Here is a 144,179-nt window from a genome sequence, read left to right on the forward strand (position 1 = left end):
GTTTAGGCCAATCGGCTTGAGGCTTGGAGTTTCAGCCAATCGGCTTGAAGTTTCGGCCAATCGGCTTGCGACTTGAAGTTTCGGCCAATCGGCTTGAGGCTTGGAGTTTCAGCCAATCAGCTTGCAGATTGAAGTTTCGGCCAATCGGCTTGCAGCTTAAAGTTTCGGCCAATCGGCTTGCAGCCTAAAGTTTCAGCCAATCGGCTTGCGGCTTGAAGTTTTCGGCCAATCGGCTTGCGGCTTGAAGTTTCAGCCAATCGGCTTGAAGTTTCGGCCAATCGGCTTGCGTCTTGAAGTTTAGGCCAATCGGCTTGAGGCTTGGAGTTTCAGCCAATCGGCTTGAAGTTTCGGCCAATCGGCTTGCGACTTGAAGTTTCGGCCAATCGGCTTGAGGCTTGGAGTTTCAGCCAATCAGCTTGCAGATTGAAGTTTCGGCCAATCGGCTTGCAGCTTAAAGTTTCGGCCAATCGGCTTGCAGCCTAAAGTTTCAGCCAATCGGCTTGCGGCTTGAAGTTTTCGGCCAATCGGCTGGCGCCTTGAAGTTTCGGCCAATCGGCTTGCGGCTTGAAGTTTCGGCCAATCAGCTTGCGACGTGACATGCTAGTTATCTATTTACTCGGCATAACTTCATCTTTCACATTATGCGAAAAAATGGGTTAACTTTACTGTTTTTTTACTCTTGAAGTTTCGGCCAATCGGCTTGCGACTTGTTTGGCCAGTCAGCTTGCAACGTGACATGTTAGGTATCTATTTACTCGGCATAACTTCATCTTTCACATTATGCAAAAAAAATGGGCTAACTTTACTGGTTTTCTTTTTTTAGCACAAAACTGTTTAAAAAATAAAACTTGTTTGAAAAATGAATGTGCAAATACCACACGACATGCAAAGTTGCAACCACCGCCATTGTATTCTCTAGGGTCTTTGCTAAAAAAACATGTTTGGCGACTTGATGATCAGCCAATGGGCTTGCGACTTGATATTCAGCCAATGGGCTTGCGACTTGTTCGGCCAATCGGCTTGCGGCTTGAAGTTTCGGCCAATCGGCTTATGGCTTGAAGTTTCGGCCAATCGGCTTGAGGCTTGGAGTTTCGGCCAATCGGCTTGCTGCTTAAAGTTTCGGCCAATCGGCTTGCGGCTTGAAGTTTTCGGCCAATCAGCTTGCGGCTTGAAATTTTCGGCCAATCGGCTTGTGGCTTGAAGTTTCGGCCAATCGGCTTACGGCTTGAAGTTTCGGCCAATCGGCTTACGGCTTGAAGTTTCGGCCAATCGGCTTGAGGCTTGGAGTTTCGGCCAATCGGCTTGAGGCTTGGAGTTTCCGCCAATCGGCTTGCTGCTTAAAGTTTCGGCCAATCGGCTTGCGGCTTAAAGTTTCGGCCAATCGGCTTGCGGCTTAAAGTTTCGGCCAATCGGCTTGCGACTTGTTCGGCCAGTCAGCTTGCAACGTGACATGTTAGGTATCTATTTACTCGGCATAACTTCATCTTTCACATTATGCGAAAAAAATGGGCTAACTTTACTGGTTTTCTTTTTTTAGCACAAAAATGTTTAAAAAATAAAACTTGTTTGAAAAATTAATGCGCAAATACCACACGAGATACAAAGTTGCAACCACCGCTATTGTATTCTCTTGGGTCTTTGCTAAAAAAACATGTTTGGCGACTTGATTAGCCAATTGCGACTTGAAGTTTCGGCCAATGGGCTTGCGACTTGATATTCAGCCAATGGGCTTGCGACTTGATGTTCGGCCAATGGGCTTGCGAATTGTTTGTCCAATGGGCTTGCGGCTTGAAGTTTCGGCCAATCGGCTTGCGGCTTGAAGTTTCAGCCAATCGGCTTGCGGCTTGAAGTTTCGGCCAATCAGCTTGCGACGTGACATGCTAGTTATCTATTTACTCGGCATAACTTCATCTTTCACATTATGCGAAAAAATGGGCTAACTTTACTGTTTTTTTGTTTTTTTTAGCACAAAACTGTTTAAAAAAGAAAAGTTGTTTGAAAAATTTATGCGCAAATACCGCACGAGATACAAAGTTGCAACAACCGCCATTGTATTTTCTAGGGTCTTTGCTAAAAAAATATATGTTTGGCGACTTGATCAGCCAATTGCGACTTGAAGTTTCGGCCAATGGGCTTGCGACTTGATATTCAGCCAATGGGCTTGCGACTTGATGTTCGGCCAATGGGCTTGCGGCTTAAAGTTTTCGGCCAATCGGCTTGCGGCTTGAAGTTTTCGGCCAATCGGCTTGCGGCTTGAAGTTTTCGGCCAATCGGCTTGCGGCTTGAAGTTTCGGGGCTCTTGCCCGGCTTAAGGTCCTTAACTGCAAGTTGAAGTTCTAGTGAGGTGATGGGGAGGTTTAAAGACTTCTTACAAATGGAGAAGTGGGTATGGTAGGTTAAAGGGATTGGGAGGAGGGTGGGATGGTAAAATGGAAGTGTGAGATAATGTGTGCACTCTGATATACACGGTTTTGGATTTATGATAGGGGATGTGGTAGGGGGAGGGGATGGGAAAGGAAATTATAAGTATCCTTATGGTTTATATATATATATATATTTTTTTTTTTTTTTTTTTTTGATTGCATGGATATGACAAAAATGACACAAAATGTGGATTGATTTAATAGGACTCCCTTAGGGGGGAGAGGTGGGATGGGGAAGTAGAGTGAATAAAGAGGGGGGGTGAAGGTTTACTCGGTTTTGGAGGGGGAGATTGTGTTTTGTTTTTCGTTTTTTTGTGTCCCCCGCACATCTTCCCCTCCTGCCCTCCCTTTCCTGTTGATAGCGGGGGGGGGGGGTTGAGGGGAGAGTAATTTATTTAAGGAAAAGAAGAGAGGGGTAGCAGTAGAAATGATGAGGGGGAGGAGGGAGAGAAGGGAGAGAAGATGGGAAAGAGAAAGAGAAAGGGAAAAGAAATAAAGGTGAAGAATAGAGATAATATGTGAAAAGTAAAGGATTAAGTAAAGATAATGATAAACATCATGTCTATGTTAACAAGAAAAAGATGAATGTGGTAGAAAAATAATTATTGTTAGTGTGGAGAACGCTGGTTGTGGGCGCGGTTCACTTGCTCCTCTTTTGCTCACTAACACCCCCATATTAAATGCCTCTCCTCCAGGTGGAGGAAAAGTCGGAGGCGTTAGGCCTGGTCTTAAAGTGGTTAAATGATTTGCATTTCTAATATTCTTTTTCATTTTTGTCATTACTTTCTTTATTATGTTGATTGATTTATTGTATTGCTGCCCATCACAGAAGGTTCACACATACAGGGCCGTTTTTAAGGCAGGGCAAAAGTGGCAGCTGCCCTGGGCCCTGTCATTGTTGTGGGGCCCAAAGCAGCTGCCTCATACTTGCCAACTATCCCAGTTTAAATTTCCTTGTCTCTTGCTGTGTCCTGATATCTCAGTGTGAAGTATTGCTACTAATGCTGCCCAGCTCTGCCCTATTGTTGTGTACAGATGACTCACCTTCAAACCCTGTGTTTACATGTAAATAACCAGCATTCATATGTAAATAGCTGCATAGATATGTAAATAAAGGCGGCATCCATATGTATAGCATGACCCCTGGAGTGAGGAGATTATGTGCTGTAACCTCTAGCAATGAATCAGTGAGCAGTATTACTGTACAGTAATCTCAACAAGCAGAAATCATGTGCTGTAACCTGTAGCAACTAATCAGTGAGCCTGTAATGTGTGCTGTAACCTCTAGCAACCAGTCAGTGAGCGGTAATGATACACTGTAACCTCTGGCAACCAATCACAATAGCTGCCTGATCTGATTCAGTAAACTGATTTTGAGTCTAGCTGCTATTTATTATATGTCTCAGAGCAGGTGGAGAGCAAAACTGCATGGGGGGTGGGGGGCCCAAGAAAAGTTTTGCCCAGGGTCCAATCAATATTAAAGACGGCCCTGCACACATAAGGTATATAAAGTTTATTTACCATTTAGGGGAGCGCTGTACCAATCTTTACACTAAAACAAAAAGACTATTTAATTTTGAATATTCAAAGCAAACTCCCCCATCCATCCATCCATCCATGTCTCCATCTATGCTTTATTTTGTTGAGAAATCACTTTGAAAAACACCCCCCTAGCATTTCTGCCCCTCACCATCTTGAGCAAGGGCAATGATTCATGTAACATTTTCTTCCTGGATTCCATCTGCCTTTAGCTCAGGCCTGCATGCAGGAGTGTGTGCTTAGTTGAGAAAAACCCTCCTCCCCTCCTGAAGACTCCGACTTTTTTTGCCAAGACAAGTAAATATGGTATACTTTTCTATTTACTAAGACTAGCAGCATGAGGATTAAAAATAATGTTGATTGATTATGTTGATTAACTTAGACAAGTACACACTATAGACGGATGTGCTTTATTCATATTTCATATCTGAGGTTTACAATCACTTTACGTGGTCTATAAATCTCACCTTGCTAGCAGTGCAGATGGAGGAATCTATCACTGCTGACCATTGCATATAAACAAATCAGGCTTAAAGTGGTTGTAAAGTCAGAAGATTTTTATTTGAATGCATTCTATGCATTAAGATAAAAATCCTTCTGTGTGCAGCAGCCCCCCTAATACTAACCTGAGCCCATCTCGAGCCAGCGATGTTGCAGGAGAGTCCCGGCTGCCTGGGACTCTTCATCCTCATTGGCTGAGACAGCAGCGTGGCGCCATTGGCTCCCACTGCTGTCAAAGTCAATGAGGAGATTGTATGTGGCCGAATAGTGGCTCTGTGTCTGAATGGACACACAGAGCAGCAGCTCGGGTGCCCCCATAGAAAGCTGCTTGCTGTGCGGACACTCAGCAGGAAGGAGGGGCCTGGAGAGCCTGTGGGGGACCAGAGAAGAGGAGGATGGGGCTGCTGTGTGCAAAACCATTCCACAGAGCAGGTAAGTATAACAAAAAATGGAGACTTTAGTATTACTTTAAATAGTTTAATTTTCATTAAAAATAAATAAATCACAAAGCCGTGTTCTTTCCACACATTTTTCTGTTTCCCCACTTATGCAACTTTCTTATCTTCATTCTTCCAGCAGTGGCAGTGAGAAGTTCTTCCATTGTACTGAAGGCGTATCCCATGAGCACCGTCCAGTTCTGTAATACTAAAGAAGAGCTTATTCACATCATGTCCATTGATCTGCATTTTGCTGCACACCTCCACACATGTATAATACAGCAGGACCCATAGGAAACTATTGTATTCGATGTTCACACCATGCATGTGTTGTTGTGCAGTAAACCAGGGCCATCTTTAAAGCGGTCCTCCACCCTGAAGTGGAATTTCAGCTCATCTGATCCCTCCCCCCCTCCGGTGCCACAATCGGCACCTTTCAGGGGTGAGGGGGGTGCAGTTACCTGGATAATCCAGGTATCTGCACCCACTTCCGGGACAGACCGCCGCAGATGCCCCCCCCCCGTTGTGTTCTGGGAAACAGTTCCCAGGACACAGCGGGGACCAGCAGAGATGCGCAGCGCGACACGCGCATGCGCAGTACGGAACCGGGCAGTGAAGCCACAATGCTTCACTTCCCGATTCCCTGACATAGGATGGCGGCGGGGGCAGCAGAGAGACGAGCGATTGCTCGTCATCTGCCGCCGACATCGCTGGACCCTGGGACAGGTAAGTGTCAATTTATTAAAAGTCAGCAGCTGCAATATTTGTAGCTGCTGGCTTTTAATATATTTTTTTTTTTTTAAAAGGTGCAGAACCACTTTAAGGCAGGGCAAAAGGGGCAGATGCCCCGTGTCCTGTCATTGTTGTAGGGCCCAAAGCAGCTTCCCCATACTTGCCAAATATCTCAGTTTAAATTCCCTTTCTCAGTTTAAAACTTCCCCTGAAGTTTTAGTCCTGTGCTGTGTCCCGATATCTCAGTGTGAAGTGCTGGTACTAATGCTGCCCAGCTTTGCCCTATTGTTGTGTACAGATGACTCACCTGCAGACCCTGTGTTTACATGTAAATGTGGCGGCATTACTAAGTAAATAGCTGTGGCTAGCGGCATTGATATGTAAATAAAGGTATCAGTCATATTTATATCATGGCCCCCTGCAGTGAGGAGATGATGTGCTGTAACCTCTAGCAACCATCCAGTGAGCAGTATTACTGTACAGTAATCTCTAGCAACCAATTAACGAGCAGAAATCATTTGCTGTAAGCTCTAGCAACTAATCAGTGACCCGTAATGTGTGCTGTAACCTCTAGCAACCAGTCATTAAGCAGTAATGATATGCTGTAACCACTGGCAACCAATCGCAATTGCTGCCTGATCTGATACGGTAAACTGACTTTAAGTCTAGCTGTTATTTATTGTATGCCTCAGAGCAGGTGGAGAGTGAAGTTGCATGGGGGTGGGGGGCCCAAGAAATTTTTTACCCAGGGTCCAATCAATATTAAAGACATCCCTGCAGTAAATGGACACGGTGTGAAGAAGCTCTGTGCCTGTTCACACAGTACGATGATTGGCATTTTCTGCACTGGAAGAACGCCAGTCACACAGTTGTTATCTATGTGCCCCGTGCATAGTTGGCAACATTGTAAAAAAAAAAAAAAAAATCGTGGACACTTTTTGGCAGTAGGCGGAGTTGTATTATAATTAGGGGGCGGGCATGCGGATATGGGTGTGGCATATGAAAAGGTGAAAATGCAGTGCACAGCAAAAATATGGGCGTGGTTTACGTAAAAATAGTGGGCGTGGCTTGAAGGGGTGTGGTTATAGTCTGAGATGAATGCGGGATGGAGAGGGAAAGGGGAGAGGGATGGAGAGGGAAAGGGGGGGGGGGTGGATGGAGAGGGAAAGGGGGGGGGGGATGGATGGAGAGGGAAAGGGGGGGATGAAGAGACAGCAGCCCTCGATCCTACACCACAATAGCAATATGTGTTTTCCAGAATTTGACTATCAGCAGATAGAGACTCCAAATACCTAGTGTTAGTGCTTCAATCATCCCGGCACCATGATTGTTATGGTGTCGGGATGATTGAAGCGCATTATTTCTATTATTACATTTGAATGATTTCATTTTATATTACACTCACCATAATGCAGAATCAGTGGGAGCCATGAGCGCGTCAGATTGCCTGCCACCAGATGCCATCGGGTGCCCCATCAGAGCAGCCTTCCTCACATCTGTGTCTCCATCAGCGGAGCCCCTCCTTATATCTGGTGTCCCCATCAGTCCTCAACATCTGGTGCCCCTCTGACACCCTCCAGACTGGCCCCCTCTGACATCCTCCAGACTGGCCCCCTCTGACATCCTCCAGACTGGCCCCCTCTGACATCCTCCAGACGGAGACTGACCCCTGACAGATCCTCCAGACACCGCCGTTGCCGCACCTTTCAGTTTGAACTGCGGTGCCGCCCACCTTCCATAGACACTGGCAGCGGGGGTGGGCGACGCCGCAGTATCTCTATTGTAGATAGGGTTGCCACCTTTTCTTCAAGCCAAACCCGAACACTTTTGCGGTGCACGGCAATTTTTTTGTAGTACACGCTACAGGATTGTATAATACCTGGGACACCTTTTGGGTTACCCATAGAGAGTAGTAATGAGGTGTGCTACGGTGAACAGTGGCTGTGGCCAAATTGCATTAACAGTGGGATGGAGGACTTAAAGGGACATGGTTAAATAAAACAAAAACATTCATGTACCTATAAAATATGATTTGATTAATAAAAGAAATGTCAGTTAAAATATGAGTAGTAATATGATAAGTGGACGGTTCCGGTAGGGCAGTGGACGGTTCCAGTAGACCAGTGGACGGTGTCGGTAGGGCAGTGGACGGTGCCCATATGGCAGAGGACGGTGTTTGTAGGGCAGAGAACGGTGTTTGTAGGGCAGAGGACCTCCATCCAAAAACCTGAATCAGCTCTACTGAACCCAACCCCATATAAACTTTTCACAAGGTGGCACTGTGCATTCTACAACCCTTTCAAGCACCTTTTTATCCAGTGCCCCCTCAATAGATACCTCCATTACAGCGAGGCAAAAAAAACCTTACCTTCCAGGAGCCGCTGCAAAGATATGTGTGAACCTGTTAGGGGGCGGAGTCTGTAATACCATGCTTTCTCATGCAAAAGTGTCTGGTGGCATCGGCGCCGGCGGCTGGGTGGGAGAGAGAAACTGCACAGATAGAGAGTGCAGTGTGACCCAGCTGCAGGACATTAGCCCCACTGGAGCGAGGGAAGAAAGGGGGGTTTTGCATGCTGTTTGTGGGTAGCTGACGGGGGGGGGGGGGGTCGGATAGCTGACAGAGGGGAGGGTGGCTTACAGAGAAGGGGGGTTGCTGACAGAGGGGGGTTTCTAACAGAGAGGAGGGGTTTCTAACAGAGAGGAGGGGCTGCTGACATAGAAGGGAGCAGGCTGACAGAAGGGGGTTGACAGGGGGGTTGCTGAGAGAGAGGGGGACTGATAGGGGGGGTTGCTGACAGAAGGGTTGGCTTACAGAGAAGGGCGGGCTGACAGATGGGGATGGCTTATAGAGAGGGGGGCTGACAGAAGGGGGCTGCTTACAGAGAGGGGGACTGATAGAGGGGAGGATCCTGACAGAGGAGGGTGGCTTACAGAGAGGCGGGCTGACAGAAGGGGGCTGACGGGGGGTTGTTGACAGAGAGGGGCTGACAGAGGGGGGGGGCTGCTGACAGAGAGGGGAGTGGGCTGACAGATGGGGGTGGCCGACAGAGGGGGTGGCTTACAGAGAGGGGGGGGGCTAACAGGGGTGGTTGTTGAGAGAGAGAGGGGGGCGGCTTACAGAGAAGGGCAGGCTGACAGATGGGGATGGCTTATAGAGGGGCGGGCTGACAGAAGGGGCTGAAAGGGGGGTTGCTGAAAGAGGGGGGCTGAGAGAGAGGGGGACTGACAGCAGGGGAGGGTTGCTGACAGAGAGGGGACTGATAGAGGGGTGTTGCTGACAGAGGGGGGTGGCTTATAGAGGGGTGAGCAGACAGAAGGGGGCTGACAGGGGCGTTGTTGAGAGAGAGGGGGGGCTGACAGCAGGGGAGGGTTGCTGACAGAGAGGGGACTGAGAGGTGGGGGGGGCGGTTTGCAGAGAGGGGCGGGCTGACAGATGGGCGGAAGAGCGGATTGCAGAGAGACCTCACCTCAGTTAGGAGAAACACAGCGCGCCAGGCAGGGAGGCGGGACTCCGGCCGGCTGCGATCACCCCCAGTCCACATGTGACCACTTACCTGCTCCACCAGGCCAATCACAGACTCGAGCGCCCACACACAACTCATTCAGGCAGTCACAGGGAGCCAGCTCTTGCACAGGCAGTATGTGACAGTGTACATTGATGGTGGGCTCGGGAATCGATGCGCCGCTGTAGATGTTGCAGCCGGGACTACAGGACAGTTCAACTGTTGCTATATGTGTCCAGGATTTAGGCAGGTTGAAACTCGGGCACATGTGTCAACACCCAGAATGTCCGGGTCGAAACAAGACAGGTGGCAACCCTAATTGTAGACCAGCTTCTGGTCTTCTTTAAAATGGTGGCCGGTGGAGGCATTGTCTCTCTAAATCCTCTAAAAGGGACTCCTTTTCTGTTATTCATCTTGGAGCCTCCACCGTGAACTAGAGGCCGCGTCGGGGTGAAGGGACCCCTTTTTGGTAGTAGTAGCCTGGAGCCTCCACCCGCGAGCTCAAGGCCACGTCAAGGTGAAGGGTCTCTTTTTCAGTGGTAATTGCCTTTTGCATTTTCTTTTTCCAGCCATCATCTACTATATAAAATGCAGCGCTGTGAAAATAAATCTTTTAGTGAAGATCTCAGGAGTCACCCCCAGGGATGATAGTAAAAGAAATTGGTGGAAAGGAGTCACCTCTTGGGATGGGTGTTAAACTAGTGACTAGCAGCAGGCGTGTTCGCATGCTCCACGTGCAGAGCAGGCCAGGAAGTCGGCGCAGCGCTAATCACAGGCAGTGAGACATTGCCCAATCTCTGCAGCCGCACATCAGGACAATGTCTCACTGCCTGTGATTAGCGCAGCATTGCGCTGACTTCCTGGCGGGCTCTTCACGTGGAGCATGCGAACACGCCTGAGCTCATCCTTACTTACCACAGGTGGTGGGCACACACGCCGTATAGCGGTGGGTTAAACGAGCCTTTAAGCCATCCACTCCCGTGGATCTTAACTGGGAAATGATGGTGTGATGGTGAACCTCGATCACATCTCCAGCAGCAACCGGTGGGAGACTGGCACCAAAAAAAAAAACCCGACAGATAGACATCCCTACATGGGAATCATGAAAAAACAATAAAAGAAAAAGGGCCTCCAGATAGTGCCTGAATCCAAGTGAAAAAAGATTTTTTCTAAAAATAAATAAAAATGTACAATCACCAATCATGATGGGTATATAAAGTGATCACATAAAAAATGGTGTGGTAACGAGAGCACAATGGGCCAGCAACCCGACCTATTTTGGACAATAGTCCATCTACTGGGGCATATGCCCTTTTTATTTATTTATTTATTTTTCAGGTTGCTAGCCTAATGTGCTCTCGTTACCACGCCATTTTTATGTGATCACTTTATGTACCCATCATGATTGGTGATTGTACATTTATTTATTTTAAATAAAACAAATCTTTTTTCACTTGGATTCATGCACTATGTGGAGGCCCTTTTTCTTTTATTGTTTTTTTTCATGATTTTAAACCCTGACTGGATGCTATTGGGAGCACCGCAGACCATTCCAGCTGGTGATCGCCTTCCCATGTAGGGACATCTACCTGTCGGCACTTTTGGTGCCAGTCTCCCAACGGTTTCACTAAAATTTTCTTTTCACAGGGCTGCATTTTATAGTTTTCATTGTATTACACAATCTACTATATTGTTGATATTACCTGCTGGTCCATTATTTCACCACATTTATATGCAGGAAATATAAAACAAAACAAAAAAAAAAAAAAACATATTGTTATACTGTACGTTACCCCATGCTGTTTTTGAGGCCTGTAATAAGAGAAAAGTGGTACATTAGTGGATAAACCAGCGGATGCCCAGATTTCTACGAAGCCTTATCCGATGATGAATCTGCAAGGCAGGGGCTTGGTATGGTGAAGTCAATGCTCGGCACAGAGGACAAGTTGATGTTTGTATAAGCCATCTGTAAATACAAACAGAATGGAAAGTGTGAGCACATGGTAATGTTCTGGTGGTCCCTGCATTACACTCACAGAGGCAAATGGAACAGTTAGGCTGCTCCACTGCCGGTGGTCTCGGTGGTGTTCTGCAGCTCTGTCTCTGGGGGAACGGCTCCGGTTGTTTTCTGCCTCCTCCCGTCTCCTCCGAAGTTGTCCTCTTGTCCGGTGAGCAACTGGAGACTCTTCTCCCTCCTGACGGGATCGCATTCCACGGGACGGATGGCGTGAAGCCCGTGGCATGGTGGTGGTGATTGATGCCGGTGTGTCTGGAAAAAACTAAAATTGTTAAATACTAATACTAATATATACAATAATAGTACAATAGCAATATATTTTAATAAAAAAGCTAATAATCCCAGGAGACACAATCTGACGATGTGACTCAGTCAGCTCCCAGTGCAGGAATGTTTTGAAACAACTGCAGTCCAGTTTGAACCGGTTTGAAGCCCACTGTGACATCACACACCTCATACCAACTGCCACTTTTCTAGTATGAAAACTGACTGGGAATACCTCGGCCATGTAACACTGTAGCCAAATTCATTTTATATCATTTCATAGATTTTACATATAATTAAACTGTACTATGGTCATTTTAATGGCTGGGTATGCTGGGCATAATTCTCAGTATCTGTTCTTATTCTGTTTGTGTGGACCCTGCACAGTACCACTTCTCTTGTCCCGTATGCTGGGAGTTTTTCCCAGTATCATAATTACCTAGGTGGATGCTGCATCTGTCCCCTGGCCACTCTACATGGAGAGATGAGCGATCAAAAACTGTTGATCCCTCGGTTCGCAGAGAGCTGCAGACTGTCAGTCACCGCTCTCTGCTCTGCCCCCTCCTCACTCTCTGGGGTGCTGGGCTGTGGAGGGGGTGGAGTGGTCGGCTCAGGCTTTCAGCAGCTCACTGAGAGGCTGATCTGGGTGCTGGTCCAGGGACCTGGTGGATCCCAACTTCCATTGTTGTGATGACGCGGGTTCCTGGATCGACTTCTGTGACGTGTCACAGGAGTGCAAAACAAGCTTTGGCTGTACTTCTCCTTTAACCCCTTGCCGCCCAGGCCAATTCTGACATTTCTCTCCTTAATATAAGTCATCATTTTTTTTCTAGAAAATTACATAGAATCCCCAAACATAGATTTTTTTCTTAGCAGAGATCATAGAGAATACAATGGCGGTCATTGCAACTTTTTATCTCACGCAGTATTTATCAAATGTGTATTTTTTGGAAAAAAAAAAAATATAGTTTCATGCTTTAAAAAAGCAAAACATTAAAAAGTTAGCCCATTTTGTTTTGCATAATGTGAAAGATGAAGTTACGCCGAGTAAATAGATACCGAACATGTCATGCTTCAAAATTGCACACGCTCATGGAATGGTGCCAAACCTCGGTACTTTAAAATTCCCATAGGTGACGCTTTAAATTTTTTTACTGGTTATATGTTTTGAGTTACAAAGGAGGTCTAATCGCTAGAATTATTGCTCTCGCTCTAGCGTTCGCGGCGACACCTCACCTGGGTGGTTTTAACACCGTTTTCATATGTGGGCGGGACTTGCGTATGCATTCACTTCTGCGTGCGAGCACATGGGGACAGGGGCACTTTAACTTTTTTTCTATTTTGTGAATTTTACTTTACATGTTTTTAGTTTGACACTTTAAAAAAAATAATAATTTTGATCACTTTATTCATATTACAAGGAATGTAAACATCCCTTGTAATAGGAATATGGCATGATCGGTCCTCTTTACAATGAGATGTGGGGTCAATAAGACCCCACATCTGACCTCTAGGCTGGGACAGCTGAAATATAAAAACGATCTCAGCTTCCCAGCCGAGGCGGCGCTGTTTGAATGCAGAGGCCGGGCGTGACGTCATAACATCGCGCCCAGCCTCTAAACAGACTCTGGCGACCATCTGGTCCGCCGGAAATTTCTATGGTAAACATCCAGGCCTGGCGGATCTGTTCTCCACAGCAGTAAGTTGGTAGAAGCACCGGAGGGTGGTGGGGAGGGGATGTCCCCTCTCGCCACCCATAAGAACGATCAAGTGGCTGAGTGAGTACACCGAGGTAAATCAGGGTTCTCAGAGCACCCTCTATATCACAGTTCCCCTTTACACCGTCCTCACCGTGCACCAGAGTACGGTGTTCCCCCTTAAATCAGGGTTCCCAGATCATCCCTTATGTTAGAGTCCCCAGAGTTCTCCCTTATATCAGAGTCTGCAGAGTCCCCCCTTACAGTGTAAGAGAACTCTGTGGATTCACATGTAAAGGGGAACGGTGCTTCCAATGGGTAGTATGTGCCCTCCTGGCAGGGATCTCTGTGCCCCCATTGGGTAGTGTGTGCCCCCTGGTGGGGGATCTCTGTGCCCCTATTGGGTAGTGTGTGCCCCCATCAGGGATTTCTGTGCCCCCACTTGGTAGTGTGTGTGCCCCCAGGTGGGGATCCCTGTGCCCCATTGGGTAGTGTGTGCCAGTGTTGCCAACCTACCAGATTGAAATTTACTGGCATGACACCCAGAATTTACTGGCAAAGCCAAATTTTTACTGCCATTTTATTAATGTTAAAAAATTACAGTTTTAATTGCAAATTTCAGTATTTGGGCTACAAACAAGTACACTATCTGAATAGCAATGCAATTTAAGGTTCAATATAAAAATAGTCCATCATATTTTGTTCACCATCTCCTCCTGCCCCCTCACCTCCTGCCACCATCACCACCTCCTTCTGCCACCACCAGACACTACCAGCTCCTCCTGTCACCTCCTTCCCCAACCAGCTCCTGCCAGCACCGTCACCTCCTGCCACAAACTCCTCCTGCCCCATCACCTCCTGCCACCACCAGCCCCCTCCAGCTCCTACCAACATCACCAGCTCTGGCCCAAGCTCCTCCTGCCACCACCAGCTCCTGCCACATGCTCCTACTGCCCCCATCAGCTCATGCCACCATCACCAGCTCCTCCTGCCACCACCAGCTCCTGGCACTTCCTGCCCCCACCAGCTCCTGCCACAAACTCCTCCTGCCCCCTCACCTCCTGCCACCATCACCAGACACTACCAGCTCCTCCTGTCACCTCCTTCCCCAACCACTCAGAGTGTGACACTGTCATGTATTGTGATGTAATGTGATATACTGTTATGTAATGTGATGTGATATTCTGTCTCACAGGCAGCACTGTACACATTGCTTGGATGCAGTCCAGGCACATCTCTGCAGACAGCAGGCATGGGGGGGGGGGGGGGGATACACAAACACTGCATGGGGGATGGGATCACTTTTCTATAGGAATTTGGTGAAAAGATTAGAACTGGGAGGAGGAGGGGGCCCCTGTCCGGTGGGGTGTTGGGGGCGCCTGTCAGGTGGGGTCAGGTGTTCCGTGCCCCCCCATCAGTGGTGTCAGTTGTTTGGGGCCCCTCCGTCACTGGGGTCAGGTGTTTGGGGCCCCTGTCGGGTGGGGTGCTTGGGGCCCATGTCGGGTGGGGTGCTTGGGGCCCCCGTCGGGTGCGGTGTTTGGGGACCTGTGTTTGGGGCCCCTGTCGGGTGGGGTGTTCAGGGCCCCTGTCGGGTGAGGTGTTCGGGGGCCCCTGTCAGTGGGGTGTTCGGGAGCCCCTGTCAGTGGGGTGTTCGGGGGGCCCCTGTGATCTCTAATGGCAGCTCTGATGCTGAGTGTGAATCCTCCGGATCAGAAAGGAGGAGAGAAAACACTGACAGATCATTACAGTACAAGCCGCTCCCCTTCTCTATTGTCCCCGCCCCCCCACACATCCCGACCCTGGACCCGATCTCACTACTAAGGTGACATCACTGATAATGACACTTACTATATCTCCGATGAAGAAGCTCTGCCTGTAATCTCCAAAAAATCCGCTGTATGGCGCTGTTCCTCTGCTGTGATGAGAGCCGATAAGCCGCCTTCAAGACACAGAAGAAAATGGCGCCGGTCGGCTGACGCTTGCCTGTTATGAGCGTTATCCGCCTGTCCCCTCCGCCAATCAGTGTAAGCGCGTCTCCGCCCTATTCGCCAATCAGAGTATCGCACCTCCCCGCCCCCTCCGCCAATCAGAGTAAACCCGCCCCCCGACGCACAGGGCATGCGCAGGCTGTGACACCGCTCAGCCCTGATGTACGGACAGAAGACAGATAGCTGGAGAGAGAATTCGGCTTTCTTCTCCCTCCAGTCTGCAGGTGGCAATAGAGATCTCCGCTGTGCCGTTCTCACTCATTCTATGCCCTTGTCACATGACTGGAGGGAGGAAGAAGGATATTTCTCAGGGGGTACGTAGAAGGAGGGAGAGGGGAAAACTTACCTCAGACCTTCCCTCTCTGCTCCTCACACAGCCCCCCCCCCCTCTCAGAGCTCAGGGCTCACTATAACACATGGAGGTCACACTACTAGATTGTTCTGTGTGATAAGAGACGAATTCTATGCTCTGCACTGTCTGTCTTTCTCCAGAATAAAGCTTCTCCCATCCATGTAGATCTATACCTTATCATTACAAGAATGTCATTAAAAATGATCCTCAGTCATAGAACAGAACATGAAACCAAGATTAACCTCCCCAGAAGATTTACCCCCCATGACCAGGCCATTTTTTGCGATACGGCTCTGCGTTACTATAAGTTACAATTGCGCAGTTGTGTGACGTCTTCTGCCAGTATGTGCCCACAAAACAGAAGATTTTGTGCGGCATCTGGGCAGCAAGCACATGGTATGTGTGATGGAGATAGAGGAGGCAGCCAGGAAGATGTTCAGCAAGTGAATATAGCAGATCAGCAGAGACAGATGAGAATGCGAGGGAGGTGTCTGCCATGTAGTGTATTGTGAGAAATAAGCCTGTAGTGATTTGGGCAATTGGGCAAATTCCTAGAAGTGAGCCAAAATGTCATCATGAAGAAATATTGGTGGGGGAGGGAAGATCAATAAATGAGCCGTTGATAATTTTAAGGAGGGGGTGGGACTTTGGTATTGTAGGGGCCATAAGTTTCTGTAGTTGAATAACGATAGCTTTTCGAGTTAAAGGTTTAGGTTAAAGTCCTAGTGGAAATATATGATTTTAGAGTTGTGTTTATTAGTGGGACTTTTGGCGGTAGCCTCTAATCCTTCCCCCTATTTTGCGGCATTGGGATTAGTGGGGGGTTCGGGGGCTGGGTGTTTAATTTTAATAAAAGGGGGGGGGTTAGTTTTTTATCCCTCGTTCTGTTCTTTTATATTTGGGGGGGTTGATGGTTGTTTTTGCTTATAGTGCTGCTTTGGTGGCAGAGCCGTATCCTGAGGTGTGGGGGAGTCAAGTGGTTATAGGGTATATTGCGGTATATAATGTACTGTTATTAGTTTTATGATTAACACAAATGGGGGATAATAATAAAGTTTTGTTTTCAGGAGTCGGATGGGATGGAGGATGTAATGAGTGGTGGGGGGAGGGTAGTTTATTATGCGAGGGTGGGTGAATATTATTTTTGGGGGGGTGGGCTTTATTATTAACCTTATTTCTGGTCTTGGAGGTGGTACGAGGGCATAAGGGGGAGGAGCATTGCGAGCTGTAAGAGTAGATGTATAACTTTAATTGGAAGCAGTAATGGGGAATTATGGTAGTTTGTGTTAATTCATTTGTTACATGACGTTGTTTAATACATTTATACGGCAGTATCGTCAGTTGAATAAGTGATATAATAGGGTGTATAAGTATATTTCATTGAGCTGTCAGTATAGGAGTAAGGGGGGATTTTAACAGTATTTTGAGGGATATGAGCGAACCGTGGAATTGAACCATGGTTGTGAGGAATTAGCAGTTCTCACTACACCAGATAAGCTCGGTGAATAAAAGGATTTGAACCTTTATTTATAGAATCACAATCTAGTATTTTGGTTAAATTATATTCACAAAGGATAATTTCTGGGTTAAGGATAAGAAGGAGACCTGGTATAATATGTAGAAAAAGTAAAAGGTGTTGGCGAGATTGGTGTGGGAAAAGGGTTTTAATGTGGTTTGGTAACGGGCCTCGTTGAGTTGATCATAAGACATACAAGGTGTATGCGGTTGTGAAAATAAGGTTAAGGGCAACAATTAAAAATGCAATGAGAGATCAACTAAAAAGTGAGGCTATAATAAGTATCTCTCCTACGAAGTTAATAGTAGGGGGGGAGGCTATATTTAGTAATATAATAATTAATCATCATGCCCCTGCGAGGGGAATAATTGTTAGGGCTCCTCGTAATAAGATTATAGTTGGGCTGTTGGTGCGTTCATAAGAGGTGTTGGCCAGGCAGAAAAGGGCTGAGGAAGTAAGGCCATGGGCGATCATTATTGTAATTGCTCATGAGTAACTTCATGGAGAAGAAATTAAGACAGCGACGATTACAAGGTTTATGTGGCTAACAGAGGATATGGCAATGAGTGATTCGGGAGGGGGGTTAAAAGAAGGATATGTGCCACGGGGTGCTTTTCAAAGGGGGGCGAGAAGGGCCTGGGCAGGTAAAAATTTCTCTGCCCGGAGTGATTCTAGGGAGGGGAAGGGGGTGGGGGATAGAATATGTGTTAAGGGGTGTTTTGGGAGGGGAGAAGAATTGTGCTGGGGGGTCAAACTTCAAATCTGCCCCCCTTCTAATACAAGTCCTCTCTAACCCAAAGCACCCCCTAGCACATATTCCATCCACCACCCCCCTTCCCCTCCCTAGAATCACTCCTGGCAGCACACTTGTTACCTGCCCAGGCCCTTCTCGTCCCCCCTTTCAAGACTTGTTATTACAGACCTCTTATGGCATGTGTCCTTCCTCCCCTGCTCTTGCTCCCGGATTGTGTGCGTGAATGTCAGAGCCAAGGAGGAGGCTGCAGCTGAAAAGAAGTGCGATTGTGGAGGTGCGTGGGACGATTGGACCTGGGCACCCTGACCCTGTTTGTCAGTGTCTCAGCTGAGGGATAGCAGAAGGGAAAAAGGGAGCCGGGGCGCCCAGTGTCTATCCGATCCTGGTGTCCCCCCCTTCAATAACGACGGGGCCCAGGTGAGCCTGAAACAATGGTTGTGGGGGCCCACAGGAGCACTGACAGTTCCAGCAGGTGGCGCTGGCTGGCCCCTTGGAACACGTTCAAACTGACCGAATGGTCAGTCCGCCACTGCTTATATCCCATATCGCACTTAGAGCATGTCCCATGCACTCTTCTATACCACATAGTACACTCCATATGTAAGGTTGCCACCTGTCCGGTATTTACCTGGGCAGTCCAGGTTTTAAACCATGTGCCCAGGTCTCAGTCTGCCTGACACCCAGACACATTGTTCACACCGGAATGCGGCTCTAAGCTCCACCTGCTCAGCTCTGGGGGTGGGGGAAGGAACAGGACTAGGGTACCAGAGGTTTGGAGCAGTTCCAACAGATTCCTCTTCTACAGCAATCCGCCGGGGCATGTAATTCCTGGGAACCGCAGCACAAGCATTACTCTTCTTCCCGAAAATCATCAAATAGTCCTGGCCCTCTCTTCTATACCACTCCACTAGGGCTTTGAAATTGCTGGAAGCTGCAGCACAAGGATTTCTCCGCTGGGACTATTTGATTTTTTCCGGGCAGAAGAGGAGTAATCCTTGTGCTGCGGCTCCCGGCAATTTCAAAGCCCCGGCGGGGTGGTATAGAAGAGGGGGCCGGCACTTTAGGTTAATTGGCAGAGCCACAGCAGAAGGAACACTCTGTTGGGACTATTTGAAGATTTTAGGACAGGGGAGGAGTAATGACCCCACCCCCGCCGTCACCGCTAAGAGCGAGAGTTTCAGCAATGTGGAGGACAAAGCGAGGAGTAGAAGCAGCCATGACAGCCCCCAAGAGCTCCATCACAGCCATCTGAACTGTGCGGGGGATTTCTTCCTCCTTCTCTGCAATCCCCCCTCCCGGGACTGCTATGTGTGTACAGACCTCTGGATGTCTTCACTCACTACACACCATTCACCTTAGTAGGAGGGAGGAGGGGCAGCTGTTTGTATTCTTCCTGACCAGTGATTTCTTTCTACTAGAGGGGGGTGATCAAGGCCCCCCTATCATGTCCTCCCAGCTGGAGTTTTTTTTAACTGGAGAGGGATGAAGGGGAGTCTCTATATCCCTGGATGGGGGCCCCCTTATCACCCCTCCTACAGTCCTCCTAGCGGGAGTGCCACCTGTTCGGGATTCACCCGGACAGTCTGGGTTTTAAATCATGTGTCTGGGTTTCAGTCCACCTGAAACCCGGACACATTAAGACAGGAGTGTGGCTTGGAACAGGGCTTGACAGTATGTTTTGGGGGCACTGTGCATTACTATTCTGTTTGGAGCACCCAAAGGTGTCCCAGGTCTCTTACAATCAAACAAAAAATGTAATGTGCGCCAATAAAGTGTCCGGGTTTGGCTTGAAGAAAAGTGGCAACCCTACAGTGCCCATGAAAAATGCAGCCTGATCACACAGGGGCTGGGCTGGTGCTCCTGGGATCTGGCTGCTGGAGCTGGGCTGCTGGTCCTGAGGTCTGGCTGCTGGAGCCTGGGGTCCGGCTGCTGGAGCTGGGCTGCTGGTCCTGGGGTCTGGCTGCTGGAGCTGGGCTGCTGGTCCTGGGGTCTGGCTGCTGGAGCTGGGCTGCTGGTCCTGGGGTTCGGCTGCTGGGGCTGAGCTGCTGGTCCTGGGGTCTGGCTGCAATGGGGCTGGTGAGGCATCCCAGCCAGAAAATTCAGTACAGACCCCCCTCCTGCAGTGCATACCAATCTCCCGCAGTACAGACTCCTCTCCCACACTCCTGCAGTACAGATGCCCGTCCCGCAAAGCAGACCTCTCTCCCACAGTGCAGGCCTCCCTCCCGCAGTACAGGCCCCCCTCTGTCAGTGCAGACCCCTCTCCCTCAGTGCAGACCCTTCCTCCCACAGTACAGACCCCTCTCCCACAGTACAGACCCCTCTCCCACAGTACAGACCCCTCTCCCTCAGTGCAGACACCTCTCCCTCAGTATAGACACCTTCCCCTTAGTAGAGACCCCCCTCCGTATAGCCACCCCCTCTATCAGTAAAGACCCCCTCAGTGCAGCCACCCCGCCATCAACATAGACTACAGTGACCAGACATCCCCGGACTGAGGGCATGGTCCCCGGACCCCATTCATCCCCTGTTTTGTCCCCGCTTTTGCCACACCGATCCTGGGCAGGCAGTTTCCCAGTGGACGGGTGCCACGCTGGCTTTGAGAGGAGCCAGGTCTGTGATCGCTATCGCGGTAGTACTCGCAAAGTAGCTGAAGAGGAGGAGCTGGAGTGGCTCCAGCCTGACTGTGTGCTACTTGTAGCCGCCACTCTTCCTCCCCATTTTCAGCTAGAATAACCGGTGTTCTGCCATATAGCATCCATCCATCGGATAGTGTCCGTCCTGTAATGCGCAGGTGCAGCGCTTGCGCAGTACGGAGCAGAAGGAGATTCGGAAAATCTCCAAAGATGAACGGCGCCTGTGCCGTGAGTGGAGGTGCTAGCCCCACCATCCAAGTGGATATAGGGCTGCAAATATTAGAGGGCCCCTCATGGGCTCGCTTCACTCACCACGCTCTTTTTATTCCAACTCTCTGTCCACTCGGATGGTGGGGCTAGAACCTGGACTCACAGCGCAGGTGCCGTTCATCTTCGGCTATTTTCGGAATCTGTGTGTCCTGTGTACTGTGCATGCGCAGTACACAGTGGACACTATCCGATGGGGGACACAATGTGATAGGACACCGGCCGTGATCCCAGAGACACATGACCGCCCCCTCTCCCAGCATCCCGCCCCTCTCCTCCTACCTTTGCTTCCTCCTCCAATTACTCTCCCCGTGTTCTGGCAGATAGTGTCCTGCCATCATATAGTGTCCGCCCTGTACTGCGCATGCGCAGTACGGAGCAGAAGAAGCTTTGGAAAATCTCTGATGATGAACGGCGCCTGCGCCGTGAGTGGAGGTGGTAGCCCCACCATCCAAGCGGACATAGGTTTGGGAAAATTAGAGGGCCGCTCGCCATGCTTCGGGCTCGGCCTCGCTGCGCTTGGCTCTTTTATATTCCAACTCGATGGGGGACAGTATATGATAGGACACCGGCAGTGGCAATACATAGGGGAGAGAACAGAGCACAGTGTTCCTCCCCCTCCCTCCTGTACTGAAAAGAATTATGGGAGTTGTAGTCCAGAGGGGCGGGATTGCCTGGAGCTACAGAGTGTAATGGCCACAAGCACAAGAAGGAGGTGATTTTATGTTATAACATTTTAATAAGTAATTTTTCTCCTTCACTGGTGGGCACTGATGAGGTGGCACTGACAGGTGCCAATGATGGGCACTGACGGGCAGTGGCAATGATAGGCGGCACTGACAGACGGCACTTATGGGAACTAACAGGCGGTGTCACTGATAGGCGGAACTGACAGGCAGTGGCGCTGATAGTTGGCACTGATGGGCACTCATGCGTTGGCACTGATGGGCACTTACAGGCGGTGACACTGACAGGCAGTGGCTCTGATAGGTGGCACTGACAGGTAATGGCACTGATAGGCACTCATGCGGTGGCACTAATAAGTGGCACTGACAGGTGGCACGGATGTGCACTTATGCAATGGCACTGACAGACGGCACTGATGGGCATTCACAGGCGGCAGCAATGATGGGTGGCACTGATAGACACTCATGAGGTGGCACTAATAGGTGGCACTGATGGGCAGTAAAATCATTCTATAAACACATTCCACATACACTTCATATATAATTTGAGGAACATCTGCTTATAAAATAGTTTACTATTTGCAAAAAAAAATAATATATATATGTCCCCGGATTTCATTTTGAAAATCTGGCCACCTTAACATAGGCCCCCCCTTCATCAGCATAGACCCCCCTCCATCAGTATAAACACCCTCAGTGCAGACCCCCCTCCACTTGTGCTGGTAGTCCCCCCTCCCATAGCACCCCCAGCGTTTTTCCATGTACAAATACAATACACTGTTCAGACCTCAGAACACGCGGGATATGCACAGCGGCGTGTCCCTCCACGGACTCCCTCACCCATCCTGTGTACAGTAGTGTGGGAGTAGATGCAGTGCAGAGGGCTGGAGGGGCGGTGTACCGATCTGAGCCGAGAGCCAAGGGAAATGTTTCAGGGAGGGAGAGACAGATCATAACTTCACTTCCGCCCATAGCTCTTAAAGGGCCATTTTATTTTTTTAAATTACAAAATTATTATTTTTTATTGCATTTTAGTGTAAATATGAGATCTGAGGTATTTTGACCCCAGATTTCATATTTAAGAGGCCTTGTCATGCTTTTTTTTCTATTACAAGGGATGTTTATATTCCTAGTAATAGGAATAAAAGTGACACTTTTTTGTTTTTAAAACAGTGTAAAAATAAAAAGTAAAAGGTAAAATAAATAAGAAAAAAAATAAAAAATTTAAACGCGCCCTGTTCCGCCGAAACGAACGCATACGTAAGTAGTGCCCGCATATGAAAACAGTGTTCAAACCACACATGTGAGGTATCGCCACGATCGGTAGAGAGCAATAATGCTAGCCCTAGAACTCCTCTGTAACGCGAAATACAACCGGTAGAATTTTTTAAATGTCACCTATGGAGATTTTTAAGAGTAAAAGTTTGCCATTCCACGAGCGGACGCAATTTTGAAGCATGACATGTTGGGTATCAATTTATGCGGCGTAACATTATCTTTCTTTCTTTTTTTATGTTTTAATTCAAAAAAGTATTTTTTTCCCCAAAAAAGTGCGCTTGTAAGACCGTTGCGCAAATACAGTGTTACAAAGTATTGCAACGACCGCCATTTTATTCTCTAGGATGTTAGAAAAAAAATGTATAATATTTGGGGGTTCTAAGTAATTTTCTAGCAACTAAAAAGTGCTTTTAACTTGTAAACACCACATCTAAGGCCCTGTACACACGGTCAGACATTTCGATCAAAAAAAATCCATCAGATTTTTTCAGAAGGATTTTGGCCGAAACTAGTCTTGCATACACACGGTCGCACAAAGTTGTAGGAAAATCCGATCGTTCTGAACGAAGTGATGTACAATGTGTATGATGGGACTACGTAGAGGCCAGTAGACAATAGCTTTCATCCCCAAATTTATTCTGAGCATGCGTGGCACTTTGTGCATCGGAATTCTATACATTTGATCGGAAAAAGTCAGACTGGATGTTGGACAATTTTAGGTCCTGCTCTCAAATTTTTTCCGTCTGAAGTTCCGACGGAAAAAGCCCGCTAGAGCCCACACGCAATCGGATTTTCCAACAACATAATCCGATCTGAATTTTCCCATCGTAATTTCCGACCGTGCGTACGGGGCATAAAAAGAGGCCTGGTCTTAAAGTGGTTAAATGATTTGCATTTCTAATATTCTTTTTCATTTTTGTCATTACTTTCTTTATTATGTTGATTGATTTATTGTATTGCTGCCCATCACAGAAGGTTCACACATACAGGGCCATTTTTAAGGCAGGGCAAAAGGGGCAGCTGCCCTGGGCCCTGTCATTGTTGTGGGGCCCAAAGCAGCTGCCTCATACTTGCCAACTATCCCAGTTTAAATTTCCTTGTCTCTTGCTGTGTCCTGATATCTTAGTGTGAAGTATTGCTACTAATGCTGCCCAGCTCTGCCCTATTGTTGTGTACAGATGACTCACCTTCAAACCCTGTGTTTACATGTAAATAACCAGCATTCATATGTAAATAGCTGCATAGATATGTAAATATAGGCGGCATCCATATGTATATAGCATGACCCCTGGAGTGAGGAGATGATGTGCTGTAACCTCTAGCAATGAATCAGTGAGCAGTATTACTGTACAGTAATCTCAACAAGCAGAAATCATGTGCTGTAACCTGTAGCAACTAATCAGTGAGCCTGTAATGTGTGCTGTAACCTCTAGCAACCAGTCAGTGAGCGGTAATGATACACTAACCTCTGGCAACCAATCACAATAGCTGCCTGATCTGGATTCAGTAAACTGATTTTGAGTCTAGCTGCTATTTATTATATGTCTCAGAGCAGGTGGAGAGCAAAACTGCATGGGGGGTGGGGGCCCAAGAAAAGTTTTGCCCAGGGTCCAATCAATATTAAAGATGGCCCTGCACACATAAGGTATATAAAGTTTATTTACCATTTAGGGGAGCGCTGTACCAATCTTTACACTAAAACAAAAAGACTATTTAATTTTGAATATTCAAAGCAAACTCCCCCATCCATCCATGTCTCTATCTATGCTTTATTTTGTTGAGAAATCACTTTGAAAAACACCCCCCTAGCATTTCTGCCCCTCACCATCTTGAGCAAGGGCAATGATTCATGTAACATTTTCTTCCTGGATTCCATCTGCCTTTAGCTCAGGCCTGCATGCAGGAGTGTGTGCTTAGTTGAGAAAAACCCTCCTCCCCTCCTGAAGACTCCGACTTTTTTTGCCAAGACAAGTAAATATGGTATACTTTTCTATTTACTAAGACTAGCAGCATGAGGATTAAAAATAATGTTGATTGATTATGTTGATTAACTTAGACAAGTACACACTATAGACGGATGTGCTTTATTCATATTTCATATCTGAGGTTTACAATCACTTTACGTGGTCTATAAATCTCACCTTGCTAGCAGTGCAGATGGAGGAATCTATCACTGCTGACCATTGCATATAAACAAATCAGGCTTAAAGTGGTTGTAAAGTCAGAAGATTTTTATTTGAATGCATTCTATGCATTAAGATAAAAATCCTTCTGTGTGCAGCAGTCCCCCTAATACTAACCTGAGCCCATCTCGATCCAGCGATGTTGCAGGAGAGTCCCGGCTGCCTGGGACTCTTCATCCTCATTGGCTGAGACAGCAGCGTGGCGCCATTGGCTCCCACTGCTGTCAAAGTCAATGAGGAGATTGTATGTGGCCGAATAGTGGCTCGGGTGCCCCCATAGAAAGCTGCTTGCTGTGCGGACACTCAGCAGGAAGGAGGGGCCTGGAGAGCCTGTGGGGGACCAGAGAAGAGGAGGATGGGGCTGCTGTGTGCAAAACCATTCCACAGAGCAGGTAAGTATAACAAAAAATGGAGACTTTAGTATTACTTTAAATAGTTTAATTTTCATTAAAAATAAATAAATCACAAAGCCGTGTTCTTTCCACACATTTTTCTGTTTCCCCACTTATGCAACTTTCTTATCTTCATTCTTCCAGCAGTGGCAGTGAGAAGTTCTTCCATTGTACTGAAGGCGTATCCCATGAGCACCGTCCAGTTCTGTAATACTAAAGAAGAGCTTATTCACATCATGTCCATTGATCTGCATTTTGCTGCACACCTCCACACATGTATAATACAGCAGGACCCATAGGAAACTATTGTATTCTATGTTCACACCATGCATGTGTTGTTGTGCAGTAAACCAGGGCCATCTTTAAAGCGGTCCTCCACCCTGAAGTGGAATTTCAGCTCATCTGATCCCTCCCCCCCTCCGGTGCCACAATCGGCACCTTTCAGGGGTCAGGGGGGTGCAGTTACCTGGATAATCCAGGTATCTGCACCCACTTCCGGGACAGACCGCCGCAGATGCCCCCCCCCCCCCGTTGTGTTCTGGGAAACAGTTCCCAGGACACAGCGGGGACCAGCAGAGATGCGCAGCGCGACACGCGCATGCGCAGTACGGAACCGGGCAGTGAAGCCACAATGCTTCACTTCCCGATTCCCTGACATAGGATGGCGGCGGGGGCAGCAGAGAGACGAGCGATTGCTCGTCATCTGCCGCCGACATCGCTGGACCCTGGGACAGGTAAGTGTCAATTTATTAAAAGTCAGCAGCTGCAATATTTGTAGCTGCTGGCTTTTAATATTTTTTTTTTTTTAAAAGGTGCAGAACCACTTTAAGGCAGGGCAAAAGGGGCAGATGCCCCGTGTCCTGTCATTGTTGTAGGGCCCAAAGCAGCTTCCCCATACTTGCCAAATATCAGTTTAAATTCCCTTTCTCAGTTTAAAACTTCCCCTGAAGTTTTAGTCCTGTGCTGTGTCCCGATATCTCAGTGTGAAGTGCTGGTACTAATGCTGCCCAGCTTTGCCCTATTGTTGTGTACAGATGACTCACCTGCAGACCCTGTGTTTACATGTAAATGTGGCGGCATTACTAAGTAAATAGCTGTGGCTAGCGGCATTGATATGTAAATAAAGGTATCAGTCATATTTATATCATGGCCCCCTGCAGTGAGGAGATGATGTGCTGCAACCTCTAGCAACCATCCAGTGAGCAGTATTACTGTACAGTAATCTCTAGCAACCAATCATTAAGCAGTAATGATATGCTGTAACCACTGGCAACCAATCGCAATTGCTGCCTGATCTGATACGGTAAACTGACTTTAAGTCTAGCTGTTATTTATTGTATGCCTCAGAGCAGGTGGAGAGTGAAGTTGCATGGGGGTGGGGGGCCCAAGAAATTTTTTACCCAGGGTCCAATCAATATTAAAGACATCCCTGCAGTAAACGGACACGGTGTGAAGAAGCTCTGTGCCTGTTCACACATAGTACGATGATTGGCATTTTCTGCACTGGAAGAACGCCAGTCACACAGTTGTTATCTATGTGCCCCGTGCATAGTTGGCAACATTGTAAAAAAAAAAAAACGTGGACACTTTTTTTGGCAGTAGGCGGAGTTGTATTATAATTAGGGGGCGGGCATGCGGATATGGGCGTGGCATATGAAAAGGTGAAAATGCAGTGCACAGCAAAAATATGGGCGTGGTTTACGTAAAAATAGTGGGCGTGGCTTGAAGGGGTGTGGTTATAGTCTGAGATGAATGCGGGATGGAGAGGGAAAGGGGGGGGATGGATGGAGAGGGAAAGGGGGGGGGGGATGAAGAGACAGCAGCCCTCGATCCTACACCACAATAGCAATATGTGTTTTCCAGAATTTGACTATCAGCAGATAGAGACTCCAAATACCTGGTGTTAGTGCTTCAATCATCCCGGCACCATGATTGTTATGGTGTCGGGATGATTGAAGCGCATTATTTCTATTATTACATTTGAATGATTTCATTTTATATTACACTCACCATAATGCAGAATCAGTGGGAGCCATGAGCGCGTCAGATTGCCTGCCACCAGATGCCATCAGGTGCCCCATCAGAGCAGCCTTCCTCACATCTGTGTCTCCATCAGCGGAGCCCCTCCTTACATCTGGTGTCCCCATCAGTCCTCAACATCTGGTGCCCCTCTGACACCCTCCAGACTGAGACTGCCCCCCCCGACAGATCCTCCAGACTGAGACTGGCCCCCCCGACAGATCCTCCAGACTGAGACTGGCCCCCCCGACAGATCCTCCAGACTGAGACTGGCCCCCCCGACAGATCCTCCAGACTGGCCCCCTCTGACATCCTCCAGACTGGCCCCCTCTGACATCCTCCAGACTGGCCCCCTCTGACATCCTCCAGACTGGCCCCCTCTGACATCCTCCAGACTGAGACTGACCCCCGACAGATCCTCCAGACACCGCCGTTGCCGCACCTTTCAGTTTGAACTGCGGTGCCGCCCACCTTCCATAGACACTGGCAGCGGGGGTGGGCGACGCCGCAGTATCTCTATTGTAGATAGGGTTGCCACCTTTTCTTCAAGCCAAACCCGAACACTTTTGCGGTGCACGGCAATTTTTTTGTAGTACACGCTACAGGATTGTATAATACCTGGGACACCTTTTGGGTTACCCATAGAGAGTAGTAATGAGGTTTGCTACGGTGAACAGTGGCTGTGGCCAAATTGCATTAACAGTGGGATGGAGGACTTAAAGGGACATGGTTAAATAAAACAAAAACATTCATGTACCTATAAAATATGATTTGATTAATAAAAGAAATGTCAGTTAAAATATGAGTAGTAATATGATAAGTGGACGGTTCCGGTAGGGCAGTGGACGGTTCCAGTAGACCAGTGGACGGTGCCGGTAGGGCAGTGGATGGTGCCCGTTGAGCAGTGGACGGTGCCCGTTGAGCAGTGGACGGTGCCCGTTGAGCAGTGGACGGTGCCCATATGGCAGAGGACGGTGTTTGTAGGGCAGAGGACCTCCATCCAAAAACCTGAATCAGCTCTACTGAACCCAACCCCATATAAACTTTTCACAAGGTGGCACTGTGCATTCTACAACCCTTTCAAGCACCTTTTTATCCAGTGCCCCCTCAATAGATACCTCCATTACAGCGAGGCAAAAAAACCTTACCTTCCAGGAGCCGCTGCAAAGATATGTGTGAACCTGTTAGGGGGCGGAGTCTGTAATACCATGCTTTCTCATGCAAAAGTGTCTGGTGGCATCGGCGCCGGCGGCTGGGTGGGAGAGAGAAACTGCACAGATAGAGAGTGCAGTGTGACCCAGCTGCAGGACATTAGCCCCACTGGAGCGAGGGAAGAAAGGGGGGTTTTGCATGCTGTTTGTGGGTAGCTGACGGGGGGGGGGGGGGGGGGGTCGGATAGCTGACAGAGGGGAGGGTGGCTTACAGAGAAGGGGGGGTTGCTGACAGAGGGGGGTTTCTAACAGAGAGGAGGGGCTGCTGACATAGAAGGGAGCAGGCTGACAGAAGGGGGTTGACAGGGGGGTTGCTGAGAGAGAGGGGGACTGATAGGGGGGGTTGCTGACAGAAGGGTTGGCTTACAGAGAAGGGCGGGCTGACAGATGGGGATGGCTTATAGAGAGGGGGGCTGACAGAAGGGGGCTGCTTACAGAGAGGGGGACTGATAGAGGGGAGGATCCTGACAGAGGAGGGTGGCTTACAGAGAGAGGCGGGCTGACGGGGGGTTGTTGACAGAGAGGGGCTGACAGATGGGGGTGGCCAACAGAGGGGGTGGCTTACAGAGAGGGGGGGGCTAACAGGGGTGGTTGTTGAGAGAGAGAGGGGGGGCGGCTTACAGAGAAGGGCAGGCTGACAGATGGGGATGGCTTATAGAGGGGCGGGCTGACAGAGGAGGGTGGCTTATAGAGAGGGGTGGGCTGACAGAAGGGGCTGAAAGGGGGGTTGCTGAAAGAGAGGGGGGCTGAGAGAGAGGGGGACTGAGAGCAGGGGAGGGTTGCTGACAGAAGGGGGCTGACAGGGGCGTTGCTGAGAGAGAGGGGGGGCTGAGAGAGAGGGGGGGCTGACAGCAGGGGAGGGTTGCTGACAGAGAGGGAACTGAGAGGTGGGGGGGCGGTTTGCAGAGAGGGGCGGGCTGACAGACGGGCGGGTGGAAGAGCGGATTGCAGAGAGACCTCACCTCAGTTAGGAGAAACACAGCGCGCCAGGCAGGGAGGCGGGACTCTGGCCGGCTGCGATCACCCCCAGTCCACATGTGACCACTTACCTGCTCCATCAGGCCAATCACAGACTCGAGCGCCCACACACAACTCATTCAGGCAGTCACAGGGAGCCAGCTCTTGCACAGGCAGTATGTGACAGTGTACATTGATGGTGGGCTCGGGAATCGATGCGCCGCTGTAGATGTTGCAGCCGGGACTACAGGACAGTTCAACTGTTGCTATATGTGTCCAGGATTTAGGCAGGTTGAAACTCGGGCACATGTGTCAACACCCAGAATGTCCGGGTCGAAACAAGACAGGTGGCAACCCTAATTGTAGACCAGCTTCTGGTCTTCTTTAAAATGGTGGCCGGTGGAGGCATTGTCTCTCTAAATCCTCTAAAAGGGACTCCTTTTCTGTTATTCATCTTGGAGCCTCCACCGTGAACTAGAGGCCGCGTCGGGGTGAAGGGACCCCTTTTTGGTAGTAGTAGCCTGGAGCCTCCACCCGCGAGCTCAAGGCCACGTCAAGGTGAAGGGTCTCTTTTTCAGTGGTAATTGCCTTTTGCATTTTCTTTTTCCAGCCATCATCTACTATATAAAATGCAGCGCTGTGAAAATAAATCTTTTAGTGAAGATCTCAGGAGTCACCCCCAGGGATGATAGTAAAAGAAATTGGTGGAAAGGAGTCACCTCTTGGGATGGGTGTTAAACTAGTGACTAGCAGCAGGCGTGTTCGCATGCTCCACGTGCAGAGCAGGCCAGGAAGTCGGCGCAGCGCTAATCACAGGCAGTGAGACATTGCCCGATCTCTGCAGCCGCACATCAGGACAATGTCTCACTGCCTGTGATTAGCGCAGCATTGCGCTGACTTCCTGGCGGGCTCTTCACGTGGAGCATGCGAACACGCCTGAGCTCATCCTTACTTACCACAGGTGGTGGGCACACACGCCGTATAGCGGTGGGTTAAACGAGCCTTTAAGCCATCCACTCCCGTGGATCTTAACTGGGAAATGATGGTGTGATGGTGAACCTCGATCACATCTCCAGCAGCAACCGGTGGGAGACTGGCACCAAAAAAAAACCCGACAGACATCCCTACATGGGAATCATGAAAAAAACAATAAAAGAAAAAAAAAGGGCCTCCAGATAGTGCCTGAATCCAAGTGAAAAAAGATTTTTTCTAAAAATAAATAAAAATGTACAATCACCAATCATGATGGGTATATAAAGTGATCACATAAAAAATGGTGTGGTAACGAGAGCACAATGGGCCAGCAACCCGACCTATTTTGGACAATAGTCCATCTACTGGGGCATATGCCCTTTTTATTTATTTATTTTTCAGGTTGCTAGCCTAATGTGCTCTCGTTACCACGCCATTTTTTTGTGATCACTTTATGTACCCATCATGATTGGTGATTGTACATTTATTTATTTTAAATAAAACAAATCTTTTTTTCACTTGGATTCATGCACTATGTGGAGGCCCTTTCTTTTATTGTTTTTTTTCATGATTTTAAACCCTGACTGGATGCTATTGGGAGCACCGCAGACCATTCCAGCTGGTGATCGCCTTCCCATGTAGGGACATCTACCTGTCGGCACTTTTGGTGCCAGTCTCCCAACGGTTTCACTAAAATTTTCTTTTCACAGGGCTGCATTTTATAGTTTTCATTGTATTACACAATCTACTATATTGTTGATATTACCCGCTGGTCCATTATTTCACCACATTTATATGCAGGAAATATAAAAAAAAACAAAAAAAAAAAGTTATACTGTACGTTACCCCATGCTGTTTTTGAGGCCTGTAATAAGAGAAAAGTGGTACATTAGTGGATAAACCAGCGGATGCCCAGATTTCTACGAAGCCTTATCCGATGACGAATCTGCAAGGCAGGGGCTTGGTATGGTGAAGTCAATGCTCGGCACAGAGGACAAGTTGGTGTTTGTATAAGCCATCTGTAAATACAAACAGAATGGAAAGTGTGAGCACATGGTAATGTTCTGGTGGTCCCTGCATTACACTCACAGAGGCAAATGGAACAGTTAGGCTGCTCCACTGCCGGTGGTCTCGGTGGTGCTGGGCGGTGTTCTGCAGCTCTGTCTCTGGGGGAACGGCTCCGGTTGTTTTCTGCCTCCTCCCGTCTCCTCCGAAGTTGTCCTCTTGTCCGGTGAGCAACTGGAGACTCTTCTCCCTGCTGACGGGATCGCCTTCCACGGGACGGATGGCGTGAAGCCCGTGGCATGGTGGTGGTGATTGATGCCGGTGTGTCTGGAAAAAACTAAAATTGTTAAATACTAATATATACAATAATAGTACAATAGCAATATATTTGAATAAAAAAGCTAATAATCCCAGGAGACACAATCTGACGATGTGACTCAGTCAGCTCCCAGTGCAGGAATGTTTTGAAACATATATCTGTAAGCTTCCGCGCTCTATGTAAAATGGGGGGAGGTAAAAACAAAAAGCAGCAGCAATCACTATATGAGTGGACTCTCAATATGTAAAAAATTTAAAAAAGGGGGGTGTGTGTGCGCTTGCTTATTAAACCCCAAAATAAGAGAAAAAAGGCAATCTTATAAACACAATCTTATAAAATGACCAAGTGTAAATCAATGTGAGAATATGTGAAACATCAAAAGTGGTCAATAAAAAAGTGGGTCAACTCAAACAATTAAAAATTGCGGGTATGTGCAAGAACTAATTAAGATTACTACGTACAAAAAAAGTGCATAAAACCTGTGCATATAATACTCGAAACAAATCAGTGAATCACAGCAGTAAAAAAATTAAATAAAATGCAATATGATGTAAACCATATATGTGAAGCACAATCGTGTCAGTGCATCAAACTAAAGTGTCCCAAATAGCATACAATAAAAACATGCCACTAAAGATTAAAAAATCGCAGCACAGAAAAGCGTCAATCAGATTAAAGTGCAAAGTGCCAAACGTGAAACGATCCTCTGGTGGTGATCCGTGCCAGTGGTTGTGCTATCACTAGGTAATTACCTCCCTGCTGCGGGATTAGGCAGCGAAACAGACACACAGGGCAATCAGGAAACAGAGGATGATCCAGGTGATGGCTGTACAATGGAGTCTTGGAGATGACACAAATATATCCAGTTTCCTTGTGTATGGTCACCAGGCTCAAAAGGATAAACCGAGAGATACCGCCATAGTGTAGTATTTTTAAAGACAATTTTATTAAAGATAAAAATATCTACTCACAGGGGGATGGACATATAAAGCACAGCAGACCGCCGAGCAACTAGCCCGGATGTAAACGTCACTTCCGGCTCCTACGCGTTACGTCAACAATAGGACTTCAACTGGGATTTGAAGTCCTATTGTTGACGTAACGCGTAGGAGCCGGAAGTGACGTTAACATCCGGGCTAGTTGCTCGGCGGTCTGCTGTGCTTTATATGTCCATCCCCCTGTGAGTAGATATTTTTATCTTTAATAAAATTGTCTTTAAAAATACTACACTATGGCGGTATCTCTCGGTTTATCCTTTTGAGCCTGGTGACCATACACAAGGAAACTGGATATATTTGTGTCATCTCCAAGACTCCATTGTACAGCCATCACCTGGATCATCCTCTGTTTCCTGATTGCCCTGTGTGTCTGTTTCGCTGCCTAATCCCGCAGCAGGGAGGTAATTACCTAGTGATAGCACAACCACTGGCACGGATCACCACCAGAGGATCGTTTCACGTTTGGCACTTTGCACTTTAATCCGATTGACGCTTTTCTGTGCTGCGATTTTTTAATCTTTAGTGGCATGTTTTTATTGTATGCTATTTGGGACACTTTAGTTTGATGCACTGACACGATTGTGCTTCACATATATGGTTTACATCATATTGCATTTTATTTAATTTTTTTACTGCTGTGATTCGCTGATTTGTTTCGAGTATTATATGCACAGGTTTTATGCACTTTTTTTGTACGTAGTAATCTTAATTAGTTCTTGCACATACCCGCAATTTTTAATTGTTTGAGTTGACCCACTTTTTTATTGACCACTTTTGATGTTTCACATATTCTCACATTGATTTACACTTGGTCATTTTATAAGATTGTGTTTATAAGATTGCCTTTTTTCTCTTATTTTGGGGTTTAATAAGCAAGCGCACACACACCCCCCTTTTTTAAATGTTTTGAAACAACTGCAGTCCAGTTTGAACCGGTTTGAAGCCCACTGTGACATCACACACCTCATACCAACTGCCACTTTTCTAGTATGAAAACTTTGACTGGGAATACCTCGGCCATGTAACACTGTAGCCAAATTCATTTTATATCATTTCATAGATTTTACATATAATTAAACTGTACTATGGTCATTTTAATGGCTGGGTATGCTGGGCATAATTCTCAGTATCTGTTCTTATTCTGTTTGTGTGGACCCTGCACAGTACCACTTCTCTTGTCCCGTATGCTGGGAGTTTCCCAGTATCATAATTACCTAGGTGGATGCTGCATCTGTCCCCTGGCCACTCTACATAGAGAGATGAGCGATCAAAAACTGTTGATCCCTCGGTTCGCAGAGAGCTGCAGACTGTCAGTCACCGCTCTCTGCTCTGCCCCCTCCTCACTCTCTGGGGTGCTGGGCTGTGGAGGGGGTGGAGTGGTCGGCTCAGGCTTTCAGCAGCTCACTGAGAGGCTGATCTGGGTGCTGGTCCAGGGACCTGGTGGATCCCAACTTCCATTGTTGTGATGACGCGGGTTCCTGGATCGACTTCTGTGACGTGTCACAGGAGTGCAAAACAAGCTTTGGCTGTACTTCTCCTTTAACCCCTTGCCGCCCAGGCCAATTCTGACATTTCTCTCCTTCATATAAGTCATCATTTTTTTCTAGAAAATTACATAGAATCCCCAAACATAGATTTTTTTCTTAGCAGAGATCATAGAGAATACAATGGCGGTCATTGCAACTTTTTATCTCACGCAGTATTTATCAAATGTGTATTTTTTGGAAAAAAAAAAAAATAGTTTCATGCTTTAAAAAAGCAAAACATTAAAAAGTTAGCCCATTTTGTTTTGCATAATGTGAAAGATGAAGTTACGCCGAGTAAATAGATACCGAACATGTCATGCTTCAAAATTGCACACGCTCGTGGAATGGTGCCAAACCTCGGTACTTTAAAATTCCCATAGGCGACGCTTTAAATTTTTTTACTGGTTATATGTTTTGAGTTACAAAGGAGGTCTAAATGCTAGAATTATTGCTCTCGCTCTAGCGTTCGCGGCGACACCTCACATGGGTGGTTTTAACACCGTTTTCATATGTGGGCGGGACTTGCGTATGCATTCACTTCTGCGTGCGAGCACATGGGGACAGGGGCACTTTAACTTTTTTTCTATTTTGTGAATTTTACTTTACATGTTTTTAGTTTGACACTTTAAAAAAAAATAATAATTTTGATCACTTTATTCATATTACAAGGAATGTAAACATCCCTTGTAATAGGAATATGGCATGATCGGTCCTCTTTACAATGAGATGTGGGGTCAATAAGACCCCACATCTCACCTCTAGGCTGGGACAGCTGAAATATAAAAACGATCTCAGCTTCCCAGCCGAGGCGGCGCTGTTTGAATGCAGAGGCCGGGCGTGACGTCATAACATCGCGCCCAGCCTCTAAACAGACTCTGGCGACCATCTGGTCCGCCGGAAATTTCTATGGTAAACATCCAGGCCTGGCGGATCTGTTCTCCACAGCAGTAAGTTGGTAGAAGCACCGGAGGGTGGTGGGGAGGGGATGTCCCCTCTCGCCACCCATAAGAACGATTAAGTGGCTGAGTGAGTACACCGAGGTAAATCAGGGTTCTCAGAGCACCCTCTATATCACAGTTCCCCTTTACACCGTCCTCACCGTGCACCAGAGTACGGTGTTCCCCCTTAAATCAGGGTTCCCAGATCATCCCTTATGTTAGAGTCCCCAGAGTTCTCCCTTATATCAGAGTCTGCAGAGTCCCCCCTTACAGTGTAAGAGAACTCTGTGGATTCACATGTAAAGGGGGGAACGGTGCTTCCAATGGGTAGTATGTGCCCTCCTGGCAGGGATCTCTGTGCCCCCATTGGGTAGTGTGTGCCCCCTGGTGGGGGATCTCTGTGCCCCTACTGGGTAGTGTGTGCCCCCATCAGGGATTTCTGTGCCCCCACTTGGTAGTGTGTGTGCCCCCAGGTGGGGATCCCTGTGCCCCATTGGGTAGTGTGTGCCAGTGTTGCCAACCTACCAGATTGAAATTTACTGGCATGACACCCAGAATTTACTGGCAAAGCCAAATTTTTACTGCCATTTTATTAAGGTTAAAAAATTACAGTTTTAATTGCAAATTTCAGTATTTGGGCTACAAACAAGTACACTATCTGAATAGCAATGCAATTTAAGGTTCAATATAAAAATAGTCCATCATATTTTGTTCACCATCTCCTCCTGCCCCCTCACCTCCTGCCACCATCACCACCTCCTTCTGCCACCACCAGCTCCTCCTGTCACCTCCTTCCCCAACCAGCTCCTGCCAGCACCGTCACCTCCTGCCAAAAGCTCCTCCTGCCACAAACTCCTCCTGCCACCACCAGCCCCCTCCAGCTCCTACCAACATCACCAGCTCTGGCCCAAGCTCCTCCTGCCACCACCAGCTCCTGCCACATGCTCCTACTGCCCCCATCAGCTCATGCCACCATCACCAGCTCCTCCTGCCACCACCAGCTCCTGGCACTTCCTGTCCCCACCATCTCCTGCCACAAACTCCTCCTGCCACCATCACCTTCTGCCACCACCAGACACTACCAGCTCCTCCTGTCACCTCCTTCCCCAACCACTCAGTGTGACACTGTCATGTATTGTGATGTAATGTGATATACTGTTATGTAATGTAATGTGATATTCTGTCTCACAGGCAGCACTGTACACATTGCTTGGATGCAGTCCAGGCAGATCTCTGCAGACAGCAGGCATGGGGGGGGGGATACACAAACACTGCATGGGGGATGGCGTCACTTTTCTATAGGAATTTGGTGAAAAGATTAGAACTGGGAGGAGGAGGGGGCCCCTGTCAGGTGGGGTGTTGGGGGCGCCTGTCAGATGGGTTCAGGTGTTCCGTGCCCCACCATCAGTGGTGTCAGTTGTTTGGGGCCCCTGTCAGGTAGGGTGTTCGGGCCCCCCCGTCACTGGGGTCAGGTGTTTGGGGCCCCTGTTGGGTGGGGTGCTTGGGGCCCCCGTCGGGTGCGGTGTTTGGGGACCTGTGTTTGGGGCCCCTGTCGGGTGGGGTGTTCAGGGCCCCTGTTGGGTGGGGTGTTCGGGGGCCCCTGTTGGGTGGGGTGTTCTGGGGCGCTTGTCGGGTGAGGTGTTGGGGGCCCCCCCATCAGCAGGGTGTTCGGGGCCCCTGTCAGTGGGGTGTTCGGGGGCCCCTGTGATCTCTAATGGCAGCTCTGATGCCGAGTGTGAATCCTCCGGATCAGAAAGGAGGAGAGAAAACACTAACAGATCATTACAGTACAAGCCGCTCCCCTTCTCTATTGTCCCCGCCCCCCCACACATCCCGACACTGGACCCGATCTCACTACTAAGGTGACATCACTGATAATGACACTTACTATATCTCCGATGAAAAAGCTCTGCCTGTAATCTCCAAAAAATCCGCTGTATGGCGCTGTTCCTCTGCTGTGATGAGAGCCGATAAGCCGCCTTCAAGACACAGAAGAAAATGGCGCCGGTCGGCTGGCGCTTGCCTGTTATGAGCGTTATCCGCCTGTCCCCTCCGCCAATCAGCGTAAGCGCGTCCCCGCCCTATCCGCCAATCAGAGTATCGCACCTCCCCGCCCCCTCCGCCAATCAGAGTAAACCCGCCCCCCGACGCACAGGGCATGCGCAGGCTGTGACACCGCTCAGCCCTGATGTACGGACAGAAGACAGATAGCTGGAGAGAGAATTCGGCTTTCTTCTCCCTCCAGTCTGCAGGTGGCAATAGAGATCTCCGCTGTGCAGTGAGGGAAGGCTGTGCCGTTCTCACTCATTCTATGCCCTTGAAGTTGTCACATGACTGGAGGGAGGAAGAAGAAAGATATTTCTCAGGGGGTACGTAGAAGGAGGGAGAGGGGACAACTTACCTCAGACCTTCCCTCTCTGCTCCTCACACAGCCCCCCCCCCTCTCAGAGCTCAGGGCTCACTATAACACATGGAGGTCACACTACTAGATTGTTCTGTGTGATAAGAGACGAATTCTATGCTCTGCACTGTCTGTCTTTCTCCAGAATAAAGCTTCTCCCATCCATGTAGATCTATACCTTATCATTACAAGAATGTCATTAAAAATGATCCTCAGTCATAGAACAGAACATGAAACCAAGATTAACCTCCCCAGAAGATTTACCCCCCATGACCAGGCCATTTTTTGCGATACGGCTCTGCGTTACTATAAGTTACAATTGCGCAGTTGTGTGACGTCTTCTGCCAGTATGTGCCCACAAAACAGAAGATTTTGTGCGGCATCTGGGCAGCAAGCACATGGTATGTGTGATGGAGATAGAGGAGGCAGCCAGGAAGATGTTCAGCAAGTGAGTATAGCAGATCAGCAGAGACAGATGAGAATGCGAGGGAGGTGTCTGCCATGTAGTGTATTGTGAGAAATAAGCCTGTAGTGATTTGGGCAATTAGGCAAATTCCTAGAAGTGAGCCAAAATGTCATCATGAAGAAATATTGGTGGGGGAGGGAAGATCAATAAATGAGCCGTTGATAATTTTAAGGAGGGGGTGGGACTTTGGTATTGTGGGGGCCATAAGTTTCTGTAGTTGAATAACGATAGCTTTTCGAGTTAAAGGTTTAGGTTAAAGTCCTAGTGGAAATATATGATTTTAGAGTTGTGTTTATTAGTGGGACTTTTGGCGGTAGCCTCTAATCCTTCCCCCTATTTTGCGGCATTGGGATTAGTGGGGGGTTCGGGGGCTGGGTGTTTAATTTTAATAAAGGGGGGGGTTAGTTTTTTATCCCTCGTTCTGTTCTTTTATATTTGGGGGGTTGATGGTTGTTTTTGCTTATAGTGCTGCTTTGGTGGCAGAGCCGTATCCTGAGGTGTGGGGGAGTCAAGTGGTTATAGGGTATATTGCGGTATATAATGTACTGTTATTAGTTTTATGATTAACACAAATGGGGGATAATAATAAAGTTTTGTTTTCAGGAGTCGGATGGGATGGAGGATGTAATGAGTGGTGGGGGGAGGGTAGTTTATTATGCGAGGGTGGGTGAATATTATTTTTGGGGGGGGTGGGCTTTATTATTAACCTTATTTCTGGTCTTGGAGGTGGTACGAGGGCATAAGGGGGAGGAGCATTGCGAGCTGTAAGAGTAGATGTATAACTTTAATTGGAAGCAGTAATGGGGAATTATGGTAGTTTGTGTTAATTCATTTGTTACATGACGTTGTTTAATACATTTATACGGCAGTATCGTCAGTTGAATAAGTGATATAATAGGGTGTATAAGTATATTTCATTGAGCTGTCAGTATAGGAGTAAGGGGGGATTTTAACAGTATTTTGAGGGATATGAGCGAACCGTGGAATTGAACCATGGTTGTGAGGAATTAGCAGTTCTCACTACACCAGATAAGCTCGGTGAATAAAAGGATTTGAACCTTTATTTATAGAATCACAATCTAGTATTTTGGTTAAATTATATTCACAAAGGATAATTTCTGGGTTAAGGATAAGAAGGAGACCTGGTATAATATGTAGAAAAAGTAAAAGGTGTTGGCGAGATTGGTGTGGGAAAAGGGTTTTAATGTGGTTTGGTAACGGGCCTCGTTGAGTTGATCATAAGACATACAAGGTGTATGCGGTTGTGAAAATAAGGTTAAGGGCAACAATTAAAAATGCAATGAGAGATCAACTAAAAAGTGAGGCTATAATAAGTATCTCTCCTACGAAGTTAATAGTAGGGGGGGAGGCTATATTTAGTAATATAATAATTAATCATCATGCCCCTGCGAGGGGAATAATTGTTAGGGCTCCTCGTAATAAGATTATAGTTGGGCTGTTGGTGCGTTCATAAGAGGTGTTGGCCAGGCAGAAAAGGGCTGAGGAAGTAAGGCCATGGGCGATCATTATTGTAATTGCTCATGAGTAACTTCATGGAGAAGAAATTAAGGCAGCGACGATTACAAGGTTTATGTGGCTAACAGAGGATATGGCAATGAGTGATTCGGGAGGGGGGTTAAAAGAAGGATATGTGCCACGGGGTGCTTTTCAAAGGGGGGCGAGAAGGGCCTGGGCAGGTAAAAATTTCTCTGCCAGGAGTGATTCTAGGGAGGGGAAGGGGGTGGGGGATAGGATATGTGTTAAGGGGTGTTTTGGGAGGGGAGAAGAATTGTGCTGGGGGGTCAAACTTCAAATCTGCCCCCCTTCTAATACAAGTCCTCTCTAACCCAAAGCACCCCCTAGCACATATTCCATCCACCACCCCCCTTCCCCTCCCTAGAATCACTCCTGGCAGCACACTTGTTACCTGCCCAGGCCCTTCTCGTCCCCCCTTTCAAGACTTGTTATTACAGACCTCTTATGGCAGGTGTCCTTCCTCCCCTGCTCTTGCTCCCGGATTGTGTGCGTGAATGTCAGAGCCAAGGAGGAGGCTGCAGCTGAAAAGAAGTGTGATTGTGGAGGTGCGTGGGACGATTGGACCTGGGCACCCTGACCCTGTTTGTCAGTGTCTCAGCTGGGGGATAGCAGAAGGGAAAAAGGGAGCCGCGGCGCCCAGTGTCTATCCGAGCCTGGTGTCCCCCCCTTCAATAGCGACGCCAGCAGTGCTGGGGCCCAGGTGAGCCTGAAACAATGGTTGCGGGGGCCCGCAGGAGCACTGACAGTTCCAGCAGGTGGCGCTGGCTGGCCCCTTGGAACACGTTGAAACTGACCGCATGGTCAGTCCGCCACTGCTTATATCCCATATCGCACTTAGAGCATGTCCCATGCACTCTTCTATACCACATAGTACACTCCATATGTAAGGTTGCCACCTGTCCGGTATTTACCTGGGCAGTCCAGGTTTTAAACCATGTGCCCAGGTCTCAGTCTGCCTGACACCCAGACACATTGTTCACACCGGACTGCGGCTCTAAGTTCCACCTGCTCAGCTCTGGGGGTGGGGGAAGGAACAGGACTAGGGTACCAGAGGTTTGGAGCAGTTCCAACAGATTCCTCTTCTACAGCAATCCGCCGGGGCATGTAATTCCTGGGAACCGCAGCACAAGCATTACTCTTCTTCCCGAAAATCATCAAATAGTCCTGGCCCTCTCTTCTATACCACTCCACTAGGGCTGTGAAATTGCTGGAAGCCGCAGCACAAGGATTACTCCGCTGGGACTATTTGATTTTTTCCGGGCAGAAGAGGAGTAATCCTTGTGCTGCGGCTCCCGGCAATTTCAAAGCCCCGGCGGGGTGGTATAGAAGAGGGGGCCGGCACTTTAGGTTAATTGGCAGAGCCACAGCAGAAGGAACACTGTCGGGACTATTTGAAGATTTTAGGACAGGGGAGGAGTAATGACCCCACCCCCGCCGTCACCGCTAAGAGCGAGAGTTTCAGCAATGTGGAGGACAAAGCGAGGAGTAGAAGCAGCCATGACAGCCCCCAAGAGCTCCATCACAGCCATCTGAACTGTGCGGGGGATTTCTTCCTCCTTCTCTGCAATCCCCCCTCCCGGGACTGCTATGTGTGTACAGACCTCTGGATGTCTTCACTCACTACACACCATTCACCTTATTAGGAGGGAGGAGGGGCAGCTGTTTGTATTCTTCCTGACCAGTGATTTCTTTCTACTAGAGGGGGGTGATCAAGGCCCCCCTATCATGTCCTCCCAGCTGGTGTTTTTTTTAACTGGAGAGGGATGAAGGGGAGTCTCTATATCCCTGGATGGGGGCCCCTTATCACCCCTTCTACAGTCCTCCTAGCGGGAGTGCCACCTGTTCGGGATTCACCCGGACAGTCTGGGTTTTAAATCATGTGTCTGGGTTTCAGTCCACCTGTGGCTTGGAACAGGGCTTGACAGTAGGTTTTGGGGGCACTGTGTATTACTATTGTGTTTGGAGCACCCAAAGGTGTCCCAGGTCTCTTACAATCAAACAAAAAATGTAATGTGCACCACTAAAGTGTCCGGGTTTTGCTTGAAGAAAAGTGGCAACCCTACAGTGCCCATGAAAAATGCAGCCTGATCACATAGGGGCTGGGCTGCTGGTCCTGAGGTCTGGCTGCTGGAGCTGGGCTGCTGGTCCTGAGGTCTGGCTGCTGGAGCCTGGGGTCCAGCTGCTGGGGCCAAGGGTCTGGCTGCTAGGGTCTGGCTGCTGGAGCTGGGCTGCTGGTCCTGGGGTCTGGCTGCTGGGGCCTGGGGTTCGGCTGCTGGGGCCAAGGGTCGGGCTGCTAGGGTCTGGCTGCTGGGGCTTGGGGTTCAGCTGCTGGGGCCAAGGGTCTGGCTGCTGGTCCTGGGGTCTGGCTGCTAGGGTCTGGCTGCTGGAGCTGGGCTGCTGGTCCTGAGGTCTGGCTGCTGGAGCCTGGGGTCCGGCTGCTGGGGCCAAGGGTCTGGCTGCTAGGGTCTGGCTGCTGGAGCTGGGCTGCTGGTCCTGGGGTCCGGCTGCTGGAGCCTGGGGTCCAGCTGCTGGGGCCAAGGGTCTGGCTGCTAGGGTCTGGCTGCTGGGGCCTGGGGTTCAGCTGCTGGGGCCAAGGGTCTGGCTGCTGGTTCTGGAGTCTGGCTGCAACGGGGCTGGTGAGGCATCCCAGCCAGAAAATTCAGTACAGACCCCCCTCCTGCAGTGCATACCAATCTCCCACAGTACAGACGCCCGTCCCGCAAAGCAGACCTCTCTCCCACAGTGCAGACCTCTCTCCCGCAGTACAGGCCCCCCTCTGTCAGTGCAGACTTTTCCTCCCAGAGTACAGACCCATCTCCCTCAGTATAGACACCTTCCCCTTAGTAGAGACCCCCCTCCGTGTAAAGACCCCCCAGTGCAGCCACCCCGCCTTCAACATAGACTACAGTGACCAGACATCCCCAGACTGAGGGCATGGTCCCCGGATCCCATTCATCCCCGGTTTTGTCCCCGCTTTTGCCACACCGATCATGGGCAGGCAGTTTCCCAGTGGACGGGTGCCACGCTGGCTTTGAGAGGAGCCAGGTCTGTGTTCGCTATCGCGGTAGTACTCGCAAAGTAGCTGAAGAGGAGGAGCTGGAGTGGCTCCAGCCTGACTGTGTGCTACTTGTAGCCGCCACTCTTCCTCCCCATTTTCAGCTAGAATAACCGGTGTTCTGCCATATAGCATCCGTTCATCGGATAGTGTCCGCCCTGTACTGCGCAGGTGCAGCACTTGCACAGTACGGAGCAGAAGGAGATTTGGAAAATCTCTGAAGATGAACGGCGCCTGCGCCATGAGTGGAGGTGCTAGCCCCACCATCCAAGTGGATATAGGGCTGCAAATATTAGAGAGCCCCTCGCAGGCTCGCTTCACTCGCCACACTTCGGGCACGGCCTCGCAGCTCTCGGCTCTTTTTATTCCAACTCTATGTCCACTCGGATGGTGGGGCTAGAACCTGGACTCACAGCGCAGACGCCATTCATCTTCGGCTATTTTCGGAATCTGTGTGTCCTGTGTACTGTGCATGCGCAGTACACAGTGGACACTATCCGATGGGGAACACAATGTGATAGGACACCGGCCGTGATCCCAGAGACACATGACCGCCCCCTCTCCCAGCATCCCGCCCCTCTCCTCCTACCTTTGCTTCCTCCTCCAATTGCTCTCCCCGTGTTCTGGCAGATAGTGTCCTGCCATCATATAGTGTCCGCCCCGTACTGCGCATGCGCAGTACGGAGCAGAAGAAGCTTCGGAAAATCTCGCCTGCGCCGTGAGTGGAGGTGGTAGCCCCACCATCCAAGCGGACATAGGGTTGGGAAAATTAGAGGGCCGCTCGCCATGCTTCGGGCTCGGCCTCGCTGCGCTTGGCTCTTTTATATTCCAACTCGATGGGGGACAGTATATGATAGGACACCGGCAGTGGCAATACATAGGGGAGAGAACAGAGCACAGTGTTCCTCCCCCTCCCTCCTGTACTGAAAAGAATTATGGGAGTTGTAGTCCAGAGGGGCGGGATTGCCTGGAGCTACAGAGTGTAATGGCCACAAGCACAAGAAGGAGGTGAGTTTATGTTATAACATTTTAATAAGTAATTTTTCTCCTTCACTGGTGGGCACTGATGAGGTGGCACTGACAGGTGCCAATGATGGGCAGTGGCAATGATAGGTGGCACTGATAAGCACTCATGCGGTGGCACTGACAGACGGCACTTATGGGAACTAATAGGCAGTGCCACTAATAGGCAGAACTGACAGGCAGTGGCGCTAATAGTTGGCGCTGATGGGCACTCATGCGGTGGCACTGATGGGCACTGACAGGCAGTGGCTCTGATAGGTGGCACTGACAGGTTATGGCACTGATAGGCACTCATGCGGTGGCACTAATAAGTGGCACTGATAAGTGGCACGGATGTGCACTTATGCAATGGCACTGACCGACGGCACTGATGGGCACTGACAGGAGGCAGCAATGATAGGTGGCACTGAGAGACTCTCATGCGGTGGCACTAATAGGCGGCACTGATGGGCAGTAAAATCATTCTATAAACACATTCCACATACACTTCATATATAATTTGAGGAAAATCTGCTTATAAAATAGTTTACTATTTGCCAAAAAAAAAAAAATATATATATATATATATATATCCCCGGATTTAATTTTGAAAATCTGGCCACCTTAACATAGACCCCCCCCCCTAAGTGCAGACACCCCCCTTCATCAGCATAGACCCCCCTAAGTGCAGACCCCCCCTCCATCAGCATAAACCACCTCAGTGCAGGCCCCCCTCCATCAGTATAAACCCCCTCAGTGCATACCCCCCTCCATCAGTATAGACCCCCTAAGTGCAGACCCCCCTCCATCAGTATAGACCCCCCTAAGTGCAGAACCCCCTCCATCAGCATAGACCCCCCCTAAGTGCAGACCCTCCTTCCAGCAGCATAGACCCCCCTCAGCATATACACCCCCCAGTGCAGATCTCCCTCCCTCAGCATAGACCCCCCTAAGTGCAAACTCCCCCCTCCATCAGTATAAACCCCCTCAGTGCAGACCCCCGCTCCATCAGCATAGATCCCCTAAGTGCAGACCCCCCTTCCAGCAGCATAGACCCCCCTCAGCATATACACCCCCCAGTGCAGATCTCCCTCCCTCAGCATAGACCACCCTAAGTGCATACTCCCCCCTCCATCAGTATAAACCCCCTCAGTGCAGACCCCCCTCCACTTGTGCTAGTAGTCCCCCCTCCCATAGCACCCCCAGCGTTTTTCCATGTACAAATACAATACACTGTTCAGACCTCAGAACACGCGGGATATGCACAGCGGCGTGTCCCTCCGCGGACTCCCTCACCCATCCTGTGTACAGTAGTGTGGGAGGAGATGCAGTGCAGAGGGCTGGATGGGTGGTGTACCGATCTGAGCTGAGAGCCAGGGGAAACGTTTCAGGGAGGGAGAGACACAGATCAGTGGGGGGTGCGGATCGTGGCAATGCCACTTCCCACAGGTGTCACCCAGATGAGGCCCAAACTCCCCCGCCCCTTCATAAGAACGCCACTGCCTCTGCCCACCCCCCTCCTTCCCTGCTGAATTGACCAGGCGAAAAAAAGTACCCGTGCCCATGCAGCAGTCAAAGCAGACTGGGGACAGCAGTATGGGCTGTCCCCCCCTCTGCCTCAGCTCACAGCACCTTATATCCACCTGTCACTCAGCCACAGACAGAGCGTCCGTACTCCATTCAGCCAATCAGGCTGCTCTGTCTGTCTGTGGCTGAGTGACAGGCACTGCCGGGAGATTGCCCTCCACTCGCGGGTATCCGGGAGCCCGTAGCCAAATGCGGGAGGCTCCTGCTGCTCGTGGGAGACTTGAGATGTCTGCTTTATATGGGTCGTGGCCTCTATCATCACAGTGGTGTTCTATTGTAATGTTATTAGGAGTATTTTTTATTTAAAGTGACAGTTTGAGTGACTTCACTTAACCACTTCTGGACCGCTGCATGCTGATGTATGTCCCTACTTTGGGGATGGATTATAGTTGCTACTACAACATCTAGCCACCATAACCCCGGTATCCCTGTGTTTCGGCCGGTGGTCCGGTACAAGATAACAGTGGTCTCTGCGGCGGATTTGCTGCAAGATTACTTTTATCTATGGAGGGAGAGGGAACCTTCCGGTCTGAAGGTGGTTAAGAGGCCCTGTCACCCTTTTTTTCTATTACAAGGGATGTTTATATTCCTAGTAATAGGAATAAAAGTGACACTTTTTTGTTTTTAAAACAGTGTAAAAATAAAAAGTAAAAGGTAAAATAAATAAGAAAAAAAATAAAAAATGTAAACGCACCCTGTTCCGCCGAAATGAACGCATACGTAAGTAGTGCCCGCATATGAAAACAGTGTTCAAACCACACATGTGAGGTATCGCCACGATCGGTAGAGTGAGAGCAATAATGCTAGCCCTAGAACTCCTCTAACGCAAAATACAACCAGTAGAATTTTTTAAATGTCGCCTATGGAGATTTTTAAGAGTAAAAGTTTGCCATTCCACGAATCGGACGCAATTTTGGAGAGTGACATGTTGGGTATCAATTTATGCGGCGTAACATTATCTTTCACAATACAAAAAAATTGGGCTAACTTTACTGTTGTCTTATGTTTTAATTCAAAAAAGTGTATTTTTTTCCGAAAAAAGTGCACTTGTAAGACCGCTGTGCAAATACAGTGTGACAAAGTATTGCAACGACCGCCATTTTATTCTCTAGGATGTTAGAAAAAAAATGTATAATGTTTGGGGGTTCTAAGTAATTTTCTAGCAAATAAAAAGTGCTTTTAACTTGTAAACACCACATCTAAGGCCCTGTACACACGGTCGGACATTTCGATCAAAAAAAATCCATCAGATTTTTTTCAGAAGGATTTTGGCCGAAACTAGTCTTGCATACACACGGTTGCACAAAGTTGTAGGAAAATCCGATCGTTCTGAACGAGGTAACATACAATGTGTATGATGGGACTACGTAGAGGCCAGTAGCCAATAGCTTTCATCCCCAAATTTATTCTGAGCATGCGTGGCACTTTGTGTATCGGAATTCTATACATTTGATCGGAAAAAGTCAGACCGGATTTTGTTGTTGGAAAATTTTAGGTCCTGCTCTCAAATTTTTTCCGTCGGAAGTTCCGATGGAAAAAGCCCGCTAGAGCCCACAGGCAATCGGATTTTCTAACAACATAATCCGATCTGAATTTTCCCATCGGAATTTCCGGCCGTGCGTACGGGGCATAAAAAGAGGCCCGGTCTTAAAGTGGTTAAATGATTTGCATTTCTAATATTCTTTTTCATTTTTGTCATTGCTTTCTTTATTATGTTGATTGATTTATTGTATTGCTGCCCATCACAGAAGGTTCACACATACAGGGCTGTTTTTAAGGCAGGGCAAAAAGGGGCAGCTGCCCTGGGCCCTGTCATTGTTGTGGGGCCCAAAGAAGCTGCCTCATACTTGCCAACTATCCCAGTTTAAATTTCCTTGTCTCTTGCTGTGTCCTGATATCTCAGTGTGAAGTATTGCTACTAATGCTGCCCAGCTCTGCCCTATTGTTGTGTACAGATGACTCACCTTCAAACCCTGTGTTTACATGTAAATAACCAGCATTCATATGTAAATAAAGGCGGCATCCATATGTATAGCATGACCCCTGGAGTGAGGAGATGATGTGCTGTAACCTCTAGCAATGAGTCAGTGAGCAGTATTACTGTACAGTAATCTCAACAAGCAGAAATCATGTGCTGTAACCTGTAGCAACTCATCAGTGAGCCTGTAATGTGTGCTGTAACCTCTAGCAACCAGTCAGTGAGCGGTAATGATACACTGTAACCTCTGGCAACAAATTGCAATAGCTGCCTGATCTGATTCAGTAAACAGATTTTGAGTCTAGCTGCTATTTATTATATGTCTCAGAGCAGGTGGAGAGCAGAACTGCATGGGGGGTGGGGGCCCAAGAAAAAGTTTTGCCCAGAGTCCAATCAATATTAAAGACGGCCCTGCACACATAAGGTATATAAAGTTTATTTAGGGGAGCGCTGTACCAATCTTTACACTAAAACAAAAAGACTATTTAATTTTGAATATTCAAAGCAAACTCCTCCATCCATCCATCCATGTCTCTATCTATGCTTTATTTTGTTGAGAAATCACTTTGAAAAACACCCCCCTAGCATTTCTGCCCCTCACCATCTTGAGCAAGGGCAATGATTCATGTAACATTTTCTTCCTGGATTCCATCTGCCTTTAGCTCAGGCCTGCATGCAGGAGTGTGTGCTTAGTTGAGAAAAACCCTCCTCCCCTCCTGAAGACTCCGACATTATTTGCCAAGGCAAGAAACCAGGAAGTAACTGAAGAAATGGTAAAAAAATAAAAATTTTAAAACAAGTAAATATGTTATACTTTTCTATTTACTAAGACTAGCAGCATGAGGATTAAAAATAATGTTGATTTATCATGTTGATTAACTTAGACAAGTACACACTATAGACGGATGTGCTTTATTCATATTTCATATCTGAGGTTTACAATCACTTTACGTGGTGTGAGGGGTTAGCTCGGCAGCGGGTGTGTGTGACCCCCTGGATGGGTTCACAACACAAAATCAGGCACAGCAGACAGCGTTGTAGGTGGAAAAAACAAAAGATGCAGTTTATTTATGCTCCATGCAGTGAAACATATAAACAGCCAAACAAAACTAAAACATGAAAATAAATCCTGGTCAGCTTGACCTCTAATTACACACTTAGGTTCCCTGTCTAACAACTGAGTGCAGCCTTGTGCTGCACCAGTCCCTGTCTCTGTTGTAGAGGTTTGCCACACAGGCATTAACTCACCGCACAGAACAGGTGCCACACTCCCCAGTCTATACAAACACAAAACTGGTTCCAGGATGGAGCATCTCCCTAAGCATGCTGGGGGTTTTTGTAGGGGTCTTAATGAGCCCACTTACTTCAGCTGGGCTCATTAACTCTTCCCCTCTAATTGTACAAGTCCACATAAAGCCTCAATCTAGGGCACGCATATTTTCCATCCTGGATACAACCAGGTGATTTTACCTACGTGCTGCCACAGTGGTCTATAAATCTCACCTTGCTAGCAGTGCAGATGGAGGAATCTATCACTGCTGACCATTGCATATAAACAAATCAGGCTTAAAGTGGTTGTAAAGTCAGAAGATTTTTATTTTAATGCATTAAGATAAAAATCCTTCTGTGTGCAGCAGCCCCCTTAATACTAACCTGAGCCCATCTCGATCCAGCGAAGTTGCAGGAGAGTCCCGGCTGCCTGGGACTCTCCATCCTCATTGGCTGAGACAGCAGCGTGGCGCCATTGGCTCCCACTGCTGTCAATCAAAGTCAATGAGGAGATTGTGTGGGGCTGAATAGTGGCTCCGTGTCTGAATGGACACACAGAGCAGCAGCTTCAGTGCCCCCATAGAAAGCTGCTTGCTGTGGGGACACTCAGCAGGAAGGAGGGGTCAGGAGAGCCTGTGGGGGACCAGAGAAGAGGAGGATGGGGCTGCTGTGTGCAAAACCATTCCACAGAGCAGGTAAGTATAACAAAAAATGGAGACTTTAGTATTACTTTAAATAGTTTTATTTTCATTAAAAAAAAATCACAAAGCTGTGTTCTTTCCACACATTTTCCTGTTTCCCCAATTAAGAAAATTGCATATCTTCATTCTTCCAGCAGTGGCAGTGAGAAGTTCTTCCATTATACTGAAGGCGTATCCCATGAGCACCGTCCAGTTCTGTAATACTAAAGAAGAGCTTATTCACATCATGTCCATTGATCTGCATTTTGCTGCACACCTCCACACATGTATAATACAGCAGGACCCATAGGAAACTATTGTATTCTATGTTCACACCATGCATGTGTGTTGTTGTGCAGTAAACCAGGGCCATCTTTAAAGCGGTCCTCCACCCTGAAGTGGAAGTTCCGCTCATCTGATCCCCCCCCTCCGGTGCCACAATCGGGACCTTTCAGGGGTGAGGGGGGTGCAGTTACCTGGATAAGATTAGGAGGGGGGTAGGTTGCGCTATGGAGCACTCAGCTTAAAAGGTAAAAAATATATAATAAAAGATTAGGTAAGAGCAGCCTCTATTAATTTCCACCCAATTGGGTGGAAAAATGATAAAGGGGAAAAGAGGAATAGACCTGGCGCTATACCGTTTTCTGCTAGAAACCTATAGATGAGAACTCTATTACATATAATTATCAGCGTGCTGGCAATTAAATAAAAATAGTGGAATAAAAATAATAAAGTGAAAAATACTTATCCATAAACCATAAATAGCTATGACAGTATGCTGCTATTAATAAAGTGCAAATGCCAGTGAATCTACATGTGCCAATATCTATATGTTATAATAAATAAGCCATAAATATAAATTAGAAGAGAAAATTGTAAATTACAAAAAATAAATAAAATAAAGGCAGGGTGTGATATCTGTGAACTGCCGGTGAATATGGTGACTGTGGTTAGTCAATTAAATGTGACAAAAACTTAGTGCAGGATGTAATCCAAATTGATATCGTAATAAATAGCACAATATGAGTAAATAAAGATAAGAACATGTACAATAAAAATTAAAAGATATACAAAATTAAAAGTGAACCATATGCGTTCAAAAATGTGAATAGTCCATAATAAGTGGTGGAATCTTCCGTGAGTGAGGGAGGGGGGGTGATGATTTCCAATATTGTTCCCCGTGCTCAGTGGCCACTTATATAATATGCTCTCACCGGAAAAAAGACCCCATCCGGGGTGGCTCAGACTTCACAATATCAGCTATTGTGTCGCTCTCTGGCTTGCTTCTGATGTAATGCTGGGGGTCCCTCGTTTTTCCGTGAGTGTAGTGTGCCACGTTATATATGGTAAGAAAGAGGCACATCCATAGTGTGATAACGTTTAAAACTTGTGATATTTATTCAAAATAGATTAAAACTACTTACAAAGGAAGAGTTTTCAATTGCAATTGTTAATACAGCTTTAAAAGTTCCGCTCGGCTTCCTCGCCGCCTGAGCTAGAGGTGTACGTTGCCTGGCCACGCCCGTTTTTTGCCCGTGGGGCGTGGCCAGGCAACGTACACCTCTAGCTCAGGCGGCGAGGAAGCCGAGCGGAACTTTTAAATTTGGATTACATCCTGCACTAAGTTTTTGTCACATTTAATTGCCTAACCACAGTCACCATATTCACCGGCAGTTCACAGATATCACACCCTGCCTTTATTTTATTTATTTATTTTTTGTAATTTACAATTTTCTCTTCTAATTTATATTTATGGCTTATTTATTATAACATATAGATATTGGCACATGTAGATTCACTGGCATTTGCACTTTATTAATAGCAGCATACTGTCATAGCTATTTATGGTTTATGGATAAGTATTTTTCACTTTATGGTTTTATTCCACTATTTTTATTTAATTGCCAGCACGCTGAGAATTATATGTAATAGAGTTCTCATCTATAGGTTTCTAGCAGAAAACGGTATAGCGCCAGGTCTATTCCTCTTTTCCCAGTTACCTGGATAATCCAGATATCTGCACCCACTTCCGGGACAGACTGCCGCAGATCACCCCCCCCCCCCCCCGTTGTGTTCTGGGAAACACACAGTTCCCAGGACACAGCAGAGATGCGCAGCGCGACTCGAGCATGCGCAGTAGGGAACCGGGCAGTGAAGCCGCAATGCTTCACTTCCCGATTCCCTGACATAGGATGGTGGCGGGGGCAGCAGAGAGACGAGCGATTGCTCGTCATCTGCCGCCGACATCGCTGGACCCTGGGACAGGTAAGTGTCAATTTATTAAAAGTCAGCAGCTGTAATATTTGTAGCTGCTGGCATGGGTGTCCGCAGAACTTTTTCCAAGGGGGGGCATCATTTCAAGGCCACTCATGCTCCACCCTTTTCGACAATCTCATGAAAATCTTTCCACTGGTAATACATATGTGTTATATAACAGATAATTCATCTTCACTTTGTATTGGAAGTTACTCTGGCGGCTGTGTTCCATGCCCATATAGCCTAGAGAATGTACATCTTTTTACATTGCAATACATCTGTTGTGGCCATATTTTGATCTCATACTGTCACTGTATAGGCTGTTTTCATCAAGATAAAAATATGGCAACAACAGATGTATTGCAATGTAAAAAGATGTACATTCTCTAGGCTATATGGGCATGGTACCCAGCCACCTGAGTAACCTTGCGGATGCCCATGCTTTCAAAAACCAGCCCTGGATATAATGTCATACCAGCCTCACAGCATTATTATACCAGCCCAACAGCATAACGTCATTATTTTCTTGTTCATGAAAGGGAAAACCATACATTTTAAAGCACATTTGATGAAGAGAATATTAGATATAGATATGAAATGACATAGGGAGATATATATATATATATATATATATATATATATATATATATATATATTCAAATTCCAGTTAATAGTGGTAAGTGATCAATCATCAAGGGGGACCCCAGAAACTCAGAACGTGGGGGGGACCACCTTCTGCAGAAAGAATACTCTAAGGTAAGGGGGGTGGGTTACTAATATAAGGAGGAAACCCTTTATATCAGTGCCCCTTACATTATCGTATTCACTCCCCCCCCTTACATCAGTGACCCCCGACTGGCCTGGCGGTGCTTTCACTGACCTCCTCTCAGGTGCACTGTGCAGGGCTCAGTCAGTCGGCTCCAGCTTGGAGGTTTTATCCTATAGTCTCCTGTCCACAGTCCACACAAGTCTGACTTCTCCCATGACCCCCATCCCAGCGGTGCTCCCACTCTTGACTCCTCTCCAGACTCCCTCAGAGACTGCAGACATGCTACAGGAGATGGACAGAGACTGCAGACTTGATGCAAGAGCTAAATGCAGCCTCACCAGTGCCCATCAAATTCAGCCTCAATGTGCCCACCAAATGCAGCCTCACTGTGCCCACCAAATGCAGCCTCACTGTGCCCATCATTGCAGCCCCTCCTGTGCCCCATGTCCCAGTCTGCAGTCTCTGTCTGTATGAAGGTGTGTTGTTTATGCTCGGTACAGTACCTTGCATGCTAGCAGGATATCCATGACGGCCAGCGGCAGGCAGGATCGGTTCTCGTTTTGGATGGGGACGGTGCTCCTTCCAGAGGTTTTGTCTGCTGTTGAGATGGAGTGGTCCCTGGCCACCTGCACCTTCAGCAGTCCTCATTTTCCGGCCCCAGTCAGCCTGCCCTCTGGTCCTGGGGAAGTGGAGAGCACTGAGTGGGAGTTGGAGAGAAGGGGGAGCAAAGAGTACTGGCGGGGTTGGAGAACATATGGGTGGGGGCAAAGAGCGAGGGGAGTGGAGATCACAGGGGTGGGGAGCAGAGAGTGCTGGGGGGGAACTTGAGAGCACGGGGGGGGGGGGGGCAACAAGAACAGGGGTAGAGAGCACGGTAGGCTGGAGAGTTCTGGGGGGTACAAAGAGCAGGGGGGAGTGGAGAGCAATGGGGGGGAGCTTGAGAGCACCAGTGGGGGCCAGAAAGAACAGGGGTGGAAAGCATGGGGGGCTGGAGAGCACTATGGGGGCAGGAGAGCACATGGGTGGGGGCAAAATGCAGGGGGAGCGGAGAGTACAGGGGTGGGAGCCAAAAAGAACAGGGGTGGAGAGCACGGAGGGTAGAGAGCACTGGGGGGGGGATTGGAGAGCACTGGGGTGGGGACTGGAGAGTGATGGGGAGAGCTGAAGAGTACTGGGGGGGAAAGGACAGGGGGAGAGAGGAGAGCACTGGGGGGAGAAAGAACGGGGGGGGAGCACTGGGGGGGGAGAGCACTGGACGGAGTGGATAGCACTGGGGGGAATGGGGGGGGGAGAGCACTGGGGGGGAACAGGGGAGAGAGCACTGGGGGGAGAGCAATGGGATGGTGGCTAGAGAAAGATGGGGAGAGCTGGAGAGCAGCAAGAACAGGGGAGGAGAAAACTGGGGGGGGGGGGAGGAGAGTGTGGTGGTGGAGGAGAGCACTGTGGGGGGGGCAGAAGAGTGTGGTGGTGGTGGAGGAGAGGACTGGGGGGGCAGGAGAGTGTGGCGGTGGAGGAGAGCACGGGGGGGCAGGAGGGTGTGGTGGTGGATGAGAGCACTGTGGGGGGGGGGGCAGGAGAGTGTGGTGGTGGACCACTGGGGGGGCAGGAGAGTGTGGTGCAGACCACTGGGGGGTGGACAGGAGAGAACTGTGGGGGGGGGCAGGAGAGTGTGGTGGTGGAGGAGAGCACTGTGGGGGGGGGGGGGGCAGGAGAGTGTGATGGTGGAGGAGAGCACTGGGGGGGCAGGAGAGTGTGGTGGTGGAGGAGAGCACTGTGGGGGAGGGGGCAGGAGTGTGGTGGTGAATAGGAGCACTGGAGGGGGGGCAGGAGAGTGTGGTGGTGGAAGAGAGCACGGGGGGGCAGGAGCGTGCGGTGGTGGAGGAGATCACTGGGGGGGGCAGGAGCATGTGGTGGTGGAGGAGACCACTGGGGGGGCAGGAGAGTGTGGTGGTGGAGGAGAGCACTGGGGGGGCAGGAGAGTGCGGAGGTGGAGGAGAGCACTGGGGGGGCAGGAGAGTGCATGGTGGAGGAGAGCACTGGGGGGAGCAGGAGAGTGTGGTGGTGGAGGAGAGCACTGGGGGGGCAGGAGAGTGTGGTGGTGGAGGACAGCACGGGGGGGAGGAGAGTGTGGTGGTGGAGGAGAGCAGGGGGGGCAAGAGAGTGCGGTGGTAGAGGAGAGCACTGGGGGGGGCAGGAGAGTGTGGTGGTGGAGGAGAGCACTGAGGGGGGGGCAGGAGAGTGTGGTGGTGGAGGAGAGCACTGCAGCCCCCCCCCCCCCCTCAATCCTCCTATCCAGGCACTGTGGCACGGATGGGCATCTACTCCTCTGGATCACAGCGCTGGATGGCTGTGTTCGGCGGCCGCCCTGTAACACAGTCCCGCCCCCCCAGACCGGCTCATGTGATAGGCGGAACGTGATTCTCTCTACTATCACACGAGCTGGTCTGGGAGGGGCGGGACTGTGTTACAGAGCGGCCGCTGAACACAGCCATCCAGCGCTGTGATCCAGAGGAGAGCACGGAGGATGCAGCCGCCAGCGGACTCAGAAAAAAAAATGCAGCATGGCAGCGGCAACACCTTGGGGATTCCGGGGGGGGGGGGGGGCACTTGACCCCCCTTGCCCCCTGCTGCGGACATCCATGGCTGCTGGCTTTTAATATTTTTTTTAAAGGTGCAGAACCACTTTAAGGCAGGGCAAAAGGGGCAGATGCCCTGGGTCCTGTCATTGCTGTGGGGCCCAAAGCAGCTGCCCCATACTTGCCAAATATCTCAGTTTAAATTCCCTTTCTCAGTTTAAAACTTCCCCTGAAGTTTTAGTCCTGTGCTGTGTCCCGATATCTCAGTGTGAAGTGCTGGTACTAATGCTGCCCAGCTTTGCCCTATTGTTGTGTACAGATGACTCACCTGCAGACCCTGTGTTTACATGTAAAAGTGGCGGCATTACTAAGTAAATAGCTGTGGCTAGCGGCATTGATATGTAAATAAAAGGTATCAGTCATATTTATATCATGGCCCCCTACAGTGAGGAGATGATGTGCTGTAACCTCTAGCAACCATCCAGTGAGCAGTATTACTGTACAGTAATCTCTAGCAACCAATTAACGAGCAGAAATCATTTGCTGTAAGCACTAGCAACTAATCAGTGACCCGTAATGTGTGCTGTAACCTCTAGCAACCAGTCATTAAGCAGTAATTATATGCTGTAACCACTGGCAACAATCCCAATTGCTGCCTGATCTGATACGGTAAACTGACTTTAAGTCTAGCTGCTATTTATTGTATGTCTCAGAGCAGGTGGAGAGTGAAATTCCATGGGGGTGGGGGGCCCAAGAAATTTTTTACCCAGGGTCCAATCAATATTAAAGACATCCCTGCAGTAAACGGACACGGTGTGAAGAAGCTCTGTGCCTGTTCACACATAGTACGATGATTGGCATTTTCTGCACTGGAAGAACGCCAGTCACACAGTTATTATCTATGTGCCCCGTGCATAGTTGGCAACATTGTAAAAAAAAAAAATCGTGACACTTTTTTGGCAGTAGGCAAAGTTGTATTATAATTAGGGGGCGGGCATGCGGATATGGGCGTGGCATAGGAAAAGGTGAAAATGCAGTGCACAGCAAAAATATAGGTGTGGTTTACGTAAAAATAGTGGGCGTGGCTTGACGGGGTGGGGTTATATTATAGTCTGAGATGAATGCGGGATGGAGAGGCAAAGGGGAGAGGGATGGAGAGGGAAAGGGGGGGGAGGGATGGATGGAGAGGGAAAGGGGGGGAGGGATGGAGAGACAGCAGCCCTCGATCCTACACCACAATAGCAATATGTGTTTTCCAGAGTTTGACAATCAGCAGATAAAGATACTCCAAATACCTGGTGTTAGTGCTATAATCATCCCGGCACCATGATTGTTATGGTGTCAGGATGATTATAGCGCATTATTTCTATTATTACATTGTAATATAAAATGAAATCATTCAACTCACCATAATGCAGAATCAGTGGGAGCCATGAGCGCGTCACTAGCCACATTGCCTGCCACCAGATGCCATCAGGTGACCCATCAGAGCAGCCTTCCTCACATCTATGTCTCCATCAGCGGAGCCCCTCCTTACATCTGGTGTCCCCATCATTCCGCCTTACATCTGGTGTCCCCATCAGTCCTCAACATCTGGTGCCCCTCTGACATCCAGACTTGCCCCCTCTGACACCCTCCAGGCTGAGACTGGCCCCCTCTGACATCCTCCAGGCTGAGACTGGCCCCCTCTGACATCCTCCAGGCTGAGACTGGCCCCCTCTGACATCCTCCAGGCTGAGACTGGCCCCCTCCGATATGCTGCAGACTGAGACTGCCCCCCTCCGATATGCATGCTGCAGACTGAGACTGCCCCCCTCCGATATGCTGCAGACTGAGACTGGCCCCCGTCAGAGCCTCCAGACTGAGACTGGCCCCCGACAGATCCTCCAGACTGAGACTGGCCCCCGACAGATCCTCCAGACTGAGACTGGCCCCCAACAGATCCTCCAGACTGGCCCCTTCTGACATCCTCCAGACTGAGACTGGCCCCCGACAGATCCTCCAGACTGAGACTGGCCCCCGACAGATCCTCCAGACTGAGACTGGCCCCCGACAGATCCTCCAGACTGGCCCCCTCTGACATCCTCCAGACTGGCCCCCTCTGACATCCTCCAGACTGGCCCCCTCTGACATCCTCCAGACTGGCCCCCTCTGACATCCTCCAGACTGGCCCCCTCTGACATCCTCCAGACTGAGACTGACCCCTGACAGATCCTCCAGACACCGCCGTTGCCGCACCTTTCAGTTTGAACTGCGGTGCCGCCCACCTTCCATAGACACTGGCAGCGGGGGTGGGCGACGCCGCAGCATCTCTATTGTAGATAGGGTTGCCACCTTTTCTTCAAGCCAAACCCGAACACTTTTGCGGTGCACGGCAATTTTTTTGTAGTACACGCTACAGGATTGTATAATACCTGGGACACCTTTTGGGTTACCCATAGAGAGTAGTAATGAGGTGTGCTACGGTGAACAGTGGCTGTGGCCAAATTGCATTAACAGTGGGATGGAGGACTTAAATGGACATGGTTAAATAAAACAAAAGCATTCATGTACCCATAAAATATGATTTGACTAATATTGTTATCCAAGTCTCGACCATAAGATTCAGTTGGATGCTAACTAGTTGTTCAATGAAACAAGACATTTTTCTATATCTTTTAATAGATCCTGTTCACATAACATTCATGAACAGTTAGCCAAATTGTTTTAACAAGGTAAAGCCCAACCTCAGTGTAATCAGATTTCATGCTTGCAGGTGGTTTACTGCTACCCCTTACAACTTAATACTGGTTTATGGAGCCCCCTTCTCATATTAACCACTTCAATACAGGGCACTTTCACCCCCTTCCTTCCCAGCCCAATTTTCAGCTTTCAGCGCTCTAGCGCTTTCAGTGACAATTGCGCGGTCATGCTACAATGTACCCAAATGAAATTGTTATCATTTTGTTCGCACAAATAGAGCTTTATTTTGGTGTTATTTATTCACGACTCCGGTTTTTTTTTTTGCGATATAAGCGCAAAAAAAGCGGAAATTTGGGAAAAAAACAATATTTTCTTTTTTCTATTTGAAAAGAAATCCAATAAAATCAAATTTTGTCATAAATTTAAGCCAAAATGTATTCTGCTACATGTTTTTGGTAAAAAAAATTCCGTTAAGTGTATAATAATTGGTTTGTGTGATCACGGACATATGTACGCAAATGATCATGTACATATGTGTGCAGGTGATCACGTACATATGTGTGCACATAATCATTGGGACATGTGATTTTAGTGGGACATATGTGGGGGACATGTTTTTATTATTAGGGACATGTGTTTTTATTATTTGGGGACATGTATGTTTTGGGACATGTGTGTTTTGGGGACATATGTGGGGACTGTGTTTGTACTGTGTGGTGTGTTGTGTGTTGACACTACACTGATGATCAGTGAGTAAAAAGCTGTGAAAAGCAGCCCATACTCACTGATCATCAGCCGGCTGCAGCGTTCTGCTCTCCTCTCCTCAGCGGTGACTTCCGTGTGAGGAGAGGAGAGCCGATTGCCTAGCAACCGGCTGTTTGTTTACATCACATGATGGCCGTGATTGGACACGGCCGTCATGTGATCAGGAGGGCCAATCACAGAGCCCTCCTGCCGATCTGAGATGTGCCGTGTCCGGGTGACACGAGCACATCGGGATTGCGCCGCTGCGCGGGCGCGCGCGCGCGCGATCCCGCTACTCCTGAAGGACGTTCCTGAACGTCCTATCAGGAGCAGGCGGCTCCCACCCGGCCGTATATATACATTGGCCGGGTGGGAAGTGGTTAATGAGCCAAAAGTAAAGAGCAAGGTGGAGGAGGAAATGTACAGCCAGAGAACATGGAAGCTGTTTGCTTCCATTAGCCCTGGTTTTTGGGTCCTCTGGTGTTCCACAAGACTGCCAAACTACCTTGCAATAACCCAGTTCATTTAAGCTTTCAGTATTTCATTCACCGATTTTCTTTTTGTTTTAGGAATAAACAATCGACTGTATGACTCCTGGGCACACTGCAGTTTTGTCCCACAGTACACAAATATTATGAGCGGTTATAGAGACAATCTTTACAAGAATCCAAGATTTATTTACAGAATACAATACCTTGCTTCATTTCTTTTATTGGGTACCATTCATTTGTCTCAACCAAATAATATAATCAGAAAAGCAAACTAAAAAGGTCCCCAAGTATGTTACCAAATTTTTGGTATGACATCCAGTCCATGAAATGCAAGTTTACTGTGGAAAGCTTGTTTAGGCATATGAGCAAAGAAAACAGATTTACTACAAATTCCTTTCCCTACCTTGTGAAATTCAGGTGCCATATACAATAGCTCTATTTTCTGCTTTATAAAGGATAGTTACATCTAAGCACCAGGCATCAACTGTGATGCTTAAAACTTCCACAGGGGTGACATTCCCTGGTCTAGTAAAAATAAAAAAATAAAGTAGTACGAGTGAGGGAAATACATGAAAATGATAAATTAAGAATTAAACTTTTTTCCTGCAATGTAATTTCCATCATAGTTTTTCTTTAGCCAATAAAATCATTTTTTTCTGTTTAACAGAAAACCTGAAATAAGTTGCCAAAGGACCACAATAGTTGTAATAAACAATTATAATATTTAAGCCTTATGGTTTAAATTAAGGGTTATAAAATGATTGCAATTGCTCCTTTGTTTTCTCCAGAAGACAAAAACTGTTTTGTAGGTAGATGTAGTAATGGCTGAGACACAACTGATTAAGCAATGTGCTGTTAGTCTTTTAGCAAGGGCAAAAAGCAGTCTCAGTAAACGTTTCTGAAGAAGAGGAGGGAATTCGAACCTCTGCCAGTTTGAACATGGGAATGAATAGGATGAACAAAGACCATTTGAATGGGCAATGTACCACAGATGTAGAAATACATTAGGTTAGGCCACAGGGTCTAGACAGTTCACCCTATGTTTAAGTATAATTTAAAGTGACCTCATGCATCCTCTACTGCAGTTGCTTTTCTTTTACGGCCTTTTGCTTCCTCCTGGGGTTGGGCTTTAAAACACTCTTCTGAATGGATGTAATGTAGGGCCATTTCGCTGTAGGCCTCCAAAATCCTTTGACGCTCTTCAGGCGTGAAGTCTACAGAGTAAGGGTGCACCTGGACAATGTGGCGCTTAATTGTGCTGACTTTCAGGGTGGCCAGTGTACCACCACATACCATGCAGATAAGGCCCTGCCGACGACAGTCATAATCCATCATGAATTCGGTGCGCCAACGGACCTGGTAGCTCCGCTTGGCACTATTACACGGTGGAGGTAGAGAAGCGGTAGGCTTAGAAGGTTTGGAGATGGTTGGAAGAATTATTTCAGTACGTGGAGTGCAGGTTGCCGCACTGGTCCCATGTGATTCGGAGGTTGTCGAGTCTTCTGTGTTGAGAAAAAATAAAGGAATATCAGAATAAGCAAAGTTGCATTCAAACTGGCATATGAAAATAATCTCTTTACAACAGACTTAGCTGAGTGCTACAGAACAGCTGCACTAAAATAAAACCCACCCCTTGCTGTACAAAAGGCACTGATACCTATACTCACTCTACCCTGGCTGCCACTTAGGTCATTATGGGAGACTTGCTGAAAATATCAGTAATCCTTGGTCTTCCCACAATGCAGTAATCAATGCCTGAACAGTTACTTACTGTGCTGGAGTTCAATCACATGGGGCAAGGTCATGATCATAGAGTTGGACAGAATCAGGGATGGTTAAAGCGGTTGTATAGTTACATTTTGTACTTTTACCTACAGGTAAGCCTATAATGAGGCTTACCTGTAGGTAAAAAGAATATCTCCTAAACCTGTATGGTTTAGAAAATATTCCCCTCGCAATGAGCCGCTGACTTCAGCGGCTCATGTACACGGGGGATTCTCGACTGAAAGTCCGGCAGACGCCAGACCTTCCCAGGAAGAAAACTCCCGCATGCATGCACGGGAGTGACGACATTACGGCTCCGGCCACTCAGAGCACCGGAGCCGCGATACCCAGAAGACACGCAGAGGGAACATGTCAACTCCCTCGGCGTGGACCGAGTGAGATGCTGGCAGTGGCGGAACTACCGCCATAGCGGCACATGCAGCCGCTATGGGGCCCGCAGCTGAGAGGGGCCCGTGGGAAGGATGAGGAATGCATACTGTGGAGGGGGGCATCACCTCCCGCATGTTCCCCCAGCCAGCGGAAGCGAGAGGAAGAGGCAAGCTGTCTGTACGAGCAGAGAGCTGTAATAGCTTTCATTTGAATGTCCCGTGTTCCCGGGGGTTAACCGTCACATAGCCCCACCTCTTGGCCCGGCGTCTTTGATAGACAGAACACCGGTCCAATGCGGGACATGTGACATCATCAAAGGCTGCAGGCCAAGAGGTGGGGCTATGTGACGGTGAGCCCCGGGAACACAGGACATTCAAATGAAAGCTATTACAGCTCTCTGCTCGTACAGACAGCTTGCCTCTTCCTCTCCTCACTTCCCCTGGCTGGGGGACCGTGCGGACGGTGCTCGCCCCCCCCCCCCACTCTGAGTCAGCCCCACACTTGCCCGCAGCCATTTGAGGGCTCCATACTGGACTGCACTCCACATCCTCCCCGGTAGTTCTGCCACTGGCTCGCCTCTTCCTCTGCACAGGTGAGGCTGCAATTGTGACTGCACATTCATTCAGCATTTCTCTAGTTGTTCTAATTCTAACATTAGTCATTGGTTACATAAAGGAAAATTACAAATGCTGATCTTTTAATTCGTGTTATATGGTAATTTTTTGAATTTGAATTGGCAAAGGAAACTAATGTTTGAAAAAAAATTTATGTCTAAAGAACATGTAATGTACAGTGCATTTTTGCATGTAGGAATTATCTTTACTACATATTTCTGATTTTTTTTTTTTTTTTTTTACAGCTATAAAGTTAACAGTATTAGTGTTTGCATTTTTAACCACTTTCAGACCGGACCAATTTGCTGGTCAAAGACCAGACCACTTTTTGCGATTCGGCACTGCGTCGCTTTAACTGACAATTGCGCGGTCGTGCGACGTGGCTCCCAAACAAAATTGACGTCCTTTTTTTCCCACAAATAGAGCTTTCTTTTGGTGGTATTTGATCACCCCTGTGGTTTTTATTTTTTGCGCTATAAACAAAAATAGAGCGACAATTTTGAAAAAAACACATTATTTTTTACTTTTTGTTATAATAAATATCCCCCAAAAATATATAAAAAGACATATATTTTTTTCCCTCAATTTAGGCCGATACGTATTCTTGTACATATTTTTGGTAAAAAAAAAATCGCAATAAGCGATTATTGATTGGTTTGCGCAAAAGTTATAGCGTTTACAAAATAGGGATAGTTTTATAGCATTTTTATTAATTTTTTATTATTTTTTTTTTTTACTAGTAATGGCGGCAATCTGCGATTTTTATTGTGACTGCGACATTGTCGGGGACCCATCGGACATTTTTGACACATTTTTGGGACCATTGTCATTTATACAGTAATCACTGCTATATAAATGCAGTGATTCCTGTGTAAATGACACTGGCAGTAAAAAGGGTTAACCAGTGGGTGGCAGTGTAGGGGTTAAGTGTTCCTAGGGGTGTGTTACTAACTGTGGGGGGGTTGGGCTTTCATTTAGTGTACACTGATCTCTGCTCCAATCACATGGAGCAGAGATCAGCGTCACTAGTTGCTAGGCAGAATGGGAAAATGTTGTTTATACAGCATTTCCTCCATTCGGCCGCTCCGTGAGACGATCGCGGGGATGCCCGCGGCGATTGAGTCCGCGGGTCCCGCGAGCGGACTCACGGGGGTCCCGACCAGCGCGGTCAGCACGTCCTGAGTAAAGTCATTCAGGAGGGATCCAGGCCAGGTGTCGGTGAGTGGAAATCACAGTGGAAAGCTCTGGAAGAGACATGCCAGGAGTTGGATGTAGAGCCAGAGCCCCCCCACTGTGAGGCAGCCCCACACTTGCCAGCAGCCATTTGAGGGCTCCAGTATGCATTCCTCATCCTTGCCGGTAGTTCCGCCACTGGCTCGCCTCTCCCTCTGCACAGGTGAGGCTGCATTGTGCTCGGGTCACGCTGCATTGGGCACAGGTGAGGCTGTATTGGGCATGGGTCACGATGCATTGGGCATAGGGGAGGCTGCATTGGGCACAGGTGAGGCTGTATTGGGCACAGGCAGGCCACGCTGCATTGGGCACAGGTGAGACCACATTGGGCACAGGTGAGGCTGCATTGGGCACAGGCAGGTCATGCTACATTGGGCACAGGGGAGGGTGCTTTGGGCACAGGCCACACTGCATTGGGCATAGGTAAGTCTGTATTGGGCACTGGACAGGCTGCATTGGGCACAAGTGGGCACAGGTGAGGCAGTATTGGGCATGGGCAGGCCACGCTGCATTGGGAACAGGCAGGCCACATTGGGTACAGGTGAGGATTATTGAAGCGCTAACACCAGCTGTTTGGAGTATCTTTATCTGTTGATTGTTAAACGTTCTGGAATATGTATATTGCTATTGTGGTGTAGGATCTGGGCCTGTTGTCCCTCCATCCCTTTTCTTTGCTTCCTTCCTTCTTTCCTCCTTCATCTCAGACTCGAACCACACCCCCTTTGAGCCACGCATTTTAAACCACGCCCACTATTTAATTTAAGCCCCGCCATTTTTTTGTGGGGGGGGCTGTTTGAAGGGGGGGCCCCCATACAACATTTTGCTATGGGGCCCTGTGATTTCTAGTTACGCCCCTGGATGCTGGCGCCTCATTCTAAGGTATTTCATAATGAGCTAGTATGCACCGCATTATGCCTTTTCCCTTGCAGGTGTAAAAAAAAAAAAAGAAAAAGTCAGCAGGTTTACTCCCGCTTTAAGCATGGACACCAAATGATGCCTACTGTAGAGCAAGGGGTTGAGTCTTGAGTTCGTAAGGAACACAAAGTTTATGTCAGGTCAAAATAAAATAAAAATGCAATATATGCACATTTACCCCTAAAGTACAGATTATCTGTTGATGTGTCAAAAATATACTCACCTCCTAAGCCCTGTTGAGGTGAAAAGCATTTTTGTGCAGGGAATCATGTTAGCCCTGTCCAACTGTCTTTTGTCAAATTACTTAAAGCCTAAGAGCAGACAAAATAAAAAAAAGAAAATCAGCACAAGCGACTTACAGTCAATAGGATGTGTCCCATGTGTTGATTCCTCTGCTATTAGTAAAAATTCTCCTGTCCTGCCCCCTGCTGTAATCTTCAGGTATGACACAGATTCCCATCAAGGCTGCCCAACTATGATCATCTTTTCTATCCAGCTCTGCCATTCCTAGAAGCTGTAGTACTATGAATAATGGAGCTGAGCAAAATGGGACCAGCATAGTGAATCTTGGAGGCACAGATGTGGCGTCCAGCCCTGCTGCCTGCAGCCTGTCTATGGCAGACCTAATTATGCTATGACTGGATGGGGCTGAATGCTGTACAGAGTGGTACCAGTGTTTAGGGCCCCAACCTTTCGAGAAAGTATACATATAACAAAGAATACCTGCAATATAGGCATACTTCCCTGAACACATATGGCACTAAACATGAATGAAAGTACTCAGACCCATCTAGCCAAAGTGTATTTCAGCCTGCCATAGACTTTGAATCCTTGCTTTTGGGAGGTTGAGAATTATCAAACTGCTGCTGAAGTGTTTGAAATGTTTTTGGATCTCCATTTTCTATGTAGTGTATTTTTTTAACCTGAAATTTAGACCACCTATCGGGGATAGAACCTTAAGCTGTCAGCAACAGCCAGAGTCAAGTACTAATCCCAGGAAATTATCAACGCCTGGGCTTTCAAAGCTTTTATAGATAGGAGCATGCTATAAAAGGTTGATATAAACACTATGCTATGCTTCCATTACACAGGTGATGTTGTGGCACTTCCTATCAGTACAGAGGCTCAGGCAGAACTGTTGCAGTTGTCTACTAGCCTTTCCCTACAGCAGTAAATCATTGCTATAGTGATCTACTGCTGATAGAAGTGATCTGAAATCAACAAAAAAAAAATGTGTGTATATATATTATATTCATCATCATGTGGCGAGAGCAAAGCAGTAACCATATAGTCTTGTAGGTAAGAGCGCATAGGTTTCAAGTGTCCCTTCTCTTTTTCAAGCTCACACAGTTCTGTTACCTACAGACTTTCCTGTGACTGCTTTGATCTCATTGCATGCTGAATATTGCGTGTTGGTTAAAATTGATAGAACATGTAATGTAAAGCAGCTTTCTAATGTGACTATATAGTAGATAGATATATTAGAAAGCAATCCTAGAGATCATAGAGCAACTGCGTGCCATCAGAGAGGACATCAAAAGATAACCACATTGTTGCCCTGATCCTCTGCAGCCTTCCAGAGACATATACTGCTCTTATTAATGCTTTAGAAACAAAAACCGAGCAGGAGCTGACACTGGAGTATGTCAAAGGGAAATTAATCTATGAATACGAAAGAAGGAGAGAAAATGCACCGTGATGACAAAGCTCTTAATATGTAAAAAAAAAAGGCATAAAGCACAACAAAGAAAGCACAGCCTGTTTTCATAGTAAGAAGACCAGTCACGTAAAAAGGGACTGTGCTATCTGGAAAGCATAACAGCAAAAGCTAGAGCTATTCACAAAAGAATGAGTCAAAGCAAAACAAAGGAAACTGCAGACACATCATGGAGTGGCACCTTTAACCCACTTGCCGTCCGCTGTCAAAAAAATATACGTTGGCAGAATGGCATGGCAGGTCAAAGTAACATACCTTACTTTGAATTTCCTGCCGTGCACCCGCGCATGCCTGCCGCAAGCTCAGTGACCGTGCCCGCAGGAACCACGGAATCGATCGCTGCTGGGATACCCACAATCGTGTCACGGAGCTTAAGAACGGGGAGATGCCGATGTAAACAGCATCTCTCCATTCTGCCTAGTGACAGGACACTAATCATCTGCTCCCTATCATCAGGAGCAGCAATCAGTGTTGTGTCACTGCTCGTCCATCCCCCAGACAGTTAGAATCACTCCCCCTGGACACACTTAACCCCTCCCCTCCCCCTAGTAGTTAACTCCTTCACTGCCAGTGACATTTTAACAGTAGTCAATGCAATTTTATAGCATTGATCGCTGTATTAATGCCAATGGTCCCAAAAATGTGTCCGATGTGTCCGCAATAATTGTCTCAGTCACGATAAAAAAAAATGCCATTACTAGTGGAAAAAAAAATTATTAATAAAAATGCCATAAAACTATCCCCTATTTTGTATACGCTATAATTTTTGCACAAACCAAACGCTTATTGCAATGTTTTTACCAAAAATATGTAGACTACGTATTGGCCTAAACCGAGGACAAAAATGTTTTTTTTTATATATTTTTGGTGGATATTTATTATAGCAAAAAGTAAAAAAAGTGTGTTTTTTTCAAAATTATCGCTTTTTTTGTTTATTGCGCAAAAAATAAAAAGGTGATCAAATACCACCAAAAGAAAGCTCTATTTGTGGGAAAAAAGGACGTCAATTTTGTTTGGGAGCCACGTCGAGCGACCGTGCAATGGTCAATTAAAGAGGCGCATTGCCGAATCGCAAAAAGTGCTCTGCTCATGAAGGGGGTAAATCCTTCCGGGCCTGAAGTGGTTAAAGTGACACAGAGCGACAAGCCAAGCGACTGGTGCAACAAGCCACATAACTAGCAATGAGACCTTCATAAACATTGATTACAGTACAAGAGACAGTTTTCCTAGCAAACGGGAAAATAATCACTTCTGAAAAGGTAAAAGGCCAGAGCTTCCTGAACTGCATCACACCAGAAGGTACAATATCCTTGTAAAGAAAATGCTGTGTATTCCAGAACTAGAAGGCAGCCTTCTATCAGTAAAAAGTCTTGCAAACAAAAAGGTCTCACAGTTAAGTTCCAATGTGATGAATGCACAATTCACAATAATAAGCGATTCCATCACCACAGACCAGCAAGCCAATATAGACTCTAATGACCTACACAACAAATGTATTCACTAATGGCAGAGGTGGCTGAGGCACAGAAGTTCAGAAGCTATACAGGACAATATAAAGAGGCTTATCAGAAGATTTGACTATAGCGCCTTGCAAAGTGCTCATGAAATGCAAGTCCTGTATTGAAGCAAAAGCCACACGTGCGCCCCTTCCACAGGCTTCTCAAAGAAAAACTGCCCACCCCCTGCAGCTCATACACAGTGATGTTTGCGGTCCAATGAAAACTCCCACGTCACGCGAGAATGGATATCTACGGACTTTCATCAACTATTATTCCAGATACACAACTACTTATCTGATGAAACTTCAGGAGTTTTCCATATCTAGCAAGAAATTCCAACGCAAACCAGGAATAATAATACGCACAGATAATGGGGGAGAATACATAAGAAGTGGCCTCATACCTGAAGAGACAAGGAATAGTACACCAGACAACAGCACCATACGCTCCTGAACAAAACTGTAGCAGAAAGGAAAACAAAAGTCGCACTTCTAGAAATGGAGCCGTGCATGTTGTCAGATTCCAGCCTATCTCAAGTCCTGGAAAGAAGCAGTCATGGCTGCAACCTACCTACAGAACAGACTACCCTCAAAAGCCATTAAAAGTACTCCATTTGGAAGCAACAGTCCTCGCCGGCGGTAACGCATTGGTTCGCGAGGATAAGCGATATCTATCGTATGGAGCGGATGACGGCGGCCATGGGGGATAGGGAGGAGGATCACGATGCCCGCTGGTTGCCTTGGAATCTTTTCAGGTTTTCTGCTGAATATAAGACTTATCAGTGAGTCCAGTGGTGGAGAGTGAAGGGAAGACCTGGCTAGCGGGAACCACTGGAGTCTCCCCTCCATCCTGCCACACATAGACCGCTCTGGCCCACCTTACTCCCCTACCCCTTCCCCACTGTCTGTTTTCCTCTTGCTCTGCTCTTCCCCATTCATTCCCCTCCCCTTCCCGTTCTTCCCCTTCCCCTCCCCCCACTCTTTCCCTTCCCCTCAACTTAAGTTAAAAACTAGTGATTGTCCAGGTGTGGCCACAATATTTTCTCATCTTCCCTACCGAGGAAGGGCAACTTTTACAGATGATGCGGCCCAGGGTTCTCCCCAATGGCGACAAGGTGCAGCGCCGCAGGGGACCTCTCTGAGACGGCCGGACGGGGCCCTATCTCAGAGGAGGACTCAGACGTTAATATACCGCTGGGTTGCCAGCTGGATGGGAGAGCCGGTGTTTTGGCTGTAGGTTACTCACAGTGATAATGCTATCGCATACTATTTTTCCAATTGATCTGTTTACTGTAATATGTGTATTAATCGGTACCAAGGGAAGAGGAGTGACATGTTTTGATCAGTATGTTTCTGTATTACCTGCAATCCATAAATAAAGATTTAAAAAAAAAAAAAAAAAGTACTCCATTTGAAATGTGGCATGGATCAAAGCCTAGCATAGGGCACATCAGAGTGTTTGGATATAAACATATTCTATTTATAAAGCATATGCCCATATTCCAAGTGAAAAACGATCCAAGCTGGAGAACAGAGCCATATAGGGCATTCTAGTAGGCTACAGTGAGAAAACTAAGGGTTACAGAATCCTACACCCAAAGACTGGCAAAGTGATTAGAAGCCATAGTGTTAATTTTGATGAGAGCCTAGAACCACTGATCCCTGAAAGTGAATATGCCAAGCAAACCAGAAGAAAAGGTCAACCAAAGCAAAACTTTGCAGGAGTCAGAAAAAGAGTTCAAACTTACATCGCCTAAATCAAGTTCCCCACCAGATCCTCCTGTACTGCCTGAAGTCAGAAGATCCACTCGGACTACAAAAGTGATACCACCCCGTAAGCTGTCACACACTGTCAAAAACACACAGCATATTTTAATATCCTGGGGAGACAGAAAAACTGCCAAAAATGGGAAACGAATGAAGAAAGTAAGCAAAAAGAGAATTAAAGTCACTTTAAGAGAATAAAACTTGAACTAGAGCTCCCTGCTATCGCAAAAAACTATAGGAAGTGAACTTTTAAACTAAAGTCAGACGCAGAAGGGAATATCCACAAATACAAAGCCAGACGAGTTGCCAAGGGTTACTCTCAGAAATTTGGTGAAGATATTACGATGAAACATTCGCTACCATCGTAAGACACTCCACCATCAGATCGATTATTACCGTTGCAGCCAGGAAGGGCATACACCTCAAACGCCTAGACCACTGATGGCAAACCTTGGCACCCCCGATGTTTTGGAACTACATTTCCCATGATGCTCATGCACTCTGCAGTGTAATTGAGCATCATGGGAAATGTAGTTCTAAAACATCTGGGGTGCCAAGGTTCACCATCACTGACCTAGACGTTACAACTGCTTTCATGTAGGGCTGCAACTAACGATTATTTTCATAATCAATTAGTTGACCGATTTTTTTTTAAGGTTATTAATCAAAACAAAGTGTGGTGTATAATTTAGTTAATATGTAAAGTTTTAAAAAAAAAGGCAATTTATTCTTAAATAGCTCTATATGCAGTCGTAAATATAAATAACCAACTATGGTTTTGGAGCAAAATATCGAATCCACTCTGAGAATAACAGATAGAAGAGATATACTGTATATATTAGAGGAGAAATATACTGTATATACTATTAGAAGAGATATACTGTATATACCATTAGAGGAGAGATGTACTGTATATACCATTAGAGGGGAGATATACTGTATATACCATTAGAGGGGAGATGTACTGTATATACCATTAGAGGATATATGGTGTATATACTATTAGAGGAAAGATATACTGTATATATTATTAGAGGAGATCTACTGTATATACTATTAGAGATCTATACTGAATATGCTATTAGAGGAGAGATATACGATTAAAGGGTCAATCTGGTAAATATCATCAGACTCATTAACTTTAACCCCATTTTGTTACTGGGCGATTAATCGATTATGAAAATAGTAATTGATTAATTATTTCAGCCATACTTTCACGCATGGATACATTAAGGAAGATCTCTACATATACATGCATACACATACATACACTCGCACACTATCTCACAGAAGTGAGTATTTTATATATATATATATATATATATATATATATATATATACACACACACACACACACACACACACACACACACAAAGGGAGAAACATACAAGCACCAGGCTTTTCCTGCTTTTAGCAAGGTAGGAATCGCAGACTCAGAAATCTCTCTCCATTTAAGACCTGGGTTATATCAGCCACGTTGTTAAAGCAAGAGACCGAGAAGGGTGGAATAGAGGACCCTGACATAGCAGATCTGGCCTGTTGAGAAGGGCAAGAGGGTGTCTGTTAGAAGTCTGAGTAGGTCTGTGTAACAGGTTCTTCTGAGTCAGTTTTGTGCAATTAGATTCACATCTTTTCTCTCTTGCTCTATTTTGTAGAGCAGAATAGGCAGAATTTGCACTGAAAGGAAAGTAAATTAGCCTGACCTAAAACCAGGGAATTATTAGGGAATCAGCGATTAGAGCTAGAGGATTCCTGATTCCAGCAACAAAGGTAACGTGTTGAATATGGAGGCCAGAACATGTCCACAACCAGAATAGCCCATCTTTGGTATATTAGATTGAACACATCTGGATGAAGAGACTTTTCCTCTTGGTCCAAGTTACATAGTTTTTTTTTTTAAGACACATTAGTAGTATACAGAGCAGTACATCAAAGATATATAGATCCCCAACAGTAAAGGAATCAACATTAGAGGTCGACCGATATGGGTTTTTCTCTGGCCGATGCCGATATTTAGAAATCATGGTGGCCGATAGCCGATATATGATGCCGATTTTTTTGGGCCGATATGTTAGGCCGATTTTATTTTATTTATTTATTTTTTTCCTTTTTTTTTTTTTTTTTAATCCCCCTTGATCTAACACACCTTTCCCACTGGGGCGTTTTTCAGGTGCTTTTGGGCTAAAAATAGCGCCTGTAAAGTGCCTGCAAAATGGCTTCCCTGCAGTCTGTGTGAAAGAGAGTGCTTTCACACTGAGGCGATGCACTGGCAGGATCTTAAAAAAAAGTCCTGCAAGCAGCACGTTTGGAGTGGTGTATACCGCTCCTCCACCACTCCTGCCCATTGATATGAATGGGCACCACTGCCGAAGCGCATGCAATGCGATTTGGCAGTAGTGCTTTATGGGCGCATTTAACCTCTTCCTTGGCCGCTAGCTGGGTTATATGTGCCCCACTAGCAGCCAAATAGCACCGCTAAAATGATGGTAAAGAGCCGCTAAAACTTGCGTTTTACCATCAACGCCTGCCCGCTCCAGTGTGAAAGCAGCCTTCATAAGTGATACAGAAAATGTCTTACATTTAAACTATTATTAAACAAAACAAACCTCCAATCAGTTTACTTGTATGTATGATTTAGATAAAAAAAAAAAAAACCTATGTATTAAATAAAAACAGGTAGTCAAAACTTTTGGACGAAAAAAAAAAATGGGCTAACTTTACTGTTTTTATTTTATTTTTAAATAGTGTATTTTTTTCCCAAAAAAATGCATTTGAAAGACCTGTGTGCAAATGCCGTGTGACATAAAATATTGCAACAACCGCTATTTTATTCCCTGGGATCTCTGCTAAAAAAATATATATAATTTTTGGGGGGTCTAAGTGATTTTCTGGCAGAAAATACAGGATTTTTACTTGTAAGCAACAAGTGTAAGCAACAAAGATTTAGTCTTTAAATGGTTAAACTGAGAACTTCTACACACAGAGATGACTTCATTCATTCAGTGTAAACATTGTATCATTTAGTTATTTTCTTGGCAGTCTGCCCAGAGAGGAGGAAAGTGTTGCTATGACGACTCAGGCAACTTACACTGACTTCTTACAGAAGTCATTTCAAAGTCCCGCTGTAGTTCTAAATCGGCTTTTTATCAGCACAATCGGCCGATGCCGATTATTTAAAAAAACGGCAAATATCGGCCGATATATCGGCCGGCCGATATATCGGTCGACCTCTAATCAACATTCATTAGGAGCAATAAAGATTGTACACATCCATTTTCACATGTCTGAGCCTTTGATGTCTACCCCCATCATACACTGAAATATATGTGCATTTTCTTTTCTAAATTACATAGGTTGAAAAAAAAAGACAAAGACAATCTAGTTCAATTCCCCCCACAAAAAATAAAAAATTACAATCCCCATATACACAATTCTATACCCACAGTTGATACAGAGAAGGGCAAAAACCCTAGCAAAGCATGATCCAATTTGCTACAACAAAAAGGGAATAAAATCCCTTCCTGATCCGAGAGGCAATCGGATATTCCCATGATCAACTTTACCTATAAATGTTAGTACCCACTTATATTATGTGCACTTAGGAAATAATCTAGGCCTTTAATCATCTCAATACAGGGCCCATTCACCCCCTTCCTGCACGGGCCATTTTTCAGCTTTCAGCGCTGTCGCACTTTGAATGACAATTGCACGGTCATGCAACACTCTACCCAAATTTTTAATCATTTTCTTCACACAAACAGCTTTCTTTAGGTGGCACTTATGGGCACTGATCAGGCGGCACTGATGAGGAGGCACTATTATGCCACACTGATAGGCAGCACTGATGGACACTAAAAAGGCAGCACTGACTGGCACCATTAATGGGCACGGCTTTGTGTCACTGATGGGCACTGATTGATGGCACACATGGGGCTTTACTGTAATCAGGGCACTGATGATCAGTGCCCTGATTATATGTCCCCTGCGAGGAGATGCCGTTGATCGGCTCTCCTTGCCGCACACTGTCAGTGCCAATTACCGGTACTTCCTGTATTTACATGTGACTGGTTGTGATTTGACACAGCCGATCACATGGTTAAAGAGCTGTGTCAGCAGCTCTTTACAGAGATTGGGGTCGCGCCAAGTCCTAGTAACATGGGGTGGCCACGAACGACACACACCGTCATATGACATCTGCCCAGGGCAAGAACCGCACCATCCCTCATTTGACGTTGGTTGGGCGGCACGTGGTTAGAGCAATCTACTGAGCAGGCCAGAACCACCTCTGGAGGAAGTCTTTTCCACATTTTCACAACTCTTACTGTGAAGAAACCTTTCTGTATTTGGAGATTAAATCTCTTTTCCTCAAGATGTAAAGAGTGCCCCCTTGTCACCTGTGATGACCTTAAAGTAAATAACTCAAAACCAAGTTCACTATATGTACACCTTATGTATTTGTACATGTTCATCATATTCCCTCGTAATCAGTTTCTCTAATCTTTCCTCATAGCTGAGCTTCTCCATGCCTCTTATCAGTTTGGTTGCCCTTCTCTGCACTTTCTCCAGTTCCCCGATATAGTTATTGAGAACTGGTGCCCAAAACTGAACTGCATATTCCAGATAAGGTCTTACTAGTGATTTTTACAGGGGAAAAATGATAATCTCTCTCTCTGGAGTCCATACCTCTCTTAATACAAAAAAGGACTTTGCTCGCTTTGGAAACTGCAGATTGGCATTGCATGCTATGATTAAGCTTATGATCTACCAAAACACCCAAATCCTTCTCCACTATGGATTCCCCCAGTTGCACTCCCCAAGTGATGGTCATTGGGATAATCCACCTGCTAATTGTCACTCTCTGGATGTGCACCTCAGAAAGCTTCTGTCCACGAGAAAATCTGGTTTTCTTACCTCAAGTCAAACCCCCTTGATGACTGATATATGACACTGTGATGGAGCGTGAGATCCAGGATGTTGATGGAGAGCTTGATTTCTCCTCTTAACCATAATCCTTAAACTGTCAATTGGAACACTCCTTCCTAGCCTGACAGACTTAAAGTGGTTGTAAACCCTCACATATACCCAGTGAAGTGAATAGCCTCAAATGATACATAGAGACTAAACAAATCTCCCTACATACGTTTTACTTATATATCTGCTATCTTCCCCCTTCTACCCGCTTTGGAAAGTGCAGATCATGTTAGAAAGCTTTCTTCCTTTCCGTAGTGGCAGGGGAGTCTGGGCTTACACTGTGTGAGATGATTAGAGGAAAGACCCCCCTCCCCCCCACCACATAGGCAGAGGAATGAAGGAATATGCAGAGCTGTAGTCTGAATAGACACACTCCCTGCTAATCTCCCTCTCCGACAAAAATTTTCAGCTGCGTTCTCTCATGTGTCAGAGAACTTGTCAGAAGTGACTCTGCTGATAACAGTGGAGCGAAGCACCAGAGAGAAACCAAGCTTAGAGTTTTGGAGAGAGACAAGTAAACACTACATATATATGTGTTCAAGTCAAATTTCATGACTAGGGATTACAACCACTTTAAGTCTGTTATAAAGGACTTTCCAGTAGTATGGGGAGGACCCACTAAGAGGGGGGGAGAGAGATACTGGGAGGTCCACGACCAGAGGAGCCGACCATTTTTTAAGAAGGCTCTCCTCAAAGGGGTAACGTACCGCCATTCTTTTGGGGACCGAGAAGGTCCTCTGCGGGCTTCCCTATTCCTTGTATATGAACTTATCGAAATAAGTCATACGAAAACACCTTAGGTATACGGGCTGGCTTACGGGACCCAAAGGGGACCGCTACTTCAGCAGAGGATCCTGCTGTGTCAGGGTATCATGCACAGCCGTGATAAGTGCTCCAACTAGCGCTTTGTCTTGCGCGGACCCGGTCGGGGAAATATCCTCACTATCCGGTCGGTCCTGGTCAGCGTCCTCTGACACATCAGAGCAGGGGCCGCCAGTCTCTGCGCGGCCCGAGTCTGAGTCAGAGCTCTCCCCGGAGGACCAGGCGCTTTTCTTTAACCACTGCCTCCACCCTGGCAACGAACGTTTCAAGGACCGCCGACAAAGCGTCCAAAGGCACCGCACTGTTTGTAGACGAGCCGGTTGCAATTGCAGGGAGCTCTACGGAAGAAACATTAGTTTCTGAAGCCATGCTGACCCACCCTGTCTGCCCACCTTGGGGACTTAGGATAGGTGCACAATCCCACCCTCCTAGCTGCTGCAGACTGAGGGGCCCCCACCGCAGGACTCAACGCCCTGACAGAGTGCTGCGCTGTTCTGTTACAGGTGCCTGTGTCCAATGTCAGCTCCCAGGTGTTCAGAGCAAAAAAAAAACGTGCTGTTCTGAGCAACAGGGACCAGCGCTGAGGATAAAAACCGCACTGAGCTATAACAAAATGGCCACCAGCCCCCCTGTATAAGGGACAATCACAGGGAAAATGGCCGCCGACCATGCTTTCCACAGAGAGAGACAGAACATGGTCTGCACACGCTCAATGGCCAGGCTGGGGAGACTACAAGGATCTAAATTATCCAGCCTGTCACCCAGCCGGCTGTTGATAGCAGATCACAGGATCTTAAAATCTTACGCAAAAGGCAAAAATCCAGAGATTCCCAGGACAGATGGTCCCGCGGGGAGCCTAGGTCCTTCTCCTTCACTAGACAGAAAAAAACTGAGCTGCAGGAAGCAGGCTGAGGGGTTATTACCAGAGGGACAACCCCTGGGCGGAACTGTAAAGTTTTGTTTTTCACATGTATTACATGTTCTGCCTAGACCTCTCCTGAAGGTGGCATAATAACCCTATGGTCAAGATTACTGGAGCTGTGTCCATCAATGAACCAAAGAGAAAAGACTTTTGCCGAGTTGTGTCCAGGACCAGACCCAAGTTTTTCAGGCAAACAGAAAATTAGAGAGCAGATTTTTTTTTTATTATTTATCATCCAGCTGAACCCGGGCATATCATGTCAGCTCGCAGAACTGGAACAAATCTGCCATCGTAGAGAAACAATCCGTCACTGTCTATCTCTAATATACTACTCCCTGATCTCACCAGCAGAAGGGTTTATCTCCCCCTTCCTCTAAGTGGGAAGCAGATGTAGGAGTGTGATTCAATGACTCACAGAGGGAGAAGATCCTATACTTTGCCCAGAAGTCATCCATAGCCACCAGAGTCCAAGAGACCTGCTATACAATTATGACCCGATGGTATAGAGTGCCTACTACTCAGCACCGCTTCTTCCCGCAAGTCCCCAGTCTTTGCTGGCATTATGGTGTGGAAGAGGAAACTATCCTCCACATCTTTTGGGACTGCCCCAAAATCAAACCCTACTGGTTGGAGGTGGCACGCATGATCAGGCACCTGACTGATGTCACTCTGGACGGGGATCCCTGGGCTTGCTTGCTGCAGCTCTCTAAGAGACCCATCAGGAACTACAAAGCCTCCCTTACCATCCAGCTAGTAAACGCCAAGGCATGCATCCCCTTGTCTTGGAGATCGGAGATTCCATTGACGAAAGCCCTGTGGTTTGCCAAGGTGAATTAACCAAGAAACATGGAGGCTCTCACTACCGCATTGTACGGTAGGGAGGAGACCTTTCGGGAGACATGGCGACCATGGCAACATTACATCTACACCGAAGCATACCTCTGAAAGGTTGCACAGCCTGATTAATCCCTGAGGCTCGATTTACACCCTAGTCGGGGGCACCGACTACCGTCTTCATTTTCCTCCCCCCCTTCTTACCTACCCTCCCTTACACCCCCCCCCCCCCAATCCAGGGAGTACTATCCTCCCCTGCCCTTCCTCTATCCCCTTTTCCTCCCTTCCCTAAATTGCTCCCAGTCATGGACTGGTTTTGTCAGATAATATGAATATCCTACTTCACATCACCCGTCTGTTGTGTCTCATGACTGGGCTCAGCTGGTACTTGGGAGGTAACCCTCCCAGACAGCTGTGAATGCGTTTCTTACTGTACAGAACTGGTAGCTATACTAGCCATAGTGGGTTATTAACCCATTCCCGCCGAGCGTATGCAGATGTGCGTACTCGCACAGGCATCATCCCAGTACCGTTTTTTTTGTTTTTTTTTACAGCCGCCGATGGGCTTTCCAGGTATAACAACCGATGCGAATAAAAGCCGATCGGCTGTTATACAGGAGGAGTGGGAGGGGACATCCCCCCTCCTGCCGCTCTTACCGGGCCTCCACCGGGAGTTCTGAGATGCGCCACTTCCGGTGCCTAGAGACAAACTGGAGCGAAGCCGGAAACAGCTTCGTTCCAGGCTCCGGAATGTAAACACGGAAGTGACGTCACAACGACACTTCCGGTTTACTCAGCTGCCAATGGCGCCGGTTTTAAAAAGAAATAGTGTTCAGAATCGCCGTTTTCAGCGATCTGAATACTTTGAAGTGGAAAGGAGGGATTGGAGGTCTTTTAGACCCCCCATTCCCTCCATAAAGAGTACCTGTCACAAAGGATGTTTACATTCCTTGTGACAGCAATAAAAATGATCAAAAAAATTTTGTTTTTGAAAACACAATTTAATTATATAAAATTGAATAAAATAAGATTTTTTTTTTTAAAGCGCCCCCTGTGAGCTTGCTCAGCAAAGAAAACGCATACGGAAGTTGTGCCCGCATATGTAAACGGTGTTCAAATTACACACGTGCGACATCGCCGCGACTGTCACTTTAGCACTAGACCTCCTCTGTAACTCTAACCTGGTAACCGTAAAAAAAATAAAATTTAAAGCGTTGCCTATGGAAATTTTTAGGTACTGTAGTTTGTGTGACATGTTTGGTATCTATTTACTCTGCATAACATCATCTTTCACATTATACAAAAAAATTGGGCTAACTTTACTGTTTTGTTTTTTAAAATTCATGAACGTGTCCCTTTTCCCAAAAAGTTGCATTTAAAACACCGCTGCACAAATACCATGTGACATAAAATATTGCAACAAATCGCCATTTTATTCTCTAGATTATCTGCTAAATAAATTATATTATAATATATATATATATATATATATATAAAATGTTTGGGGGTTCTAAGTCATTTTCTTGCAAAAAATACGGATTTTAACTTGTAAACACCAAATGTCAGAAACAGGCTTAGTCATGAAAGGGTTAAAGTGGAGGGCCACCCTGAAAAAAAAAAAAAAAATATTAAAAATTAAAAAAACAAAAAATATCAAAATTTTTTTTATTTTTTTTACTTACCAGAAATGCCTGTTGCTAGGCACATAATCCTAATCTTCCTCTTCCTCCTCCGCGGAGATCTTCTGGTCTTCTCTCCTCGTCGCGTTGTTTTCTGGGTAATGGGTCGCGCTGTGTTCCAGAACACAGCGCGTCCCATTCACAAAGCGCTGCGTGACTCGCGCATGCGCAGTAGGAAACGGGCAGTGAAGCCGTAAGGCTCCACTGCCTGTTTCCCTTAGACCCCTTTCACACTGGGGCGTTTTTCAGGCATTTTTCATGCGCTTTAGCGTTAAAAAAAAGCGCCTGAAAGAAGCTGCAACTGCAATCCCAATGTAAAAGCCCGAGTGCTTTCACACCAAGGCGCTGCGCTGGCAGAGCGTCAAAAAAAAGTCCTTCTTTGCAGCGCTTTTGGAGCGGTGAATATAACGCTCCTAAAACGCCCCTTCCCATTGAAATCAATGGGAAGCGCTTGTAAAACGCCCGAAAAACGCTATTGGCAGCAGCGTTTTGTGGGCGCTTTTAACCCTTTATTTGGCCACTAGCAGGGGTTAAAAGCGCCCCATTAACGCTCAAAAACGCTGGTAAAGCGCTGCTAGTTTAAGCGGCGCTTTACGAGCGTTTTTCGGGCGCTGACATTTCACATTGGGACTGCAGATGAGGCTTCTTTCAAGCGCTTTACAGGCGCTTTTTTTAACGCTAAAGCGCTTGAAAAACGCCTGAAAAACGCCCCAGTGTGAAAGGGGTCTTAGAAGGAATGGCGGCACCGGGACCCGAGACCGAGGGATGGGTCGGCCTCGGGTGGCCGACATCGTGGGCGCCCTGGACAGGTAAGTGGGCTTATTAAGTCAGCAGCTACTTTTTTTTTTCTAAACAGCCCTCCGCTTTAAGGTAACAGTCTGGAAGCCTCTCCGGTTTAGCGCACGGACAGATCCGTCACACAGTTTCACACTTGCATGTATTCTACAGAGTGCACAACCAGAGGAATCAATATTCGACACTGCTGATATAACATTTAAGGTCTGTTTTTTTATTATAACCACTGTCATCTGCTTTTGACTGCTACACTGTATCATCTTTAAAATAAAGAAAAAAGTTTCGTCTTTAAGCGGTTAAACTGACCTCATTTACAGACAGAAGGTTATTCCTTTGATCTAAGACCCCTTTCACACTGGAGGCGTTTTTCGGGTACTAAAGGGCTAAAAATAGCACCTGTAAAGTGCCTGAAAAATGCCTCCCCTGCAGCTCCAGTATGAGAGCCTGAGTGCTTTCACACTGGATCGGTGCGCTTGCAGAACATTAGAAAAGTCCTGAAAGCAGCATCTTTGAAGCGGTGTATACACCGCTCCTCCCCCGCCCCTGCCCATTGAAACGAATGGGCACCACTGCTGAAGAGCCTGAAATGCGTTTTTTTTCAGGCACGTTTAACCCTTTAACTGCCACTAAAATGTCACTAAAGCACTGCTAAAACTAGCCGAGCTTTACCACCAATGCGGCCACACTGCGAGTGTGAAAGGGGTCTAAAAGAACCAAGAGATACTGTGTCTCATTTTTGCTGTTGATAAACATTTTCAATTGTTTAACATGAAACAAACAAATGTCATATTGGGACACAGCGGCTGTGTCCATGCAGCCGATGTGTCTCAATAGACATTACTAGTATTGCCTGCTTGGAACACTTGTGCATTCACATCCAGGTAAACACGGCCCTACACATGTTTACAGTATTTCAGCCCGGTGTGAACACGGCCTTTATCTGAAACTACTAGCTCTAAGAATTTTCCCTAAACCACAATGGTACAAAATCTACATGGCCTCAGACTGCTTTAACCACTTTTTGTTTACAAGTTTAAAACAGCATTTTTTGCTAGAAAACTACAGTACTTATAACCCTCAAAACAAATTTTTAATTTTATTTTTTAAGCAGAAACCCTAGGGAATAAAATGGCGATCACTGCAATTTTTTTTGTTACACAGTATTTGTTCTGCGGTTTTGCAAACGCTATTTATTTGAAAAAATTAAAAACTTAAAAAAAAAAAAAAAAAGACACAATAGTTACCCCAATTTTTTTGTATAACCTGAGAGATGGCGTTATGCTGAGTTAATAGATACAGAAAATGTTATGCTTTAAAAAATTGAGAATTATTGCTCCTGCTCCAACGTTCACGGTGATACCTCACATATGTAGTTAGAATACTATTTTCATATGCGTGCGTGACTTGCATATGCATTCGTTTTGCACGCGAGCACAGAGGGATGGGGGAGCTTTACATTTTTTTTTTTTTTTTTTTTTAGGATTATTATTATTTAACTTTTTATGTTTACATTGTCCTTTTATTTATTTTTTTTAAACCTCTTTTATTACTATTACAAGGAATGTAAACATCTGCTATAATAGAAATAAGGATGATCGGCCTTCTTTATGGAGAGATCTCAAAAAAGACCCCAAATCTCTTCTTTACCTTCAAAAGATAAAAAAATAAAAATTAAAAAAATTCTTCCAGCCTGGAGCAGAAGTGAATTCATGATGCTGCTCCGGTCCCTCCAAGGCAGGGTCTATGGGAGCAGCCAGCCGCACCGTCGGATATCCACCCCCCCTGCTTCAGAAACCCTTCCAGTGGCTTATGAGCCAATCAAACCGGTTTCATTAAAAAACGGTACCGATTTATGAGATATATATATATACACATACACACACACACACATATATACACTCATACACTTATTATGGTCGGCAAGTGGTTACAGCCCAACTGAACCTAAAATTTAAAGTGGTAATAAACAAAACCAAGAGCGTAATATATTGCCAGCTCTTTAATCACCTACTGGCCACTTTTACTCCCTTCCTGCCCAGGCCAATTTTCAGCGCTGTCACACTTTTAATGACAATTGTGCGTAATGCAGCACTGTACCCCAATTACATTTGTATATATTTTTTCCACACAAATAGAGCTTGTTTGGTGGTATTCCACCACTGAATTTTTATTTTTTTGCGAAATAAAAAAAAAAAGTTTGAAGAAATAAATAAAAAACTTTCATAGTTGGTTTTAAAATTTTGCAAACAGGTAATTATTCTCCTTCCCTGATGTGTGCTGATGAGGTCGCACTGATAGGCAACACTGATGAGGAGGCACTGATTGGCAACACTGGTAGGCACTTTTGGGACTGCATTAATAATCTGGACAGTGATAATCAGTCCCCTATCAGTGTAGATGTCCCTTTCACACAAAGCGGTTTAAAAAAGCCTGTCCTATGCCAACATACTGTAGAAAAGGATCCTTGCTCTCTATGCAGAGGTCTGATGTACTGCCTACTGAGTCAGACCTATAGCTCTGCAATCACTTTAAGCAATGTACAATTACCTTCTTAAAATGAAACAATACAAAATAGCCAGCATGAATATTTGGATTTTGCATTGACCAAAATTGCAATTACATCTGAAAAAAAAAAAAAAACAGCATCTGGTACTTTGACTTTACCAGTTACTGGATTAATGCAGAAATTCACACAAAAGGGGGCATGATTTTTTTATTTTATTTGGGTGGGGGGGGGGGGGGGGGGGTTACCTGGTTTTGACCACTCAGATCACCTAGGTAAAAACAAATTGTGCATGTATGGGGAGGAGCAACGTACTGATGTCACCGCGTGCTACGTCCCGTTGTTTAGCACAGGCTTGTGTACTGCAGCCAGCCGGCCTCAATATTTTTACCTATTTGAAGTTTTTTATATCTTGTTTTTATACGCCTAGGGCGTTCAGTTTTACATTAAATACCCAGCGGATTCCACCTATGGCCATTTTTTTGTTTCCTTTTCTCTGAGCCACAATATATCACAGATTTGTGTAACACTAATGGTTGGTAACGGAAGATCCGTGGGATTACAGTCCTGACCAGGAGAGCCTCCATAGACAGGACAATCGGATCGGTTCCAGAAATCCTTGAGGAAAAGCCCCTGGCGGGGCAATAGCTACAGGCTCTAATTATCTGGGAGCTGGTAAGCGCACAATTCATATGGTGGCGGGATTCACCAAGTAAAGTCACTTCTACTGTGGATGTCACTATATTCCGAACTGTCACTAAACACTGCACTATTTACTGGACATTTTTTGATTGTCTTCTTTTTGGATAATCTTCTTTGGACATTATTTCATTATTGATTATCAACCATTTTTATTACTTCAAGAAAGTTTTGTCACTTTTGTTGTCACTATTGGAGTTTATATATGCTATACACTAGATCATGATATTACATTTATGATCTCAATATTTATCTATTTAGGAGTATTTAGGTTAGAATTTAAGTGCAACCTTTTGTTTTTAATGCATACGTGCCGATCTGTGTTACCTTTTTCCATTATTCATATGCCAGTTTCTTACTTTTAATTAGAGGAAGGTGATGAGGGCGGTGCCACCATCTAAACGAAAGTAATAAATTCTCACAAAGGAAGTTCTCTGTAGAAAACAATTCAATTATTTGCCAGCACCTGGAAGCATGCAATAGAACAGGCTGTGTCTCTTTCCCTACATATTCCTCCCTGTGTTCTTACTCTCATCTCTGGGCTAGGCAGCCAAAAGGCGCTAAAACCGATGTCAGAGAATATAGTGTCCTGCACCGCAGCCGGGAAATCTTCTGGAAAAGCCACAGAAAACAAATAGGGGCTTTACAAAATGTGCTATGTGCAATCTTGCAGGAATAGAACAAAAAAAAAAAAAAGGCTACAATATGTTCACTGGAATGGGACATAGTAAATGATAATGTACCTCTATACACGCACTCTCTCTCACCTTTTATTTCTATACAGATTTCATCATCTCCGGTTTGGTGACCTGATCCTTTCTTGCTAGCACTCAGTCTTTGCTCCCACTCTTCAATCACTACTGCCTTCTCTTGATCACTCAAGTAAATGGTATCCAGATGTTTCTGCTGGATGTGCATCTTCACAGTGCTTATTTTTGGGTTTATTAAGGTCACTCCACATACCATACAGATCAAGCCATCCTTGCTTGGGGTGTAATCCATTAGGAATTCTAGTTTCCAACGGTCATGCTGGTACTTGCGTGGGTCCTTTGGAGCACTTCCTTGCATTCTGCCAAAAGCAAATTCCCAAGAAGCACCTTTCCCTTCTGACAATGCTCCAGCCCAGCTAGGTTCCTGCTCCTCATCCTCCACAGAATCACATTCAGGAATTTGTAATGGAGTTACTCCGGGATCTACAATGACAAGGGGGAGAAACAAAAATCGGGAGAATTAACTGTAGACGATCTTCCATTTCACAAAATGAATGTTCAATGTCACCAAGTATTTTAAAACATGGAGAAAAAAAAAATTAAGTGGTTGTGCCCCATTGAAGACTAAAGAGGAATGAAAATCATTAGTTATAAAACATAACATTTAGAAAATAATTTTAATTTCTTCTTTTGCTTCACATCCAAATGCCATATGCCTTGTATTAACTGAAGCACATACCCTGCCAATATGCAATGCAAAGAACACTCCTTTACCATATAACCATTCCATCCATCAGAGAAGTCCACACTTTATTTAAAGGGTTTCTTAACCTATTTATACAAGACTATGCCAGCCCCTCTATTAGAGGCTGGCATAGCACACTATGCAAGTCGTTTTCAAAAACGAGCTTTCTAAAAACCTAATTTGAGCTGTCTTCAGGCCGGTCACATGACTCGCGGTTGTTCCTTTAAAGCTCTGATGGATGTCTTCTGAGGGAAGAGACGAGATCTCCCTCTGACGTCAGCCAGGAAGATCACGTGGCCTCTCGTGTCCTCAGAAGCTCGGTCTTATAGTTGTAAAGTGGCTGCAAATCACGTGACCGGCCTGAAGAGGGGCTGGCCGTGACAATTGTACTATTTTTTTTTGCTTTAAGGGACCAGGATCTGTATATATTTATTTTGGGGTTAACAAACACTTTAACCGCTTCCTGCCCGCCCTATAGCCGAATGCCGGCCTTAGGGCGGGCGGCTTCCTACGCCTGGCCGTCCCTGGACGGCCTGGTGTTTACTTCCGCAATGCGCGCCGCCGCGGGCGCGCATCGCGGAAGTTCTGTGTTTGCCGTGTCCCCCGGGGACAGGCAAACACAGATCGCTGTAAACGGCCAATCACAGCGGCCATTTACAGCGTGATCGGCGTGTCCAATGGGAGATGATCTCATATGTAAACATATGAGATCATCTCTCAGCGCCGCTCTCCCTCCTCACACAGACAGCGTGTGAGAGGGGAGAGAAGAACGGCTGCAGCAGCCGTCAGTGTAAAAAAGAAAAAAAAAAAAAAAAAAGTAAAAAAAAAGTTTAATAAAAAGTGCCATCCTCCCCCAGAGCCATCCTCCCCCAGTGCCACCCCCCCCCCCCAGTGCCATGCCCCCCCCCCAGTGCCATCCTGCCCCAGTGCCATCCTGCCCCAGTGCCATCCTGCCCCAGTGCCATCCGCCCCAGTGCCATCCGCCCCAGTGCCATCCTGCCCCAGTGCCATCCGCCCCAGTGCCATCCGCCCAGTGCCATCCACCCCAGTGCAATCCACCCCACCCCAGTGCCACCTGCCCGCAGTGCTATCTGTCCCCAGTGCCACCTGTTGTCAGTGCCATTTGTCCCCAGTGCCATCTGTCATCAGTGCCACGTATAAGTGGCATCTGTCATCAGTGCCACGTGTTATTAGTGCCACATAGTGCCATCTGTCATCAGTGCCACGTATTAGTGCCATCTGTCATCAGTGCCACGTATCAGTGCCATTTGTCATCAGTGCCACCTGTCAGTGTCACGTGCCATCTGTTGTCAGTGTCACGTGTCATCAATGCCACTTATCAGTGCCATCTGTCATCAGTGTCACGTGTCATTGGTGCCACGTATTAGTGCCATCTGTCACCGGTGGCACGTATTAGTGCCACGTATTAGTGCCACATGTCATCAGTGCCACGTATTAGTGCCACGTGTCATCAGTGCCACATATTAGTGCCACGTGTCATCAGTGCCACGTATTAGTGCCACGTGTCATCAGTGCCACGTATTAGTGCCACGTGTCATCAGTGCCACATATTAGTGTCATCTGTCATCAGTGCCACGTGTCATCAGTGCCACGTATAAGTGTCATCATTGCCACGTATCAGTGCCATCTGTCATCAGTGTCACGTGTCATTGTCCTGGTATTTCAAAAGTGTAATAAGTAGTCAACAAGTTAGATGTGTAATTTATGCTCCTAGAACACGTGATGGCGCTCCCTGCATGTTGGGCCTCTCTATGTGGCCAGGCTGCGAAAAAGTCCCACACATGTGGTATTGTAATACTCAGGAGGAGTAGCAGAATTTTTTGGGGGGTGTCATTTGTGGTATACACATGCCACGTGAGAGAAATAACCTATTACAATGACAATTTTGTGGAGAAAAATAAAGAAAATGAAAAATCTTCATTTTGCAAAGAATTGTGGGAAAAAAATGACAACATCAAAAAGCTCACCATGCCTCTTACTAAATACCTTGGAATGTCTACTTTCCAAAAAGGGGTCATTTGGGGGGTATTTGTACTTTCCTGACTTGTTCGGGTCACAAGAAGCGAGATAGGCCACCAGTACATCAGATGTGATCAATTTTGTGCGATTCGCACCACAGCTTGTAGACTCTCTAACTTTCACAAAGACCAAATAATATCCACTAATTTGGGTTATTTTTACCAAAGATATGTAGCAGTATAAATTGTGGCCAAAATTTATGAAAAAAAATTAATAATTTGCATAATTCTGTCACAGAAACAAAGAAATATGCGTTTTTTTTCAAAATTTTCGGTCTTTTTTCATTTATAGCGCAAAAAATAAAAACCCCAGAGGTGATCAAATACCACCAAAAGAAAGCTCTATTTGTGGGAAAAAAAGGACACAAAATTCATTTGGGTACAGTGTTGCATGACTGAGTAATTGTCATTCAAAGTGTGAGAGCACCGAAAGCTGAAAATTGGTCTGGGCAGGAAGGGTGTTTAAGTGCCCAGTAAGCAAGTGGTTAAAGGCCAACTACAGCCATTATTTTGTTTTGGATATAGTGGGGAATGGTAAGCACTTCCATCAGTTTTATTATTGCTGTATCCCCATATGGAATATTTATCATGTCATGTTCCTGGGAAATCAGGACAGGAAGACGGTAATCAAAATCTTTCTACCCTTCTACAGTCTAAAAAAAAAAAAAAGAAAAAAAAGAAAAAAAAAGGAGGATTACTGAGATTCCCTATAACTTCCTTAATGCCACCGTAACAGGCACTGAGAAGAAATCGTATCCAGCAGGGACACTAGAAAGAAATACAAATCAAGCGGAGGTTGTAACAGGTTTTTAATGTATACAAAACCAAATTGATTTGGATGGAGTTGGGTTTAGGGTTATGTGAACAAGCCCCAATCCTAAAGAACAAAGAAGTACAGCATCTTAAGAGACAGCCTTGTCTGCATCCAGGGTTGATTATCCATAATGAATCACTGTATGTCGATAAAATGCGAGTGGCAGTGGGTGCGGTCAGCCTTCCATTGCACTGAATGGGGCTTCCTGCCCACAGTTGTTCCCACGCTTGCTCAAACCTTGCTGGTTACATAGAGTATTTATTGGCGTAAAAAACTCACTTTTCCCCCCTGAAAACAGAGGGTAAACAGTGCCTGCGTGTTATACACTGATAACATGTTTTACCAACAGGGGGCAGGGATTGGGTGGTCCGCCCAAGGAGCCACCCATTTGGGGGGGGGTGTCAGGCCAGCCAGCCACCCCCGCCTCTCCTGGCCCTTGGACAGCGCTGCCTGCATAGTCAAAGTTGAGAAAAATCACTTGCCAACCCCTTCTCCTGCACTGCTCCTCCTGTGTCGGTCATTGTAAAATGAAGCTTCTAAATCTCTCAATAGATCCATTTTTCCTTGCTGCTCTCCTCCTCCTCCGCCGAGTGTAGCTTTAGATTGGTGGATGAGAGCAGTCACATGACCATCTATGTAACATCCGAGGAGAGCAGTCATGTGACCAGGACAGTGAAAAACAAATGGCGCTAATGAGGTATATGGAGGCTTTGTTTTACAATGAGTGACACAACAGGAGAAGTGTAGAAGGGGCTGGCAGTGATGCTGGCACTGCTATCCCAGGAGACTGGGGGTCTCCTGGGAGTGAAAGGGGAGGGGGGCTGTATACTGGATGGGGGGCTGTGAACTGTGCAGGGGGCTGTGAACTGTGCAGAGAGCTGTATACTGGATGGGGGGCTGTGTATTGTGCAGGGAGCTGTATACTGTATAATGTAAAGGGGGGCTGTGAAAAAATTTTTTCTTATACTTCCCTCTTTAAATTGGAGTGCGGGTTATATGCCAATAAATGCGGTGTGAGTGAAGCCTTACTGTCCACAGTCTGTACTTCTCCCAATATAATCAAACTGCCATAGGGCAGCAAAAAAATATGAGCCATGCCATCTTTTATTAAAAGCTTCTTAAAAACGATAAAAATAAATATAAATATATTTATAATGGGACACAACTATCCTCTTCAACCTCAAAATATATTCCACACTACTGACCTCAGATCACTTCTGGGCATTCAACTGTTACAGCTCATGCCGGCTCATTAGGCTCTTCTGTCCTCCATAAGCCAACAGGTCCTGGTGTATTGCATATACAGTATCTTACAAAAGTGAGTACACCCCTCACATTTTTGTAAAGATTTTATTATATCATCTCATGTGACAACGCTGCAAAAATTGCACTTTGCTACAAGATAAAGTAGTGAGTGTACAGCTTGTATAACAGTGTAAAAGAATTGTCGCTCTACATTAGGATGGCCTAAACTATAAGACGATTGCCAAGACCCTGAAACTGAGCTGCAGCACGATGGCCAAGACCATACAGCGGTTTAACAGGGCAGGTTCCACACAGAACAGGCCTCGCCATGGTCGACCGAAGAAGTGCTCAGAGTTATAGCCAGAGGTTGTCTTTGGGAAATAGACATATGAGTGCTGCCAGCATTGCTGCAGCGTTTGAAGGGATGGTGAGGTCAGCATGTCAGTGCTCAGACCATATGCCACACATTGCATCAAATTGGTCTGCATGGCTGTCATTCCAGAAGGAAGCCTGATCCAGATGATCCACAAGAAAGCCTGCAGTTTGCCAAAGACAAGCAGACTAAGGACATGGATTACTGGAACCATGTCCTGTGATCCGATGAAACCAAAATAAATGTAAATTATTTGGTTCAGATGATATCAAGCGTTGTGTCGGCAACCAAGCATGGTGGTGGGAGTGTCATGGTCTGGGGCTGCACGGGTGCTGCTGGCACTGGGGAGGTACAGTTCATTGAGGGAACCATGAATGGCAACATGTACTGTGAGATACTGAAGCATAGCATGATCCCCTCCCTTCAGAGACTGGGCTGCAGTACTCCAACATAACCACCCCAAAACACATAGGGTCAGGGGGAAAAAAAAAATCAATTTAAATCTTGAATGGAGTTGAGAGGTCAAATCAATTTTTTTCGATTTTTTTTCACCACCGCACCGGTCCCGAGGTGCTGCGGGCAGGAGTTTTTAGGCAAGGCCTTGGCTTCGGTCTACTCCGTGAGATTTTTTCGCATGTTTTTTTTATATATATAAAATCACCCAGCTCTACAAACACACCTCCAAGATGACCACTGCCTTGTTAAAGATGTTGAGGGTAAAGGTGATGGACTGGCCAAGTATGTCTCCAGACTTAATCCCTATTGATTATCTGTGGGGCATCCTTAAACGGAAGGTGGGGGAGTGCAAGGTCTCTAACATCCACCAGCTCCATGATGTCAGAGGAGTGGAAGAGGACCCCAGTGGCAACCTGTGAAGCTCTAGTGAACTTCATGCCCAAGAAGGTTAAGGCATTGTTGGAAAATAATGGTGGCCGCACAAAATATTGACCCTTTTTGGCCCAATTTGGACATTTTCACTTAGGGGTGTACTCACTTTTGTTGCCAGGGGTTTAGACATTAATGGCTGTGTGTTGAGTTATTTTGAGGGGACAGTAAGTTTACAGTTATACAAGCTGTACACTCACTACTTTACATTGTAGAAAAGTGTAATTTCCTCAGTGTTGTCATGACGAGATATAATAAAATATTTACAATAATGTGAGGGGTGTATTCACTTTTGTGAGATACTATAGAATATAGTTTTTTATTTGCTAAAAAAGTTTAAAATATCCAATAGATTTCGTTTCACTTCACAATTGTGTCCCACTTGGTGATTCTTCACAAAAAAATTAAATTTTATATCTTTATGTTTGAAGCCTGAAATGTGGCAAAAGGTTGAAAAGTTTGAGGGGGCCGAATACTTTCGCAAGGCACTGTATATGTTATTATCAATATATTAAATCGGAATCATTGAATATTAATCTCCTAATTTTGTGTAATATTATATATATATATATATATATATATATATATATATATATATATATATATACACACATAGATACATACACACACACACACACACACACACACACACACACACACACATACATATACATATATATACTAATATTTACATACAATGTATACACACCAAATTATTAATAAAAACATGCCAAAAAAAATATGAATCCTTCAGGATGTAGGGTTTGCAACTGATGAATCCAGTTAACCTCTCAATTTCTCCGCTCCAGTTCCCCATTTCCTCCCTGTCTATTCCTGGGTATACCATCTATCGCCATATGTCTTAGTTGTGATACCGTATGGCCTTTTTTCAATGAAATGTCGTATTTATCCCTAATGGAGTATTTGTGTCTAGCAATACGGTCCTTGACCGTCTGTATAGTTTCTTCTACATACAAAATCCCAAAATGGACATTTGATAATGTACACTACATAAGAATATGTCAACTCCTTTTGTGGGTGAGAGAAACTCTTACCGTTAATACCAATAGTACATTGAATACAACTAAGGCAAGGAAATGAGCCTTTATTCCGTGGACCCAAGAAAGTAATATGGGGAATAAGTGTACAATGTTGATCCGATTTTTAAAGTCCATCATGAATCGCTCTCCCTCGACGATATGATAGCGAGGGAGAAAGATAAAATTCTGGAACCGTAGGGCAATTACTATTCAGATCAGGCCAATGTTTTTTTTTAATCATATTATATACTCTTAGCATACGGGTGAAATCAGGAAATTAAATGGCATTCTCCGGCCTGTGATTTTGTGCTCATTGGATTGTAAATTAAAGCGGGGTTCCACCCTAAAGTGGAACTTCCTCTCATCTGAACCCTCCCCCCCTCCGGTGTCACATTTGGCACCTTTCAGGGGGGAGGAGGGTGCAGATACCTGTCTAAGACAGGTATTTGCACCCACTTCCAGGCATAGACTCCTACGGGAGTCTATGCCATTTCCTGTCCCGGCGTTCTGTCTGCTGGGACACACATGGGTCCCAGAGACAGCGCAGACCACTCCTAGTGCGCTGCATGACTTGCGCGTGCGCAGTAGGGAACCGGGAAGTGAAGCCGCAACGCTTCACTTCCCGATTCCCTCACCCAGAATGGCGGCGGCAGCAGCCGAGACCCGAGTGATCGATCTCGGCTGCCGACATCGCTGGACCCCGGGACAGGTGAGTGTCTATTAAAAGTCAGCAGCTGTTGTATTTATAGCTGCTGGCTTTTAAATATTTTTTTTTGCAGGTGGAATCCCTCTTCAATACATTCTTTATGAAGCATGTCTCAAGGCTATAAACGCTGTTGGAGCCTGCCCTCCATTTCATCCAATCTGTAATCGGGATTACTGGCAATTCTAGTTACACGTTTAAATTGGCTCAGAGGAATAGATTTGAAAATTCCAGGGGAATGGAAACTGGAGAAGTGTAACTATTGGTTATGATCAGTGGGCCTTCTACAGGCAGTTCCCAGGATACAAATAGGACCTGTAGGTTTGTTCTTAAGTTGAATCTGTGTGTACGTCAGAACAGGTACATTTTTTTTTAAGTGTAGCTCCAGCCAAGAAAACAATTTTTAAGCTTTTTGGATAGCACAGGGAAGGGTTACCATCCCTGTAACATTTGTTTTGCTGTCTGTGCCCCTGTTCAGAAGATTTCACCCCACTTTCTGTCCCAATGACAATTGTATTTTGAACATTTTGGGTTGTGGTGGAAACAAGCCTTGGTGATAAAGCATTAGTGGAGGGACCTTTTTCCCATAATAACTCTTACAGGAATGAATTTCCCTTCCCAGGAGTAGATTTCCTCTCACTTCCTGTTGTCTCCCTCAGTTTGTAAGTCAGATGTTTGTAACTAGGGGACCGCCTGTATATCACCGATAATATACCCATTCTGTATAGTTAATGTGTCCAAGAATGGTATTGCAATTTTGCCCATGGATACATAAAAATTTCAGACCAGGAATTAAGTAGTTCAAATATGTATTAAACATTGATAGTGATTTGAGGTCACCCACCCATATAGCGAATGCATCGTCAATAAATCTGTACCAAACTGCAGTTATCAATAAATAATTTGCAATTATAAATAAAACACATGCTTATGCATGGGGGGGGCTCACATTCTAACCCATCTCAGCACCTGCAAGTTGTAAGTAGTGCGTTCACACCACTGCGAATTGGATGCAGGGATTTTGCTCCATAGAGAGCCGGTTCACATATCTCCGCAGCAAGTCCAGTGCGTTTTGCAGAAAAACTGAGCGTCTTTTGGTCCGTTTCAGGTCTGAATTCAGCTCAAAATTTGGGCCTGAAAAGAGTGAACCAGGATGCACCAGACCCTTGCTCTGAGACTGATGCGGGGACGGTGTGAACCCAGCCATAGACCCCTTTCACACTGGGGCACTTTTCAGGCATCTTAGGCCGCGTACACACGCGGGGACTGTTCGCCCAACTTTGTCCGCTGAACAATGTTTCGGCGGACAGTCCGCTCGTGTGTGGGCTTCAGCGGACAGTTTCAGTGGACAGTCTGACGAACAAAGTTTTTCGGAAATTCCGTAAAACTGTCCGCTGAAACTTGGTTTGAGCGGACAGTCCGCCCGTGTGTAGGCTTGTTCGTCAAACTAAGTTCCGCGCATGCTCAGAAAGGATTTACACGGCGAAGGTTGCATTGCAGTGTATAGGACGTCGTATTTCTAGTCCCGTCGTACGTGCCGTTCACGTCATCGCGCAAGTTTCAGCGGACTGTTCGTTCGTCGTGTGTGGCCAAGTCCGTCCATGCTAATTTTGAGCGGACTGTCCGCTCAAACTGTTTGACGAACAAAGTTGGGCGAACAGTCCCCGCGTGTGTACGCGGCCTTAGCGTTTAAAATAGCGCCTGAAAAGTGCCTCTCATGCCACCCCAGTGTGAAATGCCGAGGGAAAAAAAAAAAAAAAGTCCTGCAGGCAGCATCTTTGGGGAAGTGGAGGAGCAGTATATACACACACACACACACATACACACACACACACACACACACACACACCACTCCTCCACCACCACTGCCCATTGAAATGAATGAATGGGCAGCGCTGAAAAAAATAGTGGTGCTTTACTGCTACCGCCCCAGTGTGAAAGATTTAAATATTTAGCTATAGGCATAGTAACCGACTCAGTACTAGACACAATAGGGTGGCTGGGGGGGGGGGGGTGTTTCTTGATCCTTATGTATTTTTAGCGATACATAAATCCTCCACAGGTTCTTCCACAATGCCCCTAGAGGGTCTTTTTTGGATCATAGACCCCTAAGTTTAAAAATAGGAGGAGAGGAGGCAAGAAGAACCAAAAGGTGTAACAAGGGGAATTAGTACCAGGAACAGACAGAGGACTTAACTACAAAGTGTGGTACACAATATTTCATCTATCGCTTTAACTGATACAGAAATGCAAGTTCTTAGTTTGCATTTCCGTCCTAAGGCTAAAATGGATACAGGATTTGTATCTTTTATTAGACCACTAGATTTATCTATTGCTAATTTAGATTTACAAAATAAAAGTAATTTTGTTCCACCCACATCATGTTCTTCCGCTGAATTGTAGAAGTCGAGGAGGATATTAAGCGGTTTGTACAAAAGGAGTCCAAGCGGGACCATATAAAAAACAATTTAACCACTTAAGGACCGAGCATCTGAGATTTGGTGTTTACAAGTTAAAAAAAAAATATTTTTTGCTAGAAAATTACTTAGAACCCCCAAACATATTTTTTTCTTTTTGGGAAAAAATACACTTTTTTTAATTAAAAAATAAGAAAACAGTAAAGTTAGCCGTTTTTTTACTTTCTATTATGAAAGATCATGTTATGCTGAGAAAATGGATACCCAACATGTCACGCTTCAAAATTGTGCCCGCTCATGGAATGGCGAAAAAAAATGTACCCTTAAAAATCTCCAAAGGTGAGGGTTAAACAAATAATACAGGTTGCATGTTTAGAATTACAGAGGAAGTCTGGAGCTCTCTTGCTGTACCTAATTTAACCACTTGACCACTGGGCACTTAAACCCCCTTAATAACCAGACCAATTTTCAGCTTTCGGTGCTCTCACATTTTGAATGACAATTACTCAGTCATGCAACACTGTACCCATATGACATTTTTGTCCTTTTTTCACAAATAGAGCTTTCTTTTGGTGGTATTTAATCACCGCTGTTTTTTTATTTTTTGTGCTATAAAAGAAAAAAAAAGACCGAAAATTCTGTAAAAAAAAAAAAAAAAATTTAAGTTTTCTTCATTTTGGTTATAAAATTTAGCAGATTAGTAATTTTTCTTCATAAATTTTGGCCGAAATTTATACTACTACATATCTTTGGTAAAAATAAGTACAAATTGGTGGATATTATTTGGTCTTTCTGATGGCCTATTTCAAGTTTTGAGACCCTAACATGCCATAAAAGTACAAATACCCACCAAATGACCCCTTTTTGGAAAGAAGACATTTCAAGGTATTTAGTAAGAGGCATGGTGAGTTTTTTTTTAAGTTGTCATTTTTTTCCCCACAATTCTTTAAAAATTAAGATTTTTATTTTATTTTTTTTCACAAAATTGTCAAAATATGTTTATTTCTCACACACAGCATATGCATACCCCAAATTACACCCCAAAACACATTCTGCTATAACTCCCGAGTATGGCCATACCACATGTGTGAGACTTTTACACAGCGTGGCCACATACAGAGGCCCAACATGCAGGGAGCACCATCAGGCATTCTGGAGCACCCAGGCCAATTCTGACATTTCTCTCTACATATAAAAATCATCATTTATTTGCTAGAAAATTACATAGAACCCCAAAACATTATATATGTTTTTTTTAGCAAAGACCCTAGAGAATACAATGGTGGTCGTTGCAACTTTTTATCTCACACGGTATTTGCGCAACAATTTTTCGAACGTGTTTTTTTGGGAAAAAAAGTTTTGTGCTTAAAAAAAAAAAATAGAAAAAAAAAAAGTAACATTAGCCCAATGTTTTTGCATAATGTGAAAGATGAAGTTACGCTGAGTAAATAGATACCCAACATGTCACTCTTCAAAATTGCACACGCTCGTTGAATGGCGCCAAACGTCGCTACTTAAAAATACCCATAGGCGACGCTTTACTGGTTACATGTTTTGAGTTACAGAGGAGGACTAGGGCTAGAATTATTGCTCTCGCTCTAACGTTTGCAGCGATACCTCACATGTGTGGTTTGAACACAGTTTTCATATGTGGGCGGGACTTACGTATGCGTTCATGGGGACAAGGGCGCTTTAAAATTTTTTTTTATTATTGTTCATTTTAATTTAATTTGACATTTTTTCCCCAAAATTATTTTTTTGATCACTTTTATTCCTATTACAAGGAATGTAAACATCCCTTGTAATAGGAATTTGGCAGGACAGGTCCTCTTTACAGTGAGTTATGGGGTCAATAAGACTGAAAAAAAAAAAAAAAAAAAAAAAAAGATTCTGGCTTTGATCGCATTGGCGAGACGGTAGAAGCACCGGAGGGTGGCGGGGATGTCCCCTCTCGCCTCCTGTAAGAACGATCAAGCAGTGGAACAGCCCCTATGATTGTTCTTATGGTGTAGGGAATCGCCGGCTGAAAAAGCTGATATCTGAATGATGCCTGTAGCTACACCCATCATTCAGATATCCCTGCACAAATTCAAGCATGTCATATGACGGCTGGCTGGGTATTGCAGGATATCACCAACTATGGCCGATGATTGCAGGGTATCACCGACTATGGCTGGGTATTGCATGGTATCACCGACTATGGCTGGTTATCTCTGAGTATGGCTGGGTATGGCAATTTATGGCAGAGTATTGGCAGGCTATTGGTGGGTATTGCAGAGTATTGGCAGGCAGAGTATTGGCGGGGTATTGCAGAGTATTGGCAGGGAGTTGCAGAGTATTGGCAGGGAATTGAGGGGTTAATTTTCGGTGGGCAGCACTGCAGATGCAGCCCACAGCGCTGCTGACACCGATCTCTTCCCCCTGCGCTGTACCGATCGATACAGAGAGGGGAGGGAGGAACCGGCGTCCTAACAGGACGCCGGTTTGTTTACAAGTGATCACTCCGTCACCGTGATGCACCCGTGATGTACCCGGCGGTCACGGATGCTCTCGAGTGTGCCCCCCCAGGGGGCACGCGAGAGCGGAATTCTGGGAGCACTTCATATGACGAAGCAACGAGTGAAGCAACCACCCTGTAGCCGTCATTCGGCTTTAGGGCAGTTGTTAAGTGGTTAAAATTAAAAAAAAAAAAAAATTTTTTCTTAATTTGTTTTACCATTTTCTACTTTTTTTTTTTTTTTACACTGTGCTTTTAAAAAAATAACTAGTGTCACTTTTACTGTCACAGGAAAAAAAAGCATAACAGATGCTCTTAAATATGAGATCTTGGGTCAAAAAGTCCTCAGATCTCAGGGAGTTAATCAATACACAAACTTTTTTGATCCCTGAACACCCCATTAAATAAAATGTTTGCAACATCTAATAACTCAAACTCGTTCAAATATACTAGATATTCAGGATTTCTTAAGTAAAATTAGTAATGTAATATTTCCTCCAGACTCATTACTAGTAACTTGGGATGTAGCTAATCTATATACAGCCATTCCGCATGAATTGTGTATGGAAGCTTGCCGACAGTTATTAATTCACAAAAATACAATTCTACCCAGATTTATTTTCATTTGGACCTGTTAAAAATGGTTTTGGAGGAAACTATTTTTATTTAAAGAGAAGTACTACTTACAACTTGCAGGTGCTGGAATGGGTTTGAATTTGAAAACAGAAAACATACCCACATGTGGCAGTATAACAAGGAAAGTAATCATAAAGAGAATGACCCATACACTACAAAATTGTACATCACAATCCAGCTACAGTGGTTACTAGATCAGTAAGTAGAATACCACAGGTACCATGTATTAAAAAAAAAAAAAATACTAACAGAACTTAATTACCATGGCCGAGACAACTCTTCTAAGTTACGATTGATTATATGCTTTTCAGTATGGTCTCACTATATGCTTTTCAGTGTGGTCTCACTCTTCTGCGGATTCACAATTGTATTAGTCTTTTACCAGTTGATGTGGGGCCAGACTGGGAACATACAGTAATGGCTGCCACATTGAATAAAACTTTTTAAAACACATTTCTACGTAGATAAGTACTGTATAACACACTTTTTCCCCCCTTAAAAGCAGGGGAAAATCGCGGATGCACATTATACGCCGATCCTGCTGTCTGTGGGGGCAACAGAAGCGCCGCCGACATTGGCTAAGCCAAGCTGAGTGTACTGTGTACTCGACTCCACTCGTAGTGATGCCCAGTCCCGCCTCCTAGCCTTTACGTCCTGCCATTAGCCCGGTATTGTGTGCAGATGGACGCTGGACAAGGCTGCATTGATGGGCATTTAAAAATGTAAGTTTTTTTCCCTTAAACTTCCCTCCTAAACTTGGGGTGCGTGTTATACGCTGATAAATAGGGGGCGTTTTTCACGCATTAACTAGGGATGCACTGAATGGGTTTTTTGGTGCCAAAACCGATACCGAAAATGAAAAATACACTAGGCCGAAAACCGAAACCGATACCGAAACAGCACCGATACCGAAAATGACTGTTTTTAAAAAATATTTTTATACAGGAGGTGGTCAGAGACTGGTGACATGCTACAGGAGGTGGTCAGAGACTGGTGACATGCTACAGCAGGTGGTCAGAGACTGGTGACATGCTACAGCAGGTGGTCAGAGACTGGTGACATGCTACAGCAGGTGGTCAGAGACTGGTGACATGCTACAGCAGGTGGTCAGAGACTGGTGACATGCTACAGCAGGTGGTCAGAGACTGGTGACATGCTACAGCAGGTGGTCAGAGACTGGTGGCATGCTACAGCAGATGGTCAGAGACTGCAGGCATGCTACAGGAGGTGGTCAGAGACTGCAGGCATGCTACAGGAGGTGGCCAGAGACTGCAGGCATGCTACAGGAGGTGGCCAGAGACTGCAGGCATGCTACAGGAGGTGGCCAGAGACTGCAGGCATGCTACAGGAGGTGGCCAGAGACTGCAGGCATGCTACAGGAGGTGGCCAGAGACTGCAGGCATGCTACAGGAGGTGGCCAGAGACTGCAGGCATGCTACAGGAGGTGGCCAGAGACTGCAGGCATGCTACAGGAAGTGGCCAGAGACTGCAGGCATGCTACAGGAGGTGGCCAGAGACTGCAGGCATGCTACAGGAGGTGGCCAGAGACTGCAGGCATGCTACAGGAGGTGGCCAGAGACTGCAGGCATGCTACAGGAGGTGGCCAGAGACTGCAGGCATGCTACAGGAGGTGGCCAGAGACTGCAGGCATGCTACAGGAGGTGGCCAGAGACTGCAGGCATGCTACAGGAAGTGGCCAGAGACTGCAGGCATGCTACAGGAAGTGGCCAGAGACTGCAGGCATGCTACAGGAGGTGGCCAGAGACTGCAGGCATGCTACAGGAGGTGGCCAGAGACTGCAGGCATGCTACAGGAGGTGGCCAGAGACTGCAGGCATGCTACAGGAGGTGGCCAGAGACTGCAGGCATGCTACAGGAGGTGGCCAGAGACTGCAGGCATGCTACAGGGGGTGGCCAGAGACTGCAGGCATGCTACAGGAGCTGGCCAGAGACTGCAGGCATGCTACAGGAAATGGCCAGAGACTGCAGGCATGCTACAGGAGGTGGCCAGAGACTGCAGGCATGATACAGGAGCTGGCCAGAGACTGCAGGCATGCTACAGGAGCTGGCCAGAGACTGCAGGCATGCTACAGGAGCTGGCCAGAGACTGCAGGCATGCCTGCAGGAGCTGGCCAGAGACTGCAGGCATGCTACAGGAGGTGGCCAGAGACGGCAGGCATGCTACAGGAGGTGGCCAGAGACTGCAGGCATGCTACAGGAGGTGGCCAGAGACTGCAGGCATGCTACAGGAGGTGGCCAGAGACTGCAGGCATGCTACAGGAGGTGGCCAGAGACTGCAGGCATGCTACAGGGAGGTGGCCAGAGACTGCATGCATGCTACAGGAGGTGGCCAGAGACTGCAGGCATGCTACAGGAGGTGGCCAGAGACTGCAGGCATGCTACAGGAGGTGGCCAGAGACTGCAGGCATGCTACAGGAGGTGGCCAGAGACTGCAGGCATGCTACAGGAGGTGGCCAGAGACTGCAGGCATGCTACAGGAGGTGGCCAGAGACTGCAGGCATGCTACAGGAGGTGGCCAGAGACTGCAGGCATGCTACAGGAGGTGGCCAGAGACTGCAGGCATGCTACAGGAGCTGGCCAGAGACTGCAGGCATGCTACAGGAGGTGGCCAGAGACTGCAGGCATGCTACAGGAGGTGGCCAGAGACTGCAGGCATGCTACAGGAGCTGGCCAGAGACTGCAGGCATGCTACAGGAGATCAATGCAGCCTCACTGTGCCCAGCAGCCTACCAGTGCCTCACCAGTGCATATAAACATACACATATAAAAACACGCACACACATATATAAACATACAATACACATATAACACATACATGCGCGCACACACACATAGAAACATACACACTTAACACACATATAAACATGCACACATATCACACACACAAAATATATATATATATATATATATATATATATATATATATATATATATATATGCACACACACATACAACACACAGGCATACAAACACACACACACACATATATATGCATACAGTCTTTTTTTAAAATTGGCAGCTGCAGCTCTGTACATTAATCTCCATGCTGGGTACTGCACTCTAGGGGGAGGCAGAGAGCACAGCACACACTGCTAGAGGCCTCTCCTTTGGTTTCACTTTCACAGTAAACATCGTGCCCGAACTCCTGCACAGCCGATGTGTTACACATCGGCTGAGGAAACATATGCAGCCACCGCTGTGGAGAGGGGGACTTTAGAGCGAGACCCCACAGGCTGACTGCAGCATAGGTGAGGAGGGAGGGGAGGAGGAGAGCTAAAAACAGAATGACACCCCCGTGATGGGCGGCACCGGGGGTGGGGCCAAGCTCCGCAAGCCCCGCCCCATTTTCGGCACCAGTATCGGCGGAAATTCTCTTTCGGCTTTTTGCCGAAAGGGCCATTTTCGGCCGATATGTTTCGGCGGCCGAAATTTCGGTGCATCACTAGTATTAACGTTCAGAGACAATTTAAACGTGTAACTAGAATTACCAGTAATCCCAAAACTTATGAAGTTTGATTAGATGACATGGAGGGCAGGCTCCGACAGTGTGGATATCCTTGAGACAGTTCATAAAGAACGTAATAATTTACAATCCAGCAAGCCTAAAATCACAGGTCGGAGAACGCCATTAATTTTCCGATTTCACCCGTATTCTAATAGAGTATACAATACGATTAAAAAACATTGGCCTGTTAATAGTAATTACTCTACGGTTCCAGAATTTTATCTTCCTCCCTTGCAATCATATCATCGAGGGAGAACAATTTATGATAGACTTGTAAAATCAGATCAACATTGTACACCTATTCCCCATATTACTTTTTTGGAGCCACAGAAGAAAGGCTAATTTCCTTGTTGTAGTTAATGTACTAGTATGATCAGGGTAAGAGTTTCTCTCACCCACAAAAAGACTATGACATACCAATAAAAGATTACTACACTTGTCAATCCTCTTATGTAGTGTACATTATCAAATGTCCATGTGGGATTTTGTATGTAGGGGAAACTATACAGACGGTCAAGGACCGTATTGCTAGACACAAATACGCCATTAGGGATAAACTGGATAAATCACCACTGGCGCAAAACTTAATTGAAAAGGGCATACGGTATCACAACTAAGTTATATGGTGATAGATGGTATACCCAGGAATAGACGGGGAGGAAGTAGGGAGTAGGGAGTTGAGAAAAAGAGAGGTTAATTGGATTCATCAGTTGCAAACCCTACATACTAAAAGGGTTAAAGAGGAAGTAAACCTCTTCAAACCACTTTGACCTACAGGTAAGCCTAGATTAAGGCTTACCTGTAGGTCCAAGCAATATCTCCTAAACCTATATGGTTTAGGAGATATTTGCCCGAAAATGGGCACCGCTGTCTACGGCGCATGCGCCGTAGACAGCGGCGCGCAGGCGCACTAAATGCGGCAAATCCAAGAATGGATTTGCCTAATTTGTCGACTCCCGTGCGCATGCGCGGGAGTGACGTCATCGCGGGTTCTCTGAATGGCAGAGCTGCGAGACGCGACTCCCGTGCGCATGCGCGGGAGTGACGTCATCGCGGCTTCGCCGCTGTCATTGGTCGGAGCTGCGAGACGCCACCAGCAAGATGGATGCGGCGGACTACAGGGATCAGCGGCGACTTCGCTGGCTCCTGTGTCAGGTAAGTGACACATAATGAGCTACTATGCGATGCGTAGTAGTCCATTATGCTTTACCTTTGCAGGGAAAAAAAGAGGAAGTAAACCCATCAGGGTTTACTTCCTCTTTAAATTCAGATTTGGTTTACATTTCTCTGTGAGAGATTCTTTATTGAGCTATATATTTTTATTTTTTTTAGTCATGTTTTTTGCAATAATTTTGGCATATATACTGTATGTACATATTCGTTTTTTTTATATAAGAAAGTAGGATATTAATATCCAATGATTCCAATAATATATTTAAAATAACATATAGATTGATATTTCTAGATATAGGTTAAGCTTTTTTGTTTCCTTTTTTCCCCCCCCCCTTTCCTATTTTTGACAGAAGATCCCTAGCCGACAGTGTTCTGATGTGGTGTGGGAGATCTGAGACACCTGTTGATTTTTTCGCTTTAATATTAGATTAGGTTATATAGTAATAATGAATTTTGTACAAGTACTTATATAGTAATTGATTATGGATTGCTTAATTGTTTAAAGATGTATAAGAGCTATATATTCATCATTGTATATGGTCATTTATAGGCATTTGGTCTTTGAAGAAGGGCGTTATCTGCCTAAGCCCGAAACGGAATACCATGCAACTTTGATGTATTTTTAAAACTTTTTCATTAAATTATTTTTGCGTAGTAATCTTGTTTTCTTTTATATATGTACCACATCTACCAAAAACGTGATGGTTTCCTTCAGTCTAGGAGATATTGTAGCTGACTGATCATCATCCCGGGAGGAGTCCTCCAACAATTCCTGTTCCCCCTTCACTTCTTCCTTTCCCTCCTTATTATCCAGGAGCAAGACTTCCACCGTAGCAAAGTCTGAAAGTGATTCAGAAGGGGATGCCAACTAGGGGAGTTTAAGATCTTAGCATCCAGTGATTTCTATCAGCATAGAGACCTTCATCAGCTCCACAATAGAATTTTGTGTAATAAAAAACTAAAAAGAAAAAAAAAAAAAAAAGAAAGAAAAAAAAAGGCTATAGCAATTCTTTATTGTTCAGAATACTCTGTAGCATGCATTTTTCTTCCTTTTTCTTGGCTGTCCAGATCACTCTAAAAAGCAGTGGTCTCCAAACTGTGGCCCGGGGGCTGGAAGCGGCCTTTTGCTTGCCTTTATCTTGTCCTTGGTGCACTATTCCTACAATAAATACCAATGATGGGGCACCATTCCTCCCCATTGACACCATCGATGAGGAACTATTTCTACAATGGATACCAATGATGGGGCACTAATCCTCACATGGACACCAGCATTGGGCGCTACTCCTCCAATTGACACGTATTCCTCTAAAATTAATGATGGGACACAACTGACACTCACTGCCAAAATGTTTATACTCCCCTTGGCCATAGCTAGTTAAAAAAAAAATTAAAAAGGGAGGGATGAACTGTATCCGAGTGGTTAAGGAAGGATGCTGAGAAGTAGAGGTCAGAGGACAATGAAGTTGAGGTACTAGGGGAAGCCCAAGTCACACTTTCGTGGCCCTCTGCACATTGTGTGCTGGCCTTTTCCCTTGTCCTAGTGCCTTTGTGCCTGACACACATCATGTGGGTGAAAGGAACCCCTGAGTGGTACCCTTGACCCAAGCTTTGGCACAGAAGGGCCGCAGCTGATCTGCATCGCATAAGTGAAGGCTGCTGGATAACTCAAGGGCTTGTGATAATCCAAGAGCCCAGCAGTGGAGGAGAGATTGTTTCCTGAAGAGTCTGCTGAAAGCATATGCCTAAAATGGTGCCCACAGCTAAGGGAGAACAAGAAGCACTTCTGGGGCATGACCTAGTACACAGCATGGGCAACAGTATGCCCAAGTTTCTCAATGTGTAGCAGTACGACAGGGTTGCTACAAAAGAATGTCCCAGTAAAAAGGGAAAAAGTTGCAGAGCGCTCCATGGGGGCCATACATGTTTAAAGTGGCTCAGCTGCTGTGCAAAACACTGTTGCTGGCTAAAGGATTCACACCTCCCATCACTCTCAACAGCAAAACCGGGATAAAGGATCCAGGGACTAGCCAAGTATTGGGGATGACCCCTATGCAAGGGAAGGAGCTCAGTCCCAGCCTATCCCCTCCATGTTTCTGAGCCCTCCTTCGCAAGCTAATATATACCCAACTTTATCTATTTTGAAAGACCATAACCCTCCACCATGGTAGGGGTCCTCATGGGCAGGGCTCTACCAGATGTACCACGGCCTTGGAACTGTATAGTGGTTTGCTGCTAACTGCATCTCACTGTAGTGCTGTACTCTGACGCAGAGTTAAGTGTTCACAGCAAACTTACAGACTGGCCCTGTATCTTCCATGCAGTTGGGTTCAAGTACAGTCTGTCCAGAAGCACTGATGCAAAAGTTGCAAAAGGCAGCATTGGTGGCTTAGATGCAGCTAGGAAGGGAGAAAGATCCTCTTTAGGTGGAATATGCAAACAAAAACAAGCTCTCACTAGAATGGAGTCCATTGTGGGACATAGGACACCTTTACTATTATGTTATACTGCCACCTACATTAATGGATACTGGAAAACAAAAAAATAAATAAAAATAAAATAGTTGTAGGCCAGCCCAGGGACAACTCCTCCTACAGCCAGCATGCCTCAGTTTTGCAGAAAATAGTACAAATCCCATGAACACAGGGGGGTGGGACCTGTGTCTCTCAATGGACTCCAAGAAAAGGATTTTATGGAGAGTATAAAATTGAATTAAACTTCTCATCCATTGAGGAACACTGGAAGTCTTCACCACTGGGATGTCCAAAAGCAGCCCAACTGAGGGTTGGGCAACAGCAAACAACTGCAAACAGGCCCAATGCAAAAAAGAACTAAGGGCTGCCTGCAGATCAACCTCAAGGACCAACACATAAAAATGGCATCAGAAGAGGCCAAACCTTTCATGGTGGAACTATGCCTAATGCCCGAAGAAAAAAAAATGTATTTTTTTTTTACAATTTTAACAGGTTAAAAAATCACAGTTACTGAAAGTGCACTCAGAGGTGCAGTCGCTGTAAATCTGAGGGGTAGATCTGAAATGAGGGGAAGCTCTGCTGATTTTATTATCCAATCACATGCAAGCTAAAATGCTGTTCATTTTCCTTGGATGTCCCCCTCGGATCTACAGTAAGTGCACTTTGCACTTGTAGTGCAAAGTGGATTTGCCTTTAGTAAATAACCCCCATACATTCTTACCTTGCACTAACAGGGAAACCAATGTATGGTTAAGATGTTCAAAAGAGTGTATATAATAAATATCTCTCTGTCTCTCTAATATATATATATATATATATATTTTAAAAACATATATATACATACATGTCTCTTGGTAGAAGATGGATTGAGCAACTACTGATGTGAGGCAAACCGCCCTTTGGTTTCAATCCCAGTCCCCAGGAATGGTGTTATACTGTTATGCACACTGAAGTTCAAAAAAGCCTTTTCTGGACGCCAGATTGCTGGCAGAAAACGCCGGTTGAAAAACGTGCTTTTAACAGCGTTTTGTACTAGCGTTTATGAGCGTTAGCATTTATGGGCGGTTTCAATAAAAATACACAGAGGACACTCCAAAAATCCCACAGTGCATTCCAAACTCCCACATGCATTGAAAAAATAGAATGCCGAACACTAATAAACACGTGTTTATGAGCATTTATAATAGTTTATCGGCGTTTGTCGTTTTTTGGCAGTGAAAAACGCCACTTTAAACGAGAACTTCTGGCGTTCAGAAAAAAGCCCATAAACACCACTGCTCATTAAAGCTAGAAAAACGTCCATGTGTGCAACACATAGGCTAGTCGAGTGGAGTTTATGGGCTTTTAAAAAAAAAAAAAGAAAACGCCCAAACTCCAATAAACTGTAGTTCATGAGCTCCAGTGTGCATGGAGCCTAAGGGTGAGCCACAAAAAGACCCAATAAGAAGAAGGGGGGGGGGGGGCTGCAACTAACGATTATTGTCATAATCGATTAATCAGACGATCATTTTTTTCGATTAAGCAGATAAAATCATTTAAAAAAAAAAAACGTAATATGCCATTTTTCCATTTATTTAAAAGTAAGAATGAAAAAAGCTGAGTGTTACACGCAAACTGCAGAATAACACACCAATCATGGGACACTATTCCCCTCACCCACCCAGGAACACCAATGGGGCACTATTCTCCCCCTCCCAGGAAAATCAATGATGGGACACGACTATTCCACCCACCTCCCCGGAACACCAATGATGGAGCACCCCCCCCCCCCCCAGGAATACGTAGGAGTGTTAGGATGGGGCACTGTCATAAAAATGAATGTACGTTTTAGGTTTTATTTTACTGTTCTATTAGCCGCTACCTTTCACAGTCAAGTGTGCAGCTCGCCAGCTCAGCTCCCCTCGCGGCTGCTTCTTGCCTCTGTTTCCTTGAGACAGCAGCAGGTGGGGCTGAGAAGATAAGTGGGAAGCGGACATCAGAGGAGAGGCGAGGAGGAGAGGCGAGGATGTGCCTCGTAACATACGGCAGCACCTTGTACACAGGCAGAAGGAGGATTTATTTAATGGACAGACAGGGAGGAAGGTGCGAACCAACTAATCGATAATTAAAATCGTAGTCAGCGATTTTCATTATCAATTAATCATTGCAGCCCTAGGGGAGGGTTTCCATTAAGCCAAAGAAATAAAGGAATGATAGCCTTGTAAGGATTGTCCCAGCATGAAGAGTTCTCACCTGGTTCCCTGTATATGTGTGTCAACTTCCAGTGTTTCCACAATTAATTGGACCACTGAATGGAGGCCTTCATAGACTGTGGTATATTTATATATAAAGGGAGTCTGCTGTGATTGCCAGGGAAGGAGGAAGGAGGGATCCCTGAGGCCACCCATGTCGCCCAGATCACAAATCCTGTGTGACCTGGAGGGGACTGGGGAGGACTCATCTGTCCACTGACATGCCAGGCAAGGTTCACATCACCGCCATTGCATATAACTCCACCTAATCCATCTTCCAGGTTTGCAGGTATCCCAGTGGAGGTGTGGGTGGCGGCAAGTGTGCCCCCAGCTGATAGTTATCAGCAGAGGGGAATCAGGGCCGCACCTGCAAAAAAGGGGAGGATCGGAGCTGACCGAGCAGCAGAAAAATAATAAAAATTGCTAAAAATATCTTGCCTATCAAGGAGCCTCAAACAGTCAAAAAACTTAGAGATGCTCCAGACTTCCTACATCCAGAGAAATCAGAGTGTGTAGGGTATGGACCATAAGTTATCAGGTTGGCGAGGAACATTTGCCCAGGTTAAAACAGAGCAAAGAAAAACTGCCAGGAATGCCTACCTCTAGACGGGTCACTAGACCATTCCTTTCTAATGCCAGAGGCTTCTTGCATCAGGAAACTTGCTTGTTCAGCATGCAGAAGGGTCCAGGGTGTCATGGTGCTTCCCCCAACTTCCATGAAGAACACACCCAGATGACTGGACCACTCCCTTATGTCTAGAAGAAGCCAGCTGAAAGAAACTGGCCTTCTGAAGATAGCACTTGAAGTGAGCAGAGAGGACAGGGCTGGAATACAAGGTTGCTTCCCAAATAAGAATAAACAATTTTTCTCGTCACAGCAAAACTTCCTGTTCCTACTCAATGGTAGAGGCTTGCTAGGACCATGATGTTGTTCAACAGTATCCATATCTGGAGTCCTATCCAAGTATCAGGGGCCTGCAATATAGTAAGAAACACCTACTTGGGGACTACAGAATGTAGATGTGAGCTCCCGATGACAGGACTTTCTGGACAAAAGGAACGGAAATTTTCCCCAATAATAAAGACTGATTCACAAAGTCATTAAAGCGGGAGTCCGCCGGGAGTTCCGCGTTTTTTTTTTTTTTTTTTTAAAAGCCAGCAGCTACAAATACTGCAGCTGCTGACTTTTAAAATAAGGACACTTACCCGCCCAGCGCGCCTGCGATGTCGGCACCCGAAGCCGATCTCTCGATCGTCTCTCGGGTGCTGCCGCCGCCATCTTGGGTATGGGAATCAGGAAGTGGAGCCTTTCGGCTTCATTTCCCAGTTCCCTACTGAGCATGCGCGAGTCACGCTGCGCAATAAGGATGGTCCCGCTGCCTCTGGGATCTGTGTGTTTCCCAGCAGATAGCGGGGGACTTTCGGAAAGGGGCGTAGATTCTGCAGATAGCTATGCCGGAAGTGGGTGCAGATACCTGTACTGTACAGGTACCTGCACCCCCCTCCCCCCTGAAAGGTGCCAATTGTGGCGCCGGAGGGGGGAGGATTCCAATGAGCGGAAGGTCCACTTTAGGGTGGACCTCCGCTTTAACTACCTGTTACTCGGGGCAGAAAGTTTATTATGCGGAGGAACCTGATCCACAACAGCAGAGGAAGGGTCTGAGGTAATCCGAGAAGAGACTGGTTTAAAGAGCATGGCCTTTCAGCATACTATGCTCCTGCAACAGAGTGACAGGCAACTTCCTGACCAAGGGAAAGGGACACGAGAGGAAATTAAAGTGGAGTGCCACCAAAAAAAAAAAAAAAGAATTATTTTTTTTACTTGCCTTATAATGGCTGTTTCTATGTGGTCCCTCGAAATCTTCCCTCAGCGCAGAAAGGGAGTTCACCTCTCAACCCTCCTTCTAGGCAACCTGGGACACGACAGGTCCCAGATGATTGCACAGCCAGTCACAGCACATCGCGTGACTTGCGCAGTGGGTGCCCAGCTGTGAAGCCACTGCTGGACACCCACAGTTAAAATGCCGGCGCCGCGGAGCGGAGGGGGGAGATGAACGGGGCTTTGATTTCCCCGCATCGCTGAACTCTAGGATAGGTAAGTGTCTGATTATAGTTTTGCAAACGGCTGGAGGGATGCCAGTTTGAGACCCCTGTCCTAGATGCTACCAGCAGGCCATAACAGCTAAACTCTAAACCTCCAGACATCTGCTCTACACACTCAATAAGGTAAGGATTCCCTGCAGTGGTGGGGGTATCCTTTTGAGTCATTTAGACAATTCCGCTCAAGCAAAATAGGGCTAAGGGCAGGGCTCACCAGCAAATACTGGGTTTTGCAGGGGGATTCTAACTGTTGGGTGGGAGAATCCTAGAATGCCTAGTCGTTTCCCTGTTACGGTGGGCCACTGGCAGATCCACAGTGGATATAGACCACTGTTTATCAAAGTCCTTCCCAAAACCTAGTTAGGGCGCAGGGGGTTTCCAGGACCCATCAGAGTGCTTTTAATCTACATGGAATACCTCAAAGAGCAGGTCTTTGCAATTCTAAGAGCTCTGAAAGACCTAAATATTAAAGACAGCTGAGTAGAATGTACCGCATCAATAGGAGCTGAAATGCTCTCCTTTAACCACGTGACGCAAATCGGCATACCCGTACGCTGGTACTTTGATGCAAAAAAACAGGGTTATGGCAGCAGCTAGCTGCCATAACCTTGGTATTTTCAGGAACAGAGTGCATGTCTCTTTAAGATAAAAGGTAACCTCCATGGTGGATTTGCCACAAGATCACTTTTATCTGCGGCAGGAGAGGTGCCGCCTCCCCCCCACCGCTACCAGATGATCGCATCCTCTCCCATGGATACCTGGCTGTCGACTGAGGGGGAAGATGGTCCCTGCTCGGCTCCATAGCATGGAAGGGCAGAAATGATGTCAAAACATCACTTCCGCCCATAGCTCTTAAAAAAGGTTTTTTATTTTTTTGCATTTTAGTGTAAATATGAGATCTGAGGTGCTTTTTTTCTATTACAAGGGAGGTTTACATTCCTTGCAATAGGAATAAAAAGTGACCCAATTTTATTTTTTGTTTAAACTGTCAAAATAAAAAATCTAAAATAAAATGAAAAAAAAAAACAACACATTTTTTAAGCACCCCGTCCCGACGAGCTCGTGTGCAGAAGCGAACACATACGTGAGTAGCGCCCGCATTTGAAAAACGATGTTCAAACCACACGTGAGGTATCGCCTTGATCGTTAGAGTGAGAGCAATAATCCTAATCCTAGACCTCCTCTGCAACTCAAGACTGGTAAATTTTGGAGATTTTTATGAGTAAAAGTTTGTCGCCATTCCACGAGCAGGTGCAATTTTGAAGCATGACATGTTGGGTATCAATTTACTTGGCATAATATTATTATTCACAATGTGAAAAAAATAATTTGGCTAACTTTACTGTTTTTTTTTTAATTAAAAAATAAGACAAGAAGTGCGCTTGTAAGACCACTGCGCAAATACGGTGTGACAAAAAGTATTGCAACGACCACCATTTTATTCTAGGGTGTTAGAAAAAAACTGGGATTTTTGTACTCACTGTAAAATCCTTTTCTCTGAAGTTCATTGACGGATACAAGTCCTTTAAATCTTGACCTTACGGTTATCACGCCACCTTCAGGACTAGGCAGAACATGCAAAACAGCAAGACTACACAGTACCACCCAGGAGGTGGTCCCACTGGCTATAACTCCTCACCCTGCTTCCTGTGGCTCAGTTCATCAAAAAAGCAGTACAAACAAAACTAGGAGGGGTGGGTGCTGTGTCCGTCAATGAACTTCAGAGAAAAGGATTTTACGGCGAGTACATAAATCCCATTTCCTCTTTCGTTCATTGACGGAGACAACTCCTTTAAATTTTGACCTTAGGGACATCCACAAGCAGTGTAAAAAAAGAAAGAATAAAAGGGGGAGGGGTGGAAACAGAAAGAAATAACTTCAGCCACAACAAGAGGAACTCTTCAAACAGAGAAGTTGCCACCTTAAACGGCTGCCATTAAAACCTGCGGCCAACTTATGCAAAAAAAAAAATGCATTCACAAACTTGTAACTTAATGAAAGTCTCAATTACAACCTTACACCGCCATCTGAAAAACCTTGCGGCCAAAGCAAGCATCCGAAGATGCGTTTGCTTCAACTTTGTAGAATTTTGTAAAAGTGTGAACGGCCGACCATGTCGCTGCCTTACACACCTGGGAAACAGGCGCTTGATGTCGGATAGCCCAGGAGGCTCCAATTGCCCAGGTGGAATGAGCTGCGACAGGACAAAGGGGGTACCCACCCCTTTAAGGCATAGGCCTGAACCACAATTTGTCTGATCCACCGAGAGATGGTGGTCGACAAGACCACCAGACCTTTTTCTTCAGACCAGCCACCGAGACAAAAAGTCTGACCTCCGGAAAGGAGCCGTAGCAGACAGATGCACCCGTAGAGCCTGGACCACATCCAGGGAATGTAAAGTAACTTCTTTCAGATGTGTCAGCTTAGGACATAGGGATGGTAACATGATGTCCTCATTTTAGATGGAAGGCCGAAACCACCTTTGGAAGAAAAGAGAGCTGCGGACATAGCACCGCCTTATTCTTGTGGAGGACCAAGTAAGGAGACTTGCATGACAAGGCTGCCAACTCACAAACCCGCCTGGCATATGTAATAGCTACCAGAAAGACTACTTTCCAAGAAAGAGTCAACAAGGGAATCTCCCTAATATTTTCAAATGGCGGTTTCTGAAGAACCGATAGCACCAGATTCAAATCCCACGGAGGTAGCGGTGGTTGAACCGGAGGGGCTACGTGTCAAACTCCTTGCACAAATGTACTCAATGAGTGAGTCACCAAGGGACGTTGGAAAGAGACAGCCAAGGCTGATATCTGGCCCTTGATGGTGCTCAAGGAAAGTTTCTGATCCTCTCCTCGCTGTAAAAACAGCAGGATCCTGGAAACTGAGTATGTGCACGGACGTCACCCCATCTCCTCACACATGGAGATGTAAGCCTTCCATGTACGATGTTAAATCTTCAGAGAAGAGGACCTCCATGCCCTCAGCATAGTGGAAATTACCGAGTCTGACAGACCTCGGTCTGTCAGCCCAGGTACTCCAGGCTTTGAGTCAGCACTAACACCGACTTTTTTAGATTCAGTACCCAACCAAACTCCCGGAGAGTCTGTATGGTGATCGCTACGTCCTCCCTTAATTCTGAGGCGGAAGCTGCCCTCAGAAGGAGGTCGTCTAAGTAACCCACAATTGTGATCCCGCGTTGCCTTCAAGAGGAAGTAAAGGGAAAAAAAAACACACCCTGTAAAGGCAAAGGCATAATGAGCTAGTATGCATAGCATACTAACTCATTATGAATAACTTACCTGAGAACGAAGCCCCCGAAGCGGTCCTCCGTCTTCCTCTTCGCCGCTGCCATGTATCCTGGAGCTGCTCCGGCACTGTAATTCTGAGCCATGAGGACGTCACTCCCGCGCATGCGCACTGGAGCCGACACTCGCGGCATATCGCTGCGATCTGTGGCCTGCCCAGTGCGCCTGCCCGCCGCTGTCTACGCGCATGCGCCATAGACAGTGGTGGCTGTCTTCGGGTAAAAATCTCCTAAACCGTATAGGTTTAGGAGATATTTCTTGGACCTACAGGTAAGGCCGCGTACACACGCGGGGACTGTTCGCTCAACTTTGTCCGCTGAACAGTGTTTCAGCGGACAGTCCGCCCGTGTGTGGGCTTTCAGCGGACAGTTTCAGCGGACAGTTTGACGAACAAAGTTTTTCGGAAATTCCGAAAAACTGTCCGCTGAAACTTGGTTTGAGCGAACAGTCCGCCCGTGTGTAGGCAACTTTCGAAATGAGCAAACTGTTCCCGCTCGGAGGAAAGTCTGCTCATTTCGAGCGCGTCTCCAGGTAGGCGGGGCCCACGAAGGAGACGTTGCGGGCTCCGCCGCCTGGTATGGACTTAAAGGGGAACCCCAACACCGAAAAAAATCGGCGTGGGGGTCCCCCCAAAGTCCACAACAGACCCTTGTCCGAGCACGCTACCCGGCCGGCCAGGAAAGGGGGGCAAGCGAGCGCGCCCCCCCTCCTGAGCCGTACCAGGCCGCGTGCCCTCAACATGGGGGGTGCCTTGGGGAAGGGGGGGCCGCGCGGCCCCCCCACCCCAAAGCACCTTGTCCCCATGTTGATGAGGACAAGGGCCTCTTCCCGACAACCCTGGCCGTTGGTTGTCGGGGTCTGCGGGCGGGGGGCTTATCGGAATCCGGGAGCCCCCTTTAATAAGGGGGCCCCCGGATACCGGCCCCCCACCCTATGTGAATGAGTATGGGGTACAATGTACCCCTACCCATTCACCTGTAAAATAAAAGTACCCAAAAAAAAAACACAACACACGAGATAAAATATTTTATTGCACAGCTCCGGGGGTCTTCCGTCTTCGGGGGTCTTGTCCCCCTCTTCGGTTCTTCTGCCGGGCCACCGCGCCTTCTTATAGCTCTTTTGCAGGCGGTGGCCCGGTCTTCTGTCGCCGCCTTCCGTTCTTCTGTCGCCGCCTTCCGTTCTTCTGCCGGGCCACCGCGCCTTCTTATAGCTCTTTTGCAGGCGGTGGCCCGGTCTTCTGTCGCCGCTGTCGCCGCCGCGTTCCGTTCTTGTTCTTCTTCTTGTTCTTCTTCTTCTTCTCCGGGAGATGTTGACACGTCGCTCTCTCCGGAATGCCAGAGCCGCGCTGAGCGGCCACTTATATAGTGACAATGGGGCGGTGTCACATGGTATATGTCACATGGGTTGGTCACATGGGTTGATGTCACATGGGGACTATGACATTGTAAGGGGGCGGGGTCACCATGTGACCAACCCATGTGACATATACCATGTGACACCGCCCCATTGTCACTATATAAGTGGCCGCTCAGCGCGGCTCTGGCATTCCGGCCGGAGAGAGCGACGTGTCAACATCTCCTGGAGAAGAAGAAGAAGAACAAGAAGAACAAGAACGGAACGCGGCGGCGACAGCGGCGACAGAAGACCGGGCCACCGCCTGCAAAAGAGCTATAAGAAGGCGCGGTGGCCTGGCAGAAGAACGGAAGGCTGACAGAAGAACGGAAGGCGGCGACAGAAGACCGGGCCAACGCCTGCAAAAGAGCTATAAGAAGGCGCGGTGGCCCGGCAGAAGAACCGAAGAGGCGGACAAGACCCCCGAAGACGGAAGACCCCCGGAGCTGTGCAATAAAATATTTTATCTCGTGTGTTGTGTTTTTTTTTTGGGTACTTTTATTTTACAGGTGAATGGGTAGGGGTACATTGTACCCCATACTCATTCACATAGGGTGGGGGGCCGGTATCCGGGGGCCCCCTTATTAAAGGGGGCTCCCGGATTCCGATAAGCCCCCCGCCCGCAGACCCCGACAACCAACGGCCAGGGTTGTCGGGAAGAGGCCCTTGTCCTCATCAACATGGGGACAAGGTGCTTTGGGGTGGGGGGGCCGCGCGGCCCCCCCTTCCCCAAGGCACCCCCCATGTTGAGGGCACGCGGCCTGGTACGGCTCAGGAGGGGGGGCGCGCTCGCTCGCCCCCCTTTCCTGGCCGGCCGGGTAGCGTGCTCGGACAAGGGTCTGTTGTGTACTTTGGGGGGACCCCCACGCCGATTTTTTTCGGCGTTGGGGTTCCCCTTTAAGTCCATTCCAGGCGGCGGAGCCCGCGACGTCTCCGTCGCGGGCCCCGCCTACCTTGACACGCGCTCGAAATGAGCGGACTGTTGCCTCATGTGTGGGCGAGTCCGCTCATTTCAAAAGTTGCGCGGACTTAGTACGACGAACAAAGTTTGCCGTATTTGTCCGCTCAAAAAGTGCCGTGTGTGGGCGTGTTCGTTCATTCAAAAGTTTGAGCGGACTGTTTGACGAACTTAGTTTCGGCAGACAGTCCCCGCGTGTGTACGCCGCCTAAGCCTTAAAGTGGTTGTAAACCCTTACAAACCACTTTGACCTACAGGTAAGCCTAGATTAAGGCTTACCTGTAGGTCCAAGAAATATCTCCTAAACCTATACGGTTTAGGAGATATTTGCCTGAAGACAGGCACCGCTGTCTATGGCGCATGCGCAGGCGCACTGAGCGCGGCATTTGCAACAATGGAGCTGCCGCGCGTGTCGGCTCCCGTGCGCATATAGGTACATGTAAGTATGCATCCTTGATATCCAAGGACGCCAGGAAGTCCCCCTGATGGAGTGCAGCGACCACGGAGCAACTGATTCCATCCTGAACCTTTGCACTTTCACAAAGCTGTTGAGGGCCTTGAGGTCCAGGATTGAACGTACCCCTTCCTTCTTTGGGACTACAAACAGATTGGAGTAGAATCCCTGAAAACTTTCCAGCGTTGGTACAGGTACTATCATCCCGCGCAGCAGCAGGTCCTGTACTGCCCCGAACAGGGCTTCCCAATGAGCCAGAAGCAGATGAAGGTTGGAGGGAAAGAATCTTGTATCCCGATGAAACCAGTTCGCAAACCCACTGGTCGGACAGTAGGGAGGTCCACCAAGCTGCAAACTCCCCAAGGCGACCCCCCACTCGAGAGAGTCGGGCGGGGGCAACCCTTCATGCGGTAACATTTTTGCTCGCAGGCTGATTTGTTGCTTTTGTCCTTCAGCTGGTGCCTTGTCGGACTGGAAACGCTTACCTGCCGAGCCAGGCGGGCTGCGCTAACCATTCTAACTGTGCAAACGGTCCTGGTCCGCATCCTCTGACACATTAGAACAGGGGCCGTCTGTCACCGCAGGGCCCAGATCTGAATCAGAGCTTTCCCCAGAAGACAGGGGGCGTTTACCCCCTTGCACCCGCAACCCTGGCAACAAAGGTCTCCAGGACCAACGACAAAACATCCATAGGCACTGCATTTTGTGCAGGTGAGCCAGTTGCAATAGCAGGGATGTCTGGGGAAGAAGCACTGGCTTCTGACTGCCGCCGTCTGCTCTGCCCTGTATCAGTCACAAAGTACCGGCCGTTCTAGCAAAACAATCACCAAGAAAATGGCCACGAACCTTCTAGAAAATGGCTGACAGCATATACACCCCATAAGGCTACAGGAAAATGGCCGCAGCCCGCGCGGCAGACTCCCCTCATGGCAAACACCCCGATTACCTCACTGTGACAGGAAAAAAAGCAGGTAAAGAAAAAAGCGGACCCTGACAGCCAGCGCAACACCCCCCGCCAAGGCCCAGAGCCCCCCCGGCCAGGTACATACACCGCACCTCATGCCCAGTCACACAGTGGTCCCAGCAGGGGGAGGAGGGAATGCATTAGAAAGGAAAGGGAGAGCGAGAGACCCCCCTGGTTGACCTCCCAGGGAATGCCCAGCTGCTCCATCCTGCCGAGGCCGGGGGATCCATATTTTACCTTCCTGTCAGGACTGCTAGACGCATTCCACCACAGACCCATCACCCGAGCAGTACGGAGTGGGTGTTGGCCACGGCACACTGTTACAGACAGCAGTAGCCCGGTCATATGTGTGCCCTGAAGCATATAGCCCACCGGCCGCTCCTGGACCATAAGGGGCATGTCGTGGCTGACCCAGCACATAGCTAGGGTCTGCTCACGCTCAATGGCTAGGCTGGGGAGACTGCAATGATCTATATAATCCAGCCTTTCCCCCAGCCCGGCTGTTGATTGTAGATCACAGGATCAAAATTGCAGAAAAAAAAAAAAAAAATTCCCCTCACGGAGCCAGGTCCTACACTAGGCAGAAAAAAACTGAGCTGTGGAAGCAGGGTGAGGGGTTATAGCCAATGGGACCGCCCCCTGTGCGGTGCTGTGCTGTGCAGACTTGCTATTTTTACATGTTCTGTCTAGTCCTCTCCTGAAGGTGGCATGATAACCCTAAGGTCAAGATTTAAAGGAGCTGTGTCCATCAATGAACTAAAGAGAAAAAAAATATATAATAATATTTGGTTCTAAGTAATTTTCTAGCAAAAAAAAAATTAACTTGTAGAAAAGTATTTAAAAAAAAGGCTGTTAGTAGATAAGCAATTGACACTGCAAGGAAATGGATGTGAGCACGGTTAGAACCTCTGTGGACAGAACCAGAGAAAAACTGGGTGAATATGGCCACAAGGTCTTGTGTAACTGTAGTAGAGACCGCAGTCGATAAGGCAAGGGATGCAGCCTCACCCAGAGAACCTAAGGAGGACTCCGATAACAAGGCAAACTCTATAATTGTAGGGTCACAGAATTCTAGACATCAGTACCATTGAAAGGTACAGAGCAAATGTCCCTACAACTGTTAGGGGAGTGTGAACTGGGGTTACCTGTTGCAGCGACTAGCAAGAATGTCATGAAGATCATATTTCACAGATTAAAAACTAACCTGTCAGTAATTTTTACACATGTAAACGGTCTGTATATGAACAGAAAACAAAACAAAAGCATGCCTGATAGAGCTGCACGATTCTGGACAAAAGGAGAATCACAATTTTTTTGCTTAGAATAAAAAGATCACTATTCTCGTGACGTAAAATCTTTCACATTATACAAAAAAAATTAAAAATTGGGCTAACTTTACAGGTTAGTTTTTTTTACAAAAAAAAATAAAAATTGCATTTGAAAGACCGCTGCACAAATATAGTGCGACATAAAATTTTGCAACAGCCACCATTTTATTCTCTAGGGTCGCTACTAAAAATAATATATATATATATATATATATATATATATATATATATATATATATATATACTGTTTGGGGGTTCTAATTTTTTATTTTTTTGCTAGAAAATTAAACGATTTTAACTTGAAACCAACAAATGTCAGAAAAAGGTTTAGTTTTTAACCACTTAAGCCTTAGACCATTTGGCTGGCCAAAGACCAGAGCACTTTTTGCGGTTCGGCACTGCGTCGCTTTAACGGACAATTGCACGGTTCTGCGATGTGGCTCCCAAACAAGATTGACGTTTGTTTTTTCCGCACAAATAGAGCTTTCTTTTGGTGGTATTTGATCACCTCTGCGATTTTTATTTTTTGCGAGATATATATATATATATATATATATATATATATATATAATATTATTATATATGCGCGAAAATTTTTACAAAAAAATAAAAAACTAATTTTTTACTATAATAAAATATCCCAAAAAATGTATAAAAAAAATAAAAAATAAAAACCACACACTTTTTTCCCCCCTCAGTTTAGGCCCATACTTATTCTTCTACATATTTTTGGTAAAAGAAAAAAAAAAAGAAAAAACACAATAAGCGTTTATTGATTGGTTTGCGCAAACATTATAGCAGCTATAAAATAGGGGATAGTTTTATAAAAAATTTTTTTTTACTAGTAATTGCTGCAATCAGCAATTTTTATCGTGACTGCAACATTATAGCAGACAGATCGGACACTTTTGGTGCTATTTTGGGACCATTCACGTTTATACAGCGATCAGTGCGATTAGAAATGTATTGAGTGCTGTGTAAATGTGACTAGCAGTGAAGGGGTTAACCCCTAGAGGGCAGTGAAGGGGTTAAGTGTGTTCTAGGGAGTGATTGTAACTGTGGGGGGGCTATGTGTGGCACGACACTGATCACCGCTACTGATTACAGGGATCTGTGATCAGTGTCACTAGGCACAATGGGGAAATGATTATACATCAGCATTTTCCTGTTCTTCCACTCCATGAGATGATCGCAGGTATTCCTGCGGACAGAGTTCGCGGGACCCGCGATCACACTCACGGAGTGCACACGCTTGCAAAATGCTTCTTAAAAGGGCAATATACAGTTACGTTAATATGCCTGCACGTGCCCTTCTGCCGACGTATATCAGCGTGAGCCAGTCGGCAAGAGGTTAAACTTTCCTCATTTACACATGAAGTCTGTTTATTTAATAAATTGGTACAATGTTTATACTTAAGTTCCACTGTTAAAGAATGTTGTGATTCTTGGCAGACTGCCCTGTTTTTTTTTTTCTTCCTTTGGAAGACTGCGGCTTCGGAAGAGCAGAGGATTCTTTGCATAGAAAGAATCGTGAAACACTTCTCAAGATCGCAACAATAAAAATCACAGTAACGATTCCTGACAATTAATCGTGCAGCTCTAATGCCTGCTATTACCTTTATTGGCCAAAAGATAATAAAAAAAAATAATAATATTAATTATATATAAAAGTCTTAAAATCCCCCCCCCCCATCACATCTGGACACACCTTGGGGGTGCCCGCTTTGCCGCAGCCTTTTAAGCCATGCTACAAATCCCAGAAGGATGTGGGATTATTCACAAAGCATATGTGTGGTGGGAGGACAATTGTGAAGCCAAAAGGAGTCACATCTGGCTTTCCACACTAAAAATACTGGTGCCAGGGACCCAAAGACAGAAGAACTGGATCGGGCAAAGATGGCAAGTGTTATTTTATTAAAGGTCAGCGGCTACAGTATTTGTAGCTGCTATTACCATTTTTTCCTAGGGTAAATATCCTCTATAAATTCATTCTACGCATATAAAAAACAAATACTTTCTTAATGTTCCTCTTACCTCCTAGAACAATTCCTTCCATGTTATGCTTTGCCATCAGTTTCTTTACTTCAGCCAGCTTATTTTCCCAGTCAAGGAGGACAGCTGCCTTTTGCTCAGCAGAGAAGTTGGATGTATGAGGGTGCTTCTGTACAATGTGTCTTTTTATGCTACTATCTTTCAGTACAGTTAGTGAAGAGCAACAATACATGCAGACCACACTTCCTCGCAGTCCATTGTAGTCCATCAGGTAATGTGAGCGCCAACGCATTTGATAAGCCAGGCCCTGGAAATTTGTAATGGAATTACCGCCATTATCTTTACACAAACTAACCTCCCATATGGCAGGGTCAACCCCTGCAGGCCATAGAGAAGGCTCGGTGTTAACAGAGGATGATGCCTTTTGTATCTGGAGGTCTTCCGGAACTGTAATAACTTTGGGAGCAATAACCCGATAGTTTTTTGAAGTGTCAGAAGTGGAGGTAGAGGGCTTTGGTTTTGGAGGTGTAATCACTGTATGCTCTGGTAGAACAGAGACCCGTGTGATAAGAATGGGTGCTGGAGTTTCCACTGTAAAAAAGGAAAACAAACAGAAAAGAATATGAATGGACATACAGTAAAATAAATATAATACTGATGCTTATCAAATTGCTGTAGCTTCACTATTATGGATGTCACTCACTTTTTAACAGGGGAACTCCAATTCCCAACACTGCTGGAGCTTGCTGTACTTGTGGAACTTGTTGCACCTGAATTATACGTTTCTCTGGAGTTGATAGTTTCTGCCCTTCTTCTATCAGCTTTGGACAATTATGCTTCTCCTGCTCATTTTTGATATTCCCAACTATCGTCTCCACAGCTGAAGCAGGAACCGGTCCTTTAAGTCTCATGATCGGTTCAGTCTGTTGGCTCCCTATTTTCACTTTTTCTTGCACACACTGCTTTTCATTTGACAGTGTTTGGACCGCTTTCACAAGTTCCATATGGTTAGACACTTTTGCTTGATCATCTTCCAACTGTGCCTCTGCAGCCTTACATTGTTCTTCAAGTGATTGCAACTTTTTAACTTTTAACTCCTCATTCCCCAGCAATGGGTCTTCAATACTCATAAGCTTTTCTTTCCTTCTCCTGTGCCTCTTTAGCTTTATGCGTCTCTTCCATGAGCAGCTGTGCCCCTTTAGTCTTCCTTTGCCCCTCTTGTAAGAGATTTGTTTCACTAGCTTTAAGTTTCTCATCCTCCAACAGTTGTGGCTCATTACTTTTCTGTGTCGCTTTCTCCAGCTGTGCCTCTCTAATCTTTTCGTGCTCCTCTAGCTTCTTCACTACTTCAGCTTTCAAGCCCTCATCTTGGAGCTTTGCCTCTTCAACATTGGTTTCTTCTTTTTCTTCTCCAATCTTTTCTTCCTCCAGTGATGTCACATTTCTGGACTCTAACTTAGTTTTCTTCAACTGTTGAGCATTGCCAAGTTTGAGACCATCTTTTTCCAAAGGCTCAACATTTTTTTGCTGTCCATTTTCCTTGGTTTCTCCATTAACATTTTCTTTCCCCACATTTTTTTGCGGTCTTGGATCTGTAATGGTTTTCTCTACCAAATAATCCTCTTCGTCTAAATTTTTTGTCAGATCAACCTCTGCATCTTCTTCCTCATCTTCATCCATTTCATCCTCAACATCTACAATCTCTTCTGGAGCCGCCTTACGGTTTATCCATGACTCTACTATAATACCTTTCTGTGCAGTGTTGAAATAAATTGATGTGGGATGATTGTCCAATATGTGCTTTTTAATATCATTAATACTGAGAGTTGGTAAGGCTGTTGCACACATCATACAATACAATGTGTCCCCTTGACAATCATAATCCATCAAAAACTCTAATCGTAACCATTGTTTAAAAGACTCATTCATGTACTGTTCTATTTGGCTTCTGTCTGGAGGTGGAGGCAGAGAAATCTCAGATCCTAATAGAGGACGCCATGATCCTTTTGATGCCAGAGGAAGACGACGACGCTTCTTTTTTGGACCAGGTGTAACTGTACTATCATCTGTAGAAAGAGGAAGGGAGGCGTTTACACATACGCTAATTAAGATGCACATATGTATATATATAAAATTATATATAGAGATGTAGATGGAAACACATTCTAAAAAAATGAACCAAAATATGAGACATGGTGGAAAGGAATTCTTTACAAGACAAAATACACAAATGCTTAACATAGTGACAAGACAAAAAAAGCCTAGTAAACACAAGAGCTTTCTGCTCTTTTCATACTGAACACTCAAAATTTCACTCGATTGTACTGACATGGTCCTACTGTTCTGCCGAGTGTGTGTGTGCAAGGGTTCTCTGTGCAGGTGAATGGACTGTTGCTTTGATTGTCTGTTAAACCCTTAAAAGTCGATTTTAACTGCAGGAATAATGGTAGCAAAGTAAACACTTTGCTTACCATCTGTGTGTGTTTGGGCAACAGGCCCCCACACCATTTAATAACGGACCCCTGGAAATCGGCTTCCAGGAATACTAGGCCTGTAGTTTTGAATATTGTCAATGAAAAGTATCCTGGAATTGACCACTGCCAGACTTGATATTTGTAGACCAAGATTTACCTGCCCCCTGCTCTTCGCCACCTGTAAGGGTCTGAGCATCAACACATAGATGGGCATCCCAGCCACCAATGATGACCTCCTTTTCACAGGGAGTCCAAGTGAGGGAATAGGGGTGTTTCTGCTGAATGTGTCGTTTGATGGTGCTGAGTTTCAAGGTGGCCAGGGAACTGCCACACACCATACAGATCATGCTATGAGAACATGCATTAAAGTCCATCAAATACTCAAGCCTCCAGTGACTGTGATAGTAACGCCGGTGGTCTTTTCCAGGAATGCGACTGTTCCCTGGCCGGAAAGCCCGCTCCTCGCAGCTCTCTTGCCCTCCTTCTTGGTTTCTCCCCTCTCCACTACTATCTGGGGAACTCCAGTCAAAAGAGGTGGAACCTGGGAAAAGCCCACCGGTATATGAATCTGATGGATCTGGATACAAGACATCTATTGAGCTTGAATCTATAATAAAGTGAAAGAATAAGGGGTTAAAATAACAGGGCAAAACAAAAGCTAAAGCTATGTCTCAGCAATGTTTAAAATACATGAATGTATTTGGTTAAGGATCAACACCCCAAATTCAAAATGTAGTTTTGAATGGAGCTTGGCAAGTTAAAATGTATTTTCCACCTGCTAACACCATATTATATAACATTATTGATGGCTGTTGGAACAAAAATTCTAATACCTGACAATCATTCCCTACAATCGAGGCTGCCACTGGCCCATTACACATTACCGGCCAGACTCTGATGAACAATTATACTGTATGCAATCATGCTCCTTTGTTCAGAGGGCCATGGAAAAAAAAAAAAACAAAAAAAAACAGTTGGTGTGTTAGTGAATGAAAACTTTTAAAAGACAACTAGAAAAAAAAAAATAACTTGCAGATGTTGATGATCATTCAGTGAAATTTAGGGTAAAAACCCTTTCCTAAATTTACTCTGATAAGAATATAGCATTTTTGGCTTCTGTGCCAGATGTCTTCTTAGGTTAAGAAAGTGATAGCTTTGCAAGATTTTTAAAGGTTTTGTAGTGTTTTCCATAAGCTTGCATGCATATCATATACTGTATGTGTGCATGTGATTCTGATTGCAGATATTATAAATTTTTATCCTACATAGAAAAATATAGAATTTACAAGTACTTCAAAAATTATATTTTGGGGTACAGTACAGGATACAGAAGTTAATACTATTGGTTATATGCCACTACCTTCAGGTGTTTAGACACTAGGAAAAGCACTCCCGAGAACTACCCCACAGTGTATCCATATAAGCTTGCACACTTTGTAAGGCTCCAGTTTAAGCAAGCAGTAAGGAGATCAGAGAAAAGAGGAGGGACCCCTGTCTTGTACTTTACTGCAAGATATGGAATTTACAGGTACATCAAAATTCCTATTATCTTTATCCTATAGTACAGGGCACAGGAGCTGATTCTAATACCATGGGAGGTCCCCAAGAAATAAATTGAGGGGTGGGCAAAATTGCAGCAAGGGGCCCACAAAAAGAAGGACTCAATGGACCCAAACAGCAGAATCACCTTATAGCCGAAGTATGAATAAGCAGAGACTCAAATAGCCAACTGCCAAGAGAAGGTTTTAAAAATAGGAAAAGAAGAACAGGCAGTGGCTCTCCGACTTTTAAAAAGGACTGAGGCTAGATGCTGGAAAGGACCCAAGAACCTCAACCGCCAGGGGAATGGGTGCAGGCAAGAACGAGGGACTCCTTTCCTGATGGAAGAAGCCTTAAAGAAATGTAAATTAACCACTTAAGTAAAGGAAGTAAAAAGGAAAAGTGGAATCTCCTAGACTAGAGCTATCTTCCTGAGAGACATGGAAAAGGGGTCAGTTTGAAAAGTGATACATGGCAGGTAGCCATAACATGGCACAACCTATCCAAGAGACATCCCTCAAAGCAAGACAGAGGGAGAAAGAACGACATCCCCACGGAAGGTAACAATAAAGTCCAAGGGAAGCAAGAAGGACCAACTTCAAGGAAACTTCATTCCTATGTCATGTTAGAAAAGGAGGCGCCAAGTAAAATGCAAGGGGAGCCAAAGCAGAACTACTGCTGTTTGTGATGGGATGGGCAGACAAAAGCTGACATTATCTACAGACCACATATTGAAAGAGACGGGCACATAAAAGGGGAACGATTGGGGCTATGCATTCATTCCATGCATTAAATCGGCGTAGAGAAGAAAGCAGACAATAGCTTTGCTTTCCCAAAGGAATCTGCCAACAGAACTAAGAAATTAATTAATTTATTTTATATATATTTATCTCCAAAGAATTGACTCAGATACCTTTTTTTAGAAAGTTACAAGACAACCCATGATCTGGTGGTTAGGTGTCTAATGATAAAGCACAAGATGTGGTGAGTTCAGCAATGTAAAACCTACACAGAGATATGGTGAAATGGGAATTAAAGCCTTATTACATTACATTTGCCTTTAAAGTTAGAAGATCTCTCATATGTGAGATCTAGCGGTAGGTTTATAGAAGACCTGGCAGGAGTCACTCTGCTGCAGTTGACCAAATGGCAAGTCTACAGGATACCTATGTTAATACAAGTCCCTTGGGCACTTTTTTTTTCCCCCCTTCTTCCTCTTTAAGGAGTGGGTGCATTCTTTTATGTGAAGATTTCTGAGCAGGTCTAGTGGGCTCAGCTGTGAGGGGTCTGCCATGACAGGAAGGACATGCAGTAGATAATGACTCTGAGGGATGAACATATGTCATCTGCATGGTAGGGGAGGCGAGGTTAAGGATAGAGGGGTAGGAGGCCCCTTTCCTCAGGGGGCGTATTGATGTATTCCTCAAAAGATGCTTCCAAAAGAGGAAAGTGATTTCAAGAGTCATGCACAGAAGTATCTTTTCAAGGGCATTCTGCCAACAAGGCTTTAAGCCATAAGATTCTGCACCTATGCACAAGACTTGATCAAGTTCTCCATAGTGTGCATACAGAAGAAGGGCAGTGCTGATGTCAAGCACTGTCATTTTGCAACAAGGTTAGGATTATCAATTGTAAAAAGTTCACCATAGATTTCTCCAGCCCAGTTTTGCCATGATCTGGGCAATCAACAAGGTGGCAATAGCCAGTTGCAAGGCTGGTCCTGCCAAGGCAAAGGAGGACACCAACTGAATCCATAAAGGATGCAAATATTTTAGTGCAAGAATGGCTGAATCCACAGTGTGAACAGTCTTCTTTTAATATGGTTGTAAAGGCAGAGGGGTTATTACTTTACTGCATATTATGCAGGAAGAAACTCTCTGCATGAAGCTCCCTCCGCACGTTGCACCAATCATTACATAAAGGCTCATTAAAAACACGATCCATATAAGAGAAGGGCTTCCCAGGAATAGCCTTCTTTTTCATGCTTAAGTGTATGTTGGGGATAAGCAGTGCTAGGTGGAGCTATCCAGAGACTTAAAGAGGAAGTAAACCTCACTAAAAGGATTTTTATGCCACAACTTCTGTACATTTTACACAACACACCCATGGTGCTCCAGCTTAAAATATTCTGCATTATTGATTCCATGTTTTTTTCCTTCATATGGCTTAATAGACCTCCAATGATTAGGTTAGAACTGCAGAAACCTAAAGAGGCAGGTGGGCTAGCCTTATCCAATCCTTGGCTCTACTATTTGGCAGCTCAGCTGCAGCATATTGCCCAGCTATGCCTAAGGAGTCTGTTGCTGAGGGGGGGAAAGAGGATCCAACCACAGCCCTTTTGAGATATGTCACGGGAATGCATAATGTAGCCACAGGTCTGGAAGGTTTAGCTTTTACTAAATCAAATAAACTTTTCCCTACATATATTTTATTGCAAAAGGTGTGGCACAAACGTAGACAGCTACAGGATATCACTGGCTTCACTGGGTATAGCCCTATTTTGGACAATAGGTACTATAAAGAACATCCCTGACATGTGGCGTATGATGGAAATCACATGGAGTCACACACTTGGTACATATCTTTTAATGCTTCTTTATAGAATTACAGGCTAAATTTGGGTTGCCACAATCAATGTACTTCCCTTATTTGCAGCTGCAACATGCAATTAAGGTACAATCAGGCGGAACTTTATGAATACAATCCCCAGCTCGTTTTTCATTACATGATAGAGGTATCCCATTTCAAGGGATTTATATCCATTGTCAAGTCTATGCTATTGTCTACGTTCCTAAACAGCTTTCTAGCTAGGGTGGTGACCAGGTGGGAGAGATATGTGGGCACATTTGAGGAAGACCAATGGGAGGACGCGTTACAGGCTGTACAGTTGTGCTCTCGCAATACAGCACAATGTTTTTTCCCAGCTGTATATTGTGTTGCGGGTACATCTTATGGCCACAAGGCTATATAGGATGGGGATAAGAGAAAATACAGATTGCACTAGATGCTCTAGAGACCATAAGGACCCTATTCATCTTTTATGGCTCTGCCCAAAGTTACATCTTTACCGGTCGGTTGTCACTGCAACCATTAATAAGGTATTCTAGGTCCACGTTCCCGTGGACCCCAGACCATGTATATTGGGAATCCTTGATGATCTTCAAATTGAAGACAACCCTAAACAGGCAATTGCCAGGGTTTTTTTCTGGCCCATAAGCTTATTCTTAGATGTTGGAAGGCGACCAAGCCTCCTACCCTGAAGGAATGGATTGTCCAAATGGGAGTCACCCTACACTTGGAAAAATATATTTTCCAACACCGTGGCCGCCCTGATAAATTTAACGTATTATGGTTGGACACCACTGGCCTATCTCCAGTAGATTTAGTTCTGGACAGATTACGTCTTTAATGTGGATGCGTAATGATGCTTATATTTTGAGGCATGAAGGGTTGGCATGGTGGAGGACCTGCTGTTATAATCCGTGGAAATGGAGATCTTGTATGTACGTACATACATGACAGTTTTAACTGGAAACTATATTGTTCCTGTGTGTTCTTTTCAATCTCAATAAAATCATTTTTGAGAAAAAAAAAATAAAAAATTCTCACCTTAAACAGTAGTCACTGGAATTGGAATCTTCACTGGATATTTTAAAGGAGTTGTAAAGTCAGGTGTTTTTTTTTTATCTTAATGCATTCTATGCATTCGGATAAAAAGCCTTCTGTGTGCAGCAGCCTCCCTCACACTTACCTGAGGTCCCTCTCTGTCCAGCGATGTCCACGAATGTCTCAGCTGTCCAAGATTTTCCTTCCCGATTGGCTGAGTTACAGCAACGGCGCCAATGGCTCGCGCTGCTGTCAAAGTCAGCTAGCCAATCAGGGGAGAGAGGGGACAGGGCCAGGTTGGGGCTCCGTGTCTGAATAGATACACGGAGTTGTGACTCAGCTCCGGTGCCCACATAGCAAGCTGCTTGCTGTGGGGGTACTGAACAGGAGGGAGAGGCCAGGAGCAGCGAAGAGGCACCTGAGAAGAGGAGGATCCGGGCTGCTCTGTGCAAATCCACTGCAACAGAGCAGGTAAGTATAATGTTGTTTTTCCTATAACAAACAATACTTTACAATCACTTTAACTTAAACTCGTTTTGGTGACAACTATAAAATCTTGGGATTTCCATTCAGTTGCCAATCTCCTCCATGAGGATACAAGCAATTAACAAAAAAAAAAAAAAAAAACACACCTCTTTACAAAAGGGTTTAAACCCTCTTCACTGAAGAATTAAAATAAGTAAGTCGCAGACCCCTCTTTGTCCTATCTTCTCTTCTTTCTTCTAGAGCTTTTCTTTTTCTCTTCTCACATGCCCCAGAGGATTATATTCTTTAAAGCATTATATTGATACCAATATAACACACTCCGCAGGGTCTTATCCTATTGCATTTCCTGCTACATCAATAAGAGAAATATATGTTTTTACCTACATTAAGGTTAGGTTCACATCTAGGCAGCTCTGCATGCCATGTTTTGGCATAGCAGCCTATTAGATTGAATGGGCTCTGGTACCTGCGTTTCCTGCAGGGAAAAGGTCATTGCAACTTTTTTAAAAGTTGCCTGCAGGGAAACATTCTCTATGTTTTTCAGTGCATGAGTGCATGTCATTAAGAATTAATGCAAGCCATGTGTTTTCTTTAAAGCTCCACGTTATGTGTGCGACTGAATGTAGGTGTGGGAATGCATGCATTTCCAGACCTGCTCAAATGTGTAGCCAACCAAAGGGCAGATTGGATAAAATTACTAACATAGTACCCTTGATCATGTGACTAAAGTGTTTAAAGGCCCAGTCCAACTTTAGCATAAATAAATGCACTCGGTTTAAGTAAAAAAAAAAAAAACTATATTATTTTTTGTTAAGGAGCTGGGAAAGTTTTGCAACCTTGATCAGTGGATTACACATGCAATGTTCTGGCTCCTGCAGACTCTTTGTGCATCCGCTTGCTATGGCTGAAGGAAGTTGGATTACAACTGGGATGTTACCGCACTTGTGCTCCATTGAGATCCACGAGTCTCTGTCACGGTGGCAGAGAGGACTTAAATAAAAAATGAATGTAAAATGAATGATGCAGCTGTGTAAATTTTCACAGAAGCTGGCAGGGAGAAGCATCACTGGCTTCTGTAAGAAGGGGTGGTGGTTTGAGAGTGGGGGCTGCAGATTCTGACCATACTTCCTGTTAAACCCCAAATACAGGTGTATTGTGTAACAAGCTCCGAAAGGAGTTAGCCTTTAAAATAGTATTACTTTAGCATTTGCATTGTTTTGCACACAATACTTTAGGCCTGTTGATTACTAAAAAAAAAAAAAAAAAAAAAAAAATAGATATACTTATATTCTGAAAGCAGATACTCTGGAAAAATAGTTGTAGTTCAATTTTTTTTTTTTATGTCACACGATATTACCGCAACAGTTTATCAAGTAAAAAAGAAAAAACACACCAAGGTTAATTTTAAGTCACACAAAACACAATATATTACCAATTTGTTGGTAAAATATAAAAGACGAGGTTGTGCCGAGTAAAAGGCTATATAACATATCAAGCCTTGAAATTGCATGCCTGTGGAACTTTGCTAACCTAATATTTCAATAAGAGGCGCTTATTGACCTACAGGTAATCAGTTTAGTGATATCCATGAATAATGGGCCTAGAATTAATGTTCTCACTCTCACGTGTGCAGTGATATGCAACATGTGTAGAGTAATCAATGTTTTAATGCACTGGCACCCCGACACTTGTGTTTATTATTGCATGTACATGTATGTGGCTCTAATTTTTATTTTTTATTTTTTGGGGGGGAGAATTTTATATAGTTTGGCGCAACTTTTCTTTTTACAGTGAAATTTCATCACATAGGAGACATGAAGTCCACCTAAACTGACAGGACTGAAAAGGAGAGCATTAATCATAGAAGCAGCCAAGAGGCCCATGGTAACTCTGGGGGAGCTATAGATATCCACAGCTCAGGTGGGAGAATTATCCACAAGACAACTATTAGTCGTGTATTCCACAAATCTGGCCTTAATGGAAGATTGACAAGAAGAAAGCCATTTCTCAAAGATATCCATAAAAAGTCTCGTCTAAAGTTTGCCACAAGCCACCTGGGAGACACACCAAACATGTGGAAGAAGGTGCTCGGGTCAAAAGAGAGCAAAATTTAACTTTTTGGCCTAAAAGAAAAATACTATGTGTGGCAGAAAACAAATACTGCAAATCATCCGGAACACACCATCCCCACCGTGAAACATGGTGTTCCAGCATCATGTTTTGGGGATGCTCTTCTTCAGCAGGGACAGGGAAGCTGGTCGGACTTGATGTTAAGATGGATGGAGCCAAATACAGGGCAATCTTAGAAGAAAACATGTTAGAGTCTGCAAAAGACTTGATACTGAGGCAGAGGTTCACCTTCCAGCAGGACAAAGACCCTAAACATACAGCCAGAGCTACAATGCAATGGTTTGTATCAAAGCATATTCATGTGTTAGAATGGCCCAGTCAAAGTCCAGCCCTAAATCCAATTTAGAATTGGTGGCAAGACTTGGAAATTCCTGTTCACAGACGTTCTCCATCCATTCTGACAGAGCTTGAGCTATTTTGCAAAGAATGAGCAAAAATATCACTCTCTAGAAGTGCAAAGCTGGTAGAGACATGCCCAAAAAGACTTGCAGCTGTAATTGCAGCAAAAGGTGGATCTACAAAGTACCAACTCAGGGGGGCTGAATACAAATGCAGGGCACACTTCAAATATTTGTACAAGAATTTGAAAACCATTTATAAATTTTCCTTCCACTTCACAATTATGTGCAAAGCGGGTGGAGACAAAAACAAAAAAAAGACTTGCAGCTGTAATTGCGGTGAAAGCTGGTTCTACAAAGTATTCATGTGGAACATTTTGAAGGGTATAAATACTTTTTCAAGGCACTGTGTATACAGGGCCTGTGTTTCAGCACCACGGATTCCTTAGTGTCTTCAGTGAAACTTACCATAGTTCCTTCCTCCAACCCCTACTTGGCTACCGGACTCGAAAGTGACATAGCGGTCAGAGGAAGGGGACACAGTGTGCTCAGGAGACACAGGTAATGGACACTCCTTAAGTACTGAATGGAAAAAAAAAAAAAAAATCACTGGTGAAGGCAGCAGTGCTGGAATGTAGGGGAGGCAAGAGACACTGGCTGCTGGGCAGAGTAGTATAAATTATTATTATTATTAGTATAGATTATTTTTTTGCAGGAGATTGCCAGGTTAAAGCGGGGTTCCACCCTAAAGTGGAACCTCCGCTAATCGGAACCCTCCCCCCTCCGGTGTCACAATTGGCACCTTACAGGGGGGAGGGAGGTGGAGATACCTGTCAAAGACAGGTATTTACACCCACTTCCGGGCATAGACTCTAGTCTATGTCATTTCCTGTCCTGCCGCGCTGTCTGCTGGGACACACGCATCGATCGGCCTCTGCATCGCTGGAACCCGGGACAGGTGAGTGTCCATTTATTAAAAGTCAGCAGCTGTAGTATTTATAGCTGCTGGCTTTTGATATTTTTTTTTTGGTGGAATCCCTCTTTAAAGCAGAACTAAAGTCCATACTTACTCTTCCATTACTGGTCCAAACGTAGCTCACTGGCATCTACTTGGCTCCGAGTGCCGGGCTGTGGCCTTTTTTTATTGGCCAGCACAGGATGACATCACTCCTGAGCATCAGGTCAGTCATCCTGGTGCACAGGCACTGTGCTTGAATGTAAACTAATGCCGCGTACACACGACCAGACTCTCCAGCAGACTAGGTCAGACGGAATCAGTCAGTCGAACAATCCAATCGTGTGTAGGCTAATCCAATCGTTTTTCGTTTAAAAAAATTAAATAAAATCAGATGAACCTAGGAATAGAACATGTTTCAAATCTGTCCGACAGACTCAATTCTTAACGGGAAAAACATTCATCTGTATGGTGTATTTTTTTTAATCCCGTCTTACATCATCACGTTCAAAAGTCTGTTCGCGTGTGACCATGTGCGTTCGGAAAGTCAGTGGGAACTCCGCCAAAAGTCCGGTCATGTGTAAGCGGCAAGATGCACTTGCAGTGCAATAAAGAGCCTGCCACATGCAGTCTTTAAACACTTGCTGCACAGGGCAATTTCTATTATTTTTCATAGGCATGTTAAAAAAAAAAAAAAAAAAAAAATAATAATAAAAAAAATCTGGGGCGCAATGCGCGCGAGCAACTCAGATGGCCGCTTGACTCCTTTGCTCTGCGCCGTCGGAAACAAAACCTTGCCTAATCCGACATAGACGCGCAGGAGAAGCGGGACACATATCTCCGGAAGATCGGGAACACTCCAGGTAGCCTCCGGTAATGCACCGCTCGGCGAAAAAGCATCCGAGGAACCGGCAGCACAACAGGCCCCAGCCTCCAGCAAAGGTAGATCTAAAGCCTGACGATGACACAGAGGTGGAAACATTATGCTTGGGGGTGTTTTTCTGCTAAGGGGACAAGACAACTTCACCGAATCAAAGGGATGATGGAAGGGGCCATGTACTGTCAAATCTTGGGTGAGAACCTCAGCCAGGGCATTGAAAATGGGGCATGGATGGGTCTTCCAGCATAATGATGACCACAACACATGGCCAAGGAAACAAAGGAGTGGCTCAAGAAGCACATTAAGGTCCTGGAGTAGCCTAGCCATTTTCCAGACCTTAATCCGATAGAAAATATATGGAGGGAGATGAAGGTACAAGTTACTTAATGGCTGCCTTGAAACCTTATTGACTTGGAGAGGATCTGCAAAGAGGAGTGGGACAAAATGCCTCCTGAGATGTGTGCAAACCTGATGGCCAACTACAAGAAACGTCTGACCTCTGTGGTTGCAAAGTCATGTTTTGCAAAGGGGTCAAATGCTTATTTCACTAAATGTAAATCCATTTCTAACTTTGTTTTGAAAAACGCATTGCCGTCGTCCTTGCTGTGCGTTTTGGGCGCTAGCGGTGCGCTTTTAACCCCTGCTAGCGGCCAAATAAAGGGTTCAAAGCGCTGCTGCCACGGCGCTTCCAATTGATTTCAATGCTAAAATATTTCCATTTATCGGTTATATCTATCAAAATCCATAGGTCATTTTTGGCTTTTAACTCTATGAGGGATGGGGGGGCTGGGGTTGTGCTAGAAGTGATTTGGGCTGGAAGGAGGGATTCGAGTGGGATGCGAGTTGGGAGGCAGGATTGGGGGACATAACTGTAGTGTATACTACCACTTTGAATTTTTGAATTGGATATACTGATGACAAGTGACTCGCTGCTGCAGGCAGCTTATCCGTATCTAAATGTGATTGGTGGGGCTGCACTGCTGTAGTGATTGTCAAATTAATTTATGCAAGAAAGCTAACTTAACATTGGTGTGCAAGGATGTAAAAAATGGTAATTCAAATAATGTGACATTGAGCAAATAAATATCTAAAAACGTGAGAACTCATAATACAATCCATACCACTTTAGGTGATGATTACAGTGCAATAAATATTTGAAAAAGAAGATGCAAATAAATATATAAAATATGTAGGCATTCATCTGCCAATATTCAATGATTGCTATGAAGATGGCAGAATATTAATTATGATTTATAGACTGTGATATTGGCGTGTTTAGCTCAAGTGGATAGATGCATTTTGGTGCAGTGAGTCCACATCAGACAGGCATTTATAGTTAAGGGCCTGGTAGCCCATGTTTATTAAAGGGAAAAACAAAACAAAGGTCCATCCAGGAATCCCAGGGGTCCAAGCTTCAATTAAATACACAAAATCAAAATCTCTTGTACTATGTCTGCAGTCTCTGACCATCTCCTGTAGTCTGTCTGCAGTCTCTGATCATCTCCTGTACTATATCGGCAGTCTCTGATCATCTCCTGTATCTTGTCTGCAGTCTCTGACCACCTCCTGTACTGTCTGCAGTCTCTGACCATCTCCTGTATCATGTCTGCAGTCTCTGACCATCTCCTGTATCATGTCTGCAGTCTCTGACCATCTCCTGTATCATGTCTGCAGTCTCTGACCATCTCATGTATCATGTCTGTAGTCTCTGACCATCTCCTGTATTATATCTGCTGTCTCTGCCCATCTACCGCACTTTGTCTGCAGTCTCTGACCATTTCCTGTATCAAAAGAAAAAATAAACCGCGCTTGGGTAAAAATAGTGAAAAAACAAACTAACAGTGTATAATGTAGGCAGCAGCGATAAATGCGATATAAACACTCAACAATAGTACAAAAATACAAAAGGCTGCGCCAACCCTCTAACCAATTTTATAAAGAAAATAAAATAATAATTATATATAAATGAAATATAAATAATTAATATATAAATAATTGATGCAATCAAAACACCTCAAGTGCATAAAAATCAAAAAAAGGAAGTGCATAAAAAATGACAATGCAAAAAATCCATTCATAAAAAGTTCATGTGTAAGTCCATATAATTAGCAATTATGTTCTTAAATGAAGACACCACAGTGATTCAACACACTCTGAATGCGCACAAGTGCCCGTCACCATATAGTGAGTGCGCTTACCAGAGGGTATATAGATTGGAGCGTTGTAAATAGATGGTAGTTCACACCAAAGTATTCCTCCTTATAATGCGTCAGCTCTCCGCATCACAACAGCACTCCCCAAAAAGTATTCTATTCCATGGTCCCAAAACGGTACTCAGTGGTCCACAGGGAAAAAAGGAACCAACATAGCGTGATAACGTTGAGACAATTTATTAAAGATAAAAAGTAGCGAAAAAAAGTCGAAAGTATACAGCATGTAAAAGTAACATAAAAAGCCGGCCGGCAAACAGGATTTTCGTCATACCTGACGTTGTCAATGGGGAACCGTACTTTGTCTGCAGTCTCTGACCATCTCCTGTATCATGTATGCAGTCTCTGACCATCTCCTGTACCATGTCTACACACTCTCTGACCATTTCCTGTATCAGATTGGCAGTCTCTGCCCATCTACTGTACTTTGTCTGCAGTCTCTGACCATCTGATGTATCATGTATGCAGTCTCTGACCATCTCCTATACCATGTCTACACACTCTGTGACCATCTCCTGTATCATGTATGCAGTTTCTTAACATCTTGTGTACTTTGTCTACAGTCTCTGACCATCTCCTGTACCACTGTCCGCACACTCTCTGACCATCTCCTGTACTATGTCTGCAGTCTCTGATCATCTCCTGTACTATGTCGGCAGTCTCTGATCATCTCCTGTACTGTCTGCAGTCTCTGACCATCTCCTGTACTGTGTCTGCAGTCTCTGACCATCTCCTGTATCATGTCTGCAGTCTCTGACCATCTCTTGTATCATATCTGCAGTCTCTAACCATCTCCTATAGTATGTCTGCAGTCTCTGACCATCTCCTGTATCGTGTCTGCAGTCTCTTACCATCTCCTATAGTATGTCTGCTGTCTCTGACCATCTCCTGTATCATGTCTGCAGTCTCTGACCATCTCCTGTATCATATCTGCTGTCTCTGCCCATCTACCGTACTTTGTCTGCAGTCTCTGACCATCTCCTGTATCATGTATGCAGTCTCTGACCATCTCCTGTACCATGTCTACACACTCTCTGACCATTTCCTGTATCAGATTGGCAGTCCCATCTACTGTACTTTGTCTGCAGTCTCTGACCATCTGATGTATCATGTATGCAGTCTCTGACCATCTCCTATACCATGTCTACACACTCTCTGACCATCTCCTGTATCATGTATGCAGTTTCTTAACATCTTGTGTACTTTGTCTACAGTCTCTGACCATCTCCTGTACCACTTCCGCACACTCTCTGACCATCTCCTGTACTATGTCTGCAGTCTCTGATCATCTCCTGTACTATGTCGGCAGTCTCTGATCATCTCCTGTACTGTCTGCAGTCTCTGACCATCTCCTGTACTGTGTCTGCAGTCTCTGACCATCTCCTGTATCATGTCTGCAGTCTCTGACCATCTCTTGTATCATATCTGCAGTCTCTAACCATCTCCTATAGTATGTCTGCAGTCTCTGACCATCTCCTGTATCGTGTCTGCAGTCTCTGACCATCTCCTATAGTATGTCTGCTGTCTCTGACCATCTCCTGTATCATGTCTGCAGTCTCTGACCATCTCCTGTATCATATCTGCTGACTCTGCCCATCTACCGTACTTTGTCTGCAGTCTCTGACCATCTCCTGTATCATGTACGCAGTCTCTGACCATCTCCTGTACCATGTCTACACACTCTCTGACCATCTCCTGTATCATATCGGCAGTCTCTGCCCATCTCCTGTACTTTGTCTGCAGTCTCTGACCATCTCCTGTACCACTTCCGCACACTCTCTGACCATCTCCTGTACTATGTCTGCAGTCTCTGACCATCTCCTGGACAACGTCCGCACACTCTCTGACCATCTCCTGTACAATGTCCGCACACTCTCTGACCATCTACTGTATCATGTATGCAGTTTCTTAACATCTGTACTACAGTGCCTTGCGAAAGTATTCGGCCCCCTTGAACTTTTCAACCTTTTGCCACATTTCAGGCTTCAAACATAAAGATATAAAATTTTTATTTTTTGTGAAGAATCACCAACAAGTGGGACACAATTGTGAAGTGGAACGAAATCTATTGGATTTTTTAAACTTTTTTAACTAATAAAAAAATGAAAAGTGGGGCGTGCAAAATTATTCGGCCCCCTTGCGTTAATACTTTGTAGAGCCACCTTTTGCTGCGATTACAGCTGCAAGTCGCTTGGGGTATGTCTCTATCAGTTTTGCACATCAAGAGACTAAAATTCTTGCCCATTCTTCCTTGCAAAACAGCTCGAGCTCAGTGAGGTTGGATGGAGAGCGTTTGTGAACAGCAGTTTTCAGCTCTTTCCACAGATTCTCGATTGGATTCAGGTCTGGACTTTGACTTGGCCATTCTAACACCTGGATACGTTTATTTGTGAACCATTCCTTTGTAGATTTTGCTGTATGTTTGGGATCATTATCTTGTTGGAAGATAAATCTCCGTCCCAGTTTCAGGTCTTTTGCAGACTCCAACAGGTTTTCATCCACAATGGTCCTGTATTTGGCTGCATCCATCTTCCCCTCAATTTTAACCATCTTCCCTGTCCCTGCTGAAGAAAAGCAGGCCCAAACCATGATGCTGCCACCACCATGTTTGACAGTGGGGATGGTGTGTTGAGGGTGATGAGCTGTGTTGCTTTTACGCCAAACATATCGTTTTGCATTGTGGGCAAAAAGTTCGATTTTGGTTTCATCTGACCAGAGCACCTTCTTCCACATGTTTGGTGTGTCTCCCAGGTGGCTTGTGGCAAACTTTAGACGAGACTTTTTATGGATATCTTTGAGAAATGGCTTTCTTCTTGCCACTCTTCCATAAAGGCCAGATTTGTGCAGTGTACGACTGATTGTTGTCCTATGGACAGACTCTCCCACCTCAGCTGTAGTTCTCTGCAGTTCATCCAGAGTGATCATGGGCCTCTTGGTTGCATCTCTGATCAGTCTTCTCCTTGTCTGAGCTGAAAGTTTAGAGGGACGGCCAGGTCTTGGTAGATTTGCAGTGGTCTGATACTCCTTCCATTTCAAAATGATCGCTTGCACAGTGCTCCTTGGGATGTTTAAAGCTTGGGAAATCTTTTTGTATCCAAATCCAAATTTAAACTTCTCCACAACAGTATTACGGACCTGCCTGGTGTGTTCCTTGGTCTTCATGATGCTCTCTGCGCTTTCAACAGAACCCTGAGACTATCACAGAGCAGGTGCATTTATACAGAGACTTGATTACACACAGGTGGATTCTATTTATCACCATCAGTCATTTAGGACAACATTGGATCATTTAGAGATCCTCACTGAACTTCTGGAGTGAGTTTGCTGCACTGAAAGTAAAGGGGCCGAATAATTTTGCACGCACCACTTTTCAGTTTTTTATTTGCTAAAAAAGTTTAAAATATACAACAGATTTCGTTCCACTTCACAATTGTGTCCCACTTGTTGGTGATTCTTCACAAAAAATTAAAATTTTATATCTTTATGTTTGAAGCCTGAAATGTGGCAAAAGGTTGAAAAGTTCAAGGGGGGCTAATACTTTCGCAAGGCACTGTATGTTGCGCTGTGTCTTTAAGATTCTTTAAAGGATAAATCCACCTTTGGGAACGTGTTACATGTTTCATCCGTTTTTAAGGTGAAACATGTAACATGTTCCTACTGCTGCAGCCATTCACTGTTTCCTCCTCTCCCTCTGGCAGCAGCATGGGGAGAAGTTCCCTATACTAGCTGTCACTTTTTGAAAACAGTGCGGGGCTCTGCTCACACGGCTGCATTATTCATTCACAGGACTCTGTGTGTGTGAATGATCTACAAGCATCGCCATCCTTTGCGGCTGTTGGTTTGCAGTTCTCAATGATCTACCACTGCGCTGTTCAGTGCTATGGTAGTTCACTGAGTCTTCTTGTCAGTGTGAAACTGCCTGGCTGTACAATGTGCAGGGCAAACAGCTTACACTGACAGTCTGCAGGAGACCTGCATGGTATCAGCAATCTGCTGATCGCTGGTGCCATGTTTCCCAGGCTCCAAAAGGCAAAAAAAATGTTGCATTTATTTATTTGATGTGAACTTCTCATTAACCTCCCTGGCGGTTTCCCGGAGTGTGGCTCGGGGTTAAATTTCCGCACCATTAGCGGTAACCCCGAGCCACACTCGGGATTGCATTGCAGGATCCTGGTGCAATGTACTTACCTTGTCCCCAGGATCCTGCAATATCCCCCCGCTGTGTCTGTGTCTTCCGCCCAATGCCTCTGTGTGCCGGGCTCCATTCCCTGCGAGCGGCGCATGGGGGTAGAGCCCAGCAGCAAATTCAAAAATGTGAAAAATCATAATACATACAGTACACTGTAATCTTAACGATTACATTACTGTATGAAATGATTTTACATCCCTTTTGTCCCTAGTGCTTTGTCCAGTGCCCTCCATGCAGTTTTATATTATAAATACAGAGGAGTGGCGTCGCCCCTGTATGAGACTTGATTGTCAGTGAACCCACATCCCTAGTACAATAGAAAAAGAATCCCTGAAAAAGAGTGTATATCCTCTGATGGGATTTTAAATAGTTTACTGGCGATAGGTAATAGTAGAAAGACTCTAATCTCTTCTACTCTTGTACTATTACCTATTGCCAGTAACCCTATTTAATTTCCCATCAGAGGATATACACTCTTTTTTTAGTGATTCTTTTTGTATTATAAATACTGCCTGGAAACTGGAGATTGTCCATAGCAACCAAAAAGTGTCCCTTTATGTCAAAAGTGGTTTTAGACCAGCTAGAAAACGGCAATAGTAAATTAGAACACTTGCAAAATTGAGTGATAGTTAATCATGTGGAAATTAATTTTATTACTATTATATTATTATTTTTTTAAATTATTTATATTTATTATATTATAAGTTATGATTTTGTGTTTCAAACTTCATCATACCCGGGATGTCTACTAGACTCTTGTTTGGACAGATTTAAGTGTGTTATTCCTAACACAAATCGCCAAATTTCTATGCAAAATAATTGTACTGCTTTGAGAAGCAAAGATCTGACATAATCATACCACCAGGGAGGCTACGGCTGGGTTCACACTATTGCAATTTGGATGCGGTAGCTGCAAAAATGTCAGTCCAGCGAATTCGTGCGGGAGCCTCAGCACAGAGCTCTGGAGGAATGCCACCAATGTTCAGTTTCTTCAAAGTACATGCGCTGGTGACGTCACTGGCTGCTGCTCACTGGAATATCTCCTAAACAGTGCACATTTATTACATATTCCTATTACCTACATGTAAGCTTTATTATAAACTTACCTATAGGTAAAAATGTCATAAAAGACTTTACGATCACTTTAATTCAGAGTGGATAATCTATCTCCATCTAGTGGTCACGTTTTATAATGACACATCAATCTATACAATTCGTATTCGTCTTGAAAGGCAGCACCCTTTACAAAATCCATAATCACCTCCTAATCAATATCATCAACTAAAAATCGAACAAATAAAAAGAGACCGCAGGTGAAACGTGTTCCCCTCCCATGCAGGAAATGTGCACAGAACACCCCTTTCCTGTGTGAACAGACCCTCAATGTCACCCCAAACCCGGGAAGCAGTCTTGTGACAAAATATGCTTGGCTCTCCGCTGAAAAAAAAAGTACAGGAGCTACTTTGGCGCTGGCTGCCCTATGCTGTCACACAACAAATGCACCAAAAAAAGCAATGTGTCGGCCAGGTGTGAAGGCGGCCTGATTGTTAAAGCGGAGGTCCACCCTAAAGTGGACCTTCCGCTCATTGGAACCCTCCCCCCTTCCGGTGCCACATTTGGCACCTTTCAGGGGGGAGGGGGGTGCAGGTACCTGTACAGTACAGGTATCTGCAACCACTTCCGGCGTAGATTCTGCAGAATCTACGCCCCTTTCCGAAGGTCCCCCGCTGCCTGCTGGGAAACACACGGACCTCAGAGACAGCGGGGACCATCCTTATTGCGCAGCGCGACTCGCGCATGCGCAGTAGGGAACCGGGAAATGAAGTCGAAAGGCTCCACTTCCTGATTCCAATACCCAAGATGGCGGCGGCAGCACCCGAAAGACGATCGAGAGATTGGCTTCGGGTGCCGACATCGCGGGCACGCTGGGCGGGTAAGTGTCATTGTTTTAAAAGTCAGCAGCTGCATTATTTGTAACTGCTGGCTTTTAAAAAAAAAAACAGCGGACTCCCGCTTTAATGGCAATTAAATATAGGGCACATTGAACAATCTTTTCAGTCTTTTCATTGTATAGATCATTATTTTTCAGACTTTTATCAGTCAAGGCACCCTTTAAAAAATATGGACAATCTGGGGGCTCCCCATTTCAAAAGGTAAAAACTATTCTAATAGTTTTGCATAACACAGCAGCATCCACACATGTAGGACCCCAAACATTAGGGGGGATTTATTCTTCCAAAGCAAATCATCTTTTATAAACTGGTATTGACTAGGATTCCAAGGTTTCTCTTTTCCCTCAAATTTTCTCCATCACTCAGCTAAAGTGCCCTCAAGAAGGTTGTAATGGTGCTCAATGGAAACCTGTGGCTAAAAGGCAGCTTTATCCACATGCTGGCTTGTATGCAATTTTGGGGCAATTTTCAGGCATTTTGCCAAGGCACCTCTGAAGAAACCTCACGGTGCCCCAGGGTGCCTGGACATCCTGGCTGATAAAAGCTGGTATAGATAATATGGTTATATATATATAACATTGTTTTAAGTCCCTCTTATGCTGGGTTATCTCTGCCCAGACAATCCAGTGTTGTCTTGCTGCGATCCGCTACTCAGTTGTCACATCCTGGGTCCCATGCTGCCATCCTGGTCATTGAGAGTTGGCTGCCTCTTCTGGGTTCAGGCACAAGCCCCGCCCCCCACCCCTCCAGATGATCCACACCAGCACGCCACATCTGCCTATCAGATGCTGCGGATCCCTTCTCCTGTAGCCTCCTAGGATACATGATGTGGTATCCCAGGAGAGTGGTACGAAAAAAGTTAACTGAAGAATAGCATTTTACTATACAGAGGGGGGTGGGGGCTGTGAGTGCATGTAGGGGGGGTCATTTTAGGATTGTAGGCTCCACTTTAAAGTGTATCCCCAGCCAACTTTCACAAGGTGGCCTTCCTTATTGCCATCATGTCTGCGAGGTGAGTGCTAGCAATATTGTCTTGTATAAAACTTGTATGGACAAGGTTGTCTTGAGGCCTGGAGCCTCCTTTCATCGTAAAGTGGATGTAAACCTGATTCATGAACTTTTTTCATGTGCTCTGATTAAACCAAGAGTCCTTTGGTGAAATCGATTGGTCAGAAGTGACGATCTAGTGATCCTCTCTCCCATTCGCTAACATACTTTTGACCAATAGATTCCAAGCCTGCCCACCACGACAAGGTAGACTCTTCTAGGGCAGGACCTACACTAAACTACACTAAGCTACCCTACTGGATGCTAGTCATCGTTTTTCTAATGTTGGATGTATGTTTGTAGTAGGCCTCGTCCTATAATCTCTGTGTGCGATCTGCTCTCTCCTAATCAGTCGTTTTCTTTCCTTCAACCCCTCCAAATCTTACAGTGTATGGCTATCTAAATGTGGTTCTAAAGCCCTAAGTTTTATCACCTTAATGCACAATTGCACATACCTACAACCTGCAAATCGCATATATCTACAACCTGTGAATAGCACATATCTGCATTCTGTAAATCGCATTCTGTCTATTGCATATACATATAATATACACATACAACCTGTAAATCGCACATATCTACAACATGCAAATCGCACATATCTACAACCTGTAAATCTTGTTGGGGGGGAGTGTGTACTGCCAAACACCGATAATAAGTTATTATCGTGGTCAGCAGCATACCCCCCCAAACAAGATTTAAAAAAAAAAGGGTTATTATCGGTGGTCGGCAGCATTAACCCCCATACCTGCCCCCCCAAACAAGATATAAAAAAAGGGTTAATATCGGTGGTCGGCAGCATTAATCACCCACCCCCCCAAACAAGATTTTATCGGTGGTCGGCAGCACACCCCCCCCCCAGACAAGTTTTTTTTTTTTTAAAAGGGTTATTATTAATAACCCTTTTTTTTTAAAGCTTCTTGGGGGGGGGGGGTATGATGCCGGCCACCGATAACACATTTTGTTTAAATCTTGTTTAGCAGGGGGGTGGGGTATGCTGCCAAGTGCGACCACCATAGTAACCTTGTGGATGTGGGGGGGTACCGGCGGCTGGGCTGAATGAATAATCAAGAATTTCTAAGCTGCCATGCGGCAGCCCCTTACCTGATCCTCTCAGGCGGGCAGAACAGAGAATTGCTGTGCCAATGTCACTTCCTTGAGTGACATCGGAAGCACCGCTCACTCAAGTGCAAGTCTATGCACTTGCTCGGTCAGTCGATCGCGCTGGAAGCTGTGGCGCGATCGGCTGCGCCACAGAGCGCTCTTTTTTTGGCCAAATGAAGCGCCTCGTCTGCAATCTTGTGATTGCATAGAGGTGGCGCTTCCTATATTGCACTGCGCCCGGCGCCATTGCACATAGGGAGGGAAATTTTTTTAAAAAAAATTCTTAAAGGGACATGTTTAAAAAAAAAATCTTTTTTTTTGTATTTTTTTTTTTACTACATGGGAGGGGGGTGGGCAGCGCACTGGGCTTTGGGCTGCAGGTTTTGGGATATGGGCTGTGGGCTTTGGACTGTGAGCTAAAGGAGAGGTTTGGGAATTAATGGAGAATGACAGAGGGAGGCACAAACATACAGAGACAATTCCATGACAAATAGTTTACAAGGACGTTAACTAAAATATCTATCTTTATATTTGATATTTTTTTTTAAAACAAGACCAAAAATATATATACTATTTTATCCTATCACTATGCTATCTCTATTTACAAAATATATATATATATATATATATATATTCTTTTTTTTTTTTTTTTTTTCAAACAGAGGTGAGGGGAAAGGGAGGGGTTTGGGAGTTAACAGAGGATGTGACGAGGAATCGGAAACGCACATAAGAAACAATTTCATGACAAATAATTTACAAGTACATTGACTTAATAATATCCATCTTATCTATAAAAATCTATACAAGAACAAAAATCATACATACTGACTTATCATATCACTATCTTATCTATGTTTACTAAAAAAATTTTTTTTGCATTTTTACATTTTTTTTTAAAACAGAAGTGAGGGGAAAGGGAGAGGTCCAGTAGTTTAACCACTTCATGCCCAAAGTATGTGATATGACGTCATAGACTTTGAGGGGGATATCTGAATGATGCCTGGATTGTATTTTTTCGGCCAGCGACACTGCGCACCGTAAGAACAATCCCAACAGCTCAGCCGCTTGACCGTTCTTACAGGCAGCGGGAGGGGATGTCGTCTCCCCCCCCCCCCTCTGCCACTCTCCGGTGCTCTTCGTGGGCTTGCCTGTACAATCGGCGACCCAGAGAAAGAATCGGTCACCAACGGAAGTTTACCGTAGAGATTTATGACGCTATGTCACATCCGGGCTGGTGGATGTAAACAAAGCCAAGAGCGTTCATTTTATTTTATTATTTTTAACGATCTCAGCCTTTCCAGCCTGGAGGAGAGATGTGGGGTCCATAAAGAGGACCTGTCACACACTACTCATATAGTAAACTCTGGTTTAAAAATATATACCGTATATACTCGAGTATAGGCCGACCCGAATATAAGCCGAGGCCCCCAATTTACCCCCAAAAAAACTGGCAAATTTATTGACTTGTGTATAAGCCGAGGGTGAGACATGCCTGTCCATCCCTGTGTGTGTGTCCGTCCATCCCTGTGTGTCCGTCCATCCCTGTGTGTCCGTCCATCCCTGTGTGTGTGTCCGTCCATCCCTGTGTGTCCGTCCATCCCTGTGTGTCCGTCCATCCATCCCTGTGTGTGTGTGTGTCCATCCATCCATCCCTGTGTGTGTGTGTGTCCATCCATCCATCCATCCCTGTGTGTGTGTGTCTCCATCCATCCATCCCTGTGTGTGTGTGTCTCCATCCATCCATCCCTGTGTGTGTGTGTATCCATCCATCCCTGTGTGTGTGTGTCCATGTGTGTGTGTGTGTGTGTGTGTGTGTGTGTCCAGCCTACCTGTGTCCCGAGCCTGTGTCCCGTGCCTTGCCTCCTTGCCTCCGTCCCGTGCCTTGCCTCCTTGCCTCTGTCCCGTGCCGTGCCTTGCCTCCGTCCCGTGTCGTGCCTTGCCTCCGTCCCGTCCCGTGCCGTGCCTTGCCTTGCCTCCGTCCCGTGCCTTGCCAGGATCGCCGCTCTTCGTCGGCGCCTCGGCGGACATTCTACCATTCAAACGCCGCGCCTCCGCCTCCGCCTTCGCCTGTGATAGGCGGAACACTGAATTTCCCAGCAGCCTGTGTTCCGCCTATCACGGACATCGTCTCATCCTCGTCCGTAGTACGAGGATGAGACGATGTCCGTGATAGGCGGAACACAGGCTGCTGGGAAATTCAGTGTTCCGCCTATCACAGGCGAAGGTGGAGGCGGAGGCGCGGCGTTTGAATGGTAGAATGTCCGCTGTCTGTCTGCTCGACACGCTGATCGAGCAGGCAGACAGCGATGACTCGAGTATAAGCCGAGGGGGGCACTTTCAGCCTCAAAAAAGAGGCTGAAAATCTCGGCTTATACTCGAGTATATACGGTATTCAATTTAAGTATGTGTTCTTAACCCAAAAACATAGCTATGGGCTTTTGGACTGTGGGCTTTCTTCTCCCCAATTAGCCGCCCAATCACACTTCTTTTGTGTACTTTGGTAAAGAAGTGACACTAAACTCCGGTCCCTTCATTTATTTTATGATCCAACTTCCTGAAAAGGGCAATGGGCTTTAGACTTTATGCTATGGGCTTTGGGCTATAAGATTTGTGTTCATAGAGCAGTGTACATGACTGCAACTAACGTGCACTGCTCATTTGAAACAGACGTGAGGGGAAAAAGAAGGGGTGTAGGAGGACCATTAACTAATGGATGTGTATGAATTTTTAATGAAAAATAAGGATATTGTTTAGTGGAAAAAAAAAAATCCGGCCTCCTCCACCCCTTATATCCAACAATCCCTCTCCATCTTTGTAAGATTAAAAAAAAATGTGTTTTGCTGTTTATATGTTGAGTTTGAAACTACATTTTGTATTCTGGTCTGGAATCCTCAACTTCATCAGGATGAAGGGACCCCTTTTCGGTGATAATTGTCTGGAGCGCTCACCTGGAAAGCTTGAAGCTGCATCAGGATGAAGCGACTCCTTGGGCACTGATGAGATGGCACTGATGAGCACTGATGGGCTGCACTGATGAGGTGGCTTTGAGGTCGGAACTGATGGGCACTGTCAGAAGCACTGATGGGCACCAATAGGCAGCACTGATGTGCCACTGATGGGAACTGATAGGTGGCACTTATAGGCAACACTGAGGTGGCACTGATGGGCACTGATAGGCAGCACTAACATGTGGCACTGACAGGTGACACTGATGGGCAGCACTGGAAGGTGGCACTGGGCAGCACTGAGGTGGAACTGGTTGGCACTGGCAGGTGGCAATGGTTGGCACTGGCAGGTGGCAATGGTTGGCACTGGCAGGTGGCACTAATTGGCATGTGTCACTGGTTGGGATTGGCAGATGGCACTGGATGGCAATGGTGGGTTTCACAGCCGATAGTGTAACTGAATACTCTCTGCAACACTGCGGCGTGTGAAACTGTACGGAGAAAGAGAGGAGCTGACAAATTCAGAGTGATGTCGGAGGTGGTCGGGACACGGGGTGGGCGGGACCTGGCAGCTATCCAGCCAATGATTGGGCTGTTT

General features: G+C 45.9%; 1 protein-coding gene and 1 long non-coding RNA gene across 2 annotated transcripts; both read right to left on the reverse strand.

Moving 5' to 3' along the window:
• Positions 1-4,919: 4,919 nt before the first annotated feature.
• On the reverse strand, positions 4,920-10,488 carry LOC143932963 (uncharacterized). Its single transcript, XR_013262985.1, has 2 exons — positions 6,201-10,488; positions 4,920-6,160 (listed from the first exon to the last, which is right to left on the reverse strand). It is a non-coding gene; the product is annotated as an uncharacterized LOC143932963 (long non-coding RNA).
• Positions 10,489-58,767: 48,279 nt separating this feature from the next.
• Positions 58,768-121,124, reverse strand: LOC143925474 (zinc finger translocation-associated protein-like). The gene is made up of 6 exons (XM_077449999.1): positions 121,085-121,124; positions 120,358-120,807; positions 118,882-119,792; positions 117,769-118,033; positions 82,494-82,919; positions 58,768-60,104 (listed from the first exon to the last, which is right to left on the reverse strand). The coding sequence occupies exons 1-6, from the start codon at positions 121,122-121,124 to the stop codon at positions 59,668-59,670; spliced, it is 2,529 nt and encodes an 842-aa protein (XP_077306125.1). The 3' UTR covers positions 58,768-59,667.
• Between the last annotated feature and the right edge of the window lie 23,055 nt (positions 121,125-144,179).

Source organism: Lithobates pipiens, unplaced genomic scaffold (assembly GCF_037356315.1).
Source record: "Lithobates pipiens isolate NorthernLeopardFrog02 unplaced genomic scaffold, aLitPip1_a1.2 Scaffold_10, whole genome shotgun sequence".
NCBI classification, from domain to species: Eukaryota; Metazoa; Chordata; class Amphibia; order Anura; family Ranidae; genus Lithobates; species Lithobates pipiens.

Coding starts and splice junctions, on each gene's coding strand:
- LOC143925474 (XM_077449999.1), bottom strand. CDS start 121,124: ATGATTGCATACAGTATAATTGTTCATCAGAGTCTGGCCG. Junction 118,034..118,881: donor AGACGCATAAAGCTAAAGAG/GCACAGGAGAAG, acceptor ACAAATTTCCAG/GGCCTGGCTTATCAAATGCG. Junction 60,105..82,493: donor AATCTGTATAGAAATAAAAG/GTGAGAGAGAGT, acceptor TTCTCAACACAG/AAGACTCGACAACCTCCGAA.